This window comes from Siphateles boraxobius, unplaced genomic scaffold (genome assembly GCF_051911475.1).
Source record: "Siphateles boraxobius isolate OS27281-9 unplaced genomic scaffold, OSU_SipBor_1 42, whole genome shotgun sequence".
Taxonomy (NCBI): Eukaryota; Metazoa; Chordata; class Actinopteri; order Cypriniformes; family Leuciscidae; genus Siphateles; species Siphateles boraxobius.
Window position 1 is genome coordinate 522,501 of NW_027509053.1, and position 117,500 is coordinate 640,000.

General features: G+C 43.0%; 28 non-coding genes and 1 pseudogene across 28 annotated transcripts; all 29 read right to left on the minus strand.

Moving 5' to 3' along the window:
• Window positions 1-2,840: 2,840 nt before the first annotated feature.
• trnav-cac (transfer RNA valine (anticodon CAC)) lies at window positions 2,841-2,913 on the minus strand. Its single transcript has one exon. It is a non-coding gene; the product is annotated as a tRNA-Val (tRNA).
• Window positions 2,914-3,036: 123 nt separating this feature from the next.
• On the minus strand, window positions 3,037-3,109 carry trnav-aac (transfer RNA valine (anticodon AAC)). The gene has a single exon. It is a non-coding gene; the product is annotated as a tRNA-Val (tRNA).
• A 553-nt stretch (window positions 3,110-3,662) lies between these two features.
• On the minus strand, window positions 3,663-3,735 carry trnav-cac (transfer RNA valine (anticodon CAC)). Its single transcript has one exon. It is a non-coding gene; the product is annotated as a tRNA-Val (tRNA).
• A 123-nt stretch (window positions 3,736-3,858) lies between these two features.
• On the minus strand, window positions 3,859-3,931 carry trnav-aac (transfer RNA valine (anticodon AAC)). The gene has a single exon. It is a non-coding gene; the product is annotated as a tRNA-Val (tRNA).
• Window positions 3,932-4,364: 433 nt separating this feature from the next.
• On the minus strand, window positions 4,365-4,437 carry trnav-uac (transfer RNA valine (anticodon UAC)). Its single transcript has one exon. It is a non-coding gene; the product is annotated as a tRNA-Val (tRNA).
• A 670-nt stretch (window positions 4,438-5,107) lies between these two features.
• trnav-aac (transfer RNA valine (anticodon AAC)) lies at window positions 5,108-5,180 on the minus strand. The gene has a single exon. It is a non-coding gene; the product is annotated as a tRNA-Val (tRNA).
• Window positions 5,181-6,016: 836 nt separating this feature from the next.
• Window positions 6,017-6,089, minus strand: trnav-uac (transfer RNA valine (anticodon UAC)). Its single transcript has one exon. It is a non-coding gene; the product is annotated as a tRNA-Val (tRNA).
• A 319-nt stretch (window positions 6,090-6,408) lies between these two features.
• On the minus strand, window positions 6,409-6,481 carry trnav-aac (transfer RNA valine (anticodon AAC)). Its single transcript has one exon. It is a non-coding gene; the product is annotated as a tRNA-Val (tRNA).
• Window positions 6,482-6,859: 378 nt separating this feature from the next.
• trnav-cac (transfer RNA valine (anticodon CAC)) lies at window positions 6,860-6,932 on the minus strand. The gene has a single exon. It is a non-coding gene; the product is annotated as a tRNA-Val (tRNA).
• Window positions 6,933-7,880: 948 nt separating this feature from the next.
• On the minus strand, window positions 7,881-7,953 carry trnav-aac (transfer RNA valine (anticodon AAC)). Its single transcript has one exon. It is a non-coding gene; the product is annotated as a tRNA-Val (tRNA).
• An 812-nt stretch (window positions 7,954-8,765) lies between these two features.
• On the minus strand, window positions 8,766-8,838 carry trnav-cac (transfer RNA valine (anticodon CAC)). The gene has a single exon. It is a non-coding gene; the product is annotated as a tRNA-Val (tRNA).
• Window positions 8,839-9,847: 1,009 nt separating this feature from the next.
• On the minus strand, window positions 9,848-9,920 carry trnav-cac (transfer RNA valine (anticodon CAC)). Its single transcript has one exon. It is a non-coding gene; the product is annotated as a tRNA-Val (tRNA).
• Window positions 9,921-11,121: 1,201 nt separating this feature from the next.
• trnav-aac (transfer RNA valine (anticodon AAC)) lies at window positions 11,122-11,194 on the minus strand. Its single transcript has one exon. It is a non-coding gene; the product is annotated as a tRNA-Val (tRNA).
• A 25,080-nt stretch (window positions 11,195-36,274) lies between these two features.
• On the minus strand, window positions 36,275-36,347 carry trnav-uac (transfer RNA valine (anticodon UAC)). Its single transcript has one exon. It is a non-coding gene; the product is annotated as a tRNA-Val (tRNA).
• A 137-nt stretch (window positions 36,348-36,484) lies between these two features.
• On the minus strand, window positions 36,485-36,557 carry trnav-uac (transfer RNA valine (anticodon UAC)). The gene has a single exon. It is a non-coding gene; the product is annotated as a tRNA-Val (tRNA).
• Window positions 36,558-37,017: 460 nt separating this feature from the next.
• trnav-aac (transfer RNA valine (anticodon AAC)) lies at window positions 37,018-37,090 on the minus strand. Its single transcript has one exon. It is a non-coding gene; the product is annotated as a tRNA-Val (tRNA).
• A 443-nt stretch (window positions 37,091-37,533) lies between these two features.
• trnav-uac (transfer RNA valine (anticodon UAC)) lies at window positions 37,534-37,606 on the minus strand. The gene has a single exon. It is a non-coding gene; the product is annotated as a tRNA-Val (tRNA).
• Window positions 37,607-37,743: 137 nt separating this feature from the next.
• trnav-uac (transfer RNA valine (anticodon UAC)) lies at window positions 37,744-37,816 on the minus strand. The gene has a single exon. It is a non-coding gene; the product is annotated as a tRNA-Val (tRNA).
• A 127-nt stretch (window positions 37,817-37,943) lies between these two features.
• trnav-uac (transfer RNA valine (anticodon UAC)) lies at window positions 37,944-38,016 on the minus strand. The gene has a single exon. It is a non-coding gene; the product is annotated as a tRNA-Val (tRNA).
• Window positions 38,017-40,377: 2,361 nt separating this feature from the next.
• trnav-aac (transfer RNA valine (anticodon AAC)) lies at window positions 40,378-40,450 on the minus strand. Its single transcript has one exon. It is a non-coding gene; the product is annotated as a tRNA-Val (tRNA).
• An 836-nt stretch (window positions 40,451-41,286) lies between these two features.
• Window positions 41,287-41,359, minus strand: trnav-uac (transfer RNA valine (anticodon UAC)). Its single transcript has one exon. It is a non-coding gene; the product is annotated as a tRNA-Val (tRNA).
• Window positions 41,360-42,116: 757 nt separating this feature from the next.
• trnav-uac (transfer RNA valine (anticodon UAC)) lies at window positions 42,117-42,189 on the minus strand. The gene has a single exon. It is a non-coding gene; the product is annotated as a tRNA-Val (tRNA).
• A 266-nt stretch (window positions 42,190-42,455) lies between these two features.
• trnav-cac (transfer RNA valine (anticodon CAC)) lies at window positions 42,456-42,528 on the minus strand. Its single transcript has one exon. It is a non-coding gene; the product is annotated as a tRNA-Val (tRNA).
• A 609-nt stretch (window positions 42,529-43,137) lies between these two features.
• On the minus strand, window positions 43,138-43,210 carry trnav-uac (transfer RNA valine (anticodon UAC)). The gene has a single exon. It is a non-coding gene; the product is annotated as a tRNA-Val (tRNA).
• A 462-nt stretch (window positions 43,211-43,672) lies between these two features.
• trnav-aac (transfer RNA valine (anticodon AAC)) lies at window positions 43,673-43,745 on the minus strand. Its single transcript has one exon. It is a non-coding gene; the product is annotated as a tRNA-Val (tRNA).
• A 213-nt stretch (window positions 43,746-43,958) lies between these two features.
• On the minus strand, window positions 43,959-44,031 carry trnav-uac (transfer RNA valine (anticodon UAC)). The gene has a single exon. It is a non-coding gene; the product is annotated as a tRNA-Val (tRNA).
• A 137-nt stretch (window positions 44,032-44,168) lies between these two features.
• On the minus strand, window positions 44,169-44,241 carry trnav-uac (transfer RNA valine (anticodon UAC)). The gene has a single exon. It is a non-coding gene; the product is annotated as a tRNA-Val (tRNA).
• A 262-nt stretch (window positions 44,242-44,503) lies between these two features.
• On the minus strand, window positions 44,504-44,576 carry trnav-cac (transfer RNA valine (anticodon CAC)). Its single transcript has one exon. It is a non-coding gene; the product is annotated as a tRNA-Val (tRNA).
• Window positions 44,577-48,509: 3,933 nt separating this feature from the next.
• Window positions 48,510-104,176, minus strand: LOC143707656 (FGGY carbohydrate kinase domain-containing protein-like; annotated as a pseudogene).
• Window positions 104,177-117,500: the final 13,324 nt, after the last annotated feature.

A 117,500-nucleotide genomic window follows, 5' to 3' on the forward strand; every position in this document is an offset into this window, starting at 1 on the left:
TGAAGAACTAGTTTCTTACGAACACTATAAGTAAAGCAATTTCGAGATCGATGCAAGATACTCATTCCAACGTTGACTTTTCGTAAGACATGATTAATGTGAAGTTTAAAGGAAAGTTTAGAGTCGAGCCATACACCAAGGTATTTAATAGTATCAACTCTATGCAGAAGAGTACCGTCTTTACATAATATAGCACAAGAACAGGTTTTGGAATTAAGTTTATGTCTAGAACCAAAGATCATAGTATATGACTTGGTTTTATTAAGCACTAATTTGTTAGCCAAAAGCCACTCTTGTAAACTATTAAAATCCGATTGAAGAGATAATTGAATTTGTATAGGGTCAAAATTAGAAGTATATATGACAGTATCGTCCGCATAAAGTTGAACCTGACAATTTTTAAGAAGTAATGGTAGATTATTTACATAAATAGAAAAGAGAAGTGGTCCTAAAACTGAACCTTGAGGCACACCACGTTGTTGAATCAAAAAATCTGATTTGTTTCCATTTAAGACAACACATTGTTTCCTGTTATGTAGATATGAATTAAACCACAAAATAGAATTTTTTGAAAAACCAATAGCATGAAGTTTATCTAAAAGCAAATAATGATCAACCAAATCAAAAGCTTTAGTCAAATCAAGAAAAATAGCACCTGTAAGCTTGCCGTTATCTGAAGCTGAAAACACATCATTTGTAAACTTAAGTAGTGCAGTGGTTGTGGAATGGTTAGTCCTAAAACCAGATTGAGACGGTGATAAAATATTATTAATACATAAATAATTTGAAAGTTGCTTATAAATTAATTTTTCAAAAACTTTGGATATGGAACATATAATAGATATTGGTCTATAATTATTGATATCAAGTACATCGCCTCCCTTATAAAGTGGAGTAATGCGTGCACATTTCCAGATCATCGGCAATTCACATGTGGACAATGAAAGATTAAATAAATCAGCTAGTGGATACATAATAATATGTGAAGTTAGTTTAAGATACCTATTTTCAATTCCATCTAATCCTTCACCACTAGTCACTTTTAATTCATCGATTGCACTCTGAACATCAATTGGAGCAATCCTCCCAAATGAAAATGAACTATTACATAATGTAGTCACATTAGAATTATCAGTATTCAAATAAGAGGCAGATGTTAAAGTAGACCAAACTGAGGAAAAATGCTGGTTGAACTCTTGGGCAATAGATAAAGAGTCGTGAAGTATAGTATTATTATCAACTCTAATTTGATTAACTAAATGTTTATTTGATGTATTAATAATTTTTTTAATTTTATTCCAGAATTGTTTAGGATTTTTATAATGGTGAGAAAGACATTCTTTATAGTAATTAGACTTTGCATTTCGAGTTTTTGTCTTGCTTGAATTTCTCAAATGCCTATAAACTTCCCAATCAACATTACTTCTTGTCTGACGAAATTTTGTCCATGCTTTGTCCATTTGCCTAAAGAGACTAATAAGTTCTGAATTAATCCAAGGAAGATGACTGCCCTTAACCCTAACAATTTTCCAAGGTGCATGCTTGTCTACAACTTTTATAAACTCAGTATAAAAAAAAAATCCCAAGCATCTTGAACATTTGGAATCAAATCATATCTATTCCAATTAATAGAAATCAGATCATTAACAAATAAATCTAAATTCAATTTTTTATATTGTCTGATTTTAAATTAATTTTGGAGGCAATTTAGGTACTTTAATTTTCCACACACAAAATACAATCGAATGATCACTAAAACAATCAGGCATCACACCTGACCTTAAAAATCTATTTGGGTGTGAAACAAGTATCCAATCAAGAAGAGATTGTGTGCGAGAAGTAATTCTAGTAGGCTCAGTAATTAATTGGGTAAGATTTAAATTATTAAATATATTTTTCTCTTTATTACATGATGTATCCAACCAATTCTTATTAAAATCGCCTAATAAAATTAACTCATTTTTACCAAAAACTGAATTAATAGTGGATATCAGGCAGTTAAAGGACTCCACTGGTGAGGAGGGTGGTCTGTATATGCTACCGATAATTATACATTTGTTTAAATGGAAAACCACCTTAACAAAAATAGATTCAAAATATAAAGGATCAACCGAGGGTATAATTAATTCAGAAACAAGACCTATAGAAACATATATAGCCACACCTCCACCCCTGGAGCACCTATCCAATCTATAAACAACATAATTGGCTAAGTTAATTTCGATATCTGAAACATTGCTATTGAGCCATGTTTCCGAAAGAGTGATAATATCAGGCTTATTTAAATCAACCCATGCACGAAGTAAATCAATTTTACACACCAGACTTCTAATATTCAAGTGAATGATTTTTAATCCCTTAACCTGATCCATCTTAAAAAAAAAAGTCACTGGTCAAATATAAGGACACAAATAACTGAACCAGAAAATTCATTACAAGGGTACAAAAACTATCAAATAAACTGATCACAACAAAACAAACAGACAGGACATTTACAAACAAAACACATAAAAACAGGACACCCTTCAAGAATAACCCAGCTGCCCCAGAAACCATGTTCCAGGGCATCCCAGTGAGTAAACCCAACAATATGTCAAAAACCGTCTCATACACTCAACTCAAGCAGCATAATAATAATATTAATAAAAAATAAAAAAAAACGAAAAAAAAAAAAAAATTTGTTGGCAGACCGAACATTTTATATTACTGTACAGGAAACCTCAATGGTCATTTGTTTTATTTTTGTCCTTTTCTAAGAGATTAAACCACAAACATCCCTGCAAGTGTACTGACCTGCTCAACAGAAAATCGCATACGAAATTTTTGCAAAAAACACCCACAGTTTCCGCCCAGTTTCGAACTGGGGACCTTTCGCGTGTGAGGCAAACGTGATAACCACTACACTATGGAAACAAGTCTTCAGGTTGCAGACATAAATCTTTAGGTGCACCCTTATTAAAAAGCATATAAATGAAATGAGCGCTGCACCCACCTAGTGTGGCAAACAGTTAAAATTTTCTGTCAGAATCCGACCACTGTTTCTGCTCGGTTTCGAACCGAGGACCTTTCGCGTGTTAGGCGAACGTGATGACCACTACACTACAGAAACCTATTGATGAGGTGCATGTGATTTTTAGAAGATGGCTCCTTCCCATAATCTGCTCTGCAAGCAGTGTGACAGTCTGTGAATTCCACAAACAACAGAACAGAGGTCATTCGGCATTGCAGTCTGCCTACAGCTCCTTGGTACGATGGCCTTCACCTGTCTCAAAAGTAAGGGTTTTGTAGCGAATTGCAGCATTTATATTTAACATGCCTCCACTTGTTTCCGCCCAGTTTTGAACTGAGCACCTTTCGCGTGTAAAGCGAACGTGATAACCACTACACTACGGAAAATTGATTTGGATGTCAGTCCCACCTCTTCTAGGGTACGCTTGTTCAAAAGCGACTGAAACTATAGACTGCCCAGTGTTTTTAACATGGCAAAAAGCTGCTAATTTTGTTGGCAGACCGAACATTTTATATTACTGTACAGGAAACCTCAATGGTCATTTGTTTTATTTTTGTCCTTTTCTAAAGAGATTAAACCACAAACATCCCTGCAAGTGTACTGACCTGCTCAACAGAAAATCGCATACGAAAGTTTTGCAAAAATCACCCACAGTTTCCGCCCAGTTTCGAACTGGGGCCCTTTCGCGTGTGAGGCAAACGGGATAACCACTACACTACGGAAACAAATCTTCAGGTTGCAGACATAAATCTTTAGGTGCACGCTTATTAAAAAGCATATAAAGAAAATGAGCGCTGCACCCACCTAGCGTGCCAAAGAGTTTACATTTTCTGTCAGAATCCAACCACTGTTTCTGCTCGGTTTCGAACCGAGGACCTTTCGCGTGTTAGGCGAATGTGATGACCACTACACTACAGAAACCTATTAGGGTGCTATTAGCAGTGTGACAGTCTGTGAATTCCACAAACAACAGAACAGAGGTCATTCGGCATGGCAGTCTGCCTACAACTCCTTGGTACGATGGCCTTCACATGTCTCAAGAGTAAGGGTTTTGTAGCGAATTGCAGCATTTATTTTTAAAATGCATCCACTTGTTTCCGCCCAGTTTAGAACTGAGGACCTTTCGCGTGTAAAGCAAACGTGATAACCACTACACTACGGAAACTTGATTTGAACGTCAGTCCCACCACTTCTATAATCTGCTCTGCAAGCAGTGTGACAGTCTGTAAATTCCACAAACAACAGAACAGAGGTCATTCTGCATGGCAGTCTGCCTACAGCTCCTTGGTACGATGGCCTTCACCTGTCTCAAAAGTAAGGGTTTTGTAGCATTTATATTTAAAATGCATCCACTTGTTTCCGCCCAGTTTTGAACTGAGGACCTTTTGCGTGTAAAGCAAACGTGATAACCACTACACTACGGAAACTTGATTTGGACAGCACCCACCTAGTGTGATTCGGCATGGCAGTCTGCCTACAGCTCCTTGACACGATGGCCTTCACCTGTCTTAAAAGTAAGGGTTTTGTAGCGAATTGCAGCATTTATATTAAACATGCCTCCACTTGTTTCCACCCAATTTTGAACTGAGGACCTTTCGCGTGTAAAGCAAACGTGATAACCACTACACTACGGAAACTTGGTTTGGATCTCATTCCCACCTCTTCTAGCGTACGCTTGTTCAAAAGCGACTGAAACTATAGACTGCCCAGTGTTTTTAACATGGCAAAAAGCTGCTAATTTCGTTGGCAGACCGAACATTTTATATTACTGTACAGGAAACCTCAATGGTCATTTGTTTTATTTTTGTCCTTTTCTAAAGAGATTAAACAACAAACATCCCTGCAAGTGCACTGACCTGCTCAACAGAAAATCGCATACGAAATTTTTGCAAAAATCACCCACAGTTTCCGCCCAGTTTCGAACTGGGGACTTTTCGCGTGTGAGGCGAACGTGATAACCACTACATAACAAACACGTCTTCAGGTTGCAGACATAAATCTTTAGGTGCACGCTTATTAAAAAGCATATAAAGGAAATAAGCGCTGCACCCACCTAGCGTGCCAAAGAGTTTACATTTTCTGTCAGAATCCAACCACTGTTTCTGCTCGGTTTCAAACCGAGGACCTTTCGCGTGTTAGGCGAATGTGATGACCACTACACTACAGAAACCTATTGTTGAGAGGGATGTGCTTTTTAGAAGATGCCTCCTTCCCATAATCTGCCCTGCAAGCAGTGTGACAGTCTGTAAATTCCACAAACAACAGAACAGAGGTCATTCGGCACCCACCTAGTGGGTGCTTCTCATTTCTTATTTGTGCATCCTCGTTTCCTTTCCTCGCTTCCTTTCCTAGCGTCTCAGCTCCACCCCCTGTAGGTTTTGAGGGAAGGACGCAAGGAAAGAAAATGAGGACGGAGGAATCGAATGAAAGCTTTTTTTATTCATTGGAATACTTGATCACTCGCGCGTCACTTCATAGCGTCATCAGCAGCGCTCAAAGGATCTGCCCTTATGTTGTTGAAGTTTGTTTATTTAAGAAATTCATAATAAATGATAATAAAGCAAGATACCCTGTTGAAATATGTGTAATGTGTGGTTTATATAAACTGCAAAGGTAAAGTATACATTAAAACAGATTGTGATCGATGTGAAGGGGGAGGAGAATGTATACGCGCGTCACGTTTAGTCGATAAATCTCTTCCGCATAGGATACACCTGTGTATCCTCGCTCATGACTCCTCTGGAAGCCTCCTCACTCCTCGATCCTCGCCTCCTCGCGGTGCAATTAGAGAATTGAGATGTCCTTCAAGATGGCTGCGCTCGATCGGTTTCCGGGACATAGGATGGAGGACAGAGGAACGAGGAGACGAGGAGGGATATTGCGAAGCACCCAGTGTCATTCGGCATGGCAGTCTGCCTACAGCTCCTTGATACGATGGCCTTCACCTGTCTTAAAAGTAAGGGTTTTGTAGCGAATTGCAGCATTTATATTTAACATGCCTCCACTTGTTTCCACCCAATTTTGAACTGAGGACCTTTCGCGTGTAAAGCGAACGTGATAACCACTACACTACGGAAACTTGGTCTGGTCAATGGTCATTTGTTTTATTTTTGTCCTTTTCTAAAGAGATTAAACAACAAACATCCCTGCAAGTGTACTGACCTGCTCAACAGAAAATCGCATACGAAATTTTTGCAAAAATCACCCACAGTTTCCGCCCAGTTTCAAACTGGGGACTTTTCGCATGCGAACGTGATAACCACTACACTACAAACACGTCTTCAGGTTGCAGACCTAAATCTTTAGGCGCACGCTTATTAAAAAGCATATAAAGGAAACGAGAGCTGCACCCACCTAGTGTGCCAAAGAGTTTACATTTTCTGTCAGAATCCAACCACTGTTTCTGCTCGGTTTCGAACCGAGGACCTTTCGCGTGTTAGGCGAATGTGATGACCACTAAACTACAGAAACCTATTTGTGCTTTTCAGAAGATGGCTCGTTCCCATAATCTGCCCTGCAAGCAGTGTGACAGTCTGTAAATTCCACAAACAACAGAACAGAGGTCATACGGCACCCACCTAGTGTCATTCGGCATGGCAGTCTGCCTACAGCTCCTTGTTACGATGGCCTTCACCTGTCTTAAAAGTAAGGGTTTTGAAGTGAATTGCAGCATTTATATTTAACATGCCTCCACTTGTTTCCACCCAATTTTGAACTGAGGACCTTTCGCTTGCAGTTTGCAGACATAAATCTTTAGGTGCACGCTTATTAAAAAGCATATAATGGAAATGAGCGCTGCACCCACCTAGTGTGGCAAACAGTTTAAATTTTCTGTCAGAATCCAACCACTGTTTCTACTCGGTTTCGAACCGAGGACCTTTCGCGTGTGAGGCGAACGTGATGACCACTACACTACAAAACCTATTGATGCAGTGCATATGCTTTTTAGAAGATGGCTCCTTCCCATAATCTGCTCTGCAAGCAGTGTGACAGTCTGTGAATTCCACAAACAACAGAACAGAGGTCATTCGGCATGGCAGTCTGCCTACAGCTCCTTGGTACGATGGCCTTCACCTGTCTCAAAAGTAAGGGTTTTGTAGCATTTATATTTAAAATGCATCCACTTGTTTAAGCCCAGTTTTGAACTGAGGACCTTTTGCGTGTAAAGCAAACGTGATAACCACTACACTACGGAAACTTGATTTGGACGGCACCCACCTAGTGTCATTCGGCATGGCAGTCTGCCTACAGCTCCTTGGTACGATGGCCTTCACCTGTCTTAAAAGTAAGGGTTTTGTAGCGAATTGCAGCATTTATATTTAACATGCCTCCACTTGTTTCCACCCAATTTTGAACTGAGGACCTTTCGCGTGTAAAGCGAACGTGATAACCACTACACTACAGAAAATTGGTTTGGATCTCATTCCCACCTCTTCTAGCGTACGCTTGTTCAAAAGCGACTGAAACTATAGACTGCCCAGTGTTTTTAACATGGCAAAAAGCTGCTAATTTTGTTGGCAGAACGAACATTTTATATTACTGTACAGGAAACCTCAATGGTCATTTGTTTTATTTTTGTCCTTTTCTAAAGAGATTAAACAACAAACATCCCTGCAAGTGTACTGACCTGCTCAACAGAAAATCGCATACGAAATTTTTGCAAAAAACACCCACAGTTTCCGCCCAGTTTCAAACTGGGGACCTTTCGCGTGTGAGGCAAACGTGATAACCACTACACTATGGAAACAAGTCTTCAGGTTGCAGACATAAATCTTTAGGTGCACCCTTATTAAAAAGCATATAAAGGAAATGAGCGCTGCACCCACCTAGTGTGGCAAACAGTTAAAATTTTCTGTCAGAATCCAACCACTGTTTCTGCTCGGTTTCGAACCGAGGACCTTTCGCGTGTTAGGCGAATGTGATGAACACTACACTACAGAAACCTATTGATGAGGTGCATGTGCTTTTTAGAAGATGGCTCCTTCCCATAATCTACTCTGCAAGCAGTGTGACAGTCTGTGAATTCCACAAACAACAGAACAGAGGTCATTCGGCATGGCAGTCTGCCTACAGCTCCTGGGTACGATGGCCTTCACCTGTCTTAAATGTAAGGGTTTTGTATCGAATTGCAGGATTTATATTTAACATGCCTCCACTTGTTTCCGCCAAGTTTTGAACTGAAGACCTTTCGTGTGTAAAGCGAACGTGATATCATGGCATGTGCTTTTTAGAAGATGGCTCCATCCCATAATCTGCTCTGCAAGCAGTGTGACAGTCTGTGAATTCCACAAACAACAGAACAGAGGTCATTCGGCATGGCAGTCTGCCTACAGCTCCTTGGTACGATGGCCTTCACCTCTCTCAAAAGCAAGGGTTTTGTAGCGAATTGGAGCATTACATTTAAAATGCCTCCACTTGTTTCCGCCAAGTTTTGAACTGAGGACCTTACGCGTGTAAAGCAAACGTGATAACCACTACACTACGGAAACTTGATTTAGACGTCAGTCCCACCACTTCTAGGGTACGCTTGTTCAAAAGCGACTGAAACTATAGACTGCCCGGTGTTTTTAACTTGGCAAAAAGCTGCTAATTTTGTTGGCAGACCGAACATTTTATATTACTTCACAGGAAACCTCAATGGTCATTTGTTTTATTTTTGTCCTTTTTTAAAGAGATTAAACCACAAACATCCCTGCAAGTGTACTGACCTGCTCAACAGAAAATCGCATACGAAATTTTTGCAAAAACCACCCACAGTTTCCGCCCAGTTTCGAACTGGGGACCTTTCGCGTGTGAGGCAAACGTGATAACCACTACACTACAGAAACCTATTGATGAGGTGCATGTGATTTTTAGAAGATGGCTCCTTCCCATAATCTGCCCTGCAAGCAGTGTGACAGTGTGCCCAGTGTTTTTAACATGGCAAAAAGCTGCTAATTTTGTTGGCCGAACATTTTATATTACTGTACAGGAAACCTCAATGGTCATTTGTTTTATTTTTGTCCTTTTCTAAAGAGATTAAACAACAAACATCCAAGTCTTCAGGTTGCAGACATAAATCTTTAGGTGCACCCTTATTAAAAAGCATATAAAGGAAATGAGCGCTGCACCCACCTAGTGTGGCAAACAGTTAAAATTTTCTGTCAGAATCCAACCACTGTTTCTGCTCTGCAAGCAGTGTGACAGTCTGCCCAGTGTTTTTAACATGGCAAAAAGCTGCTAATTTTGTTAGGCGAATGTGATGACCACTACACTACAGAAACCTATTGTTGAGAGGGATGTGCTTTTTAGAAGATGGCTCCTTCCCATTATCTGCCCTGCAAGCAGTGTGACAGTCTGTAAATTCCACAAACAACAGAACAAAGGTCATTCGGCACCCACCTAGTGTCATTCGGCATGGCAGTCTGCCTACAGCTCCTTGATACGATGGCCTTCACCTGTCTTAAAAGTAAGGTTTTTGTAGCGAATTGCAGCATTTGTATTTAACATGCCTCCACTTGTTTCCAACCAATTTTGTACTGAGGACCTTTCACGTGTAAAGCAAACGTGATAACCACTACACTACGGAAACTTGGTTTGGATCTCATTCCAACCTCTTCTAGCGTACGCTTGTTCAAAAGCGACTGGAACTATAGACTGCCCAGTGTTTTTAAGATGGCAAAAAGCTGCTAATTTTGTTGGCAGACCGAACATTTTATATTACTGTACAGGAAACCTCAATGGTCATTTGTTTTCTTTTTGTCCTTTTCTAAAGAGATTAAACCACAAACATCCCTGCAAGTGTACTGACCTGCTCAACAGAAAATCGCATACGAAATTTTTGCAAAAACCACCGTTAGTTTCCGCCCAGTTTCGAACTGGGGACCTTTCGCGTGTGAGGCGAACGTGATAAGCACTACACTACGGAAACACGTCTTCATGTTGCAGACATAAATCTTTAGGTGCACGCTTATTAAAAAGCATATAAAGGAAATGAGCGCTGCTACCACCTAGCGTGGCAAACAGTTTAAATATTCTGTCAGAATCCAACCACTGTTTCTGCTCGGTTTCGAACAGAGGACCTTTCTCGTGTTAGGCAAACATGATGAACACTACACTACAGAAACCTATTGATGAGGCACATGTGCTTTTTAGAAGATGGGTCCTTCCCATAATCTACTCTGCAAGCAGTGTGACAGTCTGTGAATTCCACAAACAACAGAACAGAGGTCATTCGGCATGGCAGTCTGCCTACAGCTCCTGGGTACGATGGCCTTCACCTGTCTTAAAAGTAAGGGTTTTGTATCGAATTGCAGCATTTATATTTAACATGCCTCCACTTGTTTCCGCCCAGTTTTGAACTGAAGACCTTTGCGTGTAAAGCGAACGTGATATCATGGCATGTGCTTTTTAGAAGATGGCTCCTTCCCATAATCTGCTCTGCAAGCAGTGTGACAGTCTGTGAATTCCACAAACAACAGAACAGAGGTCATTCGGCATGGCAGTCTGCCTACAGCTCCTTGGTACGATGGCCTTCACCTGTCTCAAAAGTAAGGGTTTTGTAGCGAATTGCAGCATTTATATTTAAAATGCATCCACTTGTTTCCACCCAGTTTTGAACTGAGGACCTTTCACGTGTAAAGCAAACGTGGTAACCACTACACTTCCGAAACTTGATTTGGACGTCAGTCCCACCGCTTCTAGGGTACGCTTTTTCAAAAGCGACTGAAACTATAGACTGCCCAGTGTTTTTAACATGGCAAAAAGCTGCTAATTTTGTTGGCAGACCGAACATTTTATATTACTGTACAGGAAACCTCAATGGTCATTTGTTTTATTTTTGTCCTTTTCTAAGAGATTAAACCACAAACATCCCTGCAAGTGTACTGACCTGCTCAACAGAAAATCGCATACGAATTTTTTGCAAAAATCACCCACAGTTTCCGCCCAGTTTCGAACTGGGGACTTATCGCGTGTGAGGCAAACGTGATAACCACTACACTACAAACACGTCTTCAGGTTGCAGACATTAATCTTTAGGTGCACGCTTATTAAAAAGCATATAAAGGAAATGAGCGCTGCACACACCTAGCGTGGAAAAGAGTTAAAGTTTTCTGTCAGAATCCAACCACTGTTTCTGCTCGGTTTCGAACCGAGGACCTTTCGCGTGTTAGGCGAATGTGATGACCACTACACTACAGAAACCTATTGATGAGGTGCATGTGCTTTTTAGAAGATGGCTCCTTCCCATAATCTGCTCTGCAAGCAGTGTGACAGTCTGTGAATTCCACAAACAACAGAACAGAGGTCATTCGGCACCCACCTAGTGTCATTCGGCATGGCAGTCTGCCTACAGCTCCTTGGTACGATGGCCTTCACCTGTCTCAAAAGTAAGGGTTTTGTAGCGAATTGCAGCATTTATATTTAAAACGCATCCACTTGTTTCCGCCCAGTTTTGAACTGAGGACCTTTCGCGTGTAAAGCAAACGTGATAACCACTACACTTCCGAAACTTGATTTGGACGTCAGTCCCACCGCTTCTGGGGTACGCTTGTTCAAAAGCGACTGAAACTATAGACTGCCCAGTGTTTTAAAAATGGCAAAAAGCTGCTAATTTTGTTTGCAGACCAAACATTTTTTATTACTGTACAGGAAACCTCAACGGTCATTTGTTTTATTTTTGTCCTTTTCTAAAGAGATTAAACCACAAACATCCCTGCAAGTGTACTGACCTGCTCAACAGAAAATCGCATACGAAATTTTTGCAAAAACCACCCACTGTTTCCACCCAGTTTCGAACTTGGGACCTTTTCGCGTGTGAGGCGAACGTGATAACCTCTGCACTACGGAAACACGTCTTCAGGTGGCAGACATAAATCTTTAGGTGCACGCTTGTTAACCCTCTGGGGTCCAAAGTGTTTTTGGGGTTCTGGAGGTGTTCTGACATGCTCTAACATTTGAGCTTTTTTCAGTTATTTATAAACATGTTAATGGCAAAGGTGTAAATTCACTCTATATAGCACAAACAGGGCTACCATAATATGTTAGCAAGATGTATGTACATGTTTGTATTTTTGAGAGAATATTGTTTGTGCATGGTTATTGAAAAAACTAAAACTTAAAGTCTCTGAAATAAGGCCACAAAACACATACTAAATATGTGTCCACAAGACTTTTGACTAATTGATGTTCTCGCCTAGGATTTTTGCTTCAAAATGATCTGAAAATCATCCTTCCAAATCATTCACATAAAACAATACATTGATTTAAATTTAGTAAAACACTTTTTGTTTGGAAAGGCAATATGCGAAATGGGCGTGACTCATGTATAATGGTCTGATTCACACCTGTGAAGACAAAAGACCTGCTTAATGAGCCTGCATAATGAGCTTTCCACAGGTGTGTCACTGAGCCACAAGAAAGAATACAAGGACACAAGAAAAGAAATGTGTATATATACTACAAAATTGGTTCACAGTTGGAAACATCTATAAAAAAATAGTATTTTTCCACTTGTATTTTTGCTTGCAAATTGTATAATATCCAAGGTGAACATTTCTAGTAATTGTGTAGTTAATTCTCATACTGTATTTTCAGAAAGTTTTGAATATGTATCATCTCCCCAAATTTGTCACTAATAAAACACAATACAAATAATTTGAAGAGAAGGCTTATATTGACCTTTTAAGATTTTGTTTACATCTACCTTGTAAATATATTATTTGCTATTTTATTAAAAAGGTTACAATTACAGCAACAATTAAAATAACAATATTTCAAGTGTAATATTTCTTTGTAAAAACTAAAGTGTACATTTTATCATACATATTTCAAATTTAAGGATTCATTAGTTTGAATAAAGCCTACATTGGAACAAACACTATAATAGCATCCTAGTTGATGACTTTATTTTTGACAAAACAAACATAGCCTAATATATTTAACATTTGAGCAGAAATTGGTGAACAAAAGCTTATTCAATGTGGCAGTAGTCTATAGTTTAGGCTACAGTAAACAGTTAATAATCTATTTAAAACTAGTCAACAAAATGTTGTCTTTCATATTTCTTCTGTAACATAGGCATATTGTTTGTTGTTTTTATGATAGCCTATATTAGGGCATATAAATATTAATTTGCAGTTTAATACGTTGCTAATACAAAGACATTTTAACGTTATTTCAACCTATTTCAGTCGATTTTCACTCATCTCAGTATAGCAATAGGGTTTGGTAAAAACTGTTCAGTTCATTCATTCACACACGCGATTCATATTTAAACAGTCTTTTTGCAGTTTACATACACTATGATATCGCGATTAGAACAATAATAAAAAAACTTACTTCTCAGATGGATATTTCATATTTCTTTGTAAAAACTAAATTATACATTTTATCATACATATTTCAAAGTTAAGGATTCATTAGTTTGAATAAAGCCTACATTGGAACAAACACTATAATAGCATCCTACTTGATGACTTTATTTTTGACAAAACAAACATAGCGTAATATATAACATTTGAGCAGAAATTGGTGAACAAAAGCTTATTCAATGTGGCAGTAGCATATTTTACATTAAACAGTTAATAATCTATCCAAAACTAGTCAACAAAATGTTGTCTTTCATATTTCGTCTGTAACATAGGCATATCGTTTGTTGTTTTTATGAGCCTATATTAGGGCATAAATTTTAATTTGCAGTTTAATACGTTGCTAATACAAAGACATTTTAACGTTATTTCAACATATTTCAGTCGATTTTCACTCATCTCAGTATAGCAATAGGGTTTGGTAAAAACTGTTCAGTTCATTCATTCACACACAGACGCGATTCATATTTAAACAGTCTTTTTGCGGTTTACATACACTATGATATCGCGATTAGAACAATAATAATAAAGAACTTACTTATCAGATGGATCCGTTGCTCCTCGGAATGAAAAAAAAACAGCACATGTTCTGAGGTAAATGTCCCAGGATTACTCCTCACACAGCCTCGCAAGAAGAAATAGTAGGCTACATTAATCTGATGATTACATTTGTTGTGTTATCGCGTTTATGAGGGGCGTTGACACTTTGCATGCGTTGCTTCAGATCATTTGCGTTTGAATACCGCGCGCTCTCCGTGGGCGTGTCAGATTAGCAGAATAATGAGCTAAGAGAACGATAATGAGATCGGCTGACACCTCTCTCTTTTTTAATAGATTACATAAACAGAGAATATTTATTTTAGTTTTGAATTAGATATTTTAAAAGTACAAACTTAAATGATTATAAAGATATATTGCTCGTGCTTGTGTGAATAGTATTCGCTGAGCTTTGTTTAAGTTTAGAGACGTGCACCAGAAAAAAATTTAACGGAGACAGAGAGGCAGAAAGCACACCCTGTTTATTTTCTTCATTTTACAAAAGCACACGGTTTTGATGTTAATGTGAGTGTACACAAAAAAAGAAGACCCTCTATAGTTTATAATCATGTATTGATTTTATTTATATGACGTAAAATGACGGAGTATTTTAAGTCTATGTTGCTGCTATGTGGAAAAAAAACGACCCAAGAGAGTTAAAAAGCGTATAAAGGAAATGAGCGCTACACTCACCTAGCGTGGCAAACAGTATAAATTTTCTGTCAGACCCCAACCACTGTTTCTGCTCGGTTTCAAACCGAGGACCTTTCGCAAGTTAGGCGAATGTGATGACCACTACACTACAGAAACCTATTGATGAGATGGATGTGCTTTTTAGAAGATGGCTCCTTCCCATAATCTGCCCTGCAAGCAGTGTGAGTAGTTATAACCATTCGGCTTATGTCAAAATGATTTATGACCCTATGATCAGTGTTGGGAGTAACGCGTTACAAAAGTAATGCATTACAGTAACATATTACGTTTTGCTGTAACGCAGTAGTGTAAGGCATTACTAATCAATTTTCAGTAATATTTTACTCGGTACATGTTCGGTAAGGCTTGCGTTACAACAGACTTTTAGTTTTAATTTAATAACTTTTACCGCCAGAAATTAACGAATAAAAGATGCAAGTAGGCTAAATTACCTGTTAGTGGTCAGTCAATAGCCGCGTGTGGTGTCCAAGTCTGTAATTAAAGACTAAATGGCAGCGTCTGATATATTTGTATAGCGATTTATTTTGTACAGGAGTGCCGTGAGGCATGATTTCGGCCTCTGTGCTCGCGCTGGCCAGTGGAAAAGCGGCTAATGGTGAAGATGGCATGAAGAAGACTACATTCGCGAGATGGACGTATGCGCATTAGGCTATTCGTTCTGTGTTTTCTTTCTAAACAGTTAGCCTATGTTTATGTGGCATTTTTCATGTTTTCATCACGCAATCATGTTTTTGATGCGATGGTGACGCGTTCATGTAAGGGCGGCGGCGCTGCCGATAAAGCACCTAAAAGCTGTCACAAAGAACCGGCAAAAGCAATGATTAATATGAATATGTCAAATATAGCAAGGAGACATGTTGATTGTTTATTAATAAAGTCAAGATGAAGTTGACGATGCTGACTCGCGATCTTCGCAGTAGGCTAGTGATGCACCAGAGAGAATTGCACATTTCATTTCATAAGCAGAGAGCAGTCTGTTTTCTTTCGTTTTGAATTGTTCTGTTTACAAGTAGACATTTCGAGATAGATATATTTTTCAGGTCCGTACAATTAATACAAAACGAAATTCACTTTAAAGAAAGGCTTCGTGTCTTCTGTGTAAGGTGTCTGTGAAAGTTTTAAAGCAGTCTTTTATTGCCGCTTCATAGCGGTCGCGTCCGTAACGGAGAACTGTCACGTCTGTAACATTGTTTTTTCCTCATAAATGCGAACACGAAAAATAAAATAAAATGAATATTTTATGTTCTGGAGAGCCAACCCTTCTTCATTAGATTTGCGCAGTGTAATTCACAGAATTACAAAAAAAAATCCTTGCCTCCTAATACTTAAAGATTTTTTTTTGTCACACATGACTGTCGATTTCCCTAATATCAAATATAAAACGCATGTGTAGACTGATATTTTTTCTAATGTCTGGACTCCTTTCTGGGAGGAGCCTATGGATAAATAGACGTTTCGATATGTTGGTATTAATGCATTTTCTGAGAATTTATATATAAGTTTTGACTGCAAGTCTGCAAATGTCATGTCCATAACGCTGGAATTCCCAAATTTTAAATAATTTATCCTCAACTAGTTTTGTGGTGTAGGTCTACATATTTTATAATGTTAAGTTAACTTAAAATAATACTAGGCTAATAGTAATTTAAAGATGTGGTAGCATTGGATCTGGACGGTATGGATAACGCTGGGAGTTGGAAGGGGTGTGTCGCGATTCTGCAGGTTCGTGGATCTGAGTGTCGTGATTTCGGTTTCATATCGCATATCGTTACAGCCCTAGTCATTTTAGAATGTTAAGTTCTACTTCTGTATAGTTATTTTGGTGAAAGTAACTCAAAAGTAATACAGGAGTAATGTAACGCATTACAATTCTGAAACAGTAATATTGTAAGGTAATGAATTACTTTTAAATACCAGTAACAAGTAATATATAATGTATTACAGTTTGGAAGTAACTTGCACAACACTGCCTATGATTGACAGGTGGGCGGAGCTAACCTTTGACCTTCCGGAGGGTGTTCCGGAGGTCCTTTGATGTAGGGATTAACCTTTGACCTTCCGGAGGGGTTGTTCCGGAGGTCGCTTAATTTAGGGATTAACCTTTGACCTATCGATCGATCAAGTTGACAGTTGTCTTTACCCTATTGACCTTTGTATGATATGTGAAGTGGCCAGTTGTCTTTGCCAGTTGTCTTTGCCCCATTGATTTTGACCTATTGACCCCGGGGGGAAATAACTTCTTGGTGTGGGAAATCCCCTCCGTGTCGGGGTGAGAAAATAATTTTTCTAATGTCGCATATAGATTAGAATAGATTAGAATTACAAAAGTAAAATCATCTTACCGTTTCACTATGGTGAAGAATTGGATTAAAGTTGACAGTCTCCGCACTGTGTGTGTGTGCGTCTGTCTGTGAGTGTGTGCGTGTTATCTAGGGCTGTAACGATACGCGATATAAAATCGAAATCGCGATACTCAGGTCCACGATCTTGTATCGCGATGTGAGAAGGCAGAATCGCGATCACACCCCTTCCAACTCCCAGAGTTATCCTTCCTGTCCAGAACCAGGGCTCGAATTTCGGCGCGGGTATTGCGCATAATTCTAATCATTCCCGCAGGTCTCCCATTTATAATGTGGGAAATTCCCGCAATCGTAATCCACACAGATAATAAAATAAAATCATTCTTTTAACAACTATCTTCCAGACGCAATTTCACAAACAGCGTGAGTGTTCAGCGGTGCCGCGCGTCTTCTATCTCTTCTCATAATGTTTTGTGCAAGGCAGGCATCAAGCGCTGCGGCGATAATACACACTCGCGTTTTGGAGTCGGGACCATAGACTGTAAGGTCGGGACATGACGGAATATTCACTTGCACAATCGGGCCAGCAGTGCATCGTGACTGAAGTCTTTTTAAGTCTTACCAGTTTAAACATTCAAGCGATTTTAAACTAATCAGTGCTCGCGCGCTCTCTGAGATTATTTTCTATGCGCACATTCATAGAAAATCCGCCTCAAAAACAGCTGGCTAGTAACTATTTTTCGCGGATTATATTGCTTTAACACGCAAAATTGTCAATTTCGGTCTTTGTGAGTAGGCTATACTCTAAATAGGCTATAGTCGGTTTTGTCTTTAATAAACATAAAACGCATGCCAGTATAATGAACACAGGATCCGTGCACTAGCTCTTAAAGTGACGGCAGCCATATGTGTCTGTCATTAATTTTGTTGTCAAAACAACAAAAGATGGCTTTAAGTTAAAGGAATCAGGATTAATAGCCTATGTATTTAATTTATTCAGGACTAAAATACTACCCAGTGTTATTTTACATTTGATTACTTTATTCAGTATCTGTATATAAATACTAGTGTTAGACCTATTCAAAAACTTTTCTCTTTAATTGTCTTTATTTGTATCTTTATTCTATTGTATTTATTTGTGCTACTTTCTTCAATTTAATTAAACAATTTAAATCAAGCTTCCTTGTGATGTGTAAATTCTTAACAACAATAGGCTATTACCCCATTGTAAAAATGCAATGAGCGCAAACATTTAGGCAAGATAAATGTAATAATTTTGTTTGGAAAAAATGCCCCCCCTTTCTCCCCTCAAACAAAAAAAATCCCCCCCATGAGAATCATCTAAAGGGGGGATCCCCCCCCCTCCTCCCCCCCTCCCCTCCCCTCAGGCCCATGAGAACTACCACATCTTTAAATTACTATTAGTATTATTTGAAGTTAACATTATAAAATAGCCTACGTAGACCTACACCACAAAACTAGTTGAGGATAAATTATTTAAAATTTGGCAATTTCAGCATTATGGACGTGAAATTTGCAGCCAAAACTTGAAATATAAATTCTCAGAAAGTGCATTAAATTAATCCTCAATTGACCGGCAACACGTCCAACATGCAGATGCATATTACGGCACCATCCCGAAATCAATTTAGTTGGAGTACAGAACACAGCCCAAAAGCAGCAGCCTACACTGCCATATAGTATAATAATTTGCATAGTTATTATTGTTCTTTGGTGTTTAGATTATACAGGTTTTTCCTAATGTTATTTAATAAAAATACCGGTATTTTTTTTCTTCTCTCAAAATCTCTTTTTTTCACCACAAGCCCCGCCCCCTCAAGCCCCGCCCCCGTGATAGAATCGCGATACGAATCGAATCGTGGGTCAAAAATCGTGATACGAATCGAATCGTGGGTTTGGTGTATCGTTACAGCCCTAGTGTTATCCGATATCCTGGCATTCCTGAGCACGCTATATAAATAGGGACTGTGTGTTGTAGCCAGACCAGAAAGAGAACCATGAGCTACATGAGCATGGATGGTTCATCCTCCCCTAAAAGATGGCGCTGACCAGCAAGATGATGGAAAGTCTGACTATGGCACCGAGAAAGGCCATTGGACACGTCCGTTTGACAAACTTTCTCCATGAATCTTCGGAATGGACTCAAGCTGAATATATGATGTGTAGTAACCGTGTATTCGGGTACAAATTTCATAAACCCTCACGAATTGTTATACTCTACACCGCCGACGGCGTGGGTGAGTTTCAGCCTGGGGAAGATCCGTGTGTTGTATTTCCTGAAAAAGACTGGACTCTATTTTACACGTTTGTCTGGAAGGATCTGCACGACATCGGCGAAGAGCCTTTGTACACTGCCGAGTGGGACGGTGTAAGCCCAAACACCCGGTACCGTGTGGTAGGTGACCATACTAAAAAGAAGCCGAATGATTCTGTCTACATATTCTGCTGTAAAGACAAGACAAAGCTAGACAGCACTCGATCAGGAGTTATCTGGCCTAACGAGCATCACGATCTGTACGAAATGCAATTTGTGTTCAATTGGTGCGATCTGAATCTGCTGACTAGTGTTTTTTCAGCCATCAACAAAATGTTCAAATGGTGTGACCTGCACGACGGATACAACAAAATCAAAGTGCAGCTGTTCCACCCCGAGAGATGCGCGCGCAGCAGTTCGTTTACTAAGCCATCCACGCCCATTCACTACAGTCATCCTAAAGCTCGACTGTCAGACCCTCCCAAGCGTCTTTATAAACCGTGGTTAAAATTCTAGAACGTTCCGCCCTCTTCTACAACCTCATAAATTCCAGCGACCAGACCCTCCCGAGCAAACACATATAAACCATGGCTGAAGACGGAGGTCCAGAACCCACACACGTGTGCAGCTGCGGTATCTCTTTCGGCAGCATTCTCGACCCTGACGATAGCGTGATCGACCATATTCTGACCGACGACGCCGGACCATCGGGTCTCCACAAAGACTGGCCCCCGGCCAAAACTACCAGACGTCGCATAGCCTTGGCACCGTGCTTTGAAAACGACTGGGCTCAGACTAAAACTACCAAACGTCGCTTAGACTGGGATTTGGAGATCGAGTGCGACTGCGCTTGCACTAAACCTTCACCACCATCCAACAAAAAGCTTGGATCTCACAACCTGACTTACGAGTCCGACGGACGCAACGACCCCGATGCTAAACCCAATTTAGATGCTACAGACGGATGTTTCAGCGACGTTGGATTCAAAATCATAAAAGCAGCGGTCGTGGTGCTGTTGCAACATCTCATTGGTGATAAGCTCAAGGAGGAATGTGAGGGGTGTGCGATTGATCATCCTAGCCAGCTGCAGCATTCCTGCCTGTTTGACCCTCCCAACTACTTCTTCGACACACACTTTGATGAACTGTCAGGCAAGCTGTTTAAACCCAATTTTCATACCATCATTACTATTATCCTCAACCGGTGTGGGTTAAAATCTCGACCCCACCGTATTCAAGGAACAGTCGGGGGTATTCTGCATGAATTAAAAGACGAACCATTCATCACAGCCAAGCTAGAAGAAATCAGGGGGAGACTTCTGGACAAACCCTGCAAGGAGATCATCTACGACGTCGTTGATCTCTGGGAAGGTCTCTCCATCGTGAATGGGGAGTGACCAAACCTCCTCCGACATGGGCGTTGTGGGGAGTATAACACACTTTATAGCATCCATGTTTAAAGATCATTACAAAGACCAGATCATCGGTCTTATGAACAAGATTATTGAGGACGCATCCGATTCCCCGTTTGAAATTTTACGTGATGATGACGACAGTACACGTGAGACCAATCTCAAGAAAATGATGATAAATGTAAGAGGTCTGGGTCGTAACAATACATGGTGCTCTATGATCTCCGCATGTCTTGACGATGACGAACAAGTATTCTATGTGATAAAACAGGTTCTCGATTGGCTGTACGGTTCACAGTCTGACATCGGTGTCTATGATACGTTATCCATGTTCACGTTTGTAGTTGATGTATGTATCCATTTGGTCAAAAAGTCAAAGGGGTTAGACACTGATGATGAGGAGATGGTCGAACGTCGTCAATTGATTAACAACGTCGACCAAATTATTGAACTGTTTACCGATTATGTCCTAAACAGAAACATGTTTGTGTTCTGCGACTTTTTATTCTGGCTAGATTGTGATTAGACCGTTGTATTATATCCGTTTTACTTAGACTGTAACGTCATTATATCCATTTTTTTTACTATGTTGTATTATATTCATTTTAACCTTGAGTGTGCATGTAGCATGATTATATCCATTTTTACTTAATGTTTGTTGTATTATATTTATTTTTTTACCTAGCGTGTTCAGACATGTCATTATAACCATTTTTACTTAGCCTGTATATTCTGTAACGTCATTATATCCATATTTTTTTAATAAAAGATTGATTCAAATCATCCGTACCTCTCATTCTTTCACAGCGGGTGAAACATCATCATCATCATGTCCGAGCTCATGAAAAAGGCTTATTATACACCGTCCAACCCAGGTTCTTTAGGGGGTAAAAAACGATTAAAAGATGCCGTCTTAAAAGATAGCGGAGTCCGCCTAAGCGATAAACGGGTTTCAGAATGGCTGGCTGGTGAGGATGCTTACACATTACACAAAACAGCGCCGATAAAATACAAACGAAATAGGGTGGTTGTATACGGAATCGATACTCAGTTCCAGGCTGATCTGGTCGACATGACCGCTTATGCCAAGGATAATGACGGTCATAAATATCTGCTGACCTGCGTGGACGTTTTCACCAAACACGCGTGGACCAGGGTGTTGAAGAATAAGAGCGGGGTTGAGGTTACCAAAGCGTTCGAGTCTATACTCGAAGAGGGGCGTGTCCCACAGAAATTGCAGACGGATCAGGGGAAGGAATTTTTTAACAAACATTTTCAAAATCTCATGAAAAAGCATGACATTAATCATTTCTCTACCGCTACCGATTTGAAAGCCAGCGTCGTTGAACGATTTAATAGAACGTTAAAAAGTCGCATGTGGAGATTTTTAACGGCTACCAATTCACGACGATACATAGATGTTTTACAGGACATTATTCAAGGGTACAATACCAGTTATCATCGCAGTATCAGAATGAGACCCGTGGACGTCAGCAGAGTCAATGAGGGTCAAGTGTTTCAAAACTTGTATGGGGATGTAAAGAAGAATAAGACCGAGAAACCCGTATTAAAGTTCCAAGTCGGCGACGTCGTCAGGATTTCTAAAGTGAGAGGTCCGTTTGCCAAAGGTTATGAGCAGAACTACACAGAAGAGTTTTTCACTGTATCCTCATGTATCCCGCGCCAACCCCCGGTCTACAGACTCAGCGATTATGACGGCGAAGTCCTTGAAGGGGTTTTTTATGAAAAAGAGCTGCAAAAAATAATTGTGAGTAAAAACAAATCTTTTAAGGTGGAAAAGATTTTAGGTCAGAAAAAACAAGGCAAATCTACGCTTGTTTTAGTGAAATGGCTAGGATGGCCTTCAAAATTCAACAGCTATGTAGATAAAAAAACTGTGGTGGACTTGCAATCTCCTTAAAACGCATCGACCATAACGGATGAGATCATACCATCATGGACGAGCACGGGTTCTACGTCACGCTACCATGCAATGCATCGTTGTGGGTTTACCCCCAAAATCGAATATCCAGCTATACAACCAGACTACCAAAAGCTATAAGCTTGAAAGGACCCTGGCAAGTCGGACTAGTCGAAATCGAATATCCTAGAAGTTGGTATAGCTTTAACGACAAAGAAGGATATTTCACCCTAAACATTGCGTCGGATGGTGATACGGTTAAAAAAAACACAGCGAAGCAATTAAACATAGCTGGAGGGTACTACCCGAATATTCGCGCCATCGTACGTGTTATAAATCAACTTATCCTAAATCATGGGGTATTGACTCATGATGAAATAAAAAACAAACTGTTTCTGGTGGCAAAACCCAACGTTTCACTCTACTTCCGAGGGAGACTCGGCATTATTTTAGGATTAGCGAAAGGCGGGTATCTCGGACAATCGAGCTACGATAAAGAAACAGATTTGACGAAAACCATTATGATGTACGCCCCAGATCAATGCGACATCAACGCAGGGTTCTACACACTCTACGTCTACACGGACATTATCCAATATCAAGTGGTCGGCGATTCTCACGTACCCCTTTTGAGATGCGTACATATATCGGGTAAAACCAACGAGACGGTCATTGCTAGATACGACAAGCCGCATTACGCATCGATCGCCAAGGATCACATCACTGACATCACCATAGAGGTTAAGGACGATCAAAACAAACCGGTACCCTTCACTTACGGGAAAGTCATCGTAAAACTACACTTTAAACCAAAAAATGAATTATCATTATAGACCTAGAGAGAGTCCGGACTATGTCGCCTACTATCAAAACCAAGCCGGGGGAGCTTTACCGGGTTATGCCGGGGGAGGGGTTATGTATGGTAGCGGCTTAGGGGGTATTTTTAGAGGTCTGTTCAGGATGGCCGTACCTCTGTTAAAAAGAGGCTTCAGCATTGCAAAGCCCCACCTAAAATCGGCTGCTAAAAATATAGTATCCGACGTCTTCTCAAATGTATTGATGCGTTCCCACGACAATGATGCTAAAGCTCAAGGCGGATCTGGTCTGATGGTCATGGCACGTAAGAGAACGTCCAAACCTCCCGGTGTGAGAAGGCGTGGTCAATCGGGGGTGAAAAGGAAGAAAACAACACATGTATCAAACAAACGCTCACTCGTACGTAGAAAGCGTAAGAAGACTGTTAGGCGAAACGCGTCGGTCAAGAGAGGGGTAAAAACCATATTCTAACATGGCGTTACTGCATCGTATGTCGGGAGAGTGCATCAAGTCCGAGCTGGACTTATTTACGGTACCTCTGACACAGACCATCATCGAGAAAAACAGCTATTTAGAAGTAGCTCCGTTATCGGCCCTTTCGCCCTCTGCCCCGATAGAGTTTTTTATCGCGGGAAACGGGGATGATTATATGGATCTCAATAACACCATGCTCTATCTACGGGTGAAAATCACGCAGCCTGACGGAGACGATATCCCGCATCCGGCTAGGGTTGGACTCATTAACTACCCGGGCGCTACAATATTTTCGCAAGTCGACATAACCCTGGGTGATCGCCTGATATCTCAAAGCTCAAGCACCTATCCTTATCGCTGTATCATAGAGAGTCTGCTCAACTACGGTAAGGATACGTTGGAATCTCTGTTCTCCACATCGTTGTTTCACAAAGATTCGGCGGGTCAGATGGATGTGCATGACCCCCCTGGCAATAACGCGGGACTGACAAAGAGGGCGACCTATACCAGCCGGAGCAGGGAGGTGGAACTGTTTACCCCCATACACGCCGATATATTCTTCCAGGAGAAACTTTTACTGAATGGGGTGGATGTTAAGTTGCGATTTATTCGAGCAAAAGATGAATTCTGCCTGATGAGGGGCGACGACATTGCTTAAAAATTAAATATAACGGCGGCATCCCTATTTGTCAAGAAAGTGTCTGTATCACCCCCGGTGAGACTGGCTCACGCACAGGCGTTACTGTCAACAACGGCCAAGTACGCCGTCGACAGGGTCTGTCTAAAAACGTTCTCAATCCCTACTGGGTCTCGTGTTCTGAATCAAGAAAATCTGTTTTTAGGAACATTGCCAAAGTCTATCATCATCGCCATGGTCGACAACGATGCATTCACCGGATCCTACACAAAAAATCCATTTGCGTTCAAACATTACAATCTGGAGTTCTTAGCCATCTACGTCGACTCTCAGCAATTCCCCGCTAAACCTCTACAACCTAATTTCGAAGCCGGTGTGGCGGCGCGTGAATTTTATCAGCTTTCGATGGCGACCGGTAGACACCTTAAAGACCGCGCACTCTGTATCGACAGTAACGATTTCATAAACGGATACACGCTTTATGCGTTTAACCTCACCCCGGATGAAGAGTGTGGCCAGCACATTTCGCTCATCAAGTCCGGAAATATCAGAGTCGAAGCTCGTTTCAGACAACCGCTGCCAAATACCGTTAACTTAATCATTTACGCCGTTTTTGATTCTCTCATTGAAGTGTCTAACCGCAGACAGGTGCTGATCGATTACTATTGAGAGATGAACACGCTTCAACTCACAGCTATCGTGGATAAAATGACGTGCAGAACACATTTTCTTGGGGTTCTACCGAGCGATCAACTACCCAAAAAACCTGTGAGGACCTTACCTGCGATGGGGATCATTAACACCGACCCCGCTCGGCTACCCGGTGAGCATTGGATAGCCGTTTATTTACCCGAAGAGGGGCCCGCTTGTTTTTTCGACAGCTTTGGCAATCCACCCAACAGCACCCGCTTCCCAACCAGCATCGATCACTTTCTAGCGACCAACCACCCCCAAGTATTATATTCCGACAGACAAGTCCAGGATTATTCATCCAATACCTGTGGGGAGCACTGTTTGTTTTTTCTATATCATTTAACTAAAGGTTGTGACTATGACCGTGTGTTGAAACTATACACCGACGATTATATTAAAAATGATAAAATGGTATCCCTATTTGTGAAGAGATTAAGACCGCATGTGTGTAATGATAAAATGTCATCCTGTGTGCAAACGTGTTTGATCTATAAATAAAAAATCTTAAAACATTTTATTTTTTATCGTCTTTATTTAATCGTAAGATACATTCGTTAAAATTCCAACCATTGCCTCGGATCACCGGTCGATATTTTAAACACAGAGTCTTTCGGAGTCCTGTAGCATGAATATTTCCGTGCCTTTTTATAAGGTCTAACATCGGGTGTGGTGGCGGGGGTGGCGGGTTTACTCTTTAGAGACTTAATCACGCTCCTGACCTGTTGATTCGGCACTGTAGAAAAAGGAATGTTTAACTCGCCAAAAGCCTGTAGAAACTCCGTCCATCCCAGAGGTCTCCGGTCATCCCGAACCTTTTGGGGGGCCGTCACATTTTTTAACAAATCAACCATGTGTGAACCTGGTACGACTTTACCCTAGAACACAAACTCCCCCGATTCGTTCCACCCACTTAGTCCTTTAGCTTTAGACATCTTGTCTAATATGTATCTACTGTTTTTCACGCTTCTCGAAGGGACATTCTTCAGCACTTCGTCCTCCACAGCCCCCTCAGCAACACCGTCTTCAACATTAGCAGTGCGGGGAGCGGCTGGCGTTTGCGCATCTTTAGGCTCAGGGTCACTATGGGGTAACGAGAGGGTTAAAACCCCGCTCTCACGATCCCCTTGTCTAACGATGGTCAAAAACCTGCTTAGGGTATTGGTGTAAAGTTTGGCTTTTTCGTACGGATTCAAATCGGTGCGATGTAAAATATTTCTTATGGCACCGTCCAAATCGTTTTCCACAGTCTGTTGAATGTTCTCGCGTACATTCTCAGTTTTCATCTTATCCAGCTGATGCTGCGGGACTAAATACATCTTCTCAGCGTACTCCATCCTATCGATTGGCTATCAAGCTTGTCAGGAACGGGACGGCGACGCTTAATAAAGGTAAAAGGAAGCCGCCCTTTTGGTTGATGACTCGTTTCTTGGCCGCTATGCCAATTTTTTTATCGGCCACAAATTTGATTTCCGCTTTTCTCTTTTTCAGTTTTTGGTACTGCTGGCGATTGACCGGGATCGTGCCGTAGAGGATGTTTAGCGCCAATTCGCACAGCGATAAAATGAATTCGTCGGACACCGATTGTAAAATAACACGTCGTTGTTTAGGAGACGCTTTATGTAGCAGTTTTAACACCGGCAGATGTTTACAAAGTCTGGCGGACATGACGATTTATCACGTTCTTCTTTTTTTCGGGATATAAACCACTTGACGGTCGGACAGCAATCCTGTTCTGAGACGGTACTGCTCCGGAGTTTTAGCTTTATAGTCTATCAATAGGTATCCGAAAGATCGGTTGACCGCGTCGTGATAACATTCCATAAAGTATTTTGTGTTTCCCGGGTACATTTGTCGTCCTAGCATCGCTACCTGATTGACGTCCCTGGGGTTTTTAAAAAAAATCATATAATTGGCGTTTAAGCTGATGGTTCGACTGGACTTACCCTGTGCAAATAAATTTTGCACTATATAGATGCTGCTGAGATTCCGATGGTGACAATATTGCGTAAATACGCGCTGGAGTTCCAGGTTGGCGCTAGCTTGCTGCATCAAATCATCCACGATGAGAAGATTTGTTTTATGAGTAAATCATCATCATTCAGACTCTCGGGTATTCCATGCACAAATTTAATGTCGTACAATTTCAGTACATCGTCGTACAAAGGCTGCCAGCAATCATACAACCATACAATGTTTTCAATTTTCTTGGAGATTATAGTCAAACCCTTTTCCAACAAAAGTTTTACAAAATAAGACTTTCCAGAATTGGACGGCCCACTTATAACACAACTAAATGGATGTTGAAGTCTGAAATCAAAATCGGAAACAACCTGAGACCCTCTGTGCATCACCTGATCAGTAGCCATAAGGAAGAGTGGTGAAATCGGGCAAAAGTCTGCGTTTATTATACACCACCTTGAACTTTTTAACGACTGATTTGTTGTGCAATGTGAGAGTCTTTTTATTCCTCACAATATTTTCGGTGTGAGCCAGGATGTGTTTGGCGCTATCCTGCGACGTCACATAACCGTCAACCAGACCAATCAGGGATTCCAGACGGATGGCTCTGGAGTTTTTTGCATTCAATGTTATACCCTTAGCTTTCATGCACGTCTTACCTTTGGCCGTCTTGTACCCATAAGATTTAGGCCCGCTCGTGCAAAAACACGTTATGAAGTCGCCGTCGTCTAGCTCGCTCGTCAGCTCCCCCAAATGATCCCCTAGAGGCGGTTCCCAGTCCCCCTCCCTAGACACAAAGACGACGGAGTCCGTATCTGAGTAAAGAAGCCGGTCGCCGAGTCTGTCCATCAATTCGTACAATTCCAGTCGTGCATGAGCCGTTGTAAACGCTCCTAGAAACACGTTAACGTTGTGTGCCTTACAAACATCGTCTTTGTCAGGTTTATGCTGAACGAGAGCTACGTCGTCCGAGACGAATGTGAAATAGGACAGTGTGTCGGTATTACCAAAAACGATTCTGGTGAAATCTTCGGGGTCGTTCACCAGAGTCGTTTGAGGCAGGTTCTGTCTTAACGAGAACCGACCCCAAAGCGAATTGAGAATCAATTTCGTGATTGCCCTCTGGGCGGCGTTGTACTTGATCTTTTCGGGGTCGAGTTGAACCCCCTCTTTTTCAAAATACTCAGGGATGTAAGTCTCTTTCTCAGCCTCCGTGACCACATTCGACGGATACCCTGACGCTTGTTGTTTCAAACGCAGAAACGTTTTGACATAATCGCCAAACAATGCGTCTGACCGCTGAGGAAAATGCCAAACCTCGTCTATCTTGGCTACCACATAACCCTTCTCGACGGCTTTTAAAAGCTCGATGCTGACCCAACAGCCCGACAGCGATCTTTCCTGATCCGTGTGGGTACAGGTTGAGGTCTGGTTTTGCTCGTGAGCGCAAGTTCTACATAACGGGAACATGAGTTTTCCTTCGCATCTGTAAGGGAGAACCGGGTGCAGTAATTTGCGGGGAGGGTACACGGTCGCTTTGATAAGGCCGAAATAATTTTCAATCGGTTCAAAATCTTTGAAAATGATTTGTGGATGATCGATCGGATAGCTTTTCCTAGCCTGGCAAAAGGGGTAGAGGCTGGTGAAATCGAGATACCTTATTTTTTCATCTTCGGTCACCTTGTGATAGAGGTTATAAGCGTTAGTTCGACCACCAACCAGAGCGTCTCGCGGTTTCAATCTCTCGGGGGCCGAATAATTGTCCATAAATTCTATCACGGAGGGATCGGTCTTTTTCATTTTGCTCCATTCGCATTCCCAAAGAACCTCGATTTGCAAACCGTACGCGTTCTGCAGAATTTCGACCTTATCGTCAAACTGTCTCCTGAGAACCCCGTAAGGTACTCGCGACAAGGGGTGTGTCTGATGGGGTTCAAAGCGACAGCAGTGTCCATGGTGTACACAACCATTGTATTCTAAGCCAAACCTCAACCCGTTCTGTTCGTAGTAACCGTCTAAAAAGTACTTACCGAAGGATACTTCGCCATGGTTCAAGGCGTGGTGTAGGTCGACGTTTCGAGTCTTTTTGACATACTCCAGCCATTCTATTGAACCAGATGAATAGCATTTGCTCTGTCGGATGTATGCTTTGTTATGCGTGAGAGCCAGCGTATTTTTCTTAAGGAAATGTGTTTTGAAGATCCCCATCGCACAACTAGCGATCGTCGTAAAACTGAAAGGGTCAAGTTTGGTGCATTCGATGAACGACTGGCGATATTTCATACAACCTTCGCGTAATAACACAACGTCGTTAACGCCGTACTCGTACAGTTCTTTCTTAAAGTCAAAGAACTTACCCTCAACCGTGCTGTACCAGGCATCGAACTTTTGTTGGTCTTTATCCGACATGTTATCGTAGTTGTAAAACTTTTTGTCGGGGTAAGGTCCGAAATACTTCGCATTTTCCACTCTGTTGAAAAGATGTGGAAAGTAGCCTTTTTCAGTCGTCGTCAAGTCTAACGCAGCTGGCATTTTGGCTAGGGCAAACGGGGAAAAATGAATAACTGTCGAGGTATCGCTGCGCAAACGTTTCATCATACATAAGGATTAATTTACATCCCTGCATGATAACCTCGATGGCAATCCCAGCTTTGCAGAAATACTCCAGAATGAGAAAGGAGTCAAATCTGGAGGCGTAATGAGCAATGAAGCAGCAGCCTTCATATCGCGGCTGTCTGAAGCGCTTGATTAGCTTAGCTATACAGCCTGTACCGCGAGCTACAAATTTCTCCCCTTGGAACGTGATCGCGCAAACAAAATTAGCCACGTGCCTCCCATTTTCATAACGCGTTTCAAAATCGTAGAAAATGTATTTTTCGCAAAACTCCTTAGGCGCTAGGGGCTGTATGAAGCATTGGTGTTCTCCCTCGTCCACCAGAATTTCGCGACAATGGTCGCATTTGTCCGGAGCGCATACGTGTTTGGTTTTCTTGTTTCCCGGTTTAACCTGGTAGCGTCTGTTGCATAGTTTACAGTATTTTATAAGATCACAGGCGGGGTTTTCGTGACCCGGAGGTGGGTTTTTTTTATGCATTTCGAAGCAATAGCTCGATTTACAGTAACGCATGCAATCTAGACAGTGTATGGTCGTTTTAGGGTAGGTGTAACATTCTGAGTCGAAGCATACGTTACAGACGTGTTTGCATCGATGGTCTCTGCGACTGGTGTAACTTTTGTAACAAAATTCGCATACGTATTCCGAACCGATGAACCCTGTCAAACTCGTTATCATGTAGTAATGATCGTTATGGTGATAGAGGAACACCGTTTTCGGATGGGGTTCATCACAAGTTTTGTACGTTTCTAAGACAGCTGCGTTAGATCTGTGAAATACGACAATTTTAATGCCTAGAGCTCGTTCAAATGAGGCTATGTCGCTAAAAGCGATTGGATCTTGGATTGAGAAGCCTGCACTGTTTTGGATGGTGGTAGCCAGATTTTCTAACTCGGTCTCGGGTGTTGTGGGTTAAGAAAACGGGCGAGACAAATGGAGAAGCACAAATTATTCGAAATATTTTGTGGGGCAAAATAAACTGTTTTTTTTTCTTTTGATCACCTCACCAATGGCCAGATCCATAAGTTTACGTCGTTGACCCCCACCTCCTTGCCTGTTCATAACAACGGTAGCTTCTATCTCAACGGCCTGGTCCGATAATAACTGATCGTTGCTCTGTAAAACTTTTTCAATTTGGTCGTAAAGCAAATTGGGGTCATAATTATTTCCATCGGTTAAAACAGCGCTGATGGGTATTTGTAGACTGGAGGCTGACACGGTCAAATTAATCACGGGTACATCCCCACCAAAATCTCTAGCAAAAGTAACAATCCCGCTCAGTGTGTCGTGTAAGTAACGATGATAATCGGCCAGATCTGCAGAGTTGATGACTCTCAGATTCATGCTCCTTCTCAACGATACGCTATTGAAACGAGGTCGTGGTAAAACGTGATATCCGTTAACGAACCCACCCCGGCGAATCAACGCATCAATGTCGAGGGGACTTAATCGCTCATGTGTAGGAGGATTACCTTCGCGGAAAGTATTATCATCGTCGGTAGGATGTTCTACACTATCGTCGTCAGGATCTGGGGGTGGTTCGGCGGTATTTAACCCTGCACCGTGTTGTATGGGTGGGTCATAGAGATTCATATTTGGATTTACGGCTAATTAAAAAAGATCCAAATCAGCAGATTGGTGTGACGATTCTACATTAAGATACTGTTCTAAAGAATCTGGAAGCATACTTATCGTTTCAAGCTCATCCGGAGACAGTTCTGTGTCAGATTGGTCTGATTGACGAGCGTCTGTAAAGAAGTATTTTGATCCATCCATTTTTGAAATTCAGACTAACATCACAGAGTATAAAACAATCACAGAGTATAAAACGTGAGATATTACAAAATCATAGAGCATAGATAAAATAGCATAGTGTATACATGTAATATAATATGAGTATATAAAAGGAATATAAATCAAAGAGTATAAAATCAAAGAGTGTATATAACAATCAATACATGATCTAACGCGGTACAAAATGGATCGTGAGTAAACTATTAATTGTAGCAGACATCTCATCTATGAGGGTATGGAGAAGACGAAGCCTGAGCAGCATTTCACTATGGTGTTGCGTTGACATATGCTCGTTTATATCAGAATCCTCATCCATGATTAATCGGATAATATGGATGCGGTGAAATATTTCATCGCTCACATTCTGAAAAAAACGATCCTGAACATCGAATCTGCTATGTATCTCTGGCTGAAAGGATCGTAGCTCGTTACGTAAGGCATCTATTCTGCTACGGTTTTCTTCCTGCCTTGCAGAATTTGCATCAATTTTCCTGTTTATATCCGCATTCGCCTCACGAAACTCACTGCGAAATGCATCTATTGAATTAATGAGCTGGCGAATCAGAGGCTTATCGTTGGATGGTTCATCGACTGGTTGAGGGGTCAGCGCTACTTCTTCAACATCGATCTCTTCCGACGATTGGTGAAAATGAAATGGCGTCTGACCGGCGTTCGACGCTTCGCCACGCTCGCTCGTCCAAGAGCTCTGATCCCAAGCGTGGAGTTGAGCCACACCCCAGTCAGTCACATCGTCATCATCATCATCATGGATTCTATCCGAACCTGCTGTATGGAAATATAACAATCAATCATAATGGTATGACAAATTTGAGTTTAAATGTTAATACATGTAGATAGCCTCACCATTAAATAGCTCAGGACTAAATGGGGGTACAGAATAATTCGTTTTTCTAGTCTTTTTCTTTGGTTGGTCTAAAGCTGTGGGGGTAGGAACTATTTGATCTCCGACTATGTCTCGCCTATCTGTTACGACGATGGTGTCTTGTTCATTCTCGTCTTCAGTAAGGTCGACCACCGGGAATCCAGGCTGTGTGACGAATTGGATGAAATCTATAAAATAAATAAAACGTTAGATTTCCTTAAACGTAAAACATTACGCTGAAGGTGGATCTTGTTCTTACCATTGGCAGTGCTGTCTCCATCAAACCCATGCGTAGCCACTACGAATTAAAAATAAGTAAAACTTAAAATAAATTAAAATTAATAAATAAAGACGCATAAAAATTGGTACATTTAATTTATAAAGAATAGAAAATAAGTTCTCACATGAATTAATGGCATCAAAGGCGTTCCGCTCGACGTTTGAATCTGAGGGGGAAAAACATATTATGATTTGAAGCCGCCTGGTGGGGCCGTTTTATATGGTTGATGACGCGCACACACACACACACACACACACACACACACACACACACACACACACACACCTATAATTTACGAACTCCGGGATTGGTGGGGGCGCTATTTGCCTGTGAACTGGATGTTGTTTGAACTCCGGGACTGGTGGGGGCGCTATTTGCCTGTGAACTGGATGTTGTTTGAACTCCGGGCCTGTGGGGGCGCTATTTGTCTGTGAACTGGATGTTGTTTGAACTCATGGGCAACCATATCCATTCCATACCTGAATGTGATGCTTCAGAAAGTGTTTAAAACGATGATTATATGGTAAAATATATACCAGTATACCGTCAGAAGCATCAGCAATGTTTTTCTGAAACATATACAGACAAAAGCAAAATGATATAGCGCCCATAACAATGTGTGAGATCCGTTAGCAGCGTAGCACGAGATGCTAACCAACACACATGTTCTATCACCATGCCGCATGGTTAGCTATCCGAAAGATCGGTTTACTAAATTATAACGCTGTATATATCACCGTCTTTTCACATTAAAAGATAGCGCTGCATTATAACACACAAATAGCATTCATAGAATAGTGAAGTATGTTGCGGTAAGCCGACGGCTGATCCATGATTTTCATAATAAAAGCTTTTTCACATAAAAAGTTTCACATAAGCAGTACATCCGATGATAATCCATATTAATACACATAAGCATGGATATGCAGACTGATTTGGTTTAAAATCACCAATGGTCCATATTTTAAAAATCAAACTTTATGATAAATGAATGTGATGTTGCATATTATTAAAAATCATATCTACTGTTTTTCACCCTATGTGAAAACAATATTTAAATCACCGTAGCATAACCCCATTAGCATGGGTATGCAGACTGGTGTGATTTAAAAAACAAAACAAAAAAAACACCAATGTTCCATATTTTTAAATTTCAAACTTTTATGAATATAATCTTACTTATTTAAAAATCATATCTACTGTTTTTCACCATGTGAAAACAATATTTAAATCACCGTAGCATAACCCCATAAGCATGGGTATGCAGACTGGTGTGATTTTTTAAAATGTACATATGCAGACTGATATTTTTAAAATCATAGTTTATGATACTTAATATCTGTACCCAGATATTTTTAAAAATCATACTTTATTAATATAATTTTACATATTTAAAAATTCACATCTATTGTTTCACACCCTATGTGAAAAAAACAATCTTTAAAACACCATAGCATAAAAGAATTACAAAGAGAAAATACTCACTGTTTTGCATGTTGATGAGTTGAGCTGTGCAGTCTTGAAGTTTGGACAAGATATGGTTTGCCAGGGTTCGAGCCGTCATCTATATATATATATATACATTCTGAGATGCAGTGAAAATGTATGGGAAAGATATAACTATGTGTGTCCGCTAGATGGCGCGCGTGTTCTATGAATGGTACAGGCGAGTTCACAGAGAGGTCGTTCTCAGAGATCTATCCAACATTTGTCGCCGTATTTCACGGATAGAAGGTCAAAACTGTCACAAAAGAGACACTCCTCTCTTGAGATACGATTTTTTTTAATTGGAAAGCGTATCGGTAGGGTGAAGTGGCACGTACAGCGGTACCGGCTCCTTTGAGTCTTTTCTATACAGTTGTTGTTTTTCAGGATATGCTCGCGACCATAAATTAGTATGAATCGTGAAAACAACAGGTGCTAAAGACGGTCCATGGATACATCTCCCAGTGTTGCAAGCACACACACACTTAGCGCTTTGAGTGTCAACTTTAATCCAATTCTTCAGTACTCTGAAACGGTAAGCTGATTTTTATTTTTGTCATCGGTTCGTAAACTGCATGAAATACGTTATGATTTTATTTCTGATCATCCGTTCATAGCTTAGTTCATAGTTCATAGCATAGTTCTTAGCTATAGCTTCTTCAACAGTCTAAATGGAAGATGATTTTTATTTTTGGACTGCTATAATTGGAATATTATTTATTTACAATGAATGATGCAAGCATTTTATTTATATACTTTTAAATGAACAATGTTGTTCAACTTTAGTTACTGGGAGATATTTTCTCACTTTCACCCCCCAGCAGGGGGTGCAGGAATAGGGTGGTGTCTCACTCACAGACAGACGCACACACTTAGCGCGGAGACCATTGCTGTCATGCGCTGGTGTTTGAGAGACTGAGGGGAGGGAGGGTGTCATGAAACACACACGCACACACACATACACACACACACACACACACACACACGCACACACACATACACACACACACACACACACACACACACACACACACACACACACACGCACACACACACACACACACACACGCACACACACACACACACACACACACACACACACACACACACACACACACACACACACACACACACACATTCCTCCACCACTCTGAATCACAGAGTGTCAAAACACAGAGTGTTTAAAAACTTTAAACTTATTTAATCTGAAATGACTGCTTCAGTAGATTTTTAGTAAGATATTTATTTTTGTTTTGAAAATATTTTTTATAATCATTTATATACTTTTTAAAAGATCAATGTGTTCAACTTTAGTTAGTGTGAAAATTGTAAATGACTAAATGTAAATTTTATAAATATTTCATTCATATACTTTTAAAGGAGCAGCATGCTTTTCAACTTTAGTGTGAGAGTATTAGAAAAACCTTTTCTCACTATCCCCATTTATATAGCGTGCTCAGGAATGCCAGGATATCGGATGACACGCACACACTCACAGACAGACGCACACACACACAGTGCGGAGACTGTCAACTTTAATCCAATTCTTCACCATAGTGAAACGGTAAGATGATTTTACTTTTGTAATTCTAATCTATTCTAATCTATATGCGACATTAGAAAAATTATTTTCTCACCCCGACACGGAGGGGATTTCCCACACCAAGAAGTTATTTCCCCCCGGGGTCAATAGGTCAAAATCAATGGGGCAAAGACAACTGGCAAAGACAACTGGCAACTTCATATATCATACAAAGGTCAATAGGGTAAAGACAACTGTCAACTTGATCGATCGATAGGTCAAAGGTTAATCCCTAAATTAAGCGACCTCCGGAACAACCCCTCCGGAAGGTCAAAGGTTAATCCCTACATCAAAGGACCTCCGGAACACCCCCCGGAAGGTCAAAGGTTAGCCCCGCCCACCTGTCAATCATAGGGTCATAAATCATTTTGACATAAGCTGAATGGTTATAACTACTAGTGTGACAGTCTGTAAATTCCACAAACAACAGAACAGAGGTCATTCGGCATGGCAGTCTGCCTACAGCTCCTTGGTACGATGGCCTTCACCTGTCTCAAAAGTAAGGGTTTTGTAGCATTTCTTTTTAAAATGCATCCACTTGTTTCCGCCCAGTTTTGAACTGAGGACATTTTGCGTGTAAAGCAAACGTGATAACCACTACACTACGGAAACTTGATTTGGACGGTACCCACCTAGTGTCATTCGGCATGGCAGTCTGCCTACAGCTCCTTGGTACGATGGCCTTCACCTGTCTTAAAAGTAAGGGTTTTGTAGCGAATTGCAGCATTTATATTTAACATGCCTCCACTTGTTTCCACCCAATTTTGAACTGAGGACCTTTCGCGTGTAAAGCGAACGTGATAACCACTACACTACGGAAACTTGGTTTGGATCTCATTCCCACCTCTTCTAGCGTACGCTTGTTCAAAAGCGACTGAAACTATAGACTGCCCAGTGTTTTTAACATGGCAAAAAGCTGCTAATTTTGTTGGCAGACCGAACATTTTATATTACTGTACAGGAAACCTCAATGTTCATTTGTTTTATTTTTGTCCTTTTCTAAAGAGATTAAACAACAAACATCCCTTCAAGTGTACTGACCTGCTCAACAGAAAATCGCATACGAAATATTTGCAAAAATCACCCACAGTTTCCGCCCAGTTTCGAACTGGGGACTTTTCGCGTGTGAGGCGAACGTGATAACCACTACATAACAAACACGTCTTCAGGTTGCAGACATAAATCTTTAGGTGCACGCTTATTAAAAAGCATATAAAGGAAATAAGCGCTGCACCCACCTAGCGTGCCAAAGAGTTTACATTTTACGTCAGAATCCAACCACTGTTTCTGCTCGGTTTCGAACCGAGGACCTTTCGCGTGTTAGGCGAATGTGATGACCACTACACTACAGAAACCTATTAATAGGAGGGATGTGCTTTTTAGAAGATGGCTCCTTCCCATAATCTGCCCTGCAAGCAGTGTGAAAGTCTGTAAATTCCACAAACAACAGAACAGAGGTCATTCGGCACCCACCTAGTGTCATTCGGCATGGCAGTCTGCCTACAGCTCCTTGGTACGATGGCCTTCACCTGTCTCAAAAGTAAGGGTTTTGTAGCGAATTGTAGCATTTATATTTAAAATGCATCCACTTGTTTCCGCCCAGTTTTGAACTGAGGACCTTTGGCGTGTAAAGCAAACGTGATAACCACTACACTTCCGAAACTTGATTTGGACGTCAGTCCCACCGCTTCTAGGGTACGCTTGTTCAAAAGCGACTGAAACTATAGACTGCCCAGTGTTTTTAACATGGCAAAAAGCTTCTAATTTTGTTGGCATTTATATTTAAAATGCATCCACTTGTTTCCGCCCAGTTTTGAACTGAGGACCTTTTGCGTGTAAAGCAAACGTGATAACCACTACACTACGGAAACTTGATTTGGACGGCACCCACCTAGTGTCATTCGGCATGGCAGTCTGCCTACAGCTCCTTGGTACGATGGCCTTCACCTGTCTTAAATGTAAGAGTTTTGTAGCGAATTGCAGCATTTATATTTAACATGCCTCCACTTGTTTCCACCCAATTTTGAACTGAGGACCTTTCGCGTGTAAAGCGAACGTGATAACCACTACACTACGGAAACTTGATTTGGACGGCACCCACCTAGTGTCTTTCGGCATGGCAGTCTGCCTACAGCTCCTTGGTACGATGGCCTTCACCTGTCTCAAAAGTAAGGGTTTTGTAGCATTTATATTTAAAATGAATCCACTTGTTTCCGCCCAGTTTCGAACTGAGGACCTTTTGCGTGTAAAGGAAACGTGATAACCACTACACTACGGAAACTTGATTTGGACGGCACCCACCTAGTGTCATTCGGCATGGCAGTCTGCCTACAGCTCCTTGGTACGATGGCCTTCACCTGTCTTAAAAGTAAGGGTTTTGTAGCGAATTGCAGCATTTATATTTAAAATGCCTCCACTTGTTTCCACCCAATTTTGAACTGAGGACTTTCGCATGTAAAGCGAACGTGATAACCACTACACTACGGAAACTTGGTTTGGATCTCATTCCCACCTCTTCTAGCGTACGCTTGTTCAAAAGCGACTGAAACTATAGACTGCCCAGTGTTTTTAACATGGCAAAAAGCTGCTAATTTTGTTGGCAGACCGAACATTTTATATTACTGTACAGGAAACCTCAATGGTCATTTGTTTTATTTTTGTCCTTTTCTAAAGAGATTAACCTGTTAACCTTCAAGGCCACTTTTGAAAAATCCCCAGAAATGGCATACCCAAACTTAAACAGATACAGTTCATGAACCCTTTGCACTAAAAGCACAAGTATGATCTCATTTGAAAGCTGACACCTAGTAGTTTATTGTAAATGTAGAAATAATTATTGTCATAATGAAAAAAAATGTTTAAATAGCTTCAAAGTTTTATAAAGTTATTAGAAATTTACTTTCATGAAACATCTTCATAGAAATAAAATTGAAGTTGGCCCTGGAGCAATCTAGAAATGCACTGTAGCTAAAGCCATATGTGTGACCATTTTATATTTAAAATCTGAAAATGATAAGTCTAAAACTCTGTATTTAGTTAAATGTTTTTCAAGATCATGTCAAATTACTTTATTTTGATTAGACTCTAAAATGCAAACTGATGTTTAGTCATCTTCTGAGTCATCTAATCAGTCTATTGTCTCTATTATTTTGTGGTGCAAACGAGCCCCATTCAGAGTCAGTCTCTCCCTGCACACATTTACACCTCTCCAGACTGGTTATGGCTCTAAATATGCATTTCTTTTGTCTGCATTATAGCTACTAACGACTGGCTATTCACAGGCTATTCATAGGGTTTCAAACCCTAATTTCTTTTATCAAAGTTCTCACTAAATATTTGAAACTGGTATCAAATGCACTGAAACATTTCAGTAAGCATTCTTATTTAGAAAAAAATCATAAAACAATAACTGCTGGTGGCAGGTGCACCTGGGCTAGCTAGCATGTTAGCTTAGCACACCATCAATACACGACCATTTATGAGATTAAAACCATGTTTGTGCTCCAAACTTACTTTATAACGCAAGTCGAGTGTTTTAAATAATCTTCTGTGATCTAATTTGGCTTCAGATTAAAAAAAAATCCGACAGAAAATTTATTATTTATAGTGTTCTGCACGATGATGAAATCTATATCGATTAGCATTGCATTATAAATATAATCTATTATTATGAAATACCTGGCATGGCTTGAAGAACACAGGTAACTCAAATATCATTGCAATCATGTTTATTGTCTTCAAAACATCTTTATCTGCATGTTACAGCGATCTCTGTCAGCTACTTTCTGTATCAGTGACGTCCTGGAATGTCACATGACTATGGGTCTTCTTCGTGATCCATATATGGACTGTTATTGTGCATATAGCGCCCTCAGGCTATTGGTATGAATTGAAAACACAGCACATCTCAGTAAGAAGCGATCATAATGATTACATCGACGCATTTGGGTATAAATTCAACAAATATTATTCCTGTCTATAGAAATATGATGTGAATCTATGAGAATATATCAATATTTCTCCAAGTCTGCACATTTTTGAGCTAAAGCCCTGAGGGACGATGTTTTGCGAATCGCTGTCATGACGACAGCTTGGAGTGTTTTTTATGAATGGACCAGCTGACGCTCATAATTCATATTAAAGGTATCGACTCATTTTTCCATTTCATAACTCCTGACACAAATTAAGACATAACTGTCACTATAAGTTTCTCAGAATACAATAGTGGTCAAATACTGAATCTTGAGTATTATATCTTTTTAATGATGTATAGTTTGTCAAGGTATAACATTAAATCTGATAGTAAATTTGAACTAAATAAAAAAAAAAACGCTTCAGTGCGCCGACGCTCTGGAAACGGTTAACAGGTTAAACAACAAACATCCCTGCAAGTGTACTGACCTGCTCAACAGAAAATCGCATACGAAATTTTTGCAAAAATCACCCACAGTTTCCGCCCAGTTATGAACTGGGGACTTTTCGCGTGTGAGGCGAACGTGATAACCACTACACTACAAACACGTCTTCAGGTTGCAGACATAAATCTTTAGGTGCACGCTTATTAAAAAGCATATAAAGGAAATGAGCGCTGCACCCACCTAGCGTGCCAAAGAGTTTACATTTTCTGTCAGAATCCAACCACTGTTTCTGCTCGGTTTCGAACCGAGGACCTTTCGCGTGTTAGGCGAATGTGATGACCACTAAACTACAGAAACCTATTGTTGAGAGGGATGTGCTTTTTAGAAGATGGCTCCTTCCCATAATCTGCCCTGCAAGCAGTGTGACAGTCTGTAAATTCCACAAACAACAGAACAGAGGTCATTCGGCACCCACCTAGTGGGTGCTTCTCATTTCTTATTTGTGCATCCTCGTTTCCTTTCCTCGCTTCCTTTCCTAGCGTCTCAGCTCCACCCCCTGTAGGTTTTGAGGGAAGGACGCAAGGAAAGAAAATGAGGACGGAGGAATCGAATGAAAGCTTTTTTTATTCATTGGAATACTTGATCACTCGCGCGTCACTTCATAGCGTCATCAGCAGCGCTCAAAGGATCTGCCCTTATGTTGTTGAAGTTTGTTTATTTAAGAAATTCATAATAAATGATAATAAAGCAAGATACCCTGTTGAAATATGTGTAATGTGTGGTTTATATAAACTGCAAAGGTAAAGTATACATTAAAACAGATTGTGATCGATGTGAAGGGGGAGGAGAATGTATACGCGCGTCACGTTTAGTCGATAAATCTCTTCCGCATAGGATACACCTGTGTATCCTCGCTCATGACTCCTCTGGAAGCCTCCTCACTCCTCGATCCTCGCCTCCTCGCGGTGCAATTAGAGAACTGAGATGTCCTTCAAGATGGCTGCGCTCGATCGGTTTCCGGGTCATAGGATGGAGGACAGAGGAACGAGGAGACGAGGAGGGATATTGCGAAGCACCCAGTGTCATTCGGCATGGCAGTCTGCCTACAGCTCCTTGATACGATGGCCTTCACCTGTCTTAAAAGTAAGGGTTTTGTAGCGAATTGCAGCATTTATATTTAACATGCCTCCACTTGTTTCCACCCAATTTTGAACTGAGGACCTTTCGCGTGTAAAGCGAACGTGATAACCACTACACTACGGAAACTTGGTCTGGATCTCATTCCCACCTCTTCTAGCGTACGCTTGTTCAAAAGCGACTGAAACTATAGACTGCCCAGTGTTTTTAACATGGCAAAAAGCTGCTAATTTTGTTGGCAGACCGAACATTTTATATTACTGTACAGGAAACCTCAATGGTCATTTGTTTTATTTTTGTCCTTTTCTAAAGAGATTAAACAACAAACATCCCTGCAAGTGTACTGACCTGCTCAACAGAAAATCGCATACGAAATTTTTGCAAAAATTACCCACAGTTTCCGCCCAGTTTCAAACTGGGGACTTTTCGCGTGGGAGGCGAACGTGATAACCACTACACTACAAACACGTCTTCAGGTTGCAGACCTAAATCTTTAGGCGCACGCTTATTAAAAAGCATATAAAGGAAATGAGCGCTGCACCCACCTAGTGTGGCAAAGAGTTTACATTTTCTGTCAGAATCCAACCACTGTTTCTGCTCGGTTTCGAACAGAGGACCTTTCGCGTGTTAGGCGAATGTGATGACCACTAAACTACAGAAACCTATTTGTGCTTTTTAGAAGATGGCTCGTTCCCATAATCTGCCCTGCAAGCAGTGTGACAGTCTTTAAATTCCACAAACAACAGAACAGAGGTCATTCGGCACCCACCTAGTGTCATTCGGCATGGCAGTCTGCCTACAGCTCCTTGTTACGATGGCCTTCACCTGTCTTAAAAGTAAGGGTTTTGAAGTGAATTGCAGCATTTATATTTAACATGCCTCCACTTGTTTCCACCCAATTTTGAACTGAGGACCTTTCGCTTGTAAAGCGAACGTGATAACCACTACACTACGGAAACTTGGTTTGGATCTCATTCCCACCTCTTCTAGCGCACGCTTGTTCAAAAGCGACTGAAACTATAGACTGCCCAGTGTTTTTAACATGGCAAAAAGCTGCTAATTTTGTTGGCAGACCGAACATTTTATATTACTTCACAGGAAACCTCAATGGTCATTTGTTTTATTTTTGTCCTTTTCTAAAGAGATTAAACCACAAACATCCCTGCAAGTGTACTGACCTGCTCAACAGAAAATCGCATACGAAATTTTTGCAAAAAACACTCACAGTTTCCGCCCAGTTTCGAACTGGGGACCTTTCGCGTGTGAGGCAAACGTGATAACCACTACACTACAAAAACAAGTCCTCAGTTTGCAGACATAAATCTTTAGTTGCACGCTTATTAAAAAGCATATAATGGAAATGAGCGCTGCTACCACCTAGTGTGGCAAACAGTTTAAATTTTCTGTCAGAATCCAACCACTGTTTCTACTCGGTTTCGAACCGAGGACCTTTCGCGTGTTAGGCGAACGTGATGACCACTACACTACAAAACCTATTGATGCGGTGCATATGCTTTTTAGAAGATGGCTCCTTCCCATAATCTGCTCTGCAAGCAGTGTGACAGTCTGTAAATTCCACAAACAACAGAACAGAGGTCATTCTGCATGGCAGTCTGCCTACAGCTCCTTGGTACGATGGCCTTCACCTGTCTCAAAAGTAAGGGTTTTGTAGCATTTATATTTAAAATGCATCCACTTGTTTAAGCCCAGTTTTGAACTGAGGACCTTTTGCGTGTAAAGCAAACGTGATAACCACTACACTACGGAAACTTAATTTGGACGGCACCCACCTAGTGTCATTCGGCATGGCAGTCTGCCTACAGCTCCTTGGTACGATGGCCTTCACCTGTCTTAAAAGTAAGGGTTTTGTAGCGAATTGCAGCATTTATATTTAACATGCCTCCACTTGTTTCCACCCAATTTTGAACTGAGGACCTTTCGCGTGTAAAGCGAACGTGATTACCACTACACTACGGAAACTTGGTTTGGATCTCATTCCCACCTCTTCTAGCGTACGCTTGTTCAAAAGCGACTGAAACTATAGACTGCCCAGTGTTTTTAACATGGCAAAAAGCTGCTAATTTTGTTGGCAGACCGAACATTTTATATTACTTCACAGGAAACCTCAATGGTCATTTGTTTTATTTTTGTCCTTTTTTAAAGAGATTAAACCACAAACATCCCTGCAAGTGTACTGACCTGCTCAACAGAAAATCGCATACGAAATTTTTGCAAAAAACACCCACAGTTTCCGCCCAGTTTCGAAAAGGGGACCTTTCGCGTGTGAGGCAAACGTGATAACCACTACACTATGGAAACAAGTCTTCAGGTTGCAGACATAAATCTTTAGGTGCACCCTTATTAAAAAGCATATAAAGGAAATGAGCGCTGCACCCACCTAGTGTGGCAAACAGTTAAAATTTTCTGTCAGAATCCAACCACTGTTTCTGCTCGGTTTCGAACCGAGGACCTTTCGCGTGTTAGGCGAACGTGATGACCTCTACACTACAGAAACCTATTGATGAGGTGCATGTGATTTTTAGAAGATGGCTCCTTCCCATAATCTGCTCTGCAAGCAGTGTGACAGTCTGTGAATTCCACAAACAACAGAACAGAGGTCATTCGGCATGGAAGTCTGCCTACAGCTCCTTGGTACGATGGCCTTCACCTGTCTCAAAAGTAAGGGTTTTGTAGCGAATTGGAGCATTAAATTTAAAATGCCTCCACTTGTTTCCGCCCAGTATTGAACTGAGGACCTTTCGCGTGTAAAGCGAACGTGATAACCACTACACTACGGAAACTTGATTTGGACGGTACCCACCTAGTGTCATTCGGCATGGCAGTCTGCCTACAGCTCCTTGGTACGATGGCCTTCACCTGTCTTAAAAGTAAGGGTTTTGTAGCGAATTGCAGCATTTATATTTAACATGCCTCCACTTGTTTCCACCCAATTTTGAACTGAGGACCTTTCGCGTGTAAAGCGAACGTGATAACCACTACACTACGGAAACTTGATTTGGATCTCATTCCCACCTCTTCTAGCGTACGCTTGTTCAAAAGCGACTGAAACTATAGACTGCCCAGTGTTTTTAACATGGCAAAAAGCTGCTAATTTTGTTGGCCGAACATTTTATATTACTGTACAGGAAACCTCAATGGTCATTTGTTTTATTTTTGTCCTTTTCTAAAGAGATTAAACAACAAACATCCCTGCAAGTGTACTGACCTGCTCAACAGAAAATCGCATACGAAATTTTTGCAAAAACCAAGCTTAGTTTCCGCCCAGTTTCGAACTGGGGACCTTTCGCGTGTGAGGCGAACATGATGAACACTACACTACAGAAACCTATTGATGAGGCACATGTGCTTTTTAGAAGATGGCTCCTTCCCATAATCTACTCTGCAAGCAGTGTGACAGTCTGTGAATTCCACAAACAACAGAACAGAGGTCATTCGGCATGGCAGTCTGCCTACAGCTCCTGGGTACGATGGCCTTCACCTGTCTTAAAAGTAAGGGTTTTGTATCGAATTGCAGCATTTATATTTAACATGCCTCCACTTGTTTCCGCCCAGTTTTGAACTGAAGACCTTTGCGTGTAAAGCGAACGTGATATCATGGCATATGCTTTTTAGAAGATGGCTCCTTCCCATAATCTGCTCTGCAAGCAGTGTGACAGTCTGTGAATTCCACAAACAACAGAACAGAGGTCATTCGGCATGGCAGTCTGCCTACAGCTCCTTGGTACGATGGCCTTCACAAGGATTTTGTAGCGATTTGCAGCATTTATATTTAACATGCCTCCACTTGTTTCCACCCAGTTTTGAACTGAGGACCTGTCGCGTGTAAAGCGAACGTGATAACCACTACACTACGTAGTGCTGTACGCAGAGGTCATTCTGCATGGCAGTCTGCCTACAGCTCCTTGGTACGATGGCCTTCACCTGTCTCAAAAGTCATACCGATCTTTATGGGAGCTCCCTGGGCACAGCGCTATGGAGGGCCAGGATCGGAGTTGGGCTTGCACGATTGGAAGGCGCAGACGGAATATCTGGCCGGATTACAGGGACTGAGTGCATCACAGAAAGTACAGTTTGTGTTGGGGTCTTTGGAAGCAGAAGCCAAAAGAGAAGTTCTTGCTGCATCAGAAGCCACACGGGCTACCGCGAAAACTATCTTCGATTTCCTGTCCGGATTATATGGAGACTCTACCCCGGTGGCCACTCTTCGTGCCCAGTTCTTTAACTATCAACAGGGGCCTAAGCAGACTCTTCGGGCATACTCCTTGAAATTGTGGGAGCAGTTTGGCCGGCTGTTGGGTGAACTTCGTCGGGGTCGAGTCGAGGGCGGATCGATGGTGAGAGAGAGGTCTTATTCGGAGAAGGGGCGAGCTCCTGTGCGCCGCCCCCTACGTCCTGTGGGCCCCCGGTTCCAGTGGGATGACCAGGGAAGGCCCATCTGTATTAATTGTGGAGACCCGGGACACATCAGTCGTCAGTGTGGGCTCCGTCGGGGTTCTCAAGGGGGTTTTTAGTCCCACCGGCTACTGTGGGTCAAGTGGCCGGGACCCCTTTGTGTGACCCTCCTTCTGTTCCTGTTTTACGAGACGACAGGGTTGGGCGCTGTCCCACCGTGGAGGTTCAAGCTAACGGAGTCACGATAGATTGTCTGGTCGATACAGGTTCTCAAGTTACGTTATTTTCGGAGAGCCTGGCCCAGGAGTTGGTTGCAGATCATCGGCTCCAAGCAGTGGACGCTTCTAGTCTGACTTTACGGGGGCAAATGGTCTGGACATCCCTTACACTGGGTACATCGTGGTAGACTTTCTGGTCCAAGGGGTTCCCGTCCAACAGAAAGGGGTCGTTATCGTCCGAGATCATTGCTTGGGCATTCATCGAGCACTCCTAGGGATGAACGTTATACTGGATTGCTCGGAGGAATTGTTTCTGGGACGGCCAGCTCGGACTTCTCTGTCATCGGCGAAGCAGGACAGGGACCGGATTCTGGCCGATTGCCGAAGAGTGCACGTGGCTAGTCAAGTGAAGGAGAGAGAAGGCATCAGTCGAGTAGCCTGTCGGTACGCTTTGTCTGTCCCAGCCCAGAGCGAGACCGTGCTGTGGGTCCGAGTACCTGCAGGACCCTGTGGGACGGGTACCTGTGTCCTGGTAGAGCCCCATGAGGACTGTCAACCCATTGAAGTGGCTCACGGGCTGACGGCCATCCACCGTGGGCGAGTCTCAGTAAAGGTGCGGAATGCCAATCCCTACTCCGTGCTCCTTCGTCGACACCAACGTCTGGTTCGAGTTTCCTCGGTACGCTCTGCCCAGGTTAACAAGCATCAGTACGTCTGCTTCAGGCAGGTGAGCTCTGCGGTGGTGGAAGTCGCCGTGCGCCCAGTTGAGGCAGAACCAGGCTCTGTGGGAGGAGGGGTGCCGACCCATTTGATGGGAGAGTCCCTGAAGGGTGAAAATCTGGAGGAAGAACAGGTGTTACAGCTCCAGGAGCTCTTGAGAAAATGGCAACATGTGTTCTCGACCCACGAAGAAGACTATGGCTGCACAGGGGTAGTGAGGCATCAAATACCTACCGGTGAGGCGATGCCTAGCCACGAGCGGTATCGTCCGGTGCCACCCACCCTCTATGCCGAGGTCCGCGCCCTGTTGAAAGGGATGCTGGAGGGAGGAATTGTTCGAGAGAGCAGTAGTCCCAGGGCGGCGCCAATTGTTCTGGTTCAGAAGAAAACGGGAGCTTGGAGGTTCTGCGTTGACTACCGCAAACTCAACAGTGTAACGAAGAAAGATACATTCCCGTTGCCACGGATTGAAGACTCACTCACCTGTCTCACACAAGCGGCGTGGTACTCCACATTGGACCTGGCGAGTGGATACTGGCAGGTGCAGGTAGACGACCGAGATAGAGAGAAGACAGCCTTCACCACCCCGTTTGGGTTATTTGAATGGGACCGGATGCGGTTCGGCCTGTGCAATGCTCCTGCGACCTTTCAGCGCTTGATGCAGCACTGTCTAGGGGGACAACTGGTCGACTCAACGCCGGTATACCTGGACGATGTGATCGTCTTCTCCCCTGACTTCCGCACTCACCTGCACCATCTAGGTGGGAGGAGGACCACCTAGGGAGGAGGAGGAACACAGGAAGTGTTCAGGGCCATGGAGAAATATGGGCTAAAGCTTAGGCCAGACAAATGCCAGTTATTGCGGAAGAAGGTACAGTTCTTGGGACATCGTGTCAGTGCTGCAGGGATATCCCCCGACCTGGAGAAGGTGGCGGCTGTCCAAGGGTGGGAGCCACCCCGGGCAGTGAGACAGGTGCGGTCGTTCCTGGGGTTCGTGGGATTTTGTCGACGCTTTATAAAAGGATTATCTGGGCTTGCTTGGCCATTGAACCAACTCCTTGCTGGTTCCGGACGTGCCCGTGGCAAAGGCTCCCCGTCAGTGCATTGGGATTCCACCTGTGAGACCACCTTACAGAACCTCAAGCAGGAACTTCTGAGGGCCCCTATCTTGGCCTACGCAGACTTCACCCAGCCGTTCCTTCTGTACACTGACGCCAGCAATGCAGGTTTGGGAGCCGTGTTGGCCCAAGAGCACCAAGGAGTGGAGAGAGTGATTGCATACGCAAGTCAAAGTTTACATCCCGCAGAGCGGAACGCGGCAAATTACAGTTCCTTCAAAATCGAACTACTGGCAATGAAGTGGGCCATGACGGAGAAGTTCAAAGATTACCTGTTGGGAGCCAAGGTGACGGTGATTACGGATAATAATCCATTAGTACACTTGCAGACCGCCAAGTTGGGGGCAGTAGAACAGCGTTGGGTGGCACAACTAGCAAATTATGATTAACAGCTTAAATACCGACCCGGCAGAGAACACGTAAATGCGGACGCCCTGTCCAGACTCCCAGTCATCCGGAGGGACAACCAAACACCCCTTTGTACCCCTGGCCCTGAAGACGAGTTGCTGATGGCAATGGTGGAAGCTCCCGGGACCCTGAGGGCTGTTCCGTCTAGTTGGGGGTGGGACCCCGGGCGGTGGAGAAGGCTGCAGCTGGGAGATGCAGACCTGTGTCAGGTTACGTTGTACCTTAGACAGGGATACATGCCGAGAGCAGAGGAAAGCGGGCTCAGACGGTGGGAGTACAACATCTCCTAAGGCAGTGGAAGAGGCTGCGACTTAGAGAAGGGGTAATCTGCCGTTCGATGCAAGATCCCCGAACACAGGAGACAGTACACCAGGTGGTGGTACCGGAGGGCCAAGTCTCGAGCTATTGACTGCATTCCACACCCATACTGGCCATCAGGGCCAAGAGAAGACGCTGTCTCTGCTGAGGAGGTATTTCTACTGGCCTAGGATGGAAAAGAAAGTTGAGGAGTTCGTTCAGAGTTGTCCACTGTGTACGTTGTTCAAACGCAGGAAGGAAGTCCGAGCCCCATTGGTCCCCCTGTGGCCCAAAGCACCTCTGCACATCATAGGAATCGATTTCCTGACTTTAGGTCGGCCGACGGATCGATTTCAAAATATCCTGGTGATGACTGACCTATTAACTAAATACGCCTAGGCCATCCCCACTGTAGATCAGACGACAGTTACCACAGCCAGCGCCCTTTGGAGGGCAGTGATACAACCTTTTGGCTCCCCAGAGACCCTACACTCAGACCAAGGTTCAAATTTTGAGTCCCGAGTGATCCAAGAGCTGAGCCACCTTTATGGGTGCCGGAAGACCCATACGACCTCATACCATCCTCAGGGTAACGGGGGTGCGAAAGGTTGAACCAGACCCTGTTGGGGTTATTGGGGACCCTAGAGAGTGAACAACAGGGCCAATGGGCCGAGAGTCTCCCCTCTCTGTTGCAAGCCTATAACAATAGTGTGCACAGTATCACCGGGTATGCTCCTTCCTACCTTATGTTTGGGCGCCATCTCCGCTTACCTGTGGACTTGCTCCTGGGGACCGAGGCTGCAGAAAGAGGGTATAGTACCACTGACTGGGTGAATCGGCACCACCACCAACTGCTCGATGCCTACCGACGAGTCTCAGATCATCTGAGTGCAGCAGCCGCCAAGAACAAGCGGCTATACGACCGGACTGCCCGAGAGGCCCCTTTGTTACCAGGGGAGCGAGTGCTGGTAAGGGACAACCGGCGCTCAGGGAAGGGGAAGCTCCGCGATCGCTGGGAGTCGACGCCATATGTGGTGGAACGACGACAAGGGCCTGATGCTCCAGTTTACTCGGTACGACCCGAGGGGAAACCAGGACCGATACGGGTGCTCCATCGAAACTTGCTCCGTCCATGTCCGAACTATTCGCAGCTAGCGGCCGAGGCCCCAAGTGCGCCACCCGCCCCAGAGGTACTCATGGTAGGGTGGTCTGTGGTCCCGAGGGACCCTGAAGTTGAAGCAAGAGTGGCTCCGCCCTCGCCACTCCGACGGTCTCAGCGGGACACCCGAGGACAGCCTCCTGAGAGGTATGGCGAATGGAATTGAAGAACACCGGTTCTCGGGACTAGAACCGATTGGCGGGGGGGATGTCACGGGTGACAAAAACGCGTAGTGAGCGGAACCCTCTTGGTGAGTCACGAGTTTCTCGAGGGAACGATTTGTTTGCGACACATCCCACTCCAGTTCCAGGTGTGGCAGAAACATTGCCCGGCCTGATTAGCGCTAATGCACTGCAGGTGCAAGAGAGAGAGGAGCGGCGTTCACACAGGTGTCCGGGTTCACAAGCCAAAGATAAAAGGGCTATCCAGAGAGGTTTCGGGGAACGGGACGTGGATGTGGTCTGTTTTGTTTTTGGAGCAGTTTGGGGCTCAAGCTTTACTCGGGGAAGTTGTCTGGATGTGGGGAAGAGAGAAAGATAAGTGAATTGATTTCATCTTATGAACATTCGAAAAGCTTGAAGAGGATGCAGTGAATGTAAATCTGACTGTTGGGGAAGCTATGTGTTTCAGAGTGTGTTGAGGAGGAACTGAGGATTAAATATCCCCCACGGGAGTGTAACGAATGGATTGAGGCCTCTGATCAGCCCTATCGTGTGAGTGAATTGCAGTGTTTTTGCCTTATTTATATACATTGATTCATGGCTGTGGATTTGAAGTGAACACGAGTGTGGTGTGCTTTTACTGAGAAGCGGCCCCAACCCCTGCTTACACGTTTGTGAAAAGCTATTATATCTGCTCTCCATCAGAAGCCCAGAGTGATACAGCTGAGTTTGGAAGTATGCAGTATCGCTGGTGAAGTAAGCTTTTAAATCACTGTCTCACTACTTTGCACTGACGAACAGTATCCTATGTTGAGAAGAATCCTTTACCTTCCTACTTACCATCTGAGTCTGGAAGTATGCAGTATCGCTCGTGAAGTAATTTTTTTAAATCATTGTTTCACTACTGTGTACGGACGAAAGTATTCTATACTGAGAAGAATCCTTACCTTCCTACTTAACGTCTGAGTCTGGAAGTATGCAGCATCGCTGGTGAAGTAAGCTTTTAAACCACTGTCTCACTACTGTGCACCGACGAAAGTGTTCTATACTTTGAAAAATCCTTATCTTCCTACTTACGGTCTGAGTCTAGAAGTATGCAGCATCGCTGGTGAAGAAAGCTTTTAAGTCACTGTTTCACTACTGTGCACTGCTGAAAGTATCTTATACTGAGAAGAATCCTTACCTTCCTACTTACTGTCTGAGTCTAGAAGTATGCAGCATGGCTGGTGAAGTAAGCTTTTAAACCACCGTCTCCCACTACTGTGCACTGACGAAAGTTTCATGTACTGAGAAGAATTCTTATCTTCCTACTTACCGTCTGAGTCTAGAAGTATGCAGCATTGCTGGTGAAGTAAGCTTTTAAATCACTGTCTCACTACTGTGCACTGACGACAGTATCCTATACTGAGAAGAATCCTTACCTTCCTACTTACCGCCTGAGTCTAGAAGTATGCAGCATCGCTGGTGAAGTAAGCTTTTAAAATCATTGTTTCACTACTGTGCACTGACGAAAGTATTCTATACTGAGAAAAATCCTTATCTTCCTACTTACTGTCTGAGTCTAGAAGTATGCAGCATTGCTGGTGAAGTAAGCTTTTAAACCACCGTCTCCCACTACTGTGCACTGACGAAAGTATCTTGTACTGAGAAGAATTCTTACCTTCCTACTTATCGTCTGAGTCTAGAAGTATGCAGTATTGCTGGTGAAGTAAGCTTTTAAATCACTGTCTCACTACTGTGCACTGACAAAAGTATCCTATACTGAGAAGAATTCTTACCTTCCTACTTACCGCCTGAGTCTAGAAGTATGCAGCATCGCTGGTGAAGTAAGCTTTTCAATCACTGTCTCACTACTGTGCACTGACGAAAGTATCCTATACTGAGAAGAATCCTTACCTTCCTACTTACCGTCTGAGTCTGGAAGTATGCAGCATCGCTGGTGAAGTAAGCCTTTGAATCATTGTCCCACTACTGTGCACTGACGAAAGGATTCTGTATTGAGAAGAACTCTTACCTTCTTACTTATCGTTTGAGTCCTGAAGTGAGCCGTATCCTTGGTGAAGTTGTCACAAGGTGACGAACTAGAGACGGAACTACACAGCCCACGGGGGGATGTTTCCGCCCGGAGCGGTTTCAACTGAACACCAAGCCGGCCTCAGATGCGTCGCTACCATAGGAACAGCAGCCGCTGATGGCAAAGTGACAGAAGGTGCGGCGCATTAAGTGACTGTGTGACGATTGGGACATGTCGCTTTTAGGAACAGACAAAAGCAAAACTTTGAGAGACTGAGTGGGTTGGGTGGGATTGCTGCGGCGTTCAAACTTTTCTTCTTGCTGAGAGAGAGTGAGAGATTTCTGTGGGACAAATCGGCTGGCGAGATCGATCCGTGGGAAGGGAATCCGCTACGAAGAACTGGGTGACGGAGAACAGAGAGGCAGAGGGCGAAGTCATCTATGAAGTATTATCGAGTCCACTTACTGGGGTGAAGATAAGTACCAACCTTCTACTGGCTGTATTATATGTGGGTTATACACGAAAAGATTATATATGAGGAGAAATGACATAAAAAACGGAGTCCAGATGTCTGAATGAGAAGACAGCTGTTAGGATTTGTGATTGCAGTCGCTGAATTGTTGAAACCCGCTGTCCAGAGCGAGGAGGTTGGCCGTGACCTTAAATTTCACGGAGTGGATGAGAGTGACGTGAGTTAATGCTGTGTCCCACTGTGTGTGGTTGAAGTGGAGTTATTGAATGCTTACTGTACAGAATTCTGTCACATGTCCATCGGTCTTGCCTTGTGTTACAGTCGGGAGTTTTCTGAGGAAGAGATTAAGTGAAAACGGACTTTAAGCCTGCTGTATTCTGATTCATCATTGATGCTGTTCTGGAGAACGGGGAAAATCCAGTTACCTGCTGTTCTGAGTGTTGAATATCCAAAGCCTGTTGTATTCTGATTCATCATTGATGCTGTTCTGGAGAACGGGGAAAATCCAGTTACCTGCTGTTCTGAGTGTTGAATATCCAAAGCCTGTTGTATTCTGATTCATCATTGATGCTGTTCTGGAGGACGGGGAAAATCCAGTTACCTGCTGTTCTGAGTGCGTCCCATCTGAAGCCCGCTGCATTTGTCTCATCGTTGCTGTTGTGGAGAACGGAGGAAACCTCAGGTACCCGTTGTTCTGAGTGTTGTGTATCTAAATCCTGTTGTACTCTGCTTCATTATTGATGCTGTTCTGGGGGACGGAGAAAATCCAGTTACCTGCTGTTTGGAGTGTGTTCCATCTGAGGCCGGTGCATTCTCGTCTCATCCTCGCTGTTCTTGGGAGTGGGAATAAACCCAGTTACCTGCTGCCCAGTCGACGCCCTTCACAGCCCCAAGCCTTCTGCACCGACATATTGGGAAGACCAAACGTACGTGGAGTACCTACTTGCTGTCCAGTCGATGCTCCTTCACAGCCGTAAGCTTTCTGCACCTGTTGAACTAAGAAGAACCAACTGTATTGAGAGGATTTACCTGCTGCCAGTCGACGCTCCTTCACAGCCCTAAGCCTACTGCACCGACGTATTGGGAAGACCAAACGTACGTGGAGTACCTACTTGCTGTCCAGTCGACGCTCCTTCACAGCCGTAAGCTTCCTACACCTGTTGTACTGAGAAGAACCAACCGTACTGAGAGTAAGCCTTTGGCACCTGAGAGACTGAGAAGAGTCAACCGTACTGAGAATAAGCCTTTGGCACCTGAGAGACTGAGAAGAGTCAACCGTACTGAGAGTAAGCCTTTGGCACCTGAGAGAATCAGAAGAGTCAACCGTACTGAGAGTAAGCCTTTGGCACCTGAGAGACTGAGAAGAGTTCACCGTACGGAGAATAAGCCTTTGGGACCTGAGAGACTGAGAAGAGTCAACCGTACTGAGAGTAAGCCTTTGGCACCTGAGAAACTGAGAAGAGTCAACCGTACTGAGAGTAAGCCTTTGGCACCTGAGAGACTGAGAAGAGTCAACCGTACTGAGAGTAAGCCTTTGGCACCTGAGAGACTGAGAAGAGTCAACCGTACTGAGAGTAAGCCTTTGGCACCTGAATGTATCGAATAGAATCGAATGTAGTTCTTTAATGAGAACTAGTAATGTAGCTAGTTTTATTTAAGTTACTTATAAGCCATAAGCAATCGTCGATTAAAAGAGTATTTGGGGATTGCAGTTTGCTGTTTGACTTATCAATTTGTGTCGATAAAGTATAATAGGGTGAATCATGTATATAGTGCTTGCATAGTGCATATACTTGTAGCTGTTATGTATCTTTGGAAGTCCTTGAAATTAATAGGTTTCAAAGCGCAGCGCAGCGTTCCGCGTCCTATCTAAAAGGTGCTTCAGTCCTAGGCGCGCGCAAGTACACGAACCCCAACCCCCCCTGTTTGTAGATAGATAGATAGCCTATATATACACACACACATACATATACACAAAAAAAGTGTACATGCAGACCCGCTAACAACATGTCTATAATTAACTAAGAATGTGAATTATAAAAAACATGAATTATAGAAAGCATGAAAGGCCCAGTTCCTCATTAAGGCCATTTGGTTCTACTGTGTTAAGAGTGAAAATCCAGAAAGCGTCCCATTGTAGTAGGGACTTCACTATGTCACCTCCTCGCTGGGAGGGTAGAATTTTTTCAATACCCCAAAATTTTAAGGACGCACTGGAACCATGATTAGCTTGTACATAATGCCTCGCAATTTCATAGTCCATATTTCTGTTACGAATTGCTGCTTTGTGTTCTGCAGCCAGTAGCACCTCAATGCAGTACATGAGATCCACGGGGAGGAGTCGGATCAAGATCCAAGGGGTGGAGATGGGTAGGATTAGGGTTGGGTTTAGGGATTAGGGGTGTGTTTAGGGATCAGGGGGCGGAGTTGGCTAGGTTTAGGTGTATGTAAGGTGGGAGGAGTGGATCCGACTCCTCCCCGTGGATTTCATGTTCCGCAGTGAGAACCATCTCCCGGCAGCCCTGAAACACACACACACATCCCTCAGAGCACTGACCCGTGGTGTTGGTCATGTCATGTCAGATACCTGAGTGTAGAGACCTGCACTTCTGCGAGACTACCCCGGGACCCAGCGCAACCGAGTGCGGCGCGGGACAATATTTGATGGGTGAATGCGGGTGCGGGCGGCAAGATATTATTGTGTGCGGGTTGCGGGAAAATAAAATTATTTGTGGGAAATATAGAACAAAATAAAATAACTAGAAACAAATAAACCGTTATTTATCTAATGCACAACCAACAAGGATAACTAAAATAAAAACGATATACAGGCACATGGTCGGAAGCTAACTCTCGCGTGGTTCATAGGCGCAGAACAGCCAAGCCTACCACACAGAGGCAAAATGTCTGCACCGCATGACACACGCCATGTTATGGTATATTTTTATTTATGTACATTTCTTACTTTTTTACTGTATTTATTTGTTCTAAGTTCCTTGTTCATGTTCATCCATTGAATTAAATGCAAATAAAACGAAACATTTGTTTATTTTCCGTTTATTTTTTATTTTATTTTTTATATTCAACAGGGGAGCAAGTGAACAAAATCACAGAGTAGCAGGCAGTACTTATACGTCTACCCGCGGGATTTTGCGGGCGGGAGCGGGACGAAACTTGATTGTTGGGGGCAGCAGCGGGAGAAAACAACATATATTTTTGCAGGAACGGGATAAAATCCGTCCCGCGCAGGTCTCTACCATGTCAGATAAATGAGTGAGTGTGTGTGTGAGTGAGCATTGACCCGTGGTGTTGGTCATGTCATGTCAGATATATGAGCGTGTGTGTGAGTGAGCACTGACCCGTGGTGTTGGCGTGTGTCTGTACGAACAGCGCGTTCTTGCTCAGCCCCCCGCACAGGAAGAGGGTTGTGATGTCATATCCTGCCTCTTTCATGGCATCTAGGATGTGTCTGGTGCCAAGCTTCATACAACAGAGACACACAATCACATTAACACTGTAATACTGAACACTTAGTTAGTGTGTGAGTGAGAGTGTGTTTGTGTGTGTGTATGTGAGAGAGAGTGTGTGTGTGTGTGGTGTGTGTCTTACAGCGATGGCCTGAAGAGTTGCTAGATACAGCAGAGCTAAATCATCCAGTGTCTGTGATAAAGTGAGTCCCACAACCTGCACACACCAGCAGTGACATCATCAATCAACTCTCCACAACTGCAAACATTAGTTATAAAAGCTAAAACTATCTGATGTGTCTTTTTTCTTAATGGTTAAAAATAAGAAATTATATTAAACGTAAAGAAAATCTTTCTTTCTAGAACGTAAAGAAAAAAGTACTTTCTAGGGCTATTAACATTATTTTCATGACATTAAGCAAATGTCCCTGTTAAATCCACATTTATGTCCTCTGAAATAAAGCAAAAAAGCCCAAAAATATAATAAAAAAAAAATTGTCATTACTATAAATGTTAATTTGGAGTTCATTCTCAATATTCTCATTCTAGCAGCACCAACAACCCTAGCAACCACCCACAACATCCGAACAACTGCCTGGTGCCAAATTTTGCCGCAGTAAGCACCACTCACATATTCTGCAGAAAATGTACGTCCAGTTATCAGTTTTATTAATAAATAATAAAAAATTAAATTAAATTAAAGGCAGTACAATGAAAACTATTATATTTTTTCATCAGCACTGTAACAAGCACAGCGTTCCTCACCGATCCCCGTGATGTCTGGTCGGCCAGAGGAGAGCGGTTGCCGTGGAAATCAGGCCAGATGTGCAAGCCGGCCGTCAGCTGCCCAGCTGTGCTGCGTCTCCAGACATGTGCTCCAGATGGAGGTTCAGGCAGGAGTAAACGTGTTTCCCACTGCAGAGAAAAGCTCAGCGATCAGACTGAGTGAGAACAGAAACGCATCAGAGCGACTGATGCTCACCTCTTCTCCGCCTGCTCTTTCAGCTGCCTGGAAGCGGCGTGTCCGTTCACCACATGGTCCACCTGAAAGGACATGACATCGCTCTAATTAAGATATTCATATATTTTCATGTAAACCATCTGTATATATAGCGTATTATGTGTTTATTGTAACGTTTGTCACAATGTCCTGTAGTACAGTGATGACTGTCTGGAACCAAGCAGCCAAACTACCAACCAACCAATAAACTAAAAAAACAACAGCCAACCAATCAACTACACCAATCAATCAGACCAAACAACCAATTTAAAATATCAACCAAACAACCAACCTAACGACCAACAAAACAAACCAATCAATCAAACTACCAAGGAAACAACCAACCAAAAACCAAGAAAATAACCAAACAAACAACCATCCAACCAAGAAACCAACTAATAAACCAAACAACCAAGAAAACCACCAACCAAGTAAAAAAACGACCAATCAACCAACAAACCAATAAAGACAACAACCAATCAACCAACCACCCACCAACCAAGAAAACAACCAACCAACTAATAAACCAAACCAAGAAAATAACCACCCAACTAATCAACCAATCAACTAAACCAACCAATAAAAACAATCCATCAATCAACCAAACCAAGTAGAAAACTAACCAATCATCCAAGAACAATACAACCAATCAACCAAAAAACCAATCGAATCAATCAACTGATCAATAAACCGAGAAAAAAAAACAACCAACCAAATCAACCAACCAACCCAAGAAAAACAACAAAAACCAAACAACCACTCCTTTCAAGAACAAAACAACCAATCAATCAACCAATAAACCAAGAAAAAAACCCAACCAACCAATCAAATTAATCAACCAACCCAAGAAAAAACCAACAACCAATCGAATCAATAAACCAAGAAAAAACAACAACCAACCAATCAAATCAATCAACCAACCAACAAACCCAAGAAAAAAACTAACGAATCAATCAACCAAACAAACAATCAACCAAGAAAAAAACCCAACCAACTAATCAAAATCTACCAACCAACCAATAAACCAAGAAAATAACAAAACAACCAACCAATCGAATCAATTAACCAACCAATAAAAAAACAACCAACTACCCAACCAATCAAATCAATTAACTAATCAACCCAAGAAAAAAACAACCAACCAAGTAGAAAAAACAAACAAACCACCAATCATCCAAGAAAAATCAACCAATAAAACGTCCCGGGTTACGTATGTAACCCTAGTTCCCCGAAGGGACGGACGCTGCGTGAAATCGCAGTGGGAACGCCCTCAGCGTGACGCGTCTGAAGCATGAAGGAAATCAGTCAATGGAGAGAATGAGCGTACGGCGAGTGACGTCATCGACCAGGAAGCTATAAATATCCCCTGAGTACACAACACTCCAGCTTAAAAGTTACTGAAGCAGCGACCCAAGGGGATGCCGAGAGTATGGCAGGACACGCAGCGTCCGTCCCTTCGGGGAACTAGGGTTACATACGTAACCCGGGACGTTCCCCTTCAGGGACTACCGCTGCGTGAAATCGCAGTGGGAACGCAATACCCACATCCCCATACGACCAAATCCCCGTCGTGTTGTCATTAGGAGACACAAACCGACGAGAGAACCTGAGCCCCGGGAGTGGAGCTAAGATCGAGGGAATAAAATCTAACGAAAGTGTGCGGTGAGGACCAGCCTGCCGCATCACAAACGTCCTGAAGAGAAGCTCCTGAAAGAAGAGCTGTAGAAGCAGCCATACTCCGGGTGGAATGAGCCCTTACAGCCAAAGTGAAGGCTGATGGGCCGAACCATAAGCAAGTGGGATGGCCTCGACCACCCACTTGCTCATCCTTTTTCTAGATGCAGGACACCCTTTCTTAGGTGACCCAAACAGACGAACATTTGTTCCGATCTCCTCCACAGGGCAGCTCTGTGGACGTAAGCATCAAAACCCAAACTGGGCACAGCAAATTAATTTTCTCCTGGTCTGACGTCAGAAAAGGCGGAGGACAGAAAACCTGCAGAACTATAGGTCTAACTGAAACAGTTGGAACCTTAGGAACATAACCTGGTCTTGGAAAGAGAAAGGCCTTAACCAACCAGGAGCAAATTCCAGGCACGAGGGAGCCACCGAAAGTGCTTGAATATCTCCAATTCTTTTTAGAGATGAGATAGCGAGAAGAAGGATAGTCTTTAGAGTAAGAAACTTTTCCGAAACTTCCTCGATGGGCTCGAAAGGAGCAAGGGAGAGACCTTCTAAGATGACGGCCAGATCCCAAGCTGGTACCCTTGTGCGAACTGCAGGCCTCAGCCTCAAGGTGACACGAAGGAAGCGAGACATAAGCGGGTGTTTCCTGAGGGAACCTCCACTTGAAGGGGTGTGGTAAGCAGCTAAGGCCGCCACATACACCTTCAGTGTGGAGTGGGATAACCCTGTGGAGAGACGGTCCTGCAGGAAATCCAGGACTGTACCAACCGGGCAGTTAACTGGGTCCTGCTGGCGCTCTCCACACCAAGAGGTGAAAAGTTTCCACCTCGCGGCATACAACTTCCTCGTGGAGGGAGCTCTGGATCGGAGGATGGTCTCAACGACCTCAGCCGAGAGACCAGAATCTATGAGCTGGGCCCCCTCAGAGGCCAAGCCCACAGCCTCCATAGCTCTAGACGGGGGTGAAGGATCGACCCACTCGCCTGAGAGAGCAGATCTCTCCTGATCGGTATCTCTAGGGGAGAGCCGTTGAGGAGAGACACTAGGTCCGCAAACCATACCCGGGCCGACCAGAACGGGGCTATTAGCAGGAGACTGAGCCCGTCCCGGCGAACCCTCTCCAGAACTCCTGGGAGCAGAGCGATCGGGGGAAAAGCGTACAAGCGTGACCTCGGCCACGGATGTACCATCGCATCCAACCCCAGCGGGGCTGGATGGCTGAGAGAGAACCACAGCGGGCAGTGTGATGTTTCTCGAGAAGCAAATAGGTCTACCTCGGCAAGACCGAAATGTTTCCATAGGAGTTCCACCACCTCGGGGTGAAGACTCCATTCCCCGGGCCTCGGCCCCTGTCTTAACAGGATGTCTGCCCCCTGATTTAAATACCCCGGGAGATAAAAGCTCTCAGAGAAAGAATTTTCCCCTGGGACCATAGAAGGATCTGACGTGCCAGTTTGTAAAGCGGGCGAGAACGCAAACCCCCCTGATGGTTGATATAAGAAACCACCGATGTGTTGTCTGTCTGGACAAGAACATGGTGGCCCCTTAGGTCTGGGAGGAAGTGTTTCAGAGCCTGAAACACCGCCAACATCTCTAGGCAGTTTAAGTGCCACAGACGATGATGGTCCTCCCACAGACCCTGAGCCCACCCGTGAGAGAGGCATCTGTCATTAGCATAACGCGACGACAAGGAGCTCCTAACACAGGGCCTTGGGACAGAAACCAAGGATCTTTCCACATGATCAGGGCGTGATGACACCGTCGCAAACTCACGATCATGCGAAGCGGATTTCCCCTCGGGGAGAATCCCTTGGTCCTGAGCCACCACTGTAACAGTCTCATGTGCAAGAGGCCAAGAGGTATCACGTTGGACGCAGCTGCCATGAGACCTAGCAGTCTCTGGAACTGTTTTACAGTGGATGACTGGCCTAGCTTGACCTGATCTACTGCAGCGAGAATCAAAGCAATACGAGCAGGTGACAATCGTGCCTGCATCGTCGTTGAATCCCACACTACACCTAGAAAAGTGGTTCTCTGTAATGGAGAAAGAACACTCTTTTTGGCGTTGAGCCTCAGCCCCAGTCACTTGATATGAGCAAGAACGACATCTCGGTGCCGAACCGCCTGTTGTTCCGATTGAGCTAGAATCAAGCAATCGTCTATATAGTACCGAAAGCGGATGCCCTGTAACCTCAGCGGGGCTATAGCAGCATCCGTACACTTCGTGAATGTTCGGGGTGACAGTGCTAGGCCGAACGGAAGAACCCGATATTGGTACGCTTCGCCCCTGAAAGCGAACCTCAGGAACTTCCTGTGTTGAGGGAGGATAGATACATGGAAGTAAACGTCCTTTAGATCTATCATGACAAACCAGTCCTCGGATCTGATTTGAACATCCCCAGTGACAGACACAGCGCCCTGTAACGTACTGGCAGGGAACAGCTGGTCTGGGCACTCCACAACCCTCCTCGGAGGGGGCGAGCGTCCCTCGGGAAATCGCTCGCCGAGTCTCTCTACGCCCTGTGAAGGCAGGGTTAGAAGAGCAGACCACTGAGGGCATCGGAAAAGACAGGGCACCGTGTTCTTGTGCAGTGAACTCAGGTCTTTCACGATAGGGACCACCCTCAGAACCCTGACGTTCAGCACGTCAGGATTTTTTTTTTTTTTCGATGAAGTAGTATCCTAACTCCCTGCTGGGTGGGGGACCCATTCCGCCAGGAACTCTACTAAGGGAACCAGCCTCTCGAGGCTGGCCTCCGGATGAACATCCCGAGTGACAGACACAGCGCCCTGTAACATACTGGCAGGAAACAGCTGGTCTGAGCACTCCACAACCCTCCTTGGAGGGGGCGAGCGTCCCTCGGGAAATCGCTCGCCGAGTCTCTCTACGCCCTGTATAGGCAGGGTTAGTAGAACAGACCCCTGAGGGCATCGAGAAAGACAGGGCACCGTGTTTTTGTGCGGTGAACTCAAGTTTTTCCCGATGGGGACCACCCTCAGAGTCCTGACGTTCAGCCCGTCAGGACTTTTTCGACGCGGCCTTTCTGGCGACAATGACTGTCCTCAGATCAGTCCTGCCCCGAGAAGGCCGCGCCGGAGAGCACCCCGCCTCGTCCCTCCAGTTTCTCTGCAGGGGGGCACGAGACGTGACACTCCGCTTCTGCTGTGCTCTTTTTGAAGACGAACTCGACGAAAGACTTTGCTCTGGTTGAACATTCTGCGTGACAGACACAGTGCCCTGTAACGGCGCACCGGCAGGGAACGACTGGTCTGAACAGACTAGAACCCTCCTTAGAGGCGGCGAGCGTCCCTCGGGAAAGCACTCGCCAGACCCTTCTACGCCCTGTTTCGGCAGGGTTAGTAGGACGGGCCCCTGAGGGCGCCGGGAGAGACAGGGCACCCTTAAGGGAGGTGAACGCAAGTCTCTCTCGGCGGGGACCCCCCTCAGATTTCCTTTGAGCAGGTCGGCCTGAAAAGCCTGCATAAAAGTCATCGTATGCAAACATGCAGCCGCCTGCCGAGCCACCGAGTAAGCCTTCCCCACCAGCACAGAGGTATATATATTTATTTATTTATTTTTTGGTGGAAGAGCCGGTGCTTTAAGTGAAGACGATGAAGCAGGAGAGAGATAGCTCGCAAGCGTCTCCTCCGCCTACAGTATCGTCACATAACCAGCAGATTTAGCACCAACAATGTTACCATAAGCATTGGACTGATTTGTGTAAATTCTGCTTGAAACCGGTCTAACCCAGGTCTTTGAAACCTCAGCATGAAGATCTGGGAAGAACGGTAAGCACCGGCTAGAAGGTTGAGGTCGTGCAGACAGAAATCTATCATCTAGATTGTTTTTAATTCTAGAAACCTGTCTATCAGCTGGCCACTCGATACTGTTATTTTTTTTTTTTTTTTAGCTTTTCAACAGCCCGAGATAATACATCCATCAAACCTTCTTCATTTGCAGTATAATGTGATAAAATAGTTTTCTCTGATAATAAACTTTCGACATCCAGCTCCTCAGAACTGGAAAATCTCAATTCAACATCATCATGTGCCTCCCCCTGGGCAGAAGTAACCGCCGCAGCGCGTGCTTCCAGAGCCGGGTGAGAGGCACTAGATCTCGTCGGAGATAGCTGAGATAGGGCGGAGCCCGTCTCAACGTCGCCAGCGAGATCCATCTGCGAGCCCCAAGACAAGCGCCGCCGCTCTGCCTCAACAGAAGCGGGACCCGAGCCTCGGGGAGCTCGCAGCAAATCACTCTCCTCGAAGAGCGATCGCCGCGAGCGCAGAGTTCTCAAGGGAAAACGCTCGCAATGCTGACAATCGACTCCCTCGAGAGCCGACAGGGCATTGCTGCACTCCCAAACAAGCCACACTTAGCTCGTGTGAATCCCCACCCGTGATGTGCCGAGTACAGGGGGGAACACACTTCTTATAGTGCTCGCTCATATTGGTTTTTTTATATAAAATATATATAGTGAAAACTCCTGACAAAACAGACAAACACAATCGACAGATTCAGACACACACAGAGCTGCTGAAGTAACTAAAAGCTGGAGTGTTGTGTACTCAGGGGATATTTATAGCTTCCTGGTCGATGACGTCACTCGCCGTACGCTCATTCTCTCCATTGACTGATTTCATTCATGCTTCAGACGCGTCACGCTGAGGGCGTTCCCACTGCGATTTCACGCAGCGGTAGTCCCTGAAGGGGAACAAACAACCAACCAATCAAATCAATCATAAATCAATCAAGAAAAAAACCCAACCAAGTTACCAATCAAATCGATCAACCAACCAACCAATCAATCAATTAATCAACCAAGACATCATGGCTCTGTTTCAAACCCAAATAAACTGTCTTTCTGTCAACATTCTCAAGCAGCGTCTTAACACAAAGCACAACCTCATAAATGACTGAAGCTCTGAGCATCAAACAAACACAGATCGCACAGGAGACTCGACTCACAAAGGAGTCGAACAAGGATAAAAACACAGTGAACGCACAACTATTCATAGTTTTCACTGGAGTTGGCTATCGTTTTTTTTTTTTCCGGTGCCAAATCAATACTTTTAAAACGGTACCGCTGCCTAAACGGTGCCTGAACCGATACTTTAAAAAAAGAGCCTCAAAACGATGGTGAATGACATTAAAGAACGGCTTTTTTATTGAAAAATAAATAAATAAAATAATCTTAAAAATTAACAATATATAGATTTTTTTAAAGTATACTGAAATATTTAAAGTGTACTAAATACAAAACACAACAAATTTTCATAATAAATTCACAATAAAACCCAAGCCACCTAACCCAACTACAATAATTTAACACTAAATAGCAGTTACATTTCTAATAACAGCAAAGTAGTGTGTATTCTTGGTGTGCTACAAACTAGCTTCTCTTTTGCAGAAATATTAACACATTTCTTGTCTTCTCTGGCCAAATATGACACCTCTCCTGACTCCTGACTAATTTATTAGATGTATGTAGGTCTGTTATTGTAGGGACATCAACTTTACATTTTCACACTAAACATGGTGCGGAACAAAACGTGATTGTGATTGGTTGCGTGACGGGCGAGTCAGTCCTTGGCTGATATTTTTTATTCTTAAATACATGTAAGTGAATGTGTTTTGTCTTTTAAGAAACCTTTATAATGGTCATGACTCATGTTAGTTGATCTAACGCATAATGTTCGCCATGTTAGTACGCACCGCAGTTCAGAGAATTGCATCTGTCAGATTTAGGCCTATAGCGCGTCAATTCATCCACTTCTCCCAAAATACATGAAAGTGGCCAATGAAGTGTGAGAAGAATAGAGTAAATTTTATAGTTACCTACACAATATGCATATAAACACGTCTTCAATTTATAATTGAAAGGATTGTTATTGCTGCTTCCATGGACATCGTTGTGTATTTTAAAAACAATAAATGTATTGTTTGCTAGTAGGTAGTCTATTTATGTGTCTAATCACACCGGCGTGAACGATCGTACGTGTTAAAGGGTTAACTAGCGATCACGTGCGGTGATGATGCTTCTTACGTCCGTTTCGGAGAACCAGAGGGAAGTATTTCAACCGACAGCTGAGGCATAAGTCCGAGTACATGTCGGTTACTTATGGCTTGTTTCCGAGCGGTGCGGTACGGTACAGTACAGTATGGTACGCAACTATTTCCGTTTCCACTGCCAAAAGCCATACCACTTTTTCAGTACCCTTCCGTTGGGGTACTTAGCACAGTGGTACGGTACCTAAAGGGTGGAGCTAGACTCACTGCAGAATGTTGATTGGTTGACAGAGAATAGTCACTTGCACGTGCTAAAAGGGGAATGACAACATAAGAAGCACCATTTTTTAATATACAGTTGAAATATATTACTGTCATTGTGTCTCAAAATGTCATTTTAAGAGTTTTTCAGGTGAGAATGTAGTTGTTTAAAGCTGAAATCTGTGGTTTATTTATAAAGATTTATGAAAATTTGATCTAGGTTGTGAGATCCATTCCAGGCGATCACAGGGCGTTCGGCGCTTATGTACCCCGCCTGGAACAGCCTTTCCTCGGCTAGTCGTTCTGATGTTTGCTGCTGACGTCTCTGTAGTGGTTTAATATGAGATATAATTCGTCTTGTGTAGACCTAACGGGCGATCTTTGGTCTCGTGAATCTATCATTTGTTCCCTGGCCAATGGTTGAGGGCTAAGTGAAGTTCCAAAACTTTATATATTTAGGCTATTTAACTTTACTGTTGTAACGTTAGACTAGAGCGCTGACTTTTGACTGAATGGTTTGCTTTATTTCTTATTGTATAGCTTCATGTACCTTTTACTTATACTTTTATAATCGCTATTATTGATAAAACTGAAGTTTAACAAAAAGAGACAGAGTTGAGTTTTGTCATTTTTAATTTTATTACAGTGAAGATGAGCACTGTAATGTTGTTTACTGCAACATTTGTTGTTTAGTACAAATGCACATATTGCCTGGACCATATTAATAATTGTAATATTTTTAGAATTTAAATGAAAAGAGGCAGGGTTGTTTTATATTTCGTTTTGTTATGAATAGGCTAACGTTATGCATGCAGTGAATATAACCAATACGCATTGCCTGAACCCCATTTGTGTGGCTATGATGTTTAAGATTTCTTTAACCCTCTGGGGTCGACAAACGCGCCGGCACGTTTTGCTCGATTTTTTTCACATACAGTAGCAGGAAAATAGACTTAAAATACTCTGTCATTTTTGGTCATACACACTTAAGAAATATAAAAAAATAAACTGTTGAATGTCTATTTTTTTATGTGTCCACTTACAATCGAAATAAAACATTGTGCTTTTGTAAAATAAAGAAAATAAACAGGGTGTGCTTTCTGTCTCTCCATCTCGGTTAACCTTTTTTCTGGAGCACGTCTCTAAACTTAAACAAAACTCAGCGAATACTATTCACCCAAGCATGAGCAATATATCTTTATAATCATTTAAGTTTGTACTTTTAAAATATCTAATTCAAAACTAAAATAAATATTCTCTGTTTATGTAATCTATAAAAAAGAGAGGGGTGTCAGCCGATCTCATTATCGTTCTCTCAGCTCATTATTCTGCTAATGTGACACGCCCACGGAGAGCGTGCGGTATTCAAACGCAAATGATCTGAAGCGACACATGCAAACGTGTCAACGTCCCTCATAAACGCGATAACACAACAAATTTAATCATCAGATTAATGTACCTTTTCGGCTTGTGAGGCTGTGACTGTGAGGAGTAATCCTGGGACATTTACCTCAGAACATGTACTGGTTTATTTTCATTTTAAAGAGCGACCGATCTAGCCGAGAATTGTGAGTAGCTACCCTAAGTTTTTTATTCTTGTGCTTTGTTCTAATGTCTGTAAATGCAAAAAGACTTGATTTTGAATCACGTTTCTGTGTGTGAATGAATTAACGGCACAGATGGGCGCTGTTGTTTATGTTTAGCCTACTATGTTACAGATGAAATATGAAAGATAACTATGGGATCAAATTCCCGCCAAATATATTGCGGCCACGGATCAAAATATAATAAGCGTGAATCAAAAATGGGATCAAATTCCCGCCAAATGTATTGCGGCCACGGATCAAAATATAATAAGCGTGATTCAAAAAATAACAAGCATGAATAAAAACTTTAAACACATTAAAAAATATTTTTCACAAAAAGTTTATTTTAAACTTTACAAGGACTTTTAAGCAGTAAAGCTATCTGAACTCTGGACATATACAAATAATTAAATTCCTCCTTTTTTGAGGTAGCCTACATTTTAATGCGCACACTGGCAATTGGTGTTAAACAATGGCTCATGATTATGCTAAAGCAGCTCTAAAACATCATGCAGTTTTGAAACACTACATTTCTTTGCTAAAATTAAGTTAAAAACGACCATTTTATCCGTCTGAAGAATTTAGGACTTTGACCTTTCAATGCTACACACAGCCTTTATATTATTTAGTTCCATTACAGACAAGGCATACAGTGCAAAAAGTACAAGACGAATACAAAGGCATTTGTGGTACAGTTCAGAGTATGTAAAACAAAGAACAACAACTAAAATTTAAAATAAACCTGTAGCCTTTGTAAAAGGAAAAAAGATGCACAGCCTACCTGGTGATCCGTTACAGTTAAATACGGCATCCTGAAATATTTTCTTGATTGTTGTTGTTAAGCGATCATATAGCCTAGGTAGCCTGGTAAATTAATTCTAGACTAGATAGATGTACCATTTGACTAAAGATTAATGAAAATGATAGTGTACAGAGGAGATTACAGAAACCAGGTGGATTTGATATGCAGTGATTTATTATAGTTATGTTGTTCATTTGCATAGCTACATAATTGCATATTACTCTAGGATTAATGTTTTAAATATAGCTTAAATTTTTAATACAGCAACATGAAAATTATTGAAAAGATCAGGGATAGGTAACGTTTCTGGAGTGCCGCTGTCCTGCAGAATTTAGCATCAACTCCGATAAAAACCTAGCTAGCAGTATTAATAATCCTAAAGATGATGATTAGCTGGTTCAGGCGTGTTTGATTAGGGTTGGAGGAGCTAAACTCTGCATCCAGGAGGACCGTCATTGCCCTTCCATGTCATAGATTAAATATGAAAGTAAAGCGGCCAGTAGGTGGTGGCAAGTTACTGTCTTTATAAGTGAGTCATTCATTCAAACTTCTCGTTCAAATCAGGAATTCTTTAATGAAACACTGTTGTGTGGCTCGCAGGTGATCGACGCTCACAGTGCAAATTCCAGAAGTAAGGCCAGGGCTTTAAAGATGATCTGAACTGAAATTTGAAAAAATGTGATATAACAGATGTATTTTATTTATTCTCATTGGTACAATTATTTAAATGGCAGAATTTGTTGAAAGGGATAAAATGGTATTTTGAAAATGTTGTTGTTGTTACACGGGCGCGCCATGTTGGATTTCAACATTCAACTACGTCACTGGAATGGTAGGCTACTCCGATGCTAACCAACACTATCAGAGCTAGCTTCTCTCTACCCCCTGCCTTGTCAACAAAATTATTCTAGTCGTGATTTCTAGTGTTTAATCCTAGGTACGAGAGACAGATGTGTTGAAAACATCAATGAGTACATGAAGCGTCTGACATCAAATGTTTTATTTAGCTACAAGTCCAACGCATACTAGAATCCTTGATGTTCAGCTCAGGGGAAAAGATGTAACGTTAACGTTAGTTCACTGCACAGGATGGGAACGGAATCTTATTCCTCCTTCCCAAATGCCCCCTCGCCCAAAGAGTGAACTGCCGGTACACTGTTAAGCTTAACAGTCTGAGAAAAGGATATAAGTTAGCCTAGCCTAGCGCAGTCGCCAATTCGTAAAATACACTGTTACATACCAGCTACTTATGGGACGCTCCAGCGTCTCAGCTCGGACATCCCTTAGAGATAGCATAGCCTCCTCCAACATGTCTCTCTCACCGCACAGCATCCGAAATGAACGGTGCATGGTGATGCATTTTCGCCGATCAATAAATGTTCCAGGTTGACCTCTCTTCAACAGATCGACTCCGGTGCAGTGTCCATGCTCCGGCAGCGCCCGCGCCCACACCAGTCACTTCCCCCAAACGATCCTGTACTGTATGTGGAGCCTGAAACTGGTCGTTCTCCATGTGGTGGTAGTCAGATACAACTGGCATGTCCCTCACATGCTCAAATGCGTAACTCATGCCATTAAAATTACTCATTTTCGTGTGTGTATATAGGACTTGCAGCTGTTGCCTATATACCTTCGCGGGTCCTACCATGCCAGTGACGTCATCGAAATTGCCAGCGTAACAAACGCAATTTTTGTGCTGCTTAAAAAAAGCTATATTGATATTTTTAGTTACAATTTTTAATGTAAATTACTTTTAATTGTCATAAACAACATGTTATCAACGTTGATTTTTTTCAGTTCAGTTCATCTTTAAAGGTTAATATGATGGATCGTCAGACAGGCACAACTGTCAACTAACGACACAACAGGTCGTCGTCGTTAAAGTGACGAATTTAATGATAACGGATCGCCAGGTAGACGTAACAGGTCGAGTTGCAGGCACACATACAGTTTAACGGTGTCCTGCCACGGAAAGATTTTTGCCAGCTGAGCTGATGGTTATCTTCACCTGTAGCTACGAGAGAACATCAGTACAGTAGCGCGAGTCGCATTGGAGTGACGTCAACTCCCCTCTTCGTTTGATTGGCTAGAGGAGGAGCTGTCAATCTAGAACCAGTGGACCAATGGTGACGCTTAAGCCCGCCCTAATTTACATGAAACTCGAACTGCAACATTTGGAAGAGCAAGCCCAGAACATGGAAAGATGAGCGAAGAGGAAAACAGCACAAGCGTACCAAAAAATAAATTATGAGCAGAAAATGAAAGAGAGCGCAAAGTACAGAGTAATAAAACCAAGGAAAACATAATTTTAAAGAAAGCATGAAAAATATTTTTTAATGTGTTTAAATTTTTTTTTTCCATGCTTGTTATTTTTTGATTCACGCTTAATATATTTTGATCCGTGGCCGCAATACATTAGGCGGTAATTTGATCCCATAGATAACATTTCGTAGTTTTGGATAGATTATAAAGATTTTATTCTAAAATATCAAATAAGCTTTTGTCATCCAGTTTCTGCTCATATTTTAAATATATAGTAGGCTATGTTCTGTCAAAAATAAACTCATCAACTAAGTTGTTATTATAGTGTTTGTTCCAATGTAAGCTATATAAAAACTAATGAATCCTTAACTTTAAAATATGTATTATAATACTGTAGGATAATACTGAGGAATACTGTAGTAAGTTTTTTTCATTCTCAAGTGAATCGCGTTTCTGTGTGTGAATGAATGAACAGCAGAGATGCGCTGTTTACCACAACTCGCAAAAAGACAGTTTAAATTTGAATCGCGTTTCTGTGTGTGAATGAATGATCCGCTTTTAGCAAACTATATTGCTATACTGAGATGAGTAAAAATCGACTGAAATATGTTGAAATAAAATGTATTTGTATAAGCAACGTATTAAACTGCAAATTAACATTTATATGTCTTATATAAACGAAAGACCTATGTTACAGACATATGAAAGACAACATTTCGTTGACTAGTTTTGGATGGATTATACATTTTTACTGTAAAATCTTTGCCATCTCAAATAAGCTTTTGTTTGCCAATTTTGCTCATATGTTAAATAGCCTATAGCAGGGGTTCTTAACCTTTTTGATGTCGGGGCCCAAATTTTACAGTACAAAGTGGCCCAGGGCCCATTCAAATATTAGCACTGTATTGGTTTATTGATCTCACCATTGGTTTGATTTGTATTCAATAACTAAATGAAATCCACTTGCAGTTTAACAGGTTATTGTGTATGTAAACCTGCACATAGGCTACAACAAGATGCAAAACACACAACAATTCATGGAACAAATCAATCTGCATCAAGAACAAATTTAAAGGCTCAAGTCAGGCATATTAGCCTAACTAGTGCTGCACGATTAATCGTATCGCAATCGCGATGTCAAGCCAATGCGATTATATGAAGCAAAATGCTGCTATTTTATATGAAATAAACAAATAGGGCTATTAACGCAATTAACGCAGCATCTGTTATTTTTGTCATCCTTTGGCTAGTGTGTCACGCCCGGCTTTGCCGTGTGGGGTGTGCTCACTCCACCATGGATAGTATTATGTTTGGGCCGTTTCTCTCCTCCCAGTCTGAAGGGGGAGCTGTTTGTTTTAGGTCCATCCGACAACAGCTGATTGGAGGGACTATTTAAAAACATCTCCTGTCGGTTGTTTGGTCTGCTCTGTGCTGCGCGGCTCGGCATTGCTCGGGTCTCCATGCTGGTGGCAGCAGCATCATCCCACTTCTTTTTGCTTTGTATGCATTACACATAGTCTACACTTTACTGATCTGCAACACACTTTTGATTAGTTTTATTTCGTTTCTCATTTACTGACTTGTTACATTTATTGATCTAAATTATGATTTCATCGTATAAATTAATGTTTAATAAATTATGTTTGCTTTAACTTAACAAACGGTGTGGTCTCCCCTATGTCATTGCTACTGTGAGCCAGGTAGTCGTGACAAGTGTTACATGATCCCGCTCTTATTCGTGCGAATGCTTTTGAACCATTCATTCGCGACAAGACAAAAGAGAATTTGCTGTATCACTTGAATCACTGCCTGTGAATGTCACTGCCTGTGAAAATGTATATAAATAAAAATAAAAACAATAAAATGTGTTGCTTAAATAAATAAATGCATAATAATATTTTTCAAAATAAATAAGTTGTAAATTAAAATTTAAATAAAGTGCAAATTAAAAAGTATAGCTTTATAATCTGCAAAATAATTTGATAATTGTTTCAGCAGTCTACATTTTTGCATGGTAGAACCTGAAGTTGCTCTTCATATCTGTTATAAATGAACAATAACAATAGTCCAATTTGAACAAGCTACAACTCCCTATTTATGTTCCCCTCTTAATGAGACACTTGGGCCTGCTTCACAGATAGTGGTGGGATGGTGCATTGTAACGGCTGTTTCACACCGCAAGCGTGAGCGGGGCTTGAGCAGTGCGTCAGCGTAACTACATCGTCACTGCAGCTGCAGACACGCGAGAGTATTCACACTGGAAGCGTTTGTACAGTGTCACAGTAGCGGCTCCAAAGCTACATATAAGCGAACAATTATTTACAAAGACAACTATACATTTGATTTTAGAAGTTGGTAAACCATATAAATGTCAGTAAACAACAAAACAACCAAGAAAACAGCTCCAATCTTGTCGTTTCAGTCATAGCATATTTTCAATAGGTTTACAAGAATGCAAACTCCGCAGATAAAGCACACACACACACACACAAAACCGCACACTCGGGTTTGATTTGGGTTGTGCTAGCCTATGTAGCTGTCTGTGTATTTCATAAACTAAAAGAAAGTTTTTATATAATATTTTCTGGCTATTTTACTTTAGGTTTTTTAGTTTTTTATAATACACCATACTTTCACCCAAACTGAATTTGCCTATATTCCTTGCCTTTTTTGCCTACTCTAGTTCTTGTTAAAACTCACTAGACATGCTTATTCTGTGCATTTTGGGCACTTTTTGTGTGAAATAAAATTTATTTTGTCCATCTAAAGTGTGCTTTCACTTTAATGGAGCGTGAGCATCGCAGCAAAAATAGACTCGGCGCCGAATCCCCCGCTTCACTGCTGCTCACGCGACGCTCCTGCTTGACGCTCACGCGCTGCTCCTGCTCGCAGTGTGAATGCACTCATTGATTAACATGCAAGAAAAAAATATGCGCTGCTCACGTGCCGCTGACGCTTGCGGTGTGAAGCGGCCGTAACTGTCTCATGGATAACAGTGGTCATTCTGGTGTCTTCAATTGATAACTAGTTTGGTCCCGCGGCCCTCGCGGCCCACAGGTGAAAAACGTAAAGTTTTTTGCGGCCCTCCAGGTGGCGCTCGGGCCGCGGCCCTATGGTTAAGAATAGGTGGCCTATAGTATGTTTTGTCAAAAATAAAGTAATCAAATAATATGTTATTATGTGTTTGTTCCAATGTAGCCTAGGCTATATCCAAAGTAATGAATCCTTAACTTTGAAATATGTATGATAAAATGTATACTTTAGTTTTTACAAAGAAAGATTGCACTTGAATTGTTGTTGTAATTGTAACATTTTTAATAAAAAAATATATTTACAAGGTAGATGTAAACAAACTATTAAAAGGTAAATATAAGCCTTTTCTTTAAATATTTTTTATTGAGTTTTATTAGTGACAAATTTGGGGAGAGGATACTGTTGTAAACCTTGTTCTTCTTAAGTGTAGAAAAACTCAGAAGCGAAGACCAGGAAACTTGGCTTATCTTTTAAGCAGGATTCTTTATTTGCTTTAGTCTGCTTCGTCCAAAATCTTACCCAAGTCTAAGGCAGTATACATTTTAGTTCATATACCCTTTCAGGGGGAGGAATTACATAAAGGTGGAGACACTCTGAAACAAAAGCATGTAAATGAGGCATACAAGTTTAGGAACTTGCCCTAGACTGAGAGTGTTACCCATCCTAATCCAATCAGCATAACAGTGTAATGTAAATATCCTAATCCAATCAGCCTGACTCTTCACCGATACCTTCACATTATCATAGAGCTTAATGGCCAGGCAGTGCATAAAGACAAAAGGTGATAGTCTCAGTGCTCTAATCAATTTAACTTACAATAGAGAGAGCAGGACAGACAGGAACAGGCAGGTCTGTGACATCAGATGAGAAGTAACAAAACGGTTAATGTCCTATGCCTCAAAATGGTAACTTTCTCAGATAAAATACTGTTGAACCTAAATTGAAACATTTTAATAAATTTGTAACACTACAACGCCTATCAAGTAAGGGTACTGTTGGCGGTGGAAATGCAAGCCAGATCAGGGTTTACCATCCCAAATCGTACTGTACTGTACTGTACCGTAATGTACCGCTCCGTGGAAACGAGCCATTAGGTACCGGTTCCATATTGGTACCAGGTTTCGGTACACAACCCTTGTTTTCACTATGAAAATCTTCACACCCTGTTAGAAATATATTTTCTCCCTCAGCATAAATCTATAACATAAGAAGGATTCTTTGTTCAGCCTAAAACTGACACGTTTGCACATTCTTTTCTATGTATGTAAAGTTAAACATCTGGTATTCATTAATGAGGAAGGGAGCCCCCTCCCTTCTCCTTTCTCTTCCTTTTCTTTCTTTGTGTTTCTATGTTACACATTGAAGAGCTTCCTCTGAGCTCCAGGCTTGCAAGGAGATTCTAGCGCATACTGCCCATATAAAGAAGTTGTAATATAAAGTCTATATGATATGCCAATGATGTAATGTTTGGTTCTATTGGTTAGACTTATACTCCTCCCTGTAATACTTTGCCTATATAATGTATAATTTAGACATTATGAGCCGAGCGTTTTGTCTCCCTCCGGCGCTGGGGTTGTGAATTGTTTATTCATAATAAGAAAACAAGAATTTGGGCACTTCTCGTTTGGACCATTTCATTTCGATTCTAACACTTGGGGGCGTCGTCAGGGATTTCTCCAGACAGGTAAGAATTTTTTTTTTTTACAAAAGAGAAAGTTGATTCTTACTGTCTGCTGAGAAAACGTATTTGTAGTGCCGTGATTTTTACCATATTTGGTGAAATCAGCCTCGTGTTTTAATTAATGCGGGAAGAGCAGAAAAAAGGGAACTGATCTCTCTCTCTTTTTTGTTATTTGTCCTTGTATAAAACGATACAGGACGGTAGCCTCGTATTTTTAATAAAAAATGTGAGAAGAACAAGCAAAAGAGATTTGAGCTCCCTCTTTCGATGTTATTTGTCTTTGTTTAAAACGATACGGGACCGGTTATCCCCGTGTTTTCGATAAATGCGGGAAGAACGTAAGGAAAATTGATCACTTTCCTCTGTTTTTTGCAAGAAAAAAATAGATTTGCTACACAGATAATTTGTTTTCTTTTGCAAAGTCTATTTTAATTTCCCTTTGGTCTAGGGCTATGAATAAATAAATCACTATTTTTTTTCTTTTAACTTTCTCTTTTCTTTTCTTCTCTCTTATTTCTCTCTCTATTTGCCAATTTACTAACACAATTAATTTGAAATTGTATACTTTTCTTTGAGTTCTGTAAGGAACCTAGCTATATGAAATATTAATAATCAATAATAACTTGTTATGATTAATTTTGAATATTTGGGTCAGTTAATTGGATTAACTTGACATGGCTAAATTAATATTACAATCAATTAATCAGTTCGTCCAACGAACTCTTTTGATTATTCATTTATTCTAAGAAAAGGGTATCTTCCCTGGCCACAGAAGAATAATTATTTCTTAATATGTACAGCGTTTTGAGCATGTAGCAAGAAACCGAAACCATAAAGGGACTTCGTATTGCAAGCAAATCAGAACCAAATACATAAAGTGCATAAGTTTTATTAACTAAATCATAAACATGAATAAACTAAACACACACATATACAGAAATAGGTAAGTGATAGGATTAAATTGGCAACCGGAGAAAGGGTCTATGAGAAGAACCATCAGAATTTCATTTTCACATTTCATTGAATTGAATACTTGCATTTGTAGTGGGAACAATTCTTGAAGTTGTTGAAAATTTAAGTCGTTGATGGTTCCGGCAGTGTGAAGTGGAAGTTGGTTGAGAGTTCTCTTTCTCCAGGAACGCATGGCTGGTTTGGTCAGGGCCTGGGGCCCTGTTGAGGCCACGCTGAGCACCCAGGAGAAGTGAGGAAGTCGGAAGAGTGAGTGATTGGAGTCGTTGTTGGTTGGAGTCTTTGTTCCAAAACTCCTGAGATTGTCCTTGGTTCTTTGTGAGAGTCTTCTCTCTCCTGCCTGTGCCCATATCTGGTTGGATCGAGGCCTGCTGGGCCCTGGGGCCCCTGTGGAGGGGGAGGGGGTTCCCCAGGATCACCAGAACAGTGTTGTGGCTGGATGAAAGAACTAAGTGAGGGAGGTCACATGTGGGCTGTCTCTAATAAAGCCTGGAAAAGATCCTCCCCTAAGGGTTGAACTCGACCAATCAGAAAGGTGACATGTCTGAGAGGGAAAGTGGCTCTTAGTTGATTTACGGGTCTTTGTCCCTAGCGTGGTTATACCTTCATTAATGCTCAGATAGCTATAACACATCCACACTGCATTCTAGAAGAAGGTGATGAACATCAAAGTGTGAGTCATTAAATGAGGATTAATTAGGTAGGAGGCATGATACAGGTGAGGTTACATTGATCGTTAGTTGGTTGTATACCAGGATACATACCATAATATATACCTAATAGTACACGAGACAGTCAACCATTTACACTGTTTCTTTCACAGTTTTATGCATGTTCATTTATAGATCAGTTAGTCTATGATTAATGCAGCAAAGTCTGTTTTAAAGAGGGTTTCTGTTTCATAGTCTCTCTCTTGTGCATGTGGCCACATTCCTCGGAGGTCGTAAAATCTCCCCATCATGCCCTGTAACATGACACTGTTTCTGCCCCTTGTGTTCGTTCATTTGGGCTGTTAGTTTTGGAGTTTCATAAACCTTTGTATATAATGAATAATTAGTGTCTGATTGGTCCATACCCTACAGTTCCATTTGGCTATATTGCAATTTATTTAAGTTGCATGAAGGAGAAATTTTTGTGTGTGTACAATGGGGAATAAAATTAGTCCACCGTTAGAAAATGAATCTCCGAAAGATTTTATGATTAGAAATAATCAAGCATTTTTTACGGAGCCATATGTGTCAAATTTAGCTGGCTGGTCAACTGGCAAAACACAATTAGATGCGTTTCCTCGTGACAGCTCATTTAAAGACACATATATGCGTGAAGCAAAATACATGATTTTTGGAAATTGGGGCGATCCCGATTGGGATTATTCGTATATGAAACGTACCTATAAGATCTGGAAAGACATGCAATCTTATTGGAATCGTGGTCCAAAAGTGGATAACAACAAAAATCTTTCTCCCCCTCAAGCTGAACAGCCTGAGAAGGAGAAAGTTATTTCACATCCTGCTGAAGTCAGAGCGCCCCTCCCTCCCAGATATGAGAGCATTCAAACTTCTCCTGTCTCGGAACCTATAAAAAATAAATCCTACCCTGTTGATGAAAATTATTTACTATTTGTGAACACATTTTTGAATAACATGCACAACGAGACTGCACAAATGATTCGAATAACTATAACCAACATTAGTAACATTTCTGTTGATGAATTGGGTAGACGCTTGCGTGAACTGTCGTCTGCTGGGGCATTTGAAAACTCCAGAGGAAAAGTTCCCGCAATGTTCCAAGTAAATTTCACTGTCCAAAATCGCCCGCCACCCAATGTTAGGAATGACATAAAGTGTTTTTTTATGTCACACACAGCGGACACACACAGCGATTTTGCAGAAAAAAAGCTGAGAGATTTCAGCAAACTAATGAGAAACCGATGTTTAGGCGCTCTGATGGCCTCCCTTTCTTTCTCCCTCTGAAAGATAGAGACCTGTGTATCCGACTGAATGGGGAAAGGAATGACGGACATTAAATTCTATAGGAATAGATAATATTCCAGTGGTTTGTAATTTGACACCACCTTTATTTGTTACTTCTAATGATATACCATCATTGTTCAAAATGCATGATTTTTTGCAATTATACCTGATTCTTTATTCTGCTTGTTAGGTAGAGATTTAATGCATAAGTTGGGTGTTAAATTAGGATTTGACTCTGACTCTTTGCAACTCATGTTTCCAGCAGCCTTTTCTCTTACGACCGACACAGGAAGTGCTCTCTTCGAGGATGTATCTGCAACTGAGCTCGGACAGGAAGTAGCTGATGTAAACCCGAAATTGTGGGCGGCCCATAAGGATGACGTGGGACTTCTTGATATCCAACCTTATGTGGCCAATTTGACAATGAATAGGCCTGTTTTTTTTTTAAAAACAACATTCGCTTTCAAAGGAAAAAGAGGAGGGAATTCGACCCCTCATTGATCAGTTTCTGGCTCAAGGCATTCTGGTTCGCACTCATTCACCTTACAACACACCAATTAATCCAATCAAGAAAGCAAATGGTTCTTGGCGCTTAATGCAAGACTTGAGAAAAATTAATGATTTGATAAAACCACATGCTCCTATTGTGCCAGATGTACAAACTATTATTAATTCTATTCCTTTAGAACATGCATTTTATTCTGTCATTGATTTATGCTCCGCCTTCTTCAGCATTCCTGTTGACCAACAAACTCAGCCACTTTTTGGTTTCTGTTTTCAGAATTGCCAGTACATATGGACAAGACTCCCTCAAGGGTTCAGAGATTCTCCGGCTGTTTTCTCCGCTGTAGTGCACGCAAGGCTGAAGGATGTCAGACTCCCTCCTGACACCTGCCTGCTCCAATACGCTGATGGCATTCTCGTCACTGGTGCCTCTGCGGACATGTGTGCTGCTGCCACTACAATTGTCTGCAACGTTTTAGCAGAGGCTGGTTCCAAGGCATCTAAAGAGAAACTTCAGTGGGTGCAGAGGAAAGTCAATTACATCGGCAATGAACTGTCACAAGGCCAAGTTCGCCTGTCTGCGGACAGAGTCAAAGCCATCGCTTTGTTCAAGCACCCTTCAACACGGAAGCAAATGCAAAGCTTTCTGGGACTGGTCAATTACTGTCGATTATGGGTGCCAAATTGCTCCATGTATGACAAAATCCTGCGAGACGCTACGCTGGATGATAAAGAGGACATTACATGGACAAGTGAGATGGACCAAGCGTTAAGACATTTGAAATCCTCTCTGTTAAGGCCTCCCGCCCTCGGCCTTCCTTGCTACAAGCGAGATTTCCACCTGTACGTGCACGAAGGTGGGGGCACAGCCGCAGGAATCCTGGCCCAAGAGCATGGGGGCACTTTTGGTCCAGTAGCTTATTTGTCTAAAACTCTTGATTCAGTGGCTCGGGGACTCCCGGCCTGTTTACGTGCAGTGGCTGCTGCAGCGATCATGGTACAGGATGCTGAAAGGGTTGTTTTATCATATCCACTCACAGTTCACACATCACATCAGGTAGGAGCAATTATGCATAACATTTCTACTCAACACATGACTGCTCAACGTCGTTCAGGCTATGAGGCTATATTATTAGCAACTGCTAATTTAACGTTGAAAGTAACTTCTGTTATTCATGGTCCTACTGTACATCTGCACAGGTTGTTGACAGATGGTGAATTTGAGAGTGACGACCACGACTGCCTTACCAGAATCCAAACTTCGACTGCCTGCAGGCCAGATGTGTCGACATCTTTCCTGGAGGAGGGAGATAATTGGTATATAGACGGATCCTGTTTCAAGCCAAATGACAATTTATACTTGTGTGGATATGCTATTGTCAAATTACCTGATCGTGTAATTGAGGCATATTCATTGCCATATAAATCAGCTCAAGTAGCAGAATTAATTGCTCTAACAAGAGCTTGTCAGTTGGCAAAAGTTCAGTGCATCAATATATACATTGATTCCAAATGCGCGTACGCCGTTGTCCATGATTTTGCTAAATTGTGGGAAGAAAGAAATTTCAAAACCTCCGACGGAAAAACAATTTTGACCATCGAAACCATCGAAACTTGCTGTTATTAAAGTAGCTGGTCATAAAACAGGTTAATCGGATGAGGCTAAGGGAAACAGGTTTGCAGATGAAGTCGCGAAATGGGCTGCTAAAGAAGTAATACTTAGTCCATACGTAAATGAAAAGAGCAACGATGTACCTATGATGAATTTGTCGCTGATTAATGATTTGGACATTAAAGTACTGCAAGCTAACCCTACGCAAGTTGACTTGATTCATTGGGCTGCGAACGAAGTAAAACCAGATCAAGCTGGTATTGTGAGAGACAAGCAGGGTAGAATCGCTCTACCAGCATCCACCGTTGTAATGCTGTGCAGGCATTATCATGGTGTATCACACGTGTCAAAAGAAAAAGTGATACAAAATTTGAATCAATCATACTGCATAGCAAATGTTCGAAAGAATACTTTGTTGATATTGGATGCTTGCCTGGTGTGTGCACGAACAAACAGACACAAGGCAACCCGCATGAAGCTTTACCGCATCCTGAGGTTCCTTTTTAATATTTACAGATCAATTTTACACACATGCCTCCATGTGGAAATCACAAATATTTGCTCATGATTGTTGATCGATTTTCTAAGTGGCCTGAAACTTTTACGTGTGGTAAAGAAAACGCTCAGACGGTTGTAAAGGTTCTTGCAAAAGAAATTATACCGCGTTTCAGTATTCCAACCGTTATAGCGAGTGATAATAGAACTCCGTTTGCTTCAAAAGTCACACAATTGTTAGCCAAAGAGTTTAATATTAATTGGCACTTCCACATTCCCTATTCGCCGCAATTATAAGCTAACGTAGAACAGACAAATAAGACGATAAAAGAACGTCTCAATAATGCGTGTCTAGATACAGGCAGAAATTGGGTTGATTTGCTGCCTGCCGTATTGACGGAAATGAGAATGTCCCCATCAGCAACCACAAAAATTTCTCCATTTGAAATTCTGATGGGTAGACCTTTCCCGACCCCTTGGGTCAGAGGTCGCGCTGGCAATCTCTCCACAGGTGACACGGAGGTGATCATCTCGGATTACGTGGATTCCTTAGTTAGAACGTTAAAAGGCATAAATGGTGATGTTTCTCTCTCTCTCCCTCTTCCTTCAGAAAAGCCGACTCATCCTTTCGTTCCAGGACAACAGGTGCTGATAAGGTGTCTGAAGCCCACGTAACTCGGTGAGCCGAACTATTCAGGACCATCCACTGTTATCGCTGTGACGAGGACCGGTGTTCTGACTGACCACCAGCCGCAGTGGGTCCATGCTAGCCGGGTTAAGGCAGCTCCATCCCAGGGGAACGCACAAGCCTATGTGGAAGCACTGATCGAAAGGAGAACGAGGAAGAGAAGTAGACGAAGAACGAGATTGCTGATTGATATTAGCAATAATTATAACTGAATCTATTAAGATTCATCGTGCTATGAATACTTTTGAATTTTTTGTATATGCTTTGATGAAAAGAACTGTCAAATATTAATGATTTTGAAGGAAATGTTTGATTGAAGAATATTGCATGTATTATTGTACTAGAATGAATATGCTGAGAATGATGTGATATGATAATTCTATTATGTGATAATTATCTTATCAATGGGGCCATTGTTAGAAATATATTTTCTCCCTCAGCATAAATCTATAACATAAGAAGGATTCTTTGTTCAGCCGAAAACTGACACGTTTGCACATTCTTTTCTATGAATTTATACTAACTGGACTTATACTCCTCCCCGTAAGACTTTAATTTAGACATTATGAGCTGAGCGTTTTGTCTCCCTCCGGCGCTGGGGTTGTGAATTGTTTATTCATAATAAAAGACCAATAATTGGGGCACTTCTCGTTTGGACCATTTCATTTCGATTCTAACACACCCTTATAGGCACACCCACCTTGAGGGCAAGGCTTTCCTATGTACTAATGTAGCAAAACAGAGATATTAAAAGATCACATTCAATACACACCTTATTGATGATGCATACTGTGTACAGGCGAGCAGATGAAACGTTCCTCAAGTGTTGTCCCATATAAAACATCTCGGTTACTAACATAACCTCGGTTCCCTGAGATAACGGGAACGAGTATTGTGTCTTTGCTAGATGCTATGGGGGAAAATTCCTTTTTGTCCGATTTGTTGAAGCCTTTTATTCAATAATGCAGTATTACTGCACGGCCATAATAGTGCGGAGATGCACGCACGCTATTGGCTGGGCAGTGGGAACGGCACATGTCTATGGCGAAGTGGCACATCTGCGCGAGCCAATCAGGCTGCGTCCCGCCGAACCGAGCGCAGAGCCGGCCAAAGAGGGCGGGGCATCTGCCTATAGCACAGCTGTCTACGCAATACTCGTTCCCGTAATCTCAGGCCCACTTGCTTGACCGATGCTAAGGCTAGCAAGTGTGCGGTCTTGAGCGAAAGTGCCCTTAATTCGGCCGACTGTAGCGGCTCAAACGGGGGCCCCTTGAGGGCCCTGAAGACTGTAACAGGACTGATAGGTCTCAGGAAGGTGTTGTGAGGGGGCGAGGCAGGTTGAGCATCCTTGCCCACTTCTGGAAGCGAACAATCAAATTGCTTCTACCCAACATCTGGCCGGCCACAGGAGCATCTAACTTTGCTATGGCCGCCACATAGTCGGAGCGTGGAGGGGTACGACACGCGTTCAGCAGCACTTGTAGGAAGGAAAATAGGAGCGGTATATCACATGACGTAGGGTCTTGGCTCCATGCTGAGCACCATTTGGAGAAGACAGAACACTTAAGTACGTGGACGAGTCTCGTGGATGGGGCTCTGGTCTCAGATATAGTGTTTAGGACAACCTCGTGGATAGCCCACATGGATAGCCCATGGCATTGGCCATGGGGCTGCTGCTAGCAGCTGAATCATCTCGGGAAACCAAGGCTGGGTCCACCAAAGGGGGGCCACCAGACAGACTGTGCATCTCTCCTCTCTGATCCTGTTGATGACCTGAGGGAAGAGCACGACTGAGGGAAAAGCATAAAGGGGAAGACTGGGCTATTTGTGGGCCATGGAATATTGGGCAGTGAGAGTTGTCTTTGGAGGCGAAGAGGTCAACCTCTGCCCTGCCGAAGACACTCCAAATTGTTTGAACCTGGGGCTGGAGGGCCCATTCTCCCGGGGACACATTGAATCAGGGAGCAGACATGCTGTCGCGAGACAATCTGCCAGACACGTGCATCGCTCTCAGCAAGCGCAGGCTGTGTTGTGCCCAAAAGAGCAGACGTCTGGCTACCCTGTACAGAGGCTTCTACCTGAGTCCAACCCTGGTGGTTTATGTAGGATACTATCGCCATGTTGTCGGACCGGATTAAGACGCGATGTCCATTTAGGTCTGGTAGGTAGGTTTTGAGGGCGTGCGCCGAACGATCAGGCTCTTGGTCGCCGGAGAGTGCCGAAGCTTCACTCATGTGGAATAAATGAAGGGCAGTTGATCATTACTGAAGTAGAAAAATTTCTGAAATCCCATGGCAAAATGAGCAGCTGTATAGGCAGAAGCCCCGCCTCTTTGGCGGGCTCTGCGCACGGTTCGGCGGGACACCCCCCCCCCCAGCCCCGGATGGGCTCGCGCAGACATGCCAGTTGGCCATAGGTTTGTGCAGTTCCCACTTGCCTAGCCAAAAGCATGCGTGCATCTCCGCACTATTATGGCTGTGCAGTAGCACTGCGTTATTGAAAAAAGGCTTCAATAAATCATTTAAGTTTTCAAAACTAAGTTTTCCCCCATAGCGTCTAGCAAAGACGCAATACGAGTAAACGTTTAGGAAGGAAACCAATATAGAGGAAATTCTTAAACATTTAGTATTGTGTTAACATTCTGTGCTCATCTGCATCATCAATAAGCTGTACACTAAATTACACTTTTAATGTCACTGTTTTAGTATGTTAAGGGGCTTGAAGTGTTTTGAGTGTGTTTTTCCATTCCACTGCGCTACATCTTGCATTTTTAACCACAAAAATGTGTTCTGTGTGAATGGTCTCTTAGACTGGTTTGTTTTGCAATTATGCTTTCAGTATTGAATAAAATCTAAATGTATTTTGTCCAGTGCATTCTGGGATTTCCTTCCATATTAAAGATAGATGTGATTGACTCACCAGTCGTCCCGTGGCGCTCTGACCTCCCCCATTAAGCCACAGTCCCGGCAGCATGGCGGACAGATATGGGCCCCAGACCCCAGGGACGAACAGCGGCTGTGTGCTCACCTGAGAGATACAGACACACGCTGACATCAACAGTCACATGCTTTGAACACAAACAAGTACAGGAACTGAAGCTCACAGCCATGTGACATGAGGACGTCCCACATATGACAGCCAAACGGGACGTGACTGGTTGCTCTTCACAGGGCAGCTGGTGTCCCCTCACATCGGCCCCGATGACCTCTACAACAAGACAATAAAATTACAGAAAATATAACTGACACTGCTACATAAATTTAAACTCACAGATCTTACGATAATTACCCAGCTAATTAATCACAGTACAGTAACACAATTGTTTTTGCATTGCAATATGCAAATGAGTCACTATCTAATTAAATATGCACTCATATGCATATATTTCCTGTCCAGAAACCAGATTCATCATTTTTATTTGATTTTGTTGACATATTACTGTTTTTTTCCAGCAGGGATTTTGGATTTTTCTTTTTATCACTCTATAAATCAGAAAAGACTGTCAACAGACAGAAACAAATACATTTTCATCATGTTTTTAGCAGTTGTATAAAAATGTTGCATAAATGTGGTGAATGATATATGAACAAACTTTCATATAGATATAGATTTCATATAAACTAAAATTTTGGCGTGTGTGAAGCTGCTGAATTGGAGATTTCGGACTCAAGTTCACCGTCTTTAAGGATTAAAATTTACAGACACTAATAGATAAAGTGAAATAAAATAAGCACTTGTTTTCTTTCCACTAGTTTGAAAGAAGACAAGCTATGGAAGCAGTTAGAGCTCAAAACTGACAAGTGGATGAAAAAACCCTGGTTTTGCCTGTAAAATCTTGCACTAGTTTACATGTTTATGTATATATCATCTGAAGGTTTAGATTAAGCAGGTCAGGACAGTTATTACAGGAACACTGTGATGAAACCAAGAAGAGGCTGACTAAACATCAATGCCATATTAGGAGCACACAAACACTGCAATGCTCCTCCTGTGTCAACAGGATTTAAAAAGCCCCAATTATGCTTTTTAGTGTATTTCCTTTAATGTAGTGTGTAATAAATATGTTTGCGAATGTGAAAGATCTGCAGTTCTCTTACAAGAGGTTCTCTCGTATTGCGTAAGCTAGCTTACGCTACGGGGAAAGTCATCTTTGCTCGAGATATTGAAGCCAAAAATTATCCTTAATTTTGTATTTATTGTCAACGTAGTGCAGCAGCCAGCAGACTTAGAGCAGGCCATCTTGCGTGCTCATTGGCTGCCCTGCGGCAACTGCTGCAGCCTACCACTGAGCCTCGCGCGTGACGTCACGTCCAATGAGGGCGCTTTGCGCCCTTGTGCGTCATAGCCCGCCAAAATGGGGGTGGCTTAGCGTATAAAAGCCAGGCTCGTTTGCTGCGTCACTGATTTCATCATCTTCAGCGAAGCTCTCCGCATCGCGGAGTCAGTCAGAGATAGAACTGTTATCTCACAGAGCTGTGCTTCTCAGCCATCTGGAAAGCTTGGGTCTCATGGTCAACTGGACCAAGAGGTCATTACTGCCCACTAGTCAGTCAGGTTTCCTTCCTAGGAATAGAACTGGACTCTGTGGCTATGACGGCCCGCTTATCGACACAGCACGCCCGCCGTGTTCGACAGCTAGCCGCGTCTTTCCAGGAGGGCAGCATTACACCTCTGAAGACATTCCAGAAGATGCTAGGCTGTATGGCATCAGCTGCGGCTGTGCTTCAGCTGGGCCTCCTGCGCATCCGCCCGCTAAAACGCTGGCTGAACACCCAAGTGATAGTTCATACAGGACCACCATGTACTGGTCCGCTCGGACAACATGTCTGTGGTGTCCTACATAAACCGTCAGGGCGGCGTCAGATCCAGAAACCACTGCAATCTGACGGAACGCCTTCTTATATGGTCTCAGGGCCGCCTGCGCTCGCTGAGAGCCACGCATGTGCCAAGCCACTTGAACGACGATCCAGACAAACTGTCCAGGAACTACGTTCCCCAAGGGGAATGGTCCCTGCATCCCCAAACAGTCCAGTTACTGTGGCGCCTCTTCGACAAAGCGAAAGTCGACCTGTTTGGGTCAAAAGACAACACTCATTGCCCGCTGTTCTTTTCAAAGAACGAGGATGCGTTGGCCTAAATCTGGCCCAGCCTCCCACTTTATGCTTTCCCTCCGGTCTCTCTGTTACCACAGGTAATCAAGAGAATCAGGGAAACGCGCCACTCGGTGCTCCTTATAGCCCAGAATCAAACCTGGTTCCCGGAGCTTATGCGGCTGCCCCAAACAGCCCGTTGGCCGATTCCGGTGAGGAGAGATCTCCTCTCTCAAGCCCGCGGCTCAATCTGGCATCCCCATCCAGAGCGCTGGTCTCTGCACGTATGGTTAATCAACGGATACCCGTTGTACTGCCAGAAGGAGTGATGAACACGATTACGCAAGCCAGAGCTCCCTCTACGAGGCGACTTTACGCGTCTAAATGGTCGTGTTCTCCAAATGGTGTGCTGATAGAGATCTAGACCCACGAATGTGTGGGGTCACGGGGTTGCTTAGCTTCCTTCAAGAGAAGTTGGATAAGGGCAGGTCCCCACCCACGCTTAAAGTCTATGTGGCGGCCGTCGCAGCGTTCACTGAGTCGACGCGTGGCCAGTCAATAGGAAGGAACGAGCTCGTCATTCGCTTCCTTATAGGAGCTAGACGGATGAATCCCCCGCGACCCTCGTCGGTTCCCATGTGGGATCTTTCACTGGTCCTAGAGGCCCTGAAAGCTTTCCCCTTAGAACCATTAAACTCCGTGGACCTAAAGTACCTCTCGCTCAAACCCGTTTTTCTGACAGCTCTGTCATCAGTTAAACGTGTGGGGGATTTACACGCGCTATCTGTTAGCGCAGCGTGTCTTGAGTTCAGGTCAAATGACTCTAAAGTCATCCTCAAGCCAAGACATGGTTATGTCCTTAAAGTGTTGGGCACCGCCTTCAGAGCGCAGGTCATTTCTCTTTCGGCTCTGCCAGCATCCGATAGTGAGGGTGATGTGGATCTCCTCTGCCCCGTCAGGGCACTGAGGGTTTACATTACGCGCTCCGCCTCTTTCAGGCGTTCGGAACAACTCTTTGTCTCGTTCGGTGGGCGCACCAGGGGTCTCGCCGCCGCTAAACAGAGCCTGTCCAGATGGATAGTGGAAGCTATCACATCTGCTTATAAGTCTAAAGGTCTGCAATGCCCCTTGGGCATCAGGGCGCATTCCACCAGAGGCGTGGCCTCGTCGTGGGCTTGGTCCAGCGGAATTTCCATTCATGACATTTGTGAGGCGGCAGGCTGGGCCTCTCCCTCCACATTTGTTAGGTTTTATAACCTGGAAGTTCCCGCCTTGCAGGCTAAACTTCTGTCAGTGTGAGCAGTGTGTTTGTCCTGCCCAGATGATCATGCGCAGACTTCTCTCACGCGACGTTCGCCTTCCTGGTTGAGCTGCACTATATAGTGAATAGTTATATGGACCGGCGACGACGCTCTGTATACCCTGTATGTGCTTATAACATGTGCTGGCCCGCATTGCTGGCCACCTGTTTCCCACTTATCTATGTTCCCCGGGAATCCCTGGGACTCATGAAGTGGAGGCTGGGCGCACGGCCTTGACAATGGGTTCCCGTAGTGTAAGCTAGCTTACGCAATACGAGAGAACTTCTCGTAAGAGAACGATACTCGGTTACTAACGTAACCTCGGTTCTCTCTAGAAGAGGGAACGAGTATTGCGTAACCTGACTGTGCAGGCGCCACAAGCGTTTTTCGCTTCAGCTGCTGAAACCAGGACACAGCCAACGAGCCTGGCTTTTATACGCTAAGCCACCCCCATTTTGGCGGGCTATGACACGTAAGGGCGCGAAGCGCCCTCATTGGACGTGACGTCACACGCGAGGTTCAGTGGTAGGCTGCAGCAGTTGCCGCAGGGCAGCCAATGAGCACACAAGATGGCCTGCTCTAAGTCTGCTGGCTGCTGTACTGCGTTGACAATAAATACAATATTAAGGATAATTTTTGGCTTCAATATCTCGAGCAAAGATGACTTTAGCTTAGCTTACGCTAGCTTACGCAATACTCGTTCCCTCTTCTAGAGAGAACCGAGGTAACGTTAGTAACCGAGTATCGTTTCAATGATCAAAGTTCCGATAAATAGATTTTTTGTCTCCAAAAAGAAAGCGATTCTGAACTGAAATGAGTCAACCTGTAATTCCAGTCTCACTTCCTGATATGGTAAAACCCACGGTATTGTTAATGTTCGCATCCCAGTGTATATCAAGAGCTGAGATTCAGATATGATAATGAGGGTTTGGTTTCAGACCAATCACAGCAGACTGGGCCATCTGACCAATCAGAGCAGAGCAGCTCTCAGAGAGGCGGGGTTTCGAGAGACTGAATCCTTGATCGAAGCATTTCAGACACAGAGAGAAAAAAGCTGATGCTGCAGTGGATATTATGAGGAAATTAAAGTGTTCCTGCTTGTTCTTGTTGTTTACAGTAGAGGTCGACCGATAGTGGATTTTACAGATACAGATATTTAGGTTTGACCGTACATGCCGATAACCGATTATTCAACCAATATTTTTTTAAATGGATACTGGATTAAAAACAAACATAACACTCCAGTAAAACAGTGCTGAACTGAAATGTGCTAAATTAAATAAATATATAAATATGAATATATTAAAATGAGAAGTTCTACATAACTAACTATACAGAAATAAATTTAGACATTAAAATATTGCAGATATGTGTTTCTTTAGCTATTACCTAGAAACATAGCCTATATAAATTTCATAGGTAACACTTTGGAAGTCCCATTTGTTAACAAGGATGTATTAGCTAGCTTTCATGAACTATATGCATTATGCAATATATGTTTTACTGCATGTATTAATATTTGAGCAATACAATTGTACCTTGATCATTCATATTAGTTCATAGTACATTAACTAAGGTAATAACAGATAAAATAAAAATTAAAACTCAATTTAAAATGTATTAGTAAATGTTGAAATTAACAAACTAACAATGAATAATACTTATACAACATTTATTAACATAAGTTAATGCTAAAAAATGTAATCTTATTGTAAAGTGTTACCATTTCATATAAATCCAAAGAGTCATGCTTAAAGATGGCCATATTTTAAATATCTGCAAAGGCCAGAGCATTAAAATTACATAAATGTAGACCTATATTACATGTATAGTCTCTTTGCTTCTATTTTAGAACACATGATGATTGTTTAATCAAAATAACAATATGTGTTGTAGTGATAAAAATATAAAGACCTGATCTATTTAGGAGTGAAGCGGGTTGTCGAAGGTCACACACTCAAACAGAAGTGGAGTGACACCGTATTTAACGCAGTGTAAATGCATTCATTATGGCCTTGGTTACACTGTCAGTGAAATGAGACCAAATTCAGATTTTTTGCTCATATGTGACACAGATCGGATGTGTTATATGACTGTGTAAACAGGGAAAAAACGCATGCATTCGGATATTTCGAGATCTGTTTCAGGCCTCGTTCATATGTGGAAATAAATCAGATATAAATCATATATGTGCCAATGCGACTGTCATGTAAAAGGCAGGATTTTCTGAGGCATTACGTCTCCGCGGTTTAATGATGAGAGACAACCCCGACACGCATCTGCGAAGGGACGGATGGTGTCGTCATAGGAGAGGAATGTGGACACACGATGACACAACATATCAAAAGTTGGCTAGCTCATCCTAACATTTCGGACCCACTGCTTCTCGTTAAAGCCCGCCACAATCTCATGAAAGTGCATATCTATACCACTAATTTTATTTCTCGTGCCATTTACACCAAAAATAGTTTTTGAGTGCATATGATATAAATGAATGAGGCATTTATATAGCGCTTCCAAACAATGGTAATTTCAATAATATGTTCTTTATGGTGTGTAATACGCACGCACTCCACACCCCTAATCCTACCCAAGGGGTTTACAGTGCGTATTATGCACGCAAAACTATTTTTGGCGTATAAATGGCGCGAGAAATAAAATTAGTTACGCACTTTCATGAGATCGTGTTGTATGTTCCCAGCAGTCCCGAGATCTCTCGCACACAATAACTGAAGCACATGCGCTGCTGCGATGATGGCCCTTTTCGTCGTCCTCCGCCTCACAATCATGCTGATGTTTGGCGAACTTCGCATATATCGCAGAGCTAGCATCAAGCATATTTCGCATTCGTCCATCTGTGCAAGAACCAACTTTAAGCATGCGCGATGTTTCAGATAGTATGTCAAATCGGAAATGGGTCACAATTGAAAAAGACGTGTAAACGGACAGTCAAATAAATTGGATATAGGCAACAAATCAGAATTGGGCATCAAGACCTGCAGTGTAAACGAGGCCATGACACAGTTTTCTCTTCATTTCAAAGAGCCGTGGATGAGCGAGCGCTGCATTAGCACTCAGCTGGTGTGGCGTATCATACCTAACCCTCCTGCGTGTGCGTCTATGAGTGAAGCGGCCACAGCCGTTCCCGGTCTCAGGCCCAGATCTGCAGCCGCCTCTGCGGTCAGTCATCGTCCTACAGGAGTCCCAGGAATACAAGTCTGCTCACCTGCACACACACACACACACACACACACACACACACTATCAGTCAACACGACCGGCTGAACACAGACAGACACCTGAGCTTTACTCTCTCCCACCGATTTTACAGTAGCTGTTTTCCATCAGGTCCTCCAAGCCGATGGCGCTCCAGAAGGTGTCGTCCCAGCCTTCAGACGGAGAATACGTCCACTTACAGACAAGAGTACAGAGAGACCTGCATCAGGAGAGCAAGACATGCTGTGTGGATCACTGCTTGAGCACCTGGCCCTTTGCCCCTTGGTGCCCAAAGAGCCCTTTTGTCAAGGCAAAATTTCCTATCCTTTTTTTGTAATTAAAGGCCCTTTTGTGGATGCCTGCCCAATCTAACTATTAGTAAAATTAATGAATAATTTAGCCGTAAATAAAATGACCCACATGATGACCTTTCACCTGACGAACTCACCCGAATGACACGCCGCACGCGCATTTTTTAATATCGCGCGCACTACCAGAGGATATCTTCAACACCTCGGCTGCTGGTGTATCATTCTCAGCAAAGTGATTTTGAGGTTTGTTTACTTATTATTGTTATTATTTTACAAGAACGACGTGAAGAGATGTTGTTTATATTGCTGTGTGTAGCCTGCATAAGTAACGTTAGCTTGCTGTTTGAGGGAGAAAAGTTTTAAGAGTGTCGAGGGGCCTGGTCTTTTTATGTCATTTGACTAAAAACTATTCATACTTTGAACTACTATTATTATTATTACAGTATTTATTTAAAAAATGTCGAGAACCTTAAAAATAATTATCACATTACTAGTAAGGCTTACCATATTTATATTTAAGGCTTTTCTTATTTTTTTCTACCTGCAGGTCTTGGTGTGCAGCAGCTTCTGTGAGCATCTCCCTCACAGCAAAGGCAGCAAACTCACTTAAGGACTTCAGTAAGAATTTACCAGAACAGGCATATCTATATATTTATATCGCTGTGGGCCTCTAGTCAGTCAACGTAGTGTGATTGCTTAGATCTACGTCACACATAGGCTCACTATTGGCCGACGCTGGTCATGTGGGTGATGCGTGTGACATACAACAACAGAAGCATACGCTGTTACACTAGTTAACTGACTCGAGGCCCACAGAGAAGGAAATTAATAGTTGAAATAAAGTTGTTATTTTTGTTTGTTTTTGCGCACTAAAAGTATTCTCATCGTTTGATAAACTTAAGATTGAGCCACTGTATTCACTTGGACTATTTTAACGATGTCTTTAATAACTTTTCGGGGAACAAGTTTCAATCCCTTAGAAGCCTATGGAGGAGTGATCCAGCTCTCAGATTTCATCAAAAATATCTTAATTCGTGTTCTGAAAATGAACGAATGTCTTACGGGGTTGGAACGAGGGAGAGTAAATCCTGACAGAATTTACATTTTTGGGTGAACTATCCCTTTAAACAAGTTTTAGTGTTTTCTTCTTCCCTCATATTTGAAATATATAAAATATTTGTGACATAACTGTATATTTGTTTGTGTTCTTTGTGCAAAAAAGCTAAGTGAACCTCAAGGAACATATTAAAATCTTTTGTAAAAATCTGCTTTAAAGATTTGACTTGGCTAAAGTGGTTGAAGTGATGGATCTGATTTAAAGAAGTAATTTCATATACATTACTGTAGTCAATTACATATATTGAGCTGCATCAGCAGTTTTGTAGATCTACAACCCTAAAGTTGTTTTTATCACAGAATGAATGTCGTCTATGAAACAGTTGTGCGGATCCTGCATCTCACCTGCATAAGGACCCTGTAGCTTTCCAGGATAGAAAGTCTGGAAGGTCAAAGAAATGTGCCGCGTCTTTCCAACAGGTTTCCTGCAGATTCTAACCGCAAAAGAAGAAACAAGCGTCTGAAACACAAGTGTTTATAGTTCTCTCGCTCTTCCTCAGGATCCCAGCGCTCCTCACCTCTTTGAGCCACAGTAGTTTGGGCGGCTGCATTTCGGGCGACATCACCCCGCCGACCCCCTGAAGCACTCTGTGTTTGGTGTGTGTGATCCGAGCGGCTTGTTCTGCGGCCCGGTGGTCCATCCACATCACCACGTTCCTCTCTCGGACGCCTGCAAGTAACACTGGGTCAGAGCGCTGGCTCACGCTCTCCGCACGAGTGATGAACACGCCTCACCTGTGTGATTGACAGCCACGGGCTGGAAGTGCCGATCCAGAGCCACCAGTGAACAGGTGGCATCAAACCCGAGCCCTCGAACACACGTCACGTCAATGTCCTGAGTCACTCCCTGAAAATAAACGCAAACAGCCGTTTGACCAACACAACTCCAACAGAGTCCTAGACAATGATGATGCACAGTTTATGTGCCTGCGGGACAGATGGTCGACCCACCTTCACGGCCCGGCAGCACTTGCTCCAGATATCAGCTGACGACTGCTCATAATGCTCCGCACGCGGCTCCCAGATGACAACGGGCTCCTCTGCTGTGTGCTTGACCTGACCGTCTGGAGTGACCAGAGCCGCTCGAAACACTGGCAGTGCCCACATCCACCGCCACATAATACCTGCTCATCTCACTGGACACCTGCGGAAACACACACACACACACGTGTGCTAAGCACCCTCAAACACAAGCAAGAGCACCCTCAGTTGATACTGTAATAATACATTGTATTTGGATAACAGATTTTGGCCCGAACCCAGAGTAATCCCAGGTTTGGGATAGGACAACTAAGTGAGGAGATGGGGTGGTGGATGGACGCTGGAAAACTGTCATATAACAGCGGTAAAATCTACTGTATGTATACCTCCTTATGTTAATTGAGTTGCCTGGATGACTCCCATGACAATTACTAGGTTAATTATCTGAAAGTGCTTCTCCCGAACTCTGTTAATAAAACATCATTTCACGAGTTCACACTTACATATAGGGGTGTGACAGTTATTATATAACCGTGAGACCGACGGTTATAGTTAAACACCGTCATTAGAGCTCTATAACCGCCAAAACCGTGTTATTTAAATTATTTTTACAAACATGTTTTGTTTGCAATGTAATGTTTGTAATTCAGAATGTTTAAATACTAATATCAGCTTACGAGGGAAACGGAGGCGGAGTTAAGTGATGCTTGGCCGGAGACTGCTGCAGGAGATGATTCGAGAGAGGTCTGTGCCACTTTACCGATCAGAGCGCGCGCTGACACGGAGTAAAGCCTTGTTTATACTCGACGCGTCCGCACAAGCGCGAAGATGCGCGCGGCAAAAATGACGCGACGGGTGTGCAAGACCGGTAAAGCCTTGTTTATACTCGACGCGTCCGCACGAGCGTGAGTCTCGGCTGACTGCGTGCGCACCTCTCCAAACAGACGAGGCGTTTATACTTGACGCGCTCGCCGTTGTGCTATTCTGTGAAACGACAGGTGGTGACTTGGAGTAATTCTCCTCTAAACCACCAGGAATCAGCAGTGAAGAAGTAGCTTGCCGGTTATTAATTGCTGAAATTCATATGAAAAGAGTAATAAATGCAGTAGGTTTATTGTACTTTCACTGCAGGTAAACTAGTTAAACAACTGAAGCCTTATTGAAGAGTGTTTAAACCTTAATTTCATCAGCAGGGCTTACTTCTGCTATTGTAGGCTTATTTTGTAAATGTAAGCAGTTACTTTAGACAAGTGCAAACTGGGTGCTTAATGCAAATGTGTTCCTATTCACAAAATGCAAATGTCTCTGTGTATAGAAGGATCATAAACATGCTGGTACAGACGTACCAGTTCGGCCAGATTCGGCTCAAAGTCGTTCATCTTCGGATGCGGCGCCGAGCAAGATTTTACAAAAAGTGCCGTGCACACCGCCAGGCGAAATGGGGTCTTGCGCACCCAAACGCACACGACCGCCCACACCGCAATAACGTCATTTTTGCCGCGCGCACCTTCGCGCTCTAGCGGACGCGTCGGGTATAAACAAGGCTTTATGTGTTTGGTTATTACTTCGCTCGACCCGGAAGGGGTCGCGCTGCATCCGACGGGAGCCTGCAGCTCACAACATCGGAAGAGCGATAATTATAGGGTAAAGAAACAACCAACCAAATTAAAAAGTCATTTTTTTATTCCATTTCCACCTATCATAGTCCTCAAGTATCTCTGGTTATTTTAACGTCTATTTTTAATCAGTAATTATGTTCAGGATAGGGTACACATTTTCTAAGAGCTATTTCCTTGTTGTGGATTAAAGTCCTTGTCTCTTCACACGTGTGTTTGTGTGTGTGTGTGTGTGTGTGTGTGTGTGTGTGTGTGTGTGTGTGTGTGTGTGTGTGTGTGTGTGTGTGTGTGTGTGTGTGTGTGTGTGTGTGTGTATTTATGTATTATGCACATTTTATTATTGTTCTTCTGTCTTTTACAACTGTTTTAACTATTGTTCTAGTGTAGCGATGTTTCAGACAGTTGTAATTGTATAACTGGAGTGACAAACAACTTGAATGTGAGGCTACATGGTAAATTCAAACTATCCAAGCATGACTTAGGCCCCATCCACACTACTACGTTTTAGTTTAGAAACGGAGACCTTTTGCTACGTTTGCACCTCCCGTCCACACTAAAACGGCAAAAATGAAGACCTAAAACGGAGAAGTTTAGAAACGCTGCCGACCCCGTTTTGCGTTTTGAATCTCCGGAGGGCGTTTTAGTGAAGACGGGTCAAAACGGAGGACTTTAGAAACGATGACGCAGAGGCTCACGCTCGGCTCTCTGATTGGATGTCATACAACGGAATAAAACGCACAACAACAGCCTGGACTACCAGTTACGTTAGAGCAAGTAAATTCTGCATTTCACAATGCTATAACTGCCTACATGCACCGGAGGCAAGCTATTATTCCAGCGACCTGTGACAGTTCCCGTGTGCAGCGGCGGTATCGACCATACATGGAGCGTCGGTCATGGGTTAAGCCGGGACGAACCAGCACATGGTGGGATAATTTTATCAATGAAGTTGTGGTTCCTGAGGAATGGTGCGAAAACTCTTGAATGTCCAGATCGGCACTTAACAACCTCAGAGAAATCTGAGGAATAATCAATCCGTTTCCTGTTTACACCGGCACGCGCATGCCCAGTGTAGGTGAATGGTCACGTGATCCGCGTTTTCAGTCGTTTTAATGTGGAAGGAGATCAGTTCTAATACGCAGCTCAAACGCTGGTGTGGACGGAGATCGTCTTCGTTTTAATTCTCCGTTTCTAAACTAAAACGCAGTAGTGTGGATGGGGCCTTAGCCTACCAACCTGTGCAGGAGGAGCTGACTGCTCTTCATCAATACTGCTGTACCTATACTGAGCCGTTTCACTGCTGCTATAGAAGCTGTGGCTGCCTCTGACTCTTTTCTTTTTTGAAGAAGCTCTGAATATCTCTGCTTCTCTTCATAACTATTCTCTTAACCCTAACCCTGGGGGAAATGTAATTCAATCACTCAATCAATCAGTTAGTCAATTCACTTTGAAGTAATAGCTATAACTACAAACATAAAGCAGGATCATTGTCAAATTGGGTTAGAATCAGTGTGCAAAATACAGGTGTTCGTGGGGCTCTGGAACCCCTTAAATAACAGCTTTGACTCCATTAAAATGTCAAAAAGAAAGGTGTCAGCAATGTGCCTAATTATAGGATCTACAAAGGTTTATTTTTACATAACTAAACTGTTTTTATAACGTACTCGGTTACTAACGTAACCTCGGTTCTCTCTAGAGAGGGAACGAGTACTGCGTAATATCTTACGCTATGGGGAAAACCTCTTTTCCACGAGATATTGAAGCCAAAAATTATCCTTAATTTTGAATTAATGTAAAACGCTGTGCAGCAGCATGCAGACATAGGTTAAGACGGCTTGCGCGCCTATTGGCTGCCCTGCGCCAACAGCAGCAGCCTATCGAGAGTGGCTCTGCGTGACACATATCCAATGGGGGCATTTCACGCCCATTTCATCACGTCCCGCCAGAAAGGGCGTGGTCACGCCCTATAAACATAGCTCGATTAGGCTGGTACAACTGGTTTTCATCTCTTCAGCGAAGCATCACCGCATCGCTGGATCCGGAGTGAGAAGCCACTATGGCGTTATTTTTTAGTCAAAAGTTATGAGCGTGTAAGACATGCTCACGAGCACATTATGTTATTTCACACGCGCAAAAATGAACCTTCAGGTGGCATGATAAAAGTACTCGCGCACAAATTCAACAACCGAGAGGTGTAGAGGTAGCTGCGAGCGAGCGCCTGGCATACTCTCATAGGTTAACTCTGCTTGTACAGTGGAATCCTGCTCGCGCGCAGCGGGCTTCTGCTCGCGGAGTGCTGTTTTGCTCGCGCCGTGGATTTCTGCTCGCTCAGCTGATTTCTGCTCCCTCGAGTCTACATGACTTTTGACAATTTGGGGGCGGAACCAAGGAGGGCACTGACCCTCTTATGATTGGTCACTTTAATCGTAATCACAACCACAGGGACATCTTTGTACCTTGATTGACAGCTCTCATTACAGGAAGTCAGAGTCAAAGGATCTGACGGAGTTTTTTTAACGCCATAAGCCACGCCGTCTGAGAAAAAGCACACAGCGGGACGAGCCTTGAGTCTGAAGTCGCTGGGGTCGCCGCGTAGCCTTAGAGATTTATTGTGCATTGTTGGCGGCTTCATTGCACTTTGTGAGATCGTGATGAAATGACAGAGCGACAGCATTAGTGATTGTAAAGGGAGCAGTCTTGACTCGCATTCGAGGCTTCAGCCTATATAATCCATTGAATAACACTATTATTTTTCATGCTGCTAAGAGAACCGACGCCAATTGCATACTGTAAAGTTTCAGAAGTGACCTGGATTCACGCAGCACGGGATAGAAATATGACGCTAAAATAGTAACGCATTGAAGCAATGTAAAGGCACACTAAATTAATAGAAAAATATTTGTAGTATATATATATTTTAAATTCTATTCCAAATATTGGCAAAAGTTATGACTTGTAAATAATAGGAATGTAACGACCAAATCTCACGATACGATAATACCTTGGTGTAAAGACCACGGTACGATCATTATTGCGATATTTAAAAAAAAGAACGAAAGAGTGACAAATGAAGACTTGGAAAAAGGTGCCATATATGTTTATTAAACAATGATTAAACATTACAATGATGTACAAATTAACCATGTAATTTCCTGACTCTTTTTTTTATCCTCATAACTTCTGCTTAGAAGGTATATACACACACATACAGTGAGAGAGAGAGAGAGAGAGAGAGAGAGAGGGGGGGGGGGGGAGGGGAGAGAGAGAGAGGGGGGGGGGGAGAGAGGGGGGGGGGAGAGGGAGAGAGAGAGAGAGAGAGAGAGAGAGAGAGGGGGGGGGAGAGGGGAGAGAGAGAGAGGGGGGGGGGAGAGAGAGAGGGGGGAGAGAGAGAGAGAGAGAGAGAGAGAGAGAGGGGGGGGAGAGAGGGGAGAGAGAGAGAGAGAGAGAGGGGGGGAGAGAGGGGAGAGTGAGAGAGAGAGAGGAGAGAGAGAGAGAGAGGGAGAGAGACCTTTGAACAACTTTAATTACAAAAATTTAAAAACAATCTTCAATCACTTATTTAGCCTACAAAGAAAACAAATAAATAACAACCACCCATAAACCTTTTTACAAGCATGATCAACATAATATTATACATAGATTTGTAAATCACCATTGCAGTCAACCTCGCAAATACAGTTATTTATAGCCCACTTGAACTTGAATTCTTCAGTATTCTCATTCAGTCGATAGTATTCAAATTCTATTCTTAACCTTGACTTCATCAAACCCTCATAAATCAGTACCACATCAGTTTGTCCCATACCACCTATTTTACTTTTACGAGAGAGCCAAACAGCTAACTTTGCTTGTCCGAACATAAAATTGAGTAGATGATAGATCTCCCTCTTACTACGTTTATATTTAGGTCCATAGATATACAACTCAAGTGTGAAAAACTCTCCCAATGTCTGACACCAGCCTCCAAGAATTTCAAAGAGAGGCAATAATCTACTACAGTCAGCAAACAAATGAAAAACTGTCTCCTGCTGTTCACAGAAAGGACATCCCATCCCCGCTAGTGGATCAACATGTGCTCTGTATCTGTTTGTAGCTATAATACCATGTACAACGCGCCACTGCAGGTCTCCAGACCTTTTTTCAATGGGGGGCTTGTACATGGTCCTCCAGCTACCTTTCGGGGAAGAGTCTGGTCCAAAAAATTCTGTCCATTTAGTCTCTTTTACATTTTCAAGTGCACGAAGATGAAGAACTTTTAAACACAGCATATAAGTAGCTTTTTTCCCAATGTCTCTGAAACTCCCCAATTGAGGTGTCTTAAGGGATAGAATGCCACCTTCACTTTCTTGCCATAATCCCGTCGCAGCTGTAATATCCAGTTCTGGGAAAGAAAACACAGCATTTTCTTTTTTGCGTAAAAATAAAGAGTCTCTACATTCCACCGGCATGCACTCATAAATATGGTTCAACAGCCTCTGCGCAACTCGGACTGATCTTATGCCAAGCTTGGTAGCCAGAGTCTCTGCAGAAATCCATCCATCTTCAGTCAATAAGTGTCCAATCTTTACAATGTTTGCAGACCATAAAGCATGCCTCACAGAAGTTGATTTTAGAACATCCAAATCAATTTTTGGGTTAAAGATCAAGGGTTCTTCCAGTAACCACTGGCTCTGTTCACCATTTAGATCTCTGCAAACTTTTAAAAGAGTCCACGCTCTCAACATTGACTTGTAAAACGATGACAGACCAGTTAAGTCCAGCTTATTAATGTCCATTAAGAACAGTTGACAATCATAACCCATTTTGCCTGCTCTTCTCAAGAGGCCACGGGCTACCCCACGCCAGCTCACTTCTTCACCATACAGGAGTCTTTGAGCTGTCTGGAGTCTGAAAGCTTTAAATCTAGATCTGATGTCAATGAGTCCTTGACCTCCCTCCGTCCTGGGCAGATAAAGTACTGGTGCTTTTAGCCAGTGACACCCGGACCAAAAAAAATCAACTAGTTTCTTCTGAATGTCCATTATCAGTTCTTCTGGAGGTTCTAATATCATCATTTGATGCCATAAAGTAGCAGCAATAAGATTATTACAGACCAAAACTCTACCCCTATAGGATAAGCGGAGGAGCAACCATTTCCATCGAGACAACCGAGCACATGTTTTCTCCACTAGTCCCTCCCAATTCTTTTTCCTATATTCTTTAGATCCTAAAAACACCCCTAAATATTTAAAACCTTCCCTTCCCCATTGCAACTCTCCAGGAAGGATGGGACCATTATTGTCATGCCCAAACCATACTGCCACACTTTTGCCCCAATTAACTTTAGCAGAAGATGCTTTTTCATAATTTTCTAAACACTTTTTAACAACATTAACATCTTGATTACCTCTTATTAAGACTGTAAGATCGTCCGCATATGCAGACATTTTAATAGACTGTGAAGAATCCATTTCTCTGATTTGCATCCCCATTAATTCTCTTCTTAATTTACAGAGTAACGGCTCAAAAACAATACTATAAAGCTGCCCTGAAATGGGGCAACCTTGCCTAATACCCCTCTGAACCTGTATGGGGACACTGAGACCGCCACCTATTTTTATCAAGCAAGTTGCCTCATTATAAAGCAATTTTATCCATGAAATTAAATTTTCTCCAAATCCAAAAGCCTTAAGAGTCTCAAAAAGAAAATGGTGGTCAACTCTGTCAAAGGCTTTCTCTTGGTCCATTGACAAAAACCCAACATCAACATTGTTGTAAAAAGCATAGTCATACAGATCCCGCATCAGATGTAAATTGTCTGCAATAGATCTGCCCTTAACACAATATGATTGGTCCGTATGAATAATTTCATGTAATACATCATTTAACCTTTTAGCAAGACACTTAGAGAGAATCTTATACTCTGAACATAGGAGAGCCACAGGTCTCCAATTTTTTAGTCGCGTCAAATCTCCCTTCTTTGGAAGTAATGTTAAAATAGCACGCTGACAACTTCTTGTTAGACATCCTTCACTTATACATTTCTGAACAACTTCAAAAAAATCATGACCAATAACAGTCCAAAAGCGTTTATAAAACTCGGCAGGAAGTCCATCAATTCCTGGTGCCCGCCCTGATGAGAGATCCATTACTGCTGAGGTCAATTCATTAAAAGTAAGTTGTGCTTCCAAAAGTTGTTGTTTTTCTGTAGATATCTCAGGAAGATCTTTTAAAAGTTCATGTCTACATTGATCATTTAAGGAATCAGCAGAATATAGTTCAGTATAGAAATCCACTGCAAGTCTACGCATCCTTTCCGGGTCTGTAACAAGGTGTCCATCCTTATCTTTTAAAAACAACATCTTTTTTCCATGCTTAGTTTTCTGTTCTAAATTAAAAAAGAAGGACGTAGGAGCATCTATGTCTCTTTTTGTTAGAAAACGATGTTTTATAAGTTCTCCTTTGACTTTTTCATCAAGGATTACATTCAAACAGTTTTTCTTTTCAGTCCACATATCCTTCAAGTTAGGAGAAGCATTTACAATCATATTCCCTTCAATAATGTTAAGTTCTTGCTCCAAACTCTCTAATGTTTTCTTTACACACAAAGTAGAATGAGAAGAATATTGTTGGCAATACTCCTTTATAAACACTTTCCCAATCTCCCACCATTGAATAATATTATCATATCTTCCTTTCTCAGTTTTCCAAACTTCCCAAAAATTCTTAAAATTTTCACAAAAGAAAGTGTCTTCTAACAATTTAACATTAAAATGCCAATAAGAACTCTTATAAGTTTTTGTTATGAGACTACATTCAACTGTGATTAATTTGTGGTCTGAAAAAGGGACAGGAGTAATAGTTGAATTCAGAGTCCTGTTCCTCATATTATGAGATAGGTAAAACCTGTCTAAACGAGCAGCAGAAAGTGTGTTATTACTAAAACTCACCCAAGAGTACTGTGTAGCTAATGGATTATTTTCTCTCCACACATCTGATAAGTGAAAATTATTTACCAATCTTGCAAGACAATTAGCTGACATTTGATGTGGTTCTTCCCCAGTCCTATCTATTATGAAATCTAAGGTGCAGTTCCAGTCTCCACCACAAACAACGAAATCTCCATCGTCTTGTTGTCTTAAAAACTGTTCTAATTTAGAAAAGAGCCTTATTCTCTCAATACCTATATTTGGAGCATAAATATTCACAAAAATGAAATTCATATTGTGTATTTCAGCTCTAACAATCAAGAGTCTTCCAGGTACCAATTCATTTTTCCACAAAATATTGAAATTGAGAGAAGGAGCAAAAAGAATTGCTACCCCTGCACTTAGATTATTCCCATGACTAAGAAAGTGCTCTCCCTTCCACCATAGACCCCAGTCAACTTCATTATCTAAATTACTGTGGGTTTCTTGCAAAAAAATAACATTTAACACTTTCAAATTAATAATCTCAGAGAGAAAAACACATTTTTTCATATCCCTCATCCCATTCACATTTAGTGATCCTACTCTTAAGATCTCCATCAGAAAGAGAGAGGAAAGAAAGCAAAGAAAAAATAAAGAAAAAGTGTAACCCATCATGAGTCTTTAACTTTCCCCCTCGTTAGTGGCTCTTTTCCAAACATTTTCAATTTTTGTCTAGCAGATGTAATATATTTCTTAAGCCGAAACCTTTTCTGTTGAGAGAGCTCAGTACAATTACTAATTTTTCGGGCCCAAGCTACCGAAGAAACAAATTTCTCAAGATCAGGAAAGAAGTCACCAATTTCTACTCCTGCTTTCCCTTTTGTTTCATCAAGAAAAACATTAATCTGTTCAACAGTGTACAAATCACTTTCTCTTGCTCTTTCCATCTCAGCCCACTGTTCATCTCCCACACCATCTTCAGTGCTTTGAGATAAACCATCCATTTCATCACCTGCGTCCTCCTCTGGACATTTAGCATGAGTCACTAAAGAGTGTTGCGGCACATCCTCTACACTGCATTCATTCACCATCCTATCCGCAACTCCACAAGCACTAACAGGCTTTTCAACAGCATAACTACACCCAGGCTGATCATCACTCACACTTTTATAAACAAATCCACTCACCTCCTCCTGTTCCTTCACCTCCTCCGTCACTCTATCAATCTGCACAGTGTCTTGTTTATTCCTTCCAATCGCTTGAGATTCTCCCTTTGATTCTTCAGCTCTAGATGCAATCGTTAAAGGCTGAGGTTCATCGCGCACTTTATGCGGACACGAGAAGCGCTTATGTCCGACATCGCCACAATCAAAACATTTCAAACTCTCCGTGCTTGCGTACACCATGTACGAATTATCTTCGTGTTTAACTCGAAAAGAAACTTCTAAGGATCGATCTTGGGAGCTTAGGAACATAAAAATTTGACGTCGAAAAGACAATACATGCTTTAGCGCCGCATTTTTGCACCCTAATGGAATCGTTCTCATGGGGCTTGCAATTTTCCCAAATCGTAGGAGTTCTTTTATTATTGCATCACTGGAAACAAACGGCGGGACATTTGAAATTGTGATTTTAGTAGCTGGGGCAGACAGCGGTGAAACCGGAACAAAAGCCTCTTTCACCCACAATCCGTCCACAGTCAATTTATTCACCAACGCTTCAGCTTTCAAAAACACTACGACCGCTTTGTTCATTCGCGAGCCAGAGATTATGTTATCAAAACCAACCTTCTGTCCTACCGCCACCAACAAATCTTCAACTGTTACACCCGCCTCTGGCACACACCTGCACCCATTACGAAGGGATAAGCAGTCCGTTCCTTGCGCCGGAACGGCTGCCATACCGGCACTCGATGTTTTTTTTTTTTTTGTTTTTTGTTTTTTTTTTTTTAACCGTAACGTAGGGGGAAAAGAAACAAAGAAAAGAAACAAAATCAAAAGAAAAAGAGGGCAAAAACCCCAAAAAGGAGAACGCTCTCCAACGCCACCACACACGATGGACCTCACCCTCACCGGAAGTGTGTGAGAGAGAGAGAGAGAGAGAGAGAGAGAGGGGGGGGGGGAGAGAGAGAGGGGGGGGGAGAGAGAGAGAGAGAGAGAGGGGGGGGGAGAGAGAGAGGGGGGGGAGAGAGAGAGAGAGAGAGAGAGAGGGGGGGGGAGAGGGGAGAGAGAGAGAGGGGGGGGGGAGAGAGAGGGGGGGGGGAGAGAGAGAGAGAGAGAGAGAGAGAGGGGGGGGGAGAGGGGAGAGAGGGAGGGGGGGGGGAGAGGGGAGAGAGAGGGGGGGGGGAGAGGGGAGAGAGAGGGGGGGGGGGAGAGGGGAGAGAGAGAGGGGGGGGAGAGAGGGAGGGGGGGGAGAGGGGAGAGAGAGGGGGGGGGAGAGGGGAGAGAGAGAGGGGGGGGGGGGAGAGGGAGGGGGGGGAGAGAGAGAGAGAGAGAGAGGGGGGGGGGAGAGGGGAGAGAGAGAGAGGGGGGGGGGAGAGAGAGAGAGGGGGGGGGAGAGAGAGGGGGGGGGGAGAGAGAGAGAGAGAGAGAGAGAGAGGGGGGGGGGGAGATGGGAGAGAGAGAGAGGGGGGGGGAGAGAGAGGGGGGGGAGAGAGAGAGAGAGGGGGGGGAGAGAGGGGAGAGAGAGAGAGAGGAGAGAGAGGGAGAGAGAGAGAGAGAGAGAGAGAGAGAGAGAGAGAGATAGAGGGGGGGGGAGAGAGAGAGGGGGGGGAGAGAGAGAGAGAGGGGGGGAGAGAGGGGAGAGAGAGAGAGAGAGGGGGGGAGAGAGGGGAGAGTGAGAGAGAGAGAGAGGAGAGAGAGAGAGAGAGAGGGAGAGAGAGAGAGAGAGAGAGAGAGAGAGAGAGAGAGAGAGAGAGAGAGAGTGGGTGAGAGAGAGAGAGAGGGGGGAGAGTGAGAGAGAGAGAGAGAGAGAGAGAGAGAGAGAGAGAGAGAGAGAGAGAGAGAGCGAGAGACAGACAAACAAACACACACACACAGCGACAGACAGACGGACACACACACGGGTTAATATTTGGGTGAACTCCCCTCATTACTGTCATTACGTTAGTTAATTCACTCTCACTACTGCAAAAAGATAAAACTGAATACAGCGCGCTATTTCCTTCATGCAAATTTCATATCCGTTTGCAACTGCTTTGTTAGTTTACATCGGTAGAATGACTGTAACATTAAGTCTCTCACAGTGAAACTCCTACCTGCTTCGCGCGCGTCTGGAGTAAACGCGTTTACTCTCGTTCACTTCTGCAGGACTTCAGTCAGAGTTTCAGCGACTGAAGAGAAAAACATTCACAATGTACTTTGGATTTTCGCTTACGGCGCTCGAGCGCGACCAAAAAGTACGACCGCGCGAGACTCAATAGCATTCGTGCCGAGGTCATTATGGGATAGTTACTATGGGATAGTTAGAATAAAACCCTTTCAAACCCTGCACTCACTGTGCGGGGTTAATGCAGGAATCCTGCAAGACAGAATGAAAATCCGACAGAACAGGATATTGCTGAGCAGGGGCGTTGCTAGGGTCTTGATACATTGGGGGCTTAGCCCAGTCCGCACCACCCACCCCCGCTTTTGGTAACTACTACTTCTACTCAGAGGCACATAATTATAAGCAATAATATCATCAATGGAGGGTCTGGGGGACCTCCCCCAGGGAACGTTGGGCATTAAACACTTCATTTCCTGCATTCAGGTGCATTTTTTGTAGCATTTTAAATGATATGTAAAAAGATAGAATGCTTTATTTGTAGAACTGTAACAGCTATTCACAGAAACACAAATAAATAATACATGAATATGAAATAATATCTTAAAAAATGAATATAAAACTATGTATATATACTGTGTATTTAGATATTTATCTATCTATATTTATCTACATCTATTTATACACACACACACACAAACACACACACACACACACACACACACACACACACACACACACACACACACACATCACTCCAACAGTCTGCTTGTATAAGTCTGGAAAAGGAACTATAGCAGGCATGAAAGCGGGCCAGGGGTGAAAAAGGTGAGAAGGATATTACCCCTCTAGGGGGGTTCGGGGGCACGCTCCCCCTGTAAGAAAAATTTAAATATTCCATATTTGAAACCATCAATCTGATGCATTTTGAGATGCATTTTTGCCAACCTGGGGAGAGCTGGAGAAACTTAACTTCAGCCATGAGTCAAAAATATTATGGCCTCCGTAGCGTTAGCTAATAATTTTTCACTGGAGCTTTAGCTAGCTGGCTAACGTTGCGTTTTCTCCTGCTGTGTTCAACGACTCGATTCATCAAGCTAAGCCTATGTGAACAAAGCTCCTGGGTAACTTAGATATAGCCTACCAGAAATTATTAGGGATGTCCCGATACCATTTTTTCTGAACCGATCCGATCCGATACCAAAAATTTTGAGTATCGACCGATACCGATCGGATACCAGCGCAGTTTTTTTTTTAAATCAAGTAGAATTTCTATAACTCTACCCTTTAACCAATGGCTCTTTCAGGTTCTCTCTCTCTCTCTCTCCTCTGGTGCGCACTCTAAATGCAAGCATATTATTGTAACCACAGTAACTTTGATCTGCTTGAACACATTTTAATCGTCTTTAATACATGATTCCGAAGGATAGATTAAAAGACCTGTTCATTTTTTAAATAAATACAAATTTATTAAATAATAATAATAATTATCAATAAATTACATTTTTTGAGATCCGGGGCTATAAAAAAAACATCCGGGACTGAAGCCCCGAATGCCCATGTCTAAGACGCGCCTGTTGCTGAGTCCTGTAGGTTTGTCCACATACTGTCCTGTAGGATTGATAACATCCCACAGAAATGATAAGCCCTGCAAGATTCAGAATGTAGATTGATTTATTGATTGGTTGATTAAATAAATAAACTAATCACAAACTTAAGGATATAAAACATTTATTACCTAACTACCCTAACTTACTAGCTAGCTATCATATATCCCAGCTAACACAGTTACGTTGTGAAGACGTAACAGGACCGGCCCATATTCGTCTCAATGACCTAACTGGTATGTTCTGAGGAGGTAACATCAAAGGACCGTTTTAGTAGTAACAACGACCAAAATACCACGTAAAAACAACAACAAAAAACACTGCATACATTTAATCAGCATTTATTCAGTGTTACCTGTACTATTGTGTGTATGCACCGCATGCATCAATGTGTCACACACATGTGTGCCTCAAGAATCAATCACCTAGAAAACATTTATATCATTTAATAATCAGCAGTTAGTTAATGACATTCTCCACCTCAAGATAATAAATAATTAACATATAATTTTTTAACATATATATATATATTAAAAGTTAACAAGTTATTGAGAAGTGAAAATTTGGCATATACATTCATTTTAATTAATTTGATCTTACTTTAAGGAAAAAAATACGAAAATTTCAACAACAAAAAAATCAAAAAGTCTTATTTGTTTTCCAAAAGTAGGAGTGTTTCATCATCTTCATCATGCTGCTGCACACCTTTTCTCTGGTCTTCCTGCTGCAAAATGAAAAGTAGCTGGTCAATATAATTTATTTAAAATATGATGGTTTCATTGTATTAATCATGTAAGATAACTATAAATATACTATAAATCCAGTAATTGTATTTACTAAATGGTTAAAATGCAGGAAACAAATAAATGCAATAGTGAGTTTATTAGGATTAGTGGATTACAAAATCGGATATAGGGATTACGTGAGAACCGGTTCTCTTCACACTTCATGACAGTAGGTGGCGACATGCACCTATTGATGTTGGTTCGCAACCCGCCATTACACCAAATGAAGAAGGACGGTTGTTCAGCAGTTGTTGAACGATATAAGAAAAAACTCCAGCTGCGCTCTATGTGAGTAACCATGAATTATATTTTTCATTTTGATATTTTATTTGTTGTTAGGATTGTCAGATGTCAACTATATGTAAATTATGACGAGGTGAGATGCGCTAATCATGTTAGCTTATAGCACGAGATCCAAACTTTTGTTTTACCTAAATTACCGTTAATTAGATTCCAATGAGCGGAATTGGAATAATTAAAATTCAAACCTACCCCAAGCCTAACTGACCTAAACGACAGACTGTGAAATGCTCCACTCACATGTACAGTCAGATGTTCTTTGTTTGTGCAACTTTAAGTAAATCAAACCAGTGACTAAACGGTCAACTTCACATTGTTTCTACTTTTAGTAAAAGAAAAGTACTAAGTGAACTGAACATTGTCAGGATACAGGCAAGGAGACAGAGGTAAGTGAATCCAAACACAGCTTTATTGAACGTGACACAAGTGCATAGGTGAGTATTCTCAGAGTTCAGGTGCAGATGCGGTGAGGGTCTCTACGTGCGGGGCAGATAACAGGTGAGCAGGTCCTCTTCAGGTTAATTGGATGTCAAGCGGTCACAGATCATTCATACTTGTCTTTTCTCTTTCAGGTGTCGTCGTGGATGAGACAACTCGGCGTGAACACAGGGACTCAGGAAAATACAGGATTCTAGGGAACAGGGATCCAGACAGGAAATGCAGGAAACCAGGACTCGGGTAGGATGTCTGAAGACAGTGGAACAGGAATGCAGAGGTCAGTAATACACAGGTGAGTATACGTTACTTGGTCGGCGATGACGAGGAGATAGACTTTGGTAGACAGCGGGAAATGGTCTGTTCCTGTTGGAGGCTTGACGGTGAATGAAGCTGTGGTGAGTGTTTTTATTCAGAGGCTATTGATTGTGAACAGGTGCAGGTGATTAGAATTCTGGTGAGAGTGATCATTGTGTTGTGAAGGATGTGGTGTCTGATTGGTTCCTGACAAACATGTAATCTCCCTTTTTTTTTAATTATGTAATTAGAATATAATAACTATTTTATAGAAAACTGCACCAAAGGAGCTTACATTCTGACAGCTTGCTGGAGCTTAAGTGTGTCTGCCACAATGTCCTCCACTGTTGCTTGCTGGATTCTAGGATTGGACATCATCACTGCCTCTGTAATATTAAATTCCTTAACTATGCAGCAATGGTTAAAAAAGTACTGGTAATACAGGTTTTTTGTGTCACTAACATATAGGACTTGCTCTTCCCTTTCTTCCCCTTCAGACTAAACTCCTTCCACACACTGTAGGAGGCCAGTGCCCGCATCACCCGCCGGGTGTTTTCCCCAGGGTTTGGACCTCCAACAAGACTTAAATGGTGTGTCTACAAGATGGAATACATTTTCAAAATGGTAATAACTTTTGTTATTTAACTTAATTCTAACACTTTTTTGGCATTTCACGGATAGTTCACTATTAACATACCACACTATTCCGAAATGTCTCCTCTTCATTTTTTCTTCGAGAGAGAGAGGAGTTCCTCCATAGTGGCACACACATCAAGGCTCATCTCCTCCACTCGCTGACTAGTCCCATCACCCAGGGCACGAGCACAGTTCATACAGGGCTGCTGTTGAGCTCCTCATCGCCTTCATCTCACTCTCAATGCTGATGATTCTCTGAGTGAGTAACTCAGGAGTTGATCTGGGAGAATCAAGATTGATTCATTCAAATAAAGGTAAAAACTAAGTTTCAAATTATGTTTTGCATTTACCATTCTTCTGGATGTCTCTAGGAGGCGCTGGTCTTAATGATGCATCAAGAATGGTATAATCTTCAGGTCTTGCTGGTGTTAGTGTGGTTTGTTTGTTGGGTTTAAATGCTCGGGGAAATGGCAGCTGAGGTTCCACTGTAAATTAGAAGGTAATTACTAAAAAATAGGAACAAACGAAAAACGATGAAATGTACTGGTATTAGTATCAATCAACTAATGAAATTTTGGTATTCTGAAAACCCCCAAACACTTTTTAATATGAAATTGTGCACAAGTGGTAAAGTAAAATAATTAAAACTAAGAAAGGCCTACCAGTTGATGTACAGTTCACCCGGCTCTTCTTTTTGGGGTGAGGAAGAAGTATCTTTTAAAAAAATGAATAAAAATGATTTTAGAATGACTTTAATTGTTTACTTGTAAACTTATTTCACATGCTCAGGTTCATACCTTCATCAGAGCTGCTGAGACACACTGGTCGTTTTTTTCTCTTGGGAACGTCATCAGAGCTCTCCACAGAAGACTGCACAGCTGCTCTTTTGGACCACTTCTTTGCAGTTTCATAGTCACTTGAAGTAAAAATACAGTGAGTATAATTTAGCATTCCTTAACAGAGTTGCACTAACATTTTGTTTGAATGATCCTTTAAAGTAAAATGAAATACCTGTTTTTGCAAACACTCGGACCCTGTGCCTGGTCCAATTTTTTTTATCAGGTTGTTATTAATTTTTAATTAAAAACCTTTTAATTTTTAATTAAATTATGAAATAAATATTGTAGAAAATGAATTCAAACTATAATATGAAAGCAAGAGTAACTAAAAATCTGAACCAGTTTCAGGCTCCACATACAGTACAGGATCGTTTGGGGGAAGTGTGTGGGCGCGGGCGCTGCCGGAGCATGGACACTGCACCGGAGTCGAACTGTTGCAGAGAGGTCAACCTGGAACATTTATTGATCGGCGAAAATGCATCACCATGCACCGTTCATTTCGGATGCTGTGCGGTGAGAGAGACATGTTGGAGGAGGCTATGCTATCTCTAAGGGATGTCCGAGCTGAGACGCTGGAGCGCCCCATAAGTAGCTGGTATGTAACAGTGTATTTTACGAATTGGTAACTGGGCTAGGCTAGGCTAACTTATATCCTCTTCTCAGACTGTTAAGGTTAACAGCGTACCGGCAGTTCACTATTTGGGCGAGGGGGCATTTGGGAAGGAGGAATAAGGATTCCATTCCCATCCTGTGCAGTGAACTAACGTTACATCTTTTCCCCTGAGCTGAACATCAAGGATTCTAGTATGCGTTGGACTTGTAGCTAAATAAAACATTTGATGTCAGACGCTTCATGTACTCATTGACGTTTTCAACACATCTGTCTCTCGTACCTAGGATTAAACACTAGAAATCACGACTAGAATAATTTTGTTGACAAGGCATGGGGTAGAGAGAAGCTAGCTCTGCTAGTGTTGGTTGGCAACGGAGTACCCACTAAACAACATGATGTCCAAAAGACGTCTTTTCAACGTCTTTGTCACAAAAGTCGGACGTTGAAAAGACGTCCACTGAGGAGCCAGAATGAACTTTTTTATGACGTCTTTTTTTGACGTGTTCTGCACGTGCGATATAGACGTCCATCGAACCTTCGTACCAGTTTAAAAACTAGTTCAAATGTGGCCATTGTGGACATATTTTCAACATCATGTTTTATTTTAAGTAACCATTGTGGTGATGAGTGTTTGCTTTAGTTGGGCTCTTGGTCCCAGTTCTTCTTACTTTAACTTTACCGTGGCTGTTGTAACTGTGTGTTTGTATAACACCATTGTTGTGGCAGAGAAAGCCAAGAAAAAGTAAGATCGACTGTCATCAGCTCCTCGTTGATGATGATAAAATCATCACAAAGTGAGCATTTAATGTTGTGTTTAGACTTTTGTCTTTATATCAGGCATTTATAACCACCAATCTTGTGGAACTGCATTATTTGGTCCAGTACCATTAGATTGATCACTTATTTGAAGGTGGATAAAAGAAAAGCATGTTTACACAATGTTATGAGAAAATGCATCATACAGTCAAACACAGAGATCAAGATTTTGCGTATGATTCACAACAATGGTGACAATAAAAAAAAGCTTCATGCTGCAATGCATGATGGGTAGCTTTCAAAGTACAAAACATCCTTGATTCCCAAGCTTTTTTGTTTTGGTTGTCACCGTTGTTGTGAATCATATGCAAAATCTTGACGTCTGTGTGTGACTATGTGATACATTTGCTCAAAACATTTTGTACACATGTTTTTATCCACCTTAAAATAAGTGATCATTTTAATGTTACTGGTCCAAATAACGCAGTTCCACAAGATAGGTGGTTATAAATGCCAGATATAAAGACAATAGTCTAAACACAACATTAAATGCTCACTTTGTGTTGATTCTGTCACCATCCGCTAAGCACTTTCCGTTTTTCTGCCAACTCGGTTTTTTCTCGAAAACCTGGAGGACACAGCCCATTCAGAGCTTGTATTTTGGTACCATCCATAAGTCTGCCCAACCCCTTCTTTCAGTAGATGCTCTCATACATCATGGTGGAATTGGCCATTTATGAACCCTAAAGCTCTAAGGTGTCCTATTCCTAAACTGATTGAGCTTTTGCATCAATCATTGTGTCAAGCAAAGGTATGCAGAGGCGAGATGGCTCGCTGGGCCCTACCACCTTGGTGATAGCTCGCTGGAACCCGAGGTGTAGATATGCCTTGAGCTGGGCACCAAACTTGTGCTTGCTAAGGCAGCATATATGTGACCCGTCACAGAAACCAGGGACACAAGTCGGCAGCACAACTTTCGAGCAAAATGAGAAAGAAGAGTTTTTTTTCAAAATTGGTGATTTTCAATTTTTTGGAGAATCTGTTAATTGAAATCACGAAGAAGCCTCTCCATGTTTGAGATAGCAGTATTGGTATATTTAAAAGCTTACATTTTGAGGTTGAAATCGGCTTGTTTTCGGAGATTCTAGCATGCAGTAGGGGCGTGGCGTGTCATTGTCTGTGTGTATTTCCATACTGAATAACCCGGCGCTTTTGCCCCCGCCCTCCAAGTCAACCACATGGCTACTTATTATGCTGTGCTCTGGCCAGCTCTCTCTGATATCAAAATTCAATGAAGATGGATGCCGCAAAGATTGTCGCAGACGAGATGAACCGTCTGGCAGTTACACCGAAAATGTTTTCGCCGCACTTCGTGGGCTCGGGAAACTGAACCGGAGGTATGGGCGCAGCGGTGGCTGGCTGTTTCATATGTGACGGAGAATCGAAATAGAGGATGCAGTTAAGACCTTTGCTGCTGCGATGAAGGCCTGCCGTGCGTGTTTCTGAAATGTAAGTTAAGCTTCATTTGCTCTTTAGTCGTTATTTAAGATGCTGAACCTGCTGATGATATAATGTGCTTGCGGACATTTCATTTGTGTGTGTATACGCACATAAGAAAGTGGTGTAAAGAGATTTGCAACAGTAATTTGAGGAGGTGAAATGTGATTATTTGGAAAATTGCAGAAATGACTGCTTAAAGAAAAATGCCAGCAGGCATCTGCCTCCTACATAAACTTTAATATTGTTGACATTTTGGGCACACGAGCGTTGCGTACTATTTGCGCTATATGTAGGCCTATGGCTTATTGGTCTTTGTTTGTTGTTGTTGGTTTTGCGTTATATGTATATGGCATATTGGTCTTTGTGTGTTGTTGCTGGTTTTGCGTTATACTGTATGTATATGGCATATTGGCCTTTGTGTGTTGTTGCTGGTTTTGCGTTATATGCAGGCTATATGGCATATTGGTCTTTGTGTGTTGTTGCTGGTTTTGCGTTATATGTATATGGCATATTGGTCTTTATGTGTTGTTGCTGGTTTCGCGTTATATGCAGGCTATATGGCATTATTGGTCTTTGTGTGTTGTTGCTGGTACGTTGCAAATAGAGGGGCAGCACAATTGTTTTTCGCCTAGTGCGGCAGAAGTGCACTCATTCGAAGTGTAAAAAAAGCTGTAAAGCACATGGAGGAGCTTTACAGGGGGTATGGCTTATCTAAATGAGATGTAAATGAGCCCTATTGTCACCCCCAGCAGCACAGACAGGTGAGAACTGCACAATCTTTAGCTCGTTTTCTCCTCTTTGAGCTTTTTTAAGTGCCTACTTTAAAATGGCCACAACTTCTCCAAATATTATCAGATTTCCACATGTTACACATCGTTGGAAAGCTTGGATATTACACTCTCAGAATCTATGAATAACTCAAAATGCCCCAGAACCGACTTGTGTCCCTAGTTTCCGTGACTGGTCACATATACTAAAATTGGATCAATACAGAGCAGATTAACATGGCCCCTGGGAAAAGCTCAGCCATCGTTCTTCTCTGTTGTCGCGCATGCGCATTAGTGCCTTCGCACATGCCCAGTCGCACAAACGCGGTACAAACGAGACACCATCAAAACGCAGGATCGAATCCCGACCGAAGCACAAATATTAAACATTACATTACACACTATTATATTCATATTATGCCTATTTCATGTGTATACATAAAAGTAACATGCTGTGTATTATTTGTTTCACCTTTTATTCAAATCTGTTGTGTTAAACATTATATTGTATTTATATTGTGTCACCTTATTAAAATGTATGTTAAATAATATATTGTATTCATATTGTTTCCCCTTTTTATATTGTTTCACCCTTTTCTGCATAGATATATTGTATTTATATTGTTTTACCTTTTTCTGCATATATATTACAATTTGTTATGTTAAACATTATATTACATTTATATTATGTCAATAATTTTATTTCGATGTATAAATAAAAGTTATATGCCGTGTATTATTCGTTTCACCTTTTTCTTCAGTAAAAAAAATATCAATTAAATATTTGTTGTTGTTGATGTTGTTGTTGTTGTTGATGATGATGATGATGATGATGATGATGATGATGATGTATAGATGCAGAAAACACCAAACACAGCAGCAGTAGACTACAGTGTGAAATAGATTATTTATTTCAAACTACAATACAATAAAACATGATGATGATGATTTTGATGATGATGATGATGATGATGATGATGATAGTAATAATAATAATAAAAATAGAGCATCAGAGCAGACACATGGCATAAATATTCTGGGGCGAGATGCAGAACAGTGGTAGTGATGCAGAACAGTGGCACAAGGCTTCATTCCTCTTATTTTAAACCACATAAATCACAGCAGACAGACGCATAGTATAAGGGCTCATTACACACATGCATGGATACATAAAGCAGCAGCATACAGTGTGAAGTACCAACGCGGCGGCAACAGAGCCAGTGGCAACTGGACGTAACTCCAAAGACAGTGACCACATTATTGAACATACCCACATGTCCAAAAGGCCTATGTAACTTGTCAACGCATAAAATCACAACAGCACAAATGCATGACAATGTGTTATACAGGTGTGAATGTGTTATACAGGTGTAAATGGGACAGACAATGTTTTCTTTTCTTTTTCTTAAGCCATATGATAGGCAGCATACACACACAGTATAGGCCCGTATAACTTGTCAGTGCAAAGAATCAGAATAGTACAAAGGAATGGCAATGTTGTACAGGTGTGAATGGGATACACAATGTTTTTTTTGCTGTAGAAAAGTTGTGGCAGGTGTGGACCGGTGTTTGTAGGAAGCCTCCACACCGCGCCAAGGTCCCGGTCCTTGTGGAGGGTAAAGTCAATGTCTTTAAAAAACAAATAAACACTGAAACAACTATATACACCTGCCCCAGCGAGAATGCGAAATCAGTCCGGGGCTCGACCCTGGTCCTTCATCTCCCTCAGTCAGTCCTCCACACTCTTACCCGCCGCGGCGGCAGAGCAAAAATGTACATTGCCGTAGCGGGTGTGTCCGGTCTCCCTCCGCTTTGGCTGGCCGCATCTCCTGCACTTTTGTTCTTGTGGCACGCCGGCCCGGGCAGCGACGACTGCTCCTGCCGCTGCCCTCTGCTCAGCCCTCTTCCTCCTCAGCCATTCAGTTTTGTACGAAGAGCGAGGCTGAGGAGGGGGAGCAGGAGGTGGTGCAGGCAGCCGAGGGCCGGCGTGATGTGCGGCGGCCAGCGGCAGAGAGAGGACGTGTGGGGCTGGCGTTGTCCGAGGGAGCGTTGGGATGGGGAGCACCCTCACACTCTGCTGGGGCAGTGAGAGGTCCAGAAAGAGAGGCTGTGTTGCCGGAAAAGGTCCTGTTGCAGCTGCAGCAGCCGGTGGTATGGCCAGGACAACAGCTGAGGGGGCATGCGGTAAAGGCGCCAGTGGGCGCACTGGCGCTGGCAGAACAGGCACCGGTGCTGCCACAGCCGGTGCTGCTGCCAGAGGTCCCGCCGCCCTTGGCGCTGCCGTCCTCGCCTGGCCTGTTGCTGCTGCCGGAGAACGATCCACCGCTGTTGCTGGGCACGGCGCCGAACCCGCTGCCGCTGGTGGTCGTCCCTCTGCTGCAACGCCTGAAGCTAGCACAGTCCTCTCCTTCTCCCGCTGCATCCTGGTGAACCTGAAAACGGATTTCAACGTAGTGTTTTAGTTACATGTTCAATTTTGAGAGCATGCCATTCAAGCATGTCATTACCATAACATCAAAAGCATCAAACATACAATAGCGAGAGGGTCCTGGCGTTCAGCTCAAAGAGCTGTATGGGCGCCCGAGCCATCAGCCTCTGGTGGCCCAGCACAAGGTCCCGGATGTGCTGGTACCGAAGCAGTATGCTGTCCCACCGCGACCTCCGGGCACCGCGCGCACGGCTGCCCGAGGGGATCAAGCGGCAGAGCTGGGTGCATACTGCCTCTACCAGCCGGCTTGCGCTGGGACTGCTGGCAGGTCCAGAGGTCTCTCCGACCAGGCAGCTGTGGACAATGGACAAAAACAATGACAGATATGAGCATGATAATGGGCAACATTACATAAAGCAGCTTGTTTGTACACCAGGGAAATGTATGATGGTAGCGTAGCTTTACCGTCTCAAGCTTTCCACACCAGGTATACTGGTAGGGCTTGGCTTGGCTGCCATGAAGCGCCCCTGAGCTGGCCTGTCCCTGTAGCGGGGAGGGTAAACTACTCGGGCCCTGTCGTACGGTGACAGGGCCTCGTAGAGCCTGATAAGCTCGTCTACCCTCCCCTCGGACAAGGCCGGGTCATGACGCAACCCCACCAAGGCCGTGGCCAACTGGACCACGGCCAGGTACCCCGGCTGGTCATCCGGTCCTCTGTAGTCCTGCAGACACACAAGAAGAGATGGAAAACAATAAGTCAGTTGGATGGAACAGAGCGAGCGCAGTTTTTGGTGATGCGAGATGCACTGCAGTCGCAGACCACAAAGAGGTGGCGTGCTTACCTCAGCAGCCTGCTGAGGCTCTGGCGAGGACCGGCCGGGGGAGTGGGGTGCGGGCTCGTGGGCACCGGTCGGACTGGATGGCTCGGGCGCGGGTGCGTCAGCCGGTCGCCCTGACCACGGGTCCGTCTGAGGAGCTGGGAACTCGCCAGGCACGTGCAGGGTGAGGTCCTCCACCTCCTGCGGGCCGTCGGCGAGCTCGTCATCCTCGACGAGTTGGGGAACGTCCCCCCCCCGCGTCCGGAATGTCAAGGTCCAAGCTGACGTCCTGCAGCACTCTGCCCGTCTGGGAGTACAGGTACTCGATGCCGATGAGTTCCCCTGAAGTACAACAACACAAATCGCATCAGTCAGTCTGGTACAAATATCATTCAGTGTGGACAGGTGTAAGCGCGTTGGCTTGAGTGTTCTTACCCGTGTACTCCCTGGGCTTGGTGTAATCCTTGACCACATTCGTGCCAAGCACCCTTTGGCTGAGCTGGTCAAGGGAGTGCTGCAGGGGGCCATTGTAGGAGCGGAGCAGCGGCCGTCCCTCCTGTGCCACGGACGCCGCCCTGTCGGCGTTCCACCGCGTCAACCCCTCCAGGAGAAATGCCTGGAAGTGCCAGGGATTGGCACTTTCTCCTGAGGAGGAACACAGATCTGTTTAGCAGTTTATTCAGTGCACACAATGTGAATGACAGCGAGTCGATGACAGTGAAAGATTGACATGACAGTGAAGCATGTGAAACATACCTGGAATGAAGCGGTTGAGATGCAGGTGGAACGACTCCAGGGACGTGGAGCCTCGTGCACAACGGTACACCGGCAGGCTGATCCCCCCCTTGGTCATCCTGCCGGTCTCAGTGTACAGCTCCACGCCCGGCGGGTCCTGGATGCAATGGAGGTGGCGCCGCTGCTCCGTCCAGATCTTCTGGATGCGGTCTTGGTCCAGCAGGGAAATCCCCATGGTGTCTCGTCCGTTGGCACCGCCGAAGGTTTCCAGGAGGTCACCGATCAGCCGCTCCGTCTCCTCCGCTCCACGCGTGCAGCGACGGCAATGGAGAGCCATATTCTTGCGGCTGACGTGCCTCCACACTCCGGCGTCGGATGAGAAGGTCATCCCCTGCGCCTCAAGCATCCTCTTCTTCGCCTTGAGCAACCGGGCTGCGTCCCCTGGGTCCCACAAGAAGATGCACGAAGACAGCTGCTGCAGGAAGGGTTTATACAGCTGGTGGCTCTCGGTGGTGACACCTGTAATGGAAAAATGCATGTTATATCAAGTTATGGAACCATGATGTCTCTTACTGTGATGCTGTTTGTTTAATTATTGTTTTTGCCACAACGCACCTGACGCGAACCGCCGCATCAGGTGCCAGATGTCCAGCCGGACCACCAGCTTGTCCCACTTCCCGAACATGTCAGCTGTCTTGGATCCCCGTGGGACGAACAACAGTCCCGGTCGACGTAGAGGAGCTGAGGCGGCTCCACCCCAGCGTCCCGATACTGCCGTATTAACCCAGCAGCCATGGGCAACAGGCCGGCACCCTCGGCGTCCGTGAGCACGGACATGAGCACCTGTCCTTGCTCGTTGCCGACGTTCGTTGCCCACGCTGCGGTCTGGGCAGCAGCACCGGCGAGCTTCCGGGTCACCTGTTTGAAAGAATAAAGCATCTCAGTAAGGCTGCACGCACATAG